The sequence below is a fragment of the Anomaloglossus baeobatrachus genome, chromosome 2 (genome assembly GCF_048569485.1).
Source record: "Anomaloglossus baeobatrachus isolate aAnoBae1 chromosome 2, aAnoBae1.hap1, whole genome shotgun sequence".
NCBI lineage: Eukaryota > Metazoa > Chordata > Amphibia > Anura > Aromobatidae > Anomaloglossus > Anomaloglossus baeobatrachus.
In genome coordinates, this window is record NC_134354.1 from 23,899,574 (window position 1) to 24,043,752 (window position 144,179).

At 46.9% G+C, this 144,179-nt stretch overlaps 1 protein-coding gene and 1 long non-coding RNA gene across 3 annotated transcripts; both read left to right on the forward strand.

The window, feature by feature from the left end:
- Positions 1–31,862: 31,862 nt before the first annotated feature.
- Positions 31,863–99,323, forward strand: LOC142290868 (nectin-3-like protein). 2 transcript variants are annotated; one of them, XM_075334925.1, is made up of 6 exons: positions 31,863–31,947; positions 74,361–74,645; positions 83,299–83,404; positions 87,070–87,193; positions 92,823–92,917; positions 97,028–99,323. In XM_075334925.1, the coding sequence occupies exons 1-6, from the start codon at positions 31,887–31,889 to the stop codon at positions 97,035–97,037; spliced, it is 681 nt and encodes a 226-aa protein (XP_075191040.1). In that variant the 5' UTR covers positions 31,863–31,886; the 3' UTR covers positions 97,038–99,323. The 2 variants fall into 2 exon arrangements, with proteins under 2 accessions (XP_075191040.1, XP_075191039.1); XM_075334924.1 differs by lacking the exon at positions 97,028–99,323 and having other exon boundaries at positions 92,823–93,929.
- On the forward strand, positions 47,292–47,853 carry LOC142281404 (uncharacterized). Its single transcript, XR_012743499.1, has 3 exons — positions 47,292–47,409; positions 47,535–47,669; positions 47,774–47,853. It is a non-coding gene; the product is annotated as an uncharacterized LOC142281404 (long non-coding RNA).
- Positions 99,324–144,179: the final 44,856 nt, after the last annotated feature.

Here is a 144,179-nt window from a genome sequence, read left to right on the forward strand (position 1 = left end):
CAGGATTACTCTAGAACTTCAGACAGGGATCAATTTGCAGCTAGAAACATCTGAGTGCTCAGCAAGGCCTCATGATATGGGTGTCTTTACAGCTAAAAGAAACTGGACCAAGGATAGAGTAAAAACGTAGGTGAATGGGCACAATGTATCCGGGTCAGTGTAGTGACCAGACAAGTTAGCAACTAGGGTAGACAGTTCCTTATACAGGTATTATGCCTTGGGGTTTGAACCAGTGACCTTCTGTTTTGTGGACTGATTCCCTCCCTGTTCAACCACAGTTTGGTCAGTTCCTGGGCCAACTGCTAACAATCTATTTAGCTTTACTCTAGTTTCTTTTTTTATGGCGTGCGGTCATTACCTGTGTTCTACTGGTCGTTTGTCTCTGTACAATCACATTTTGGGTGTTGCTTTTATGTATCGGCAGCGTCCCTGCATTTATCTCCCCTGCAGGGATGCTGTCTTGCTCACCGCCGTGCCCAGTCCGCAATGCCCTGCTTCCCCACTGTCCCCCACGTGGGTCTACCCTGTTCCTTCTCCTGTGGCCTGTGCACGACGCACAGGTCTTTCGGGAGTGGGCCTAGGGTGCATGCACACAGATGCAGATTCTCTTAAAGGGCCAGTGCACCATTTCCTGAAACTGCCTCTCAGCCTATCGCTGAGAGGCACTGGGTACTTAAGGCACTCTCCCACTGCCCCCATCCTGGAGAATATAAAGCAAGTCCAGCTGCTTTCCCATAGGACTGTAGCCTCACTCAAGACCTCTTCCTATATTCTCCCACCACTACAGTAAAAACGTATGTTACTATCTTCAGTCTCTGCACAATGTGTTAGATTAGTAGTAAGTCCTACTCTATCCTTGTGTGGTGGATTTGTAGGGATTCACTGCTATAGGTTGCTACTGGACCTTTACTGTATTGGCCTTACTCACTCCTTCACATGCAGTGGGTATACTGTATACCATTAATTAGCACTCATTTTGCACTTGGTGTACTTGTATTTGTGTCAGTTTTGTATTTTTCCCTGTGTAGTTTTAAAATATATTTTCGACCAATAAAGAAAATACCACTAATGATTCCTCCGTGCAGAGCATCTTGCACACTAGGAGATGCTCTGCTATGTTTTCCTGGACTACTGAGCTGGCAGGTAGATTGCTCAGGTGTTCCATCTTCCTGGTAATTGCTCTGCTTCTTTACTGAGCATGATCTCTCTGAACATTGCTAGTCGTACATTCTGGTTCTGTTGTTGTGCTGTTGGCCTGTCTTGCTGCTGGTGTTCTGATTTTTGTTTTCTGACCCCAGACTGTTGTTTGACTCCTCTGTGCTGCTCCCTGTTCCTGTCATGACCTCCTGGCTTTTACCTCTGGCCATTTCCTGACCACGTCTCAGTTTACTCCCTGTATCTATAACATCCCTTTCTGGAATTCTGACCCTCGGATCGTGACCTGACTACACCTCTGTTTTCTCACTGTATCCACACGTGTCCTCCTGTTACCAGACCCCGGCTTTCCTGACTACTTTTCCGTCTGTACTACCCGTAAGTAGTGACTTGTATTATATTATGACTGTCCCAACTTTTTTTTTTTTCTCCACCCATGGATCCAGTAAGTATTCTCTGTGATCAGGTGGCGAATCTGACTCAGTTGGTCCAGGATCTAGCCATGCAGCAGCATAGGTTAGAGTCTTCTCAGACCCAGTTACAGGGGCAGTCTACCAGTACTTTGGGTGCTTCCCAGAACCCCCACCACTGACTGTAGTCATGACTCCTGGACTCTCTGACGTGCATTTGAGCTCTCCTGAACTGGCACTCCCTGATAAATTTTTGGGGGAGAAAGACCAGTTCCGAATTTTCAGGGAGAGCTGCAGATTATTTTTTTTACCTTGTGACTCCAGGTGTCAGAGAATGATTACCAGAGGGTAGGAAATATAATGTCCCTTTGTCAGACGTGGGCATTTTCTTTGTCTACATTAGCTCCAGAATGGTCTTCGGTTGATGCCTGTTTTGAGGTTTTGGGGTTGATCTATGATGAACCTGACAGTCAGTCTAGGTGGCAGAGGCAAGGATCATGAACCTGACACAGGGGAGCCGCACCGCTGAGCAGTACAGTTCTGAGTTCCGACAATGGTCATCTGACGTTCTGTGGAGTAACGCAGCCCTCAGGTGTCAGTATCAGAAAGGCCTATCAGACACTTTAAAGGGAACCTGTCACCACTTTTTCGGCCTATAAGCTGCGGTTACCACTGGGCTCTTATATATAGCATTCTAACATGCTGTGTACAAGAGCCCAGGCCGCTGTGTACAACATAAAAAACACTTTATAATACTCACCTAGAAGGTCACTCCGGTGCACACCAGTCGGATGGGTGGCGCCGTTCTCCGGGATCATCAAATTACAGTTATTATTGACCATACAAATTTGGCCTCCATTGAATTAGCCAAACGGCTGACCCCTAGACAGGCCAGGTGGTCATTATTTTTCTCGAGATTCAATTTTTCCATCACGTTCAGGCCAGGGTCTAGGAACGTGAAGGCAGACGCTTGGTCACATAGTTTGGATTCTGTATCTCCTCCAGAACCTCCATCCCCCATTCTTCGTCAGGGTATTGTAATTGCCATGGTGTCCTCTGAGTTGAAGGTAGAGATCCGTGATGCTCAGTCATCAGCTCCATCCTCTACTCCTGAGTCTAAGTTATTTGTTCCTATATAGTTGAGGTTGCGATTGTTGCAGGAATTTCACAATTCTGTTAAGTGGGTACCCTGGGTCACGGCCACCCAGAAGGCTATTTCCAGGCTCTTCTGGTGTTCATCCATGCATAATGATGTTAAGGATTTTATATCCGCTTGTGAAACTTGCACACGTGATAAAGTAAGTCGTAACTGGCTGGGGAATTTGCACCGTTACCAATTCCTGGTAGACCGTGGACCCATTTGTCCATGGATTTCATTACCGACTTACCTATGTCTGGTGGGAAGACGGTGATTTGGGTGGTGATTGACCATTTAGTAAGCAAGCACACTTTGTTCCATTATCGGGGTTACCGAATGTCGAGACACTTTCCAGGTTGTTCATCAGTCATGTGGTAAGATTACATGGTGTCCCCTGAATATCATGTCCGATAGGTAGGTGCAATTCATTTTGAAATTTTGGAGGGCATAAACGATTGGGCATTGATTTGTCATTTTGCTCTGCTTATCACCCTGAAACCAACGAGCAGACCGAGCGGACAAAATTAGTCATTGGAACAAATTATATGGCATTTTGTTGCTGCTCAGCAGGAGGACTGGTGCTCGTTCCTACCTCTTGCAGTTGGGTCAGTCTACTGTAACCTCGCCTTTCTTTTGTAATTATGGTTTTCATCCCCATTTTGGAGAATTTTCTAGGATAAGTTCTGGGTGTCCTGGAGTAGATGTAGCCATACAATAGCTAGGTACAAAAGAATATTGGGGTGGCCAAATTTCGCCAAACTAAAGGCTGATAGGAAACATTCTTTTGGTCCCGTCTTTAAGGTGGGAGATAAGGTGTGGTTGTCTTCTGATAATATTAAGCTCAAAGTACCCTCGACAAAGTTGGGTCCTAAATATATTGGGCCGTGTACGATCTTGGAGGTGGTCGATCCAGTTGCCTTTAGACTGAGACATCCCCAGTCTGTGTGTATCCTGAATGTGTTTCACAAGTCCCTGTTGAAAAAAATGTGTTCCCTCGGCTTTATTTCCCTCATACTCACCTTTTCCAGTCCCCATTGATGGAGGTTTGGCGTATGAGGTGCAGAGGATCATTGACTCTTGTAGGGTCCAGAATTCCCTTCAATTCTTGGTTTATTGGAAGTGATACGGACCCAAAGAGAGATCCTGGGTACTGGCTCATGCAGTGAGAGCCAGTTGGTTGGTCAGGGCCTTTCATCAGAGCTTTCCTAAGAAACCTGCAGTGCCCCCCCCCCCCTTAAAGAGGGGGTACTGTAATGATTCCTCTGTGCAGAACCTTTTTCACTAGAATATGCTCTACTGTGTTTTTCCTGGACTACTGAACTGGCAGGTTGATTAATTGCTCAGGTGTGTCATCATCCTGGTAATTTCTCTGCTTCTTTACTGAGCATGCTCTATCTGAACCTTGCCAGCTGTACATTCTGGTTCTGTTATGTTGACCTGTCTTTCTGCTAGTGTTATTATTATTATTATTATTATTTATTATTATAGCGCCATTTATTCCATGGCGCTTTACAAGTGAAAGAGGGTATACGTACAACAATCATTAACAGTACAAGACAGACTGGTATAGGAGGAGAGAGGACCCTGCCCGCGAGGGCTCACAGTCTACAGGGAATGGGTGATGGTACAATAGGTGAGGACAGAGCTGGTTGCGCAGTGGTCTGCTGGGCTGAGGGCTATTGTAGGTTGTAGGCTTGTGTTCTGATCTTTGTTTTCTGACCTCGGACTGTTGTTTGACTCCTCCTGGCTTTTACATCGGACCATTTCCTGACCACGTCTCAATTTACTCCCTGTATCTATTACATTCCTTCCTGCAGCTCTGACCCTTGGATTGTGACCTGACTACGCCTCTTTTTTTTTTCTCCCTGTATCCATACGTGTCCTCCTGTTACCAGACCCCAGCTTTCCTGACTTCTCTTCCATCTGTACTAGCTGTAAGTAGTGACTTGTATCACGATACTTTAGCCTTTAAAATGCACATTACTACAGGATGGGGACCAGGATGGGCACATTACTACAAGAAGGGGAACAGGATGGGGGACATTACTTCAGAATGGGGACCAGGATGGGCACATTACTACAGGATGGGGACCAGGATGGGCACATTACTACAAGAAGGGGAACAGGATGGGGGACATTACTACAGGATGGGGACCAGGATGGGCACATTACTACAAGAAGGGGAACAGGATGGGGGACATTACTACAGGATGGGGACCAGGATGGGCACATTACTACAGGATGGGGACCAGGATTGGCACATTAGTACAAGATGGGGACCAGGATGGGCACATTACTACAAGAAGGGGAACAGGATGGGGGACATTGCTACAAGAAGGGGAACAGGATGGGGACATTACTACAGGATGGGGACCAGGATGGGCACATTACTACAAGAAGGGGAACTGGATGGGGGACATTACTATGAAATGAAGACCAGGATGTGTACATTAGTACATGATGGGGACCAGAATAGGCACATTACTACAGGATGGGGACAAGAATGGGCACATTACTACAGGATTGGGACCAGGATGGGCACATTACTACAGGATGGGGACAAGGATGGGGATCAGGATGGGCACATTACTACACTATGGGGACCAGGATGGGCACATTACTACACGATGGGGACCAGGATGGGCACATTACTACATGATGGGGACCAGTATTATCTTGTTCTTTTGAGTTGATTAAGTTTTTCCTCTATTTTTCCTACATGACTGAACATGTTCTTAGCCTTGAGTCTCACCCTATGCCTGTGTGCACTTCATTTATTGGTATTGCTATTTTGTTTCATCTAGTCTGAATAGGGGCTTGTGATTTGCAGCGGTTACATCTCTCCTGGTTTGTCTATCCTCATTTGAGTGGTATATGCAGTAGAGTCCCTAAACTTTGTATGTGAAGAACGGCATATTATAGCTGAATTATATTTGTTTAAGTGATTAAGTGCAATAAAAGGGAGGAGAAGGAAAAGCAAAGGAAATAGGTAAGTAAGCCAATTTTACTTGCTTGCCATGCCAGAGCTAAGCTGCACATATTTGGAAGCTGCCCAGTTAGCCTAGTTATCTATGAACTGGTTTGTCTTCTCTTTAATCTGTGCAATTACTGTAAATCTTCATTATTAACTGATTGTGCAACATCTGTGATAGATGGGATGTACATTACTTAGCTGATAGAGTGTTAACTAGAGATGAGCAGATCTTCTGAAACTGCAATTTGCCGACCACCAAATTTTTCCAAAAATATTAGATTTGCATAGAATAAATTTGAGAGAGAGGACCTTGCTGACAATAAGAGTTTACACTCTACAGGAGAGTGGAACTACTGACCATAAAAGCTTACAATCTACAGGAGAGAAATGACCCCACTTACCATAAGAGCTTACATTCTACAGGAGAGAGAGAGAGAGAGAGAGAAGTCCCCGCTGATAATAAAAGCTTACACTCTACAAAAGAGACAAGATCCCACTGAAAATAAGAGCTTACACTGTACAGGAGAGAGAGTGAACCCTGCTGACCATAAGAGCTTACATTTTACAAGAGAGAGACAACCCTGCTGACCATAAGAGCTTACACTTTACAGGAGAGAGATGACCCCGCGGACCATAAGAGCTTACACTCTACAGGAGACACAGAGGATTCCGAAGACCATAAGAGCTTACACTTTACAGGAGAGAGATGACACAGCTGACCATAAGAGCTTACACTCTACAGGAGAGAGAGATGACCCGCTGATCATAAAAGCTTACACTTTACAGAAGAGAGAGAGATGACCCAGCTGACCATAAGAGTTTACACTCTACTAGAGGGAGAGAGGACGCCGTTGACCATAAGAGCTTACACTCTACAGTAGAGAGAGATGACCCCACTGACCATAAGAGCTCACACTTTATAGGAGAGAGAGATGACCTCGCTGAACGTAAGAGCTTACACTCTACAGGAGAGAGAGAGGACCCCACTGACCATAAGAGCTTACACTCTACAGGAGAAAGAGGACCCCACTGACCATAAGAGGTTACACTTTACAGGAGAGAGAGATTTATCCAGTGATTCTGGAAATGGAAAACGACTCTGCCGTACAAACTGTGAAGCACTGATCTGTGATGTCCCAGGTGCCGACCACCAGTGTACATGTGGTAATCCACTAATGTAATAGCTGAAGGACACTACGAGGAGGCCCATGCAGCAATACAAAAAGACATTCGCCTGCACTGTGATGCTACAATAAAGTGAGAAATGGAGGGAAGCAAGTTTGGTTTTTTTTTTGCGAATCGAATCTCAAGATGTTCGAATTGGAAGTGAAACCATGAATGTCAGGAAATTTGACTCAAACTCGACCCTCTGTGGATCGATCCACTCATCTCTACAGTTGGAAGCTGTTAAAATGAGTTATATAAGGCATTGTGCAGACGCCATAACCCACCTGAAAAGGAACTTTTATAAAAAAAAAGCACTTCAAAGTCAAAACGACATAAACTACCACCCTAAATTGATGTTGGTGGTCTCCTTGACTGGAGACTGCCCTTCCCGTGGTTGTTCCTTCCCGGTGAAAGACCTGGCTAGTTTCCTGCCAGCGTTGAGAAACATGTGATGGTGTCTCCGCAGGCCTTCTTGCTTTGTATACATATATATAGATATATATATAGATGTATGTATATGTGTATATATATATATATATATTTATATCCTGCATTTTTAATCATAAAATATGTCCATATGCACTACTAGTGCGTCGTTTAAACATCAATTTAGCGCTGCACTGGTTTATGACCTATTTTAGCTATTTTTTATATTGCAGTCCACCTGCTGCATTTTCCTTTACTTGTACGAATATACATTTTACACTAATCATTATAGGTGTTGTTGGTGTTTATCATTATTATATATCTACTTTGTTTGTGAAGAAGCAAAAGAGGTTAAAAGAAGTGACCAGTTCATTTTTGGGTGGCTTTTGCCCGCTAGTTAGGCGTAAAAGTCAACTTAAGATGACCAAAAAGTTGGAGTTTAACTGAAACGCCTTTCATTAACAAAACTTGTTGTCACGGGTGACAGTCCTGTGGTTTCTGGGAATAGCAGGTCACAGCCTCTGGCTGTGCAGAATGCTCCCTGACTTTCCATTGTTCCTGCTGTCAGTATTCATTGTACTAGGTAGCTTTGATGTTCGACTCATCTCTCTCTTTTAGGATCCAGCAGACTCCTCCTTTCATCCAGCTGCTGATTATCTGTATTCCCTTGTGCTTAAATACTCCCATCTTCCCTGGACTGGTGCTGGTGATATTTTAAGTTCATTCAAGCCTTGGTTGAAAACAGGTGGCTTGTACTCCTCTGTGGTATCGTTACTGAAACCGTTGCTGAGCTTCTACCATTGTCATCTGTGGATAAGTAGTTCATGCATTTAACCCCTGTGTTTCCTACTTGTGTCGTCTATAGTGTGGTTGATGAAGAGCTCATCCCAGCCGTTCCCTATTTAGGGTCCAGCACTATGGATACCTAGGGTCAGGTATCCGGCTCATCGCATAGGTGCAGAACCTATCTAGGGTGGTGAGGGAACCCAGGGACCAGAGGTAGGCTTGGTCAGGAGTCACCGTCCATCTTCCCTTTCCCTAGACAGTTTTTCCCTTCCGCCATTCACTTTGTACTTCCCTGTACCTAGCGTGACGCTTGTTGGATATACCGCGTCTAAATGTCAAAATGGGCACATTCCCTAAGAATTATGCTATGTCTTGGGAATCTTTCAATGTCCGAGCAGAGTGTTCTCAGCTCAGGAGAGAGATCTTTCTGATTGTAATCGGTAACAGAGAAGATTTGATAATTAATTCCAAGAGAATGTTATTAATATTAATACTAATCATTTTTATTTATATAGCTCCAACATATTCCGCAGCACTTTATAATTCAGAGGTGGCATATACAGAAGGGACATGCCGAGATTGACCACAATGACTCAACAGTGGGGAAGGCAGGAAAAATATGCACCACTGGAACAACTACGTGACATATCCTTCATATTACGGTTAGCACTAGAGTTGAGCGCGGTTCGCGGTTCAAGGTTCTCCAGTTCGCGGCTCGAGTGATTTTGGGGCCTGTTCTAGATCGAACTAGAACTCGAGTTTTTTGCTAAAGCTCGATAGTTCTAGATACGTTCGAGAACGGTTCTAGCAGCAAAAAGACCAGCTAATTCCTAGCTGGCTTAACGCTGTAATATTGTAAGTCACTCTGTGACTCACACTATTATGACATTTCAGTGTATAGTGTGCGGGAACAGCGCATTCACATCACTGCTGTATGGATAATGGCGATCGCCATTTTTTTTTTTTTCCTTGTCTTGCTTCCCTAAGCGCGCGCGTGTAGTGGGGCGGGCCAGCATGTCAGCCAATCCCAGACACACACACAGCTAAGTGGACTTTTAGCCAGAGAAGCAACGGCATGTGTGATAGGATGTCCATGTCACATGTCCATGCATTATAAAAACGGACATTTTCCTCCAGCACGCCATTATCTCTTCTGCGTCCTTCGTGTCAGACATCACTGGCGCAGCTCCTATCGCCGATACTGCTGTGTACGCTCCATACACAGCGCTGTACAGAATAGGGATAGAAGTTTCTATCAGTCCTTTTAAGGGCTAATACCGGCAGGGTCAGAGCCATAGGTGACAGGTCCGTGAAAACAGAGTTTAACAGCTACACAAGATGACAGCGTCTGTGTAGCTAAGGTCAGGGATTTCCTCGCTGCATTTCCCCATTAGGAGGGATAGAAAGTGAGGCTTCCATTCCTCTACCCAGACCCACAACCCTGCCACTGTACCCTCCTGCCCTTTGCACACTCAAGCTCATTGTTACTAAGCCATTATACTAGCAAACACTGAGTGAACTTAGTGGCATCCTAAAAGTGGCTGTTGGACTTCTGTATTGTCCCACTAGTGCAAAGATCTTTGCAGCACGTCTGCCTGCATTGCACACTCAAACTCATTATAACTAAGCCATTATACTAGCAAACACTGAGTGAACTTAGTGGCATCCTAAACGTGGCTGTTGGACTTCTGTATTGTCCCACTAGTGCAAAGATATTTGCAGCACGTCTGCATTGAACATCCAAGCTCATTGTCACAAAGCTATTATACTAGCAATTTATGCTGGCAGTTTAAGGGCCGTAGTTGCATTGTCAGGGATAGTTATTGTTGTTTATTCTGCTGTTAATAAAGCTAGACCACCGCTGCAATCTACACCACCTCTCAATTTTTACGACCACATTTTAAGTGCACAATGTTGTCGCAATCAAAATGAGTGGCAAAATGACAGATGCTGGTGGAAAGGGGAAGAGGCGTGTTGGAAAAGGAAAAAAAGGGTTTGTCCGTGGGGAAGGTGGCAAAGCTCCATTAACATCTGCTGAAGATGTCTATCTAAAGTAAGATGTCTACTACTTACCGTGGACAATCCAATGTGCTCCCTTTTTTACGGACACGAACAACTGGAACAAAGGTAGATGATGGCCAAAAAAGGAAAATGCTTGAATGGATCTCAAGTGGTCCAACAAGTGCCCTCTCCGCCACCTCAACTACCGCATCCAAAAAACACCAGTCCTCTGAGTTGTCATCCCAATCAAACTTGATTTCTCCTAGCTCTGAAGTCTCCATCCGCCCTGCACAGTATGGTGGAACTGAGATGGCTAAGTCTGCAGAGCTGTTCAGTCACACTATAGCCTGGGAATCAGAGGTCTGCTCCCAAGCTACAGTGAGTACAGACCAGCAAATGGTCTGCAGTGATGCCCAGAACCTTTGTGACTCTGATTCAGGCCGTGAGGACCAAGTTTCTGAGCATAATATTGACCCTTTTTCACAAACTGTAACACCTGTTGTTATAGACAATGAGGAACATACTGATGACGATGAGACGCAGATACCAGATTGGGATGACAACTTAAATATTCGGTCAGGGCAAGAAGAGGCTCGGTCTGAAGGTGAGGGGAGTGCAAACACAACAATTGATGAGGAAGTTCTAGATCCAACCTACTGTCAACCCACAGTCAGGCACTCGAGGAGGTCAACAGAGGCGGTGGAGGAGGATGCAACAGACGACGAAGTTACCTTGCGCCTTCCTGGACAGAGTCGGAGCACTGGTAGCACGTCTACAACTGCATCCTCAGCCACCACTCTGCCTCTAAGCACTAGTCGGGGGGGCTCAGCAGGTCGCATGCCCTCTAAGCCTTGCCTAGCTTGGTCCTTTTTTGACATAGCAAAAGATCGCCCAAATTATGTGATCTGTAAAATTTGTCGTGATTCTGTTAGTAGAGGGCAAAACCTCAGCAGTTTGACAACTTCTTCCATGAATTGTCACATGAATAAATATCATATGTCCCAGTGGGAAGCTCACCATGCTGCAATGCGGCCTAGCGGAGCGAACCATCCACCGCCTGCCCCTTCCAGTTCATCCGCGCGCTCTTCATCTTCTAGCACTGTGGGGACAGCTGTCACACCTGGTTTTCCACGCACAACTTCCACCACTGTAACCGCAACAGGCAGTTTGCTTGGTAGGTCATCAGTTGGTTTGGAAGGGGAAACAAGTACGTGTGTACAGCTCTCTCAGACATCGATAGCACCAACGTTGGATGAAGGCAACATCATGTCTCCGCCTGCACTTTCCTCACAAACCTGCATTTTTCCAGGGACAACCTACTCAACACCGTCTACACACAGCAGCCAGATCTCTGTCCCTCAGATGTGGACAAATAAAAGGCCATTTCCTGCGACCCATGACAAAGCTAAGAGGTTGACTTTATCCCTCTGTAAGCTCTTGGCTACCGAAATGCTGCCTTTCCGCCTGGTGGACACACAGGATTTTAGAGACCTTATGTCTGCCGCTGTGCCCCAGTACCAGATGCCCAGTCGCCACTAATTCTCTAAGAAAGGTGTGCCCGCGCTACACCAGCATGTCGCACACAACATCACCGCTTCCTTGAGAAACTCTGTGTCAACGGGTGCATTTCACCATCGATACTTGGACCAGTAAGCATGGACAGGGACGTTACATGTCGCTGACTGGGCACTGGGTAACTATGGTGATAGATGGTGAAGGGTCTGCTGCACAAGTCTTGCCGTCCCCACAACTTGTGTGTCAATCCTCTGTCTGTCCAAGTTCTGCCACTGCTTCTGCCTCCGCCACCTCATCTGGGTCCTCCACCTCCGCCCCAAGCCTTCTGTCACGCTCCCCGGCTCCCCTGCCACGCTCCCCGGCTCCCTTGCCACGCTCCCCGGCTCCTTTGCCAGGCGTCCCCCGCTCCACGGCCTCCTGTGCACCACTTCCTGCTCCGGCTTCTGGCACCCGGGCCTCGCGCATGCGCATTAGGGCGCGCGCGCGGTCATTGACCCTATCTTAAAGGGCCAGCGTCCTCCAACAGGATATTGAAGATTCAGGTGCAGGGTATATAGGGGGTTCCTTTCCAAGTGGGCGGGGCCTGTTCTTCGTGTTTGCTAAGCTAGGAGTCAGGTCTCCCTGTGCCATTGTCTCGTACTTACCTATCTCTCTTGTAGAGCCGCTCCTGTCTCGCCAACCGGTCCTGACGGTTCCAGAACCCTGAACGGACTGTCCGCCATCTTCTCAGTTCCTCCCGTCTCCGATCCCTGGATCCGTGTGGTGACCGACCTCCCCGTTCCGCTGGTTTTGGACCCTGCCTGACATCATCTCGGCCTCCGAACCTGCGCTCCGTCACCCGGACTACCTTCAGAGACTCCGTGGTCCCAGGGACTTCTACACCCACTCCTCTGAACGGACTGTCCTGCTACCCGTAGTGCTTCGGCTACCGGGCACCTTGCCCTTGGTGGGGTGCTCAGTCCAGTGGATCCACCTCCTGGGCCTACCCGTCATCCTGGTCCTAACAGTAAGAACAGGCCATGGATCCTGCCGATGCACTAGCGTCCCAGCTGGCTGGATTGAAGCAGGAACTCGGACGACAACGCGAGACCTAATCCCGCATGTTAGCCTTCATGACCTCAGTGGACACCCGTCTGAATACGCTGCAAGCCACAGCTACGTCCCTGGCATCACAGTCCACGTCCACGTCCACACCTTCCGTGGCAGCCTCCTCAGAAGCCTCTAAACTCCGCTTGGCCTCTCCACCCCGATATGCCGGAGATCCTAAGACCTGCAGAGGATTCTTGAACCAGTGCTCCCTCCACTTTAAACTGCTTCCGCATATGTTTGCCTCAGATCAAGCCAAGGTGGCGTTTGTGATGTCCCATCTAGAGGGTGAGGCACTGGCCTGGATGAACCCCTTGTGGGAGAAGGAGGACCCTGTAACCACTGACATCCAGGAGTTCCTGCAGGCGTTTAGAACCACCTTTGATGAACCCGGACCTGCCGCCGCGTCCGCCTCATCACTCCTCAAACTACGCCAGGAGACCTTGACGGTGGGTCAATACGCCATCCGCTTTCGCACCTTGGCCTCTGAATTAGGGTGGAATAATGAGGCCCTAACCGCCGCCTTCTGGGAAGGACTCTCCGGTCGTATTAAGGACGAGCTGGCCGGCCGCGATGTTCCTTCCACCCTGGATGCCCTGATCGCACTAGCCACCCGCGTGGACCTCAGATTCCAGGAACGATCCAAAGAGGTGTCCCGCGAGAGACGTCCGATACGGCATTCCTCTCCTCCGCAGAAGCCCGCCGTACTTCAGTCGGCGGCGTCTGATGTCTCTGTGCACGAGCCCATGCAGATTGACAGTTTGCGGCAGTCCGAACAACGCCGAGCAGAACGGCTCGCCAAGGGCCTCTGCTTCTACTGCGGAGAGGGCACACACCTGCTACGTTCCTGTCCAGAGAGGCCGGGAAACTCCAAAGCCTAGGGCTGGTAGGAGAGGCAACCCTAGGTACTGGGACTCTCTCAGACCCGGTTACGTGGACGGTTCAAGTGACAGCAGGAGAGACGCGGTTCACGGCGGAAGCGTACCTCGATTCCGGGGCAGCAGGCAATTTCATCCAGCAGGCCACGGTGGACAAGTACCAGGTGCATGTTACTCCACTCGACAAACCCCTCGTGATTGCCTCTGTAGACGGGAGACCCCTCTCTGACACCATCTCTTGGATCACCAAGCATGTAGTACTACGCATCGGTGCCCTGCACACTGAGAAAATCACCTTCTACGTCCTCCCGCATATGTCTCATCAAATCCTGCTGGGACTCCCCTGGTTACGGACACACGAACCGTCGGTCAGCTGGCGTGCTGGCGAAATTACCCAATGGGGCCCCTCTTGCCACGAGAACTGCTTGAGGTCCATACAGCCCATCCGACGACCTCCGGTCCCGGAGTCCCTACCAGGACTGCCTTCGGCCTATTGGTCCTTCGCGGACGTCTTTGATAAAAAGGAGTCAGAGGTACTGCCGCCACATCGTCCTTACGACTGTGCCATCGACCTACTCCCGGGAACCACACCACCTCGAGGACGGATATATCCTTTGTCCCCTGCTGAAACAAGGGCCATGTCTGCCTACATCACTGAGAACCTGGCAAAGGGGATTCATCCGGAGATCCTGGAGCAGGCTTCTTCTTCGTTAAGAAGAAAGAGGGTGACCTGCGCCCCTGCATTGACTACCGGGGATTGAATCAAATCACCGTAAAGAATAAATACCCCCTGCCGCTCATCCCCGAATTGTTTGATCGGCTTAGAGGAGCTCGTTTGTTTACCAAGTTGGATCTTCGTGGTGCCTACAACCTGGTCCGCATCCGCTCTGGGGACGAATGGAAGACCGCATTCAATACTCGCGATGGGCACTACAAGTATTGTGTGATGCCCTTCGGCCTGTGTAACGCACCGGCAGTCTTTCAAGAATTAGTGAACGACGTGTTCCGGGACCTTCTCTACGTCTGTGTGGTGGTATATTTGGATGACATCCTGGTCTTCTCTCCGGACCTCCAGACCCACAGAGAGAACGTGCAGCTGGTACTACAAAGGCTTAGAGAGAATCGCCTGTACGCCAAGTACGAGAAGTGTGTCTTCGAGCAGTCTTCTCTTCCCTTCCTGGGTTACGTAATCTCCGATACCGGCCTGCAGATGGATCCGGAGAAGGTCTTTTCCATTCTCAACTGGCCCCCTCCTTCCGGACTGAAGGCAATTCAACGTTTTCTCGGCTTTGCGAACTATTACCGTCAGTTCATCCCTCACTTCTCTGCCCTGACTGCGCCTCTCTCTGCCTTGACCAAGAAGGGGGCTAATCCGAAGGACTGGTCACCTGCGGCCGACGCCGCGTTTGGCTCCCTGAAGCGGGCATTTGCTTCCTCTCCTGTGCTCCACCGTCTTGAGTTAAACCGACAGTTCACCTTGGAGGTGGATGCCTCCTCCTCTGGGGCCGGGGCAGTGCTCATGCAGAAGTCCTCCACCGGGAAGATGGTCACCTGCGGTTTCTTCTCCAAGAGCTTCTCAGCGTCTGAACGCAACTATACCATCGGTGACCGAGAGCTATTAGCAGTCAAACTGGCTCTGGAGGAATGGCGCTACCTTCTGGAGGGAGCAGTATACCCCGTGATCATTTACACGGACCACAAGAACCTGGAATACCTGCGGTCTGCTCAGCGACTGAACCCACGACAAGCCAGGTGGTCCTTGTTCTTTGCCAGGTTCAATTTTCAGCTCCATTTTCGGCCTGCGGATAAGAATGTGCAAGCAGATGCCTTGTCCAGGTCATTCGTGCCCATGGAACAGGAGGAGGAGACATCCCAGCCCATCATCTGCCCAAGTAAAATCATTCCGGTGGCTCCTGTCACTCTGGCCCAGATACCGCCCGGAAAGACCTATGTCTCTGAAACTGACAGACAAAAAGTGTTGCACTGGGGCCATGCCTCGAAAATAGCCGGCCATGCTGGTCAGAAGAGAACATGGAGTACAATTGTACGTCACTATTGGTGGCCATCCCTTCGCACGGACGTCGCGTCCTTTGTCTCAGCCTGCTCCTCTTGTGCCCGGAACAAGACGCCCAAACACCTGCCATATGGTCGTCTTCTGCCGCTGCCAATTCCCTCCATTTCGTGGCAACACATCGCAATGGACTTTATTACAGACTTGCCCTTGTCCTCCGGACACACAGTCATATGGGTCGTGGTGGACCGTTTCTCCAAAATGGCTCATTTCGTCCCTATGGCTGGACTGCCCTCTTCCCAGGAACTCGCTGACGCCTACATACAGCATATCTTCCGGTTGCATGGCTTTCCCTCACACATTGTGTCCGACAGAGGAACTCAGTTTACCTCCCGCTTCTGGAGGGCTCTCTGCAAACATCTGGGAGTGACTCTGGACTTTTCTTCAGCCTACCATCCTCAGTCGAATGGCCAAGTGGAACGAGTCAATCAGATCCTGACCTCCTTCTTACGTCACTATGTTAACGCCCATCACGACGACTGGTCCACGCTTCTTCCTTGGGCTGAATTCTCCCATAACCATCACGTCAGTGAGTCCTCCTCCAGCTCTCCCTTCCATGTCGTTTACGGACTTCAGCCTTCCGTCCCATTGCCTGTATCTTCTTCCTCGGATGTCCCTGCTGCTGATACCGTAGTCCGTGACTTTTCAACGATTTGGGACTCTGTCAAGACGTCCCTTGGACGTGCTTCCCTGCGGATGAAGAGACACGCAGACAAGAGGCGTCTGGATCCTCCTTGTTTCTCTCCAGGAGATCTGGTCTGGCTTGCTTCCAAATATGTCCGATTGAAGCTACTATCATACAAGCTGGGCCCTTGCTACATCGGGCCGTTTAAAGTCATCGGCAAAAAAAATGAGGTCTCCTACAAGCTGCAGCTCCCGACCACGATGAGGATACCCAACTCCTTCCACGTCTCCCTGCTCAAGCCGGTTGTCCTTGGTCCCTTCTCCGCTACTGCAAGTTCTGCTCCTCCTCCTATTGCTGACAATGACATCTATGCGGTAAGGGATATCGTGGCCATGAAGACCGTGCGGGGCCGACAGTTCTTCCTGGTGGACTGGGCTGGGTATGGTCCTGAGGATAGGTCCTGGGAACCCCGGGAGAATGTGGGTACTCCCCTGATACGTGCCTTCCTGTTCCGGTTGCGGGGAGGGGGGCGTGGGGGAGGGGGTACTGTCACGCTCCCCGGCTCCCCTGCCACGCTCCCCGGCTCCCCTGCCACGCTCCCCGGCTCCTTTGCCAGGCGTCCCCCGCTCCACGGCCTCCTGTGCACCGCTCCCTGCTCTGGCTTCTGGCACCCGGGCCTCGCGCATGCGCATTAGGGCGCGCGCGCGGTCATTGACCCTATCTTAAAGGGCCAGCGTCCTCCAACAGGATATTGAAGATTCAGGTGCAGGGTATATAGGGAGTTCCTTTCCAAGTGGGCGGGGCCTGTTCTTCGTGTTTGCTAAGCTAGGAGTCAGGTCTCTCTGTGCCATTGTCTCGTACTTACCTATCTCGCTTGTAGAGCCGCTCCTGTCTCGCCAACCGGTCCTGACGGTTCCAGAATCCTGAACGGACTGTCCGCCATCTTCTCAGTTCCTCCCGTCTCCGATCCCTGGATCCGTGTGGTGACCGACCTCCCCGTTCCGCTGGTTTCGGACCCTGCCTGACATCATCTCGGCCTCCGAACCTGCGCTCCGTCACCCGGACTACCTTCAGAGACTCCGTGGTCCCAGGGACTTCTACACCCACTCCTCTGAACGGACTGTCCTGCTACCCGTAGTGCTTCGGCTACCGGGCACCTTGCCCTCGGTGGGGTGCTCAGTCCAGTGGATCCACCTCCTGGGCCTACCCGTCATCCTGGTCCTAACACCTGCCTGGTCAGGCCACCAGCGTTCTCACTGCGCAGAAGGAATCACGCACCCCTCATTACTATGCTGGCAGCAGAGCGCAACGGCATCAGGCGGTCTTTAGCTTGACATGTCTTGGAAATAAGAGTCACACAGCGACTGAGTTGTGGGCAGCTCTGGAGACTGAGTTTAATAAATGGTTGTCTCCACTCAACCTGCAGCCTGGTAAGTCCGTGTGCGACAATGCTGCAAACCTGGGTGAGGCCTTTCGCCTGAGCAAGGTGACAAACGTGCCTTGTATGGCTCACGTGTTGAACCTTGTTGTCCAGCAATTTTTAACACACTATCCCGGCCTAGATGGCCTTCTGACCAGGGCACGAAAACTGTCTGCTCACTTCCGCCGTTCAACCGCCGCAGCTGAGCGACTTGCATCGCTCCAGAAGACTTTCGGCCTGCCGGTTCATCGCCTGAAATGCGATGTGCCGACACGCTGGAATTCGACTCTCCACATGTTACAGCGACTGTGGCAGCACTGCCGAGCCCTGGTGCAATACGTCATGACGTATAGCCTGGGCCAACGAGATGCAGAGGTGGGGCAGATCACCCTGATGGAGTGGTCTCAGATCAAGGACCTATGCACCCTTCTGCACAGTTTCGACATGGCGACGAATATGTTTAGCGCTGACAATGCCATTATCAGCATGACAATTCCAGTCATTTACATGCTGGAGCACATGCTAAACACTATTCGGAATCAGGGGGTGGGACAACAGGAAAGGGAGGAACTACAGGAGGATTCATATGCGCAAGACACAACAACATCACCAAGTTCCAGACGTTCATCATCACCAACGCGGCAGGCATGGGACCATGGGGGACAGGGATCAACAAGGCCGCATGGTAGCATGCGAAATGTTGAGGAAGGTGCAGGAGAACATGACGAAATGGAGGATGAACTGTCCATGGACATGGAAGACTCAGCGGATGAGGGAGACCTTGGTCAAATTTCAGTTGAAAGAGGTTGGGGGGAGATGTCAGAGGAAGAAAGAACGGTTAGCACCTCTATGCCACAAACACTGCGTGGACTTGGTCCGCATGGCTGCGCAAGACATATGAGTGCCTTCTTGCTGCACTACCTCCAACATGACCCTCGTATTGTCAAAATTAGAAGTGATGATGACTACTGGGTTGCCACACTATTAGATCCCCGGTACAAGTCCAAATTTTGAGACATAATTCCAGCCATAGAAAGGGACGCACATATGCAGGGGTATCAGCAGAAGCTGTTACTCGATCTTAGCTCGGCTTTTCCACCAAACAACCGTGCAGGTGCAGGGAGTGAATCTCCCAGTTGTAACTTGACAAACATGGGACGGTCTCGTCATCTCCAATAGTCTACCCGTACCAGTAGCACCGTATCTGGTGCTGGTAACAGCAATTTTATTGAATCTTTTCAGAATTTTTTTAGACCCTCCTTTGCAAGGCTGTCGCGGGCGGAGGAGGTGACGCTGCGCTCTCCCACTGCTCGGGTCCGACTGTCGCTGCTGCTGCTGCTCGGTGGTGGCTCAAGCGGTGGGCCGGATCCCGGGGACTCGAGCGGCGTTCCTCGCCCGTGAGTGAAAAGAGAGGTTTTGATTGTGGGGATATGATTATTGTCCGTGACGCCACCCATGGTTGTGGTGATTTTGGTGACACCACCGCTGCTCTAGACGGGGATCCCGGGAGCGGTGACAGGGAGCAGTTTGTTGGTAGTTCTCCCCTCCGTGGGTAGGGGGTTGGTTGTCCCGGGGCCCGGTGATGGGGTAGGTAGGGATGGATGGCAGGCGGGTTGTGGGGCCTGGTGAGGTGCAGGGTCGCAGGGGCAGCGCTGTGCTGCACGGCACGGTAGTACTCACTCAGCCAGAAACCAGGACACAGTTCTCGGTAAACACTCGGCTGGATGGACGGGTCCCCCAGACGGCTGCGGTTGTTTCTTCCCGGTAGGTTAGTGATGACTGTCTCTCCCTGCACCTAAGTTCTATGTTGATTCCGATGGGTTCCCACCGGTAACCCGCTCCCCGACTTGGATGTAGGCCGGAGGAGCCCCTTTTGCCCGCAGGCGCTGGCCCTGGGAAACGGTTGCCCTTGGCGGTGGCGGTGTCTCCCCTTCACGGTTGGACGGTTGCCTTCTGTCGGGACTTGACTGTTCGGAAACCCGGGAGGTCCCCTTCACTAACGGATTCGGCAATTTCTCGGTGACTCCTAGCCTTGCCGGGGTCCGAAAGGCCCCTGCCAATGGTGCTGGCTTCTCCTTGTGTACCGGTCCGGTACCGCCGGGCCACCGCCCGTCCACGGTCCTTACGGTAAACTTCGATAGGCCACTCCTGCAGACGATCACCACCGTCTGCCAACCTTGCTGTTCCGTCCGGGCCACACACCCGGACTCTGTCAGTCAGTTGCTCCACTACTACTTTGCTTCCTTCCACTTTCACTGTCAAAATTGAACTCCACCTTTTCCCTCCTCCAGGACTGTGAACTCCTTGGTGGGTGGAGACCAACCGCCTGGCTCCACCCCCTGGTGTGGACATCAGCCCCTGGGGAAGGCAACAAGGATTTTGGTCTCTGGCTTAGATGTGCCTAACCGGGGTGTAGGGTGTGGTGGTGTAGTTACCTGTGGCCCCTGGTTTGTCCAGGGCGCCACATTCCCCCTTCGCAAAATGCAGACCGTCCGCAGGCTGCCCGTCCATCACCGGTTTTATTTTTCACGAACTGAAAAAGATATAAAGAAACGGTAACACACTTACAAGCATAATAACATCTTCCCACAATGGGAGGTACTCTTACTTAAACGTTACGGTAAAACGGTTACGGCTTCCGCTCTCTCCCACCCAAGCAACCTGGCCCTGATGCTGCCCCTAAGCAAACAGGCAGCACCCCTTGACCCCAGTCCAGCACAGGTCACCCGAGCGGGATCTGTCCTTCCCCTCCAGAGGATCGCCACCGGTTCCGGTGGTGGTTGGGCCCCAGCCAGCTCCACTGCGGGCCCTTCCTCCAATCTGCCTCTCCGGAGGCAGTTGCGGTATAGCCATAAAACAACATTTTTATTTACAGGCCACAAGTTTGTGGTTGCCTTGCAAGTTCTCAGGCATGTTCATAAGCAGTTTCTTATGCAAAACTTGTAGACGGTCCCCACGGGGACAACGGTGCTGGCAACGACCGGTTTCAATCACAGTAGTAGACAATCAGATGACTTTCATCGGTGGATTATTCATTCATCATTTTTAAACTTTCAAACTTTTAACACACTGGTGGTCCCAACGGGGACAACTTTTAGGCGGAGGACCGCCGGCTTAACAGTCCATCCTCAATCGCGGGGCTCTAGTGCCACCTTCACATGGTGCACTGCTCTGGACCCCGATGGTAGCTCGCTGCCAGTGATCTTCCTCCATACACATGCGGACATGCACATCCGCTCTACACCCCTCTCGGGCATCGATCTCTCTGCGCAGCTGCCGTTGCCGCCGCTCCCAGTCTGGAGCACTTTCTGCTTGCTCCGGTTCAGCGTGTGCGGGGGACGGACCCAGCCAGAGTCCCTCCGTGTCGGCTACGACCGGCACCTTCAGTAATGAGGGACACCGCTGTGACATGGCCTGCTCTGCCTCCTGGCAGCTGCATCCCCGCCGTGCCTCCGGTGCATCTTTGCTGACGGCCTCAGCCTTCGGCTTCCTCCATGGAAGCGGATCAGGGCGGTCACGAGCTTCTGCTGCAGGTCGGTCCGCCGGGGCGGATTGGCAGGGTACCGCTACCGGTGGTGGTGGTAGCGGGCCTAGTGGCGGGGCAGGAGCAGCCAACACGGGTAGCGAGGGAGGTAGCAGGGCGAGCGGGCATGGACCGGGTCCCTCAGCCGCGATGACCGACCCACTAGGGGTACAGGGGCGTGGGTCACTTACCCTCCCTTCCAAGACTCCCTGCACCTCGCGTCTCCGTATGACCGCCACCACTTCCGCCATGTCGGCCTCCCACTCCTCCAGGAGGAGCTGCATGCGGACCTGCAGACGGCTGCTTAGCTGGACGGTCCGGACTTCCACCCATGCTGCGGTGTCAGGCGCAGGGACCACGGTGTTGTCGGTCGGACTCAGCATCCTTAGCAGCGGCCTCTTCCAGGAACCAGTAAATGGCCGCAGGGTCCTGGCGTCCCTGCCTCCATAGCCGCGCTCACATGCGGCCAGCCGCCATTCCGTCTCCTTCCCCCTTAGCCTCTTTCTGGCTCGTCCTCTACAGGGGCGGGGTTCTGGCCTTCGCGCCTCTCTGCTCGAGGGGGAATTTTTCGCACCCAAGATGGCGGCTTCTCGAAATTTTCGGCCGGACACCTCCGGCGGTCACAAGGCGCACCTCAACCAAACGGCAGAGCGGTAGGATCCTGTTCGTAATGCCAAGTTGTCGCGGGCGGAGGAGGTGACGCTGCGCTCTCCCACTGCTCGGGTCCGGCTGTCGCTGCTGCTGCTGCTCGGTGGTGGCTGGAGCGGTGGGCCGGATCCCGGGGACTCGAGCGGCGTTCCTCGCCCGTGAGTGAAAAGGGAGGTTTTGATTGTGGGGATATGATTATTGTCCGTGACGCGACCCACGGTTGTGGTGATTTTGGTGACACCACCACTGCTCTAGACAGGGATCCCGGGAGCGGTGACAGGGAGCAGCTTTGTTGGTAGTTCTCCCCTCCGTGGGTAGGGGGTTGGTTGTCCCGGGGCCCGGTGATGGGGTAGGTAGGGATGGATGGCAGGCGGGTTGCGGGGCCTGGTGAGGTGCAGGGTCGCAGGGGCAGCGCTGTCCCGCACGGCACGGTAGTACTCACTCAGCCAGAAACCAGGACACAGTTCTCGGTAAACACTCGGCTGGATGGACGGGTCCCCCAGACGGCTGCGGTTGTTTCTTCCCGGTAGGTTAGTGATGACTGTCTCTCCCTGCACCTAAGTTCTATGTTGATTCCGATGGGTTCCCACCGGTAACCCGCTCCCCGACTTGGATGTAGGCCGGAGGAGCCCCTTTTGCCCGCAGGCGCTGGCCCTGGGAAACGGTTGCCCTTGGCGGTGGCGGTGTCTCCCCTTCACGGTTGGACGGTTGCCTTCTGTCGGGACTTGACTGTTCGGAGACCCGGGAGGTCCCCTTCACTAACGGATTCGGCAATTTCTCGGCGACTCCTAGCCTTGCCGGGGTCCGAAAGGCCCCTGCCAATGGTGCTGGCTTCTCCTTGTGTACCGGTCCGGTACCACCGGGCCACCGCCCGTCCACGGTCCTTACGGTAAACTCCGATAGGCCACTCCTGCAGACGGTCACCACCGTCTGCCAACCTTGCTGTTCCGTCCGGGCCACACACCCGGACTCTAGCAGTCAGTTGCTCCACTACTACTTTGCTTCCTTCCACTTTCACTGTCAAAACTGAACTCCACCTTTTCCCTCCTCCAGGACTGTGAACTTCTTGGTGGGTGGAGACCAACCGCCTGGCTCCACCCCCTGGTGTGGACATCAGCCCCTGGGGAAGGCAACAAGGATTTTGGTCTCTGGCTTAGATGTGCCTAACCGGGGTGTAGGGTGTGGTGGTGTAGTTACCTGTGGCCCCTGGCTTGTCCGGGGCGCCACAAGGCCACCAGAGACAACAAGTCTGACACATAGTCAACGGCTGGAGAGGATGATACAGGAGTATCTCCAAATGAACATCGATGCCATGACTTTGCAAATGGAGCCTTGTTCATTTTGGGCTTCAAATCTTGAAAAATGGCCAGAGCTCTCCACTTACGCCTTGGAGATTTTGTCGTGTCCAGCTGCCAGTGTTGTCTCTGAACGTGTCTTCAGTGCTGCTGGGTGTGTGCTGACAGATAAGCGCACGCGTCTGTCCAGTGACAATGTGGACAGACTAACGTTCATCAAAATGAACAAGTCATGGATCCACAAAGGAATTTACTACCCCTGTGTCATCCTGGGGAGAGTAAATGCTTGTGGATTTGGAATGTGCTTGATTCAAATCAAAACATCCTGTTTGCAACTAGGGCACAAGTGCTGCCACTGATGGGGTGGGTGTGTGGGGCACAATTTTTGGAAAAAAGGGAGGCTCCGCTTGGAGTAACCCTTGCTTGCTGTGTTTTTTAAAAATGATCCAAGATGAACAGAGCTGGGATCAGGAAAGACTTTGCTACCTACCCCGGTGTCATCCTGGGGACGGTTAAGGATGGCGTATTTTTGAATGTGCTTGATGCAAATCTAGCTGTGAAGTGTACAACTGGGGCACAAGTGCTGCCACTGAAGGGGTGGGTGTGTGTGTGGCCCAATTTTTGGAAAAAAGGGAGACTCCGCTTGGAGTCACCTTGCGGTGTTTTACATGATTTTAGAAGGGCGTGCCATGCCTATATCTGCATGAGAGGACACACACAAGCTAGGGACCCCAACGTAGAGAAATACTTTGGCGTAGTGTTGGGGCTCTTCTGCATTGATCAATTCAGTAGCTAAATTTCTCTTTATTCATATATTCATGGCAGTAATGCAGGTTCCATTTTTCACATTTCATTCTTACAAATAGCTATTGAATTTTTCATGTCAGTATTCACACAGCAGTTTCTGCTATTCCATGTATTCCCCTTCCATAGTCACTGGTGTGCATACCTTATCTCCCCATAGTGATGTTTTTTAGGTTTTTTGCACCCAGTTCAGACATAGAATGGAGTTCCAAACGTTATTCCTTAATGTTAGTAGTTTTTCGTTTGTGAACCCTCCCCATACACACCTATTGCCAATCCACATTATACGCATATATAGCCTGGGTCTCAGCGTCCCATACACGGTAAGTTTTTTAACTGCATGAGAGGACACACACAAGCTAGGGACCCCAACGTAGAGAAATACTTTGGCGTAGTGTTGGGGCTCTTCTGCATTGATCAATTCAGTAGCTAAATTTCTCTTTATTCATATATTCATGGCAGTAATGCAGGTTCCATTTTTCACATTTCATTCTTACAAATAGCTATTGAATTTTTCATGTCAGTATTCACACAGCAGTTTCTGCTATTCCATGTATTCCCCTTCCATAGTCACTGGTGTGCATACCTTATCTCCCCATAGTGATGTTTTTTAGGTTTTTTGCACCCAGTTCAGACATAGAATGGAGTTCCAAACGTTATTCCTTAATGTTAGTAGTTTTTCGTTTGTGAACCCTCCCCATACACACCTATTGCCAATCCACATTATACGCATATATAGCCTGGGTCTCAGCGTCCCATACACGGTAAGTTTTTTAACTGCATGAGAGGACACACACAAGCTAGGGACCCCAACGTAGAGAAATACTTTGGCGTAGTGTTGGGGCTCTTCTGCATTGATCAATTCAGTAGCTAAATTTCTCTTTATTCATATATTCATGGCAGTAATGCAGGTTCCATTTTTCACATTTCATTCTTACAAATAGCTATTGAATTTTTCATGTCAGTATTCACACAGCAGTTTCTGCTATTCCATGTATTCCCCTTCCATAGTCACTGGTGTGCATACCTTATCTCCCCATAGTGATGCCTATATCTGTGTCTCCTCCTCTTTTTCCTTGTCCAGCTCTTTTGTTTTCGCATGAGTATATGTCCTTGTCACTTTCCCATGTGTTTTTGTTGTGTTGTGAGTTGTTTGTCACCTTTTGGACACCTTTGAGGGTGTTTTTATGTGTTTGTGAATGCTTGCCATTGTTTTCTATGCGGTTCGAGTTCGGTTCGTCGAATGTTCGACGAACCGAACTCGAACGAGACCTCCGTTCGGCGAACCAAACTCGAGCCGAACCGAGACCGGTTCGCTCATCTTTAGTTAGCACACGCCGTTCATTTAAGTGCTGGTCACAGAGCCACATTCTATTACTACTATATGTCATTTATTTTGGGATCTCTACTAGATCATTTGGTTTTATGTAGTTGTAACTCCCGTAACGGCGTCCTCATGCTCTCCTGCCCCCTCCCCCAGGGCGGACACCCGCACTCTCACCTTCCCTGCTCCCCAGCAGTGACTACTCCTTCACCGGTTCCTACTGCTGTCTCCCAGGGCCTGTAGGAAATGTAGTTTCCTTTCTTTCAGCGGTCTAAGGGTTAATGTCATTAGCTTTCCAGCAGCATCTGACTCCTGGTCTCAGGTGATTCTGGTTTGGGACCACTCCCAGTCCCTATATACCTTATGCTCCCAGTACAGAGTGCCGGTTATTCTGATTCATTTTGATGATGGCCTGGTGGTGAAAGGAGCTGGTGGAGCCCTGATCGCAAGTTGCTATTTAGGATACAGTCCGGTTTTGACAGCAACTGTCTATTGAAAGTCGTTTTTTGTTGTTTCCCTCTGTCTGTCTTTCCTTCCCCTGGTGTTTTATTAGTGCAGCAGTGGGGCTAGCATCCTTCACCTGCCAGCTCACTAGCCAGGGCTATTACAAGGTCTTCCAGAGTCTCAGATATCCTGTTTGGTGACAGGTGCAGAACTTGTATAGGGACTGGTCAAGAGTGCAGGGTACAGCTGCAGGTGAGTGAATGAGGTGTCCCACTCCCATCTTCTCCCTCACTGGTGCTGGGGGCCACCATTGTTATTGTGCCCCCAGTGTACCCCTTGTTTGTGGTCTGTCACATCGTACACCACCATCATACTTCCCAGTCACTTGTGTGACATGCATAGGCATGCTGCTTTTTTTTAAAGGGCCAGTATCCCCTGAGCCAGAAGTGCTTCTCAGCATGGCAGGTAAGGGAGGTGCCTGGGCAACGAGTTCTATACATTAACAGGAAAAAAAAAAGAATTCCGGTACTTCCATAAAATTTCACATTTTTTTAATTTATTTCTAAAATTATTTAGTCAGTTAGGGAAAGCAGTTCATGTCGACACGTTTCAACCAACTGGTCTTAATCGTAAAATGGTCTGCCCTCAAAGTAAAAATGTGTAAAAACAATAGGACACTACCATTTCATTGCATCATTAAATATTAACAATTAATTACATCAAAATCTGAGAAACATTTCCTGAAATATACAATACAAATGAATAAATATACATCAAATCATTACAATAGTTCAAACCAAAAGAAATCCTGGTGTTAAAATTTAGTATCCACAGTGCCTCCGCTTTCAGCAAAGCTTTCCTTCAATTGCCGCCAAGTTTAAGTTTATTAACCCTTAGAAATCCCATATAGTCCCTGACAGAAGTTCGGTCGCTTATCCATGTTATGCAAATAAAAGGTCTTAAAGGACTTTAAATTCATCCATTGGTTTCATAAATTACTCTTTTGAAAGCTGAAACCCTCCCAAATTTGGTTTAGGTTATGAAAATAAGGTTGCTGCAAAGCTGAAATATTGATCATTTAATGAACACAGAAAGGTCAGATTTTGGCAAGACAAAAGTTTTGTCGCCTTGTCATATAATGCACCCAATCCTAGTTTACATCCTCACCTGTGCTCACTAAATGCTCGGTTAATTAATGGATGTGTATAAAAAGAAACCCAGAACCCCAGACCTTCACTTGAACTGCAACTTGACCTCTGACAACATGCCAATAATCCACCCTGCGACCAAAGCCTTGATTATCAAGAGGCTGAAGACCAGATCCACTGCAGAGGTGGCTGGCACCTTTAATGTGTCTCAGCGTCAAGTACAAAGAATTAAAAAAAGATTGAAGAGAATGGAGATGTTTTTGACAAGCCCAGGTCTGGCAGACCCCGCAAGCCAACTTGTCAGGAGGAACGTTTGTTAGAAAATCCAAAGCCAGCCCCTCTTCTACTGCAGCAGAGCTCCAAAAGACCTGGTCACCTCAAGAAAGGTCAAATTTGGCAAGACAAGAGTTTTGTCGCCCACAGAAAGTAATGTGAAATTCAAACAAATAATTAACTTCTAATACAAAGATATTTTGCATAACATTGGTGAATGAAGTTGTGGTGCTATTAGAGCCAAATGTAATATTTTGTATGACTTCCATGAGCTTGAAGGACTGCATCCATGCGGTTCAACAATGATTCATACACAATTAATGATGAAGTCATCAGGAATAGCAGAGAATGCATCTTACATGCCTCCCAGAGTTCATCTAGATTCTTTGGTTTTGTCTTCCAAGCTTCCTCTTTCATCCTACCCCAAACATGCTCAATGATGTTCATGTCTGGTGACTGGGCTGGCCAGTCCTTGAGCCCCTTGATTTTCTTTGCCAGGAGGAACTTTGTTGTAGAGATGGATGTATGAGATGGAGCACCATCCTGCTGCAGAATTTGACCCCTTTTATGATTGGGAATGTAAAATTTAGCTAATACTTATTGATATTTTTAGGCTATTGATATTGCCTTCCACCTTGCAAATGTTTTGCATACCCCCAAACTGAATGTAACCCCAAACCATGATCTTTCGACCACCAAAATTAATTGTTTTCTGGATCTATACGGGCTTCAGTAGATCTCCCGCAGTATTTGCGGTGGCTGTGGTGTAATTCAACTGAAGATTCATCAGAGAAATCCACCTTCTGCCACTTTTCCAGCATCCATCTGTTTAGCAGGCTGTGGAGCTTGGCAAATGCCACACGTTTTTTTAATTGCCTTTTGTTTAGTGCTGCTTCTCGGCACTTATTCAACCATGGAGGCCATTTTGAGACAGAATCCTACAAACTGTTCTAGTTGACACAGGGACTTGAGGTGACCAGGCCTTTTGGAGCTCTGCTGCAGTAGAAGAGGGGCTGGTTTTGGATTTTCTAACAAATGTTCCTCCTGAGCAGTTGGCTTGCGGGGTCTGCCAGACCTGGGCTTGTCAAAACATCTCCAGTCTCTTCAATCTTTTTTTAATTCTTTGTACTTGACGCTGAGACACATTAAAGGTGCCAGCCACCTCTGCAGTGGATCTGGTCTTCAGCCTCTTGATAATCAAGGCTTTGGTCGCAGGGTGGAGTTTTGGCATGTTGTCAGAGGTCAAGTTGCAGTTCAAGTGAAGGTCTGGGGTTCTGGGTTTCTTTTTATACACACCCACTAATTAACTAATCATTTAGTGAGCACAGGTGAGGATGTAAACTAGGATTGGGTGCTTTATATGACAAGGCGACAAAACCTTTTGACTTGCCAAAATCTGACCTTTCGGTGTTCATTAAATGATCAATATTTCAGCTTTGCAGTAACTTTATTTTCATAACCTAAACCAAATTTGGGAGGGTTTCAGCTTTCAAAAGAGTAATTTATGAAACCAATGGATGAATTTAAAGTCAGATTATAAGCTTTTACTTACATAACATGGATAAGCTACAGAACTTCTCTCAGGGACTGTACATTTGAAGTGGTTAAGCTTACCATTATGTTGCAGTGAAAAGTGCTTGGGTGCACCCGATATATTAATAATTTTCTTTTTCTTCATATCTGCGATGTGTTCTGCCATCCTACTTTTCAGCTTTCTCGTGGTGCATCCTATAAAGGCCAAATCACATTCCTCACAATTAATAATATATACAACGATGGGAGTGACACAGTTAATTAATGATTGATAAATTATTTCATGTTGTTCGGCTTCCTATCTCTATATGTAAGGCTATGTGCGCACGTTGCGTATAGTCACTGCAGAAATTTCTGCAGCGATCTGAAGAGCACATGTGCGCTTTAAATCGCTGCAGAAAATGTCCGTAGTGAAAAAAAAAAAGCCGATTCCATGCGCTCTGCCTGCAGCTCCTCCCATAGACAGAGCAGGAGCTGCCGGCAAAGCGCACGGAAGAAGTGACATGTCACTTCTTAGAACGCAGCGCTTTGGCAGCAGCCGAAGCGCTGCGCTCTAAAACGCCACGTGCGCACGGCCCCTGCACAATCTCCATAGATTATGCAGGGGACGCAGGACGCATGCAGTTACGCTGCGCTACAAAGCGCAGCGTAATTGCATGTATTTACACAACGTGCGCACATAGCCTAACAGTATTTGTTTTAGTTACAAATGGTGACGCTGTAAATTTGCTACCACCACATCTAAAGGAACCTGTACATGAAAGCCATGTCATTGGTCATACATTACTATTTGTAATGCTCACGGCAGGTGTAGGGGCAGCGAGAGGGATTAGTGGACCCACTGGACCACTGGGTAGACTCGGGCTTACTCTTTAGTGCAAGGAGTGCCCACCGCGAGGCAGACACCAGGTACTACTCCCAGGGCAGTGACTGGGACTGTAGCAGCTGAACCCCAGAGCAGGAACAGACACTGGTATGGTCACAGGTACAGTCAGGATGACTGAGGCAGACAGGCAGGCAGATATGATGGGCATGGCAGGAACAGATAGGTATGAGAAGGCATACAGAGATAACGGGACAGTGGCTTGGGACCTGACATCTAACTAGCAGCAGACTGGTATACTGACTAACTGAAGGCATTACGCAGGCACCTCCCCTAATGAGAGAGTGCCTTAAATACATAGTACTTCTTAGCCATAGGCCGAGAGGCATTTCCTGGTAATAGCACGCCAGCCCTTTAAGAAGAGAGCCAGTATGTGCGTACTAGGTGCATTCGCAGGGAGCCCCGGGGGGAGAGGGAGGCAGACGAGCACATTGGCGGCCGTGGAGCTGCGGGGGAGGATGCGGCGTGGCGGTAGTAAGTTAGCGTTCTTGCAGGGACACCGGCGCTCCACTATTGTCAAACACACTGGGTGAGAGGAAACTTTCCAAGGACCTACCTCTACGTGCAGAGAAACCACAGCCACCCCTAAGGATCTAACACAATATCTCATTTTGATTCAACACCAGTAGTTATTTTAAAAAAATTCCGTTGATTTTACTGAATGGCTCATAATACGCAGTAACATAATTAGTTTTATTTTTATGTAAATCATTACCTTTGCTGTTCTCATTGTTCTGTTTTTTTCCTTACAAAAATTGCTTACTGGAAGTCATCACCTTATTTTCCGTATCATTGTTGTGACCTCTCTGTGATAATCTGTCTTTAATTATATCACTCGGTTCTGAAAAATTATCCGGATTAGAACAAATTATTTTCGTTCTTTCTAAATGTAGTAATGTCTACCCAAGAATACTGCAAAATTACCCCGTAACATCAAATCCAGAAATGGAACAGATTTGACTCTACCTATATCAGTAAATTTTATATTTAGTTTATTATCATTAATGTATTGTATAAACCCCGGTACGGCCACTTTATTATCAATCCAAACCATCAAAATATCATCCTGGAACTGGACGCGCCAGAGCAAACAATCCACAAAAGGATTATTGCGGTTAACAATATACAGTACATCTGTTCCCACTAGGAAACAAAGTATTGCCATAGATGGGGTAAATTTGGACCCCATCGGGGTACCCCTAATCTGTAGACAAAAAACCCTGATTGAACATAAAATGTTTTACTGTAATAAATACTCTATTGACATGAGCAAAAACTGTTCCAAATCAGCAGAAACATCATTATTCCGTGATAGGTGATGCGATATTGCAGAAATAGCAAACTGGTGAGGGATACTTGAATATAAACTAATTATATCACAAGACACAAAATTCATATTGTCTACCCAAGTAAATTTATCAAAAAACCTAAGGACATCCGAACCATCTCTCATATCCCAGCGGTGGGACCCACATATATCAAACGTCTCTGGAAAATGCTGTGGATGTGCCATAAATGTTGACATCTCCCAACCCTAACCCCAATATATATTGCTTAAAACTAATACTTATATAAAGAGTAGATGATAACTTGCTGATTGCTCAAGGTCCAGCTGCCAAGAACCCCACCAATCCCAGCTGATACCCCCATTAATCCCAGCCAGGTCCCCCACCAATTCCAGCAGGGTCTCCCGCCAATCCCAAACTGGACCTTCATCAATCCCAAACTTAACCCCCACAAATCCCAAGAATGAGGCTCAGTTCAACGATTCATCAGATTTCACTATAAAGGGGAATTTCCAGCTTGAAAATTTAAGGCATTCCAATAGGATATTGCGTGAATGGCCAATCGATGTATCAGGAATGTAGAGGCGACCGTGTGTGTGATGTTATTGATTTCTATGGGAGCTGTGACATTTGCCATGCATGCGCGCTCTGCTCCCATATCAATAAATGCAAAAAGGTGCTTCGTTTTCATGATCACCTCCCTTTATCTTCATCATATAGTCAAAAGACCATTTTTTACTTAACGCCAAATTCATGAACGTCAGTGCTCCGCTTTGAAGAATTTGGTGCAAAAACTGGCAATAAAAAAACAAAAGACAAAAAAGTGATTTAAAAATTTATCAACAAAAAAAAAAACTCCTGAAGATTTCCATATAACTTAAATACTTTTACACCACATTGCAACTTTTACATATTTTGCTAAAGCCTGGAAAATGCTATATGCTTTGACCAAAAAAAAAAAAAAAGAGAAAGTCTCTCTGGTGCCACCTGGTGTCTGCCTTATAACTGAGATGACATCAATCTACTCACATTATTCATGATTAGAGAGATCGCTGGTGTGTGAGGACTCGGGCATGTCTCTGCTGCTCCAGCTTCTGTGTGTGGCCCTTTTTCTACACGTTCGGCACTGTCAAGGTGAGTGACCTCCAGCATAATCCAACTCTGTAGTCTGATACAAGCAGATTGATTATAGCTCCCAACATTTATTTTTTATTATTATTATTATTAGTATTATTATTATTAATTATTATTATTATTATCTATTTATAGAGCACCATTAATTCCATGGTGCTGTAGATGAGAAGGGGTTATATACAGATTACATATACAAGTTACAGTAGACAGACTAGTACAGGGGGAAGAGGACCCTGCCCTTGCAGGCTTACATTCTATAGGATTTTGGGGAGGAGACAGTAGGTGGGGTGTAGGTCAGGCGGCAGCTCCGCACGGTGGTAAGGCGGCAGCTCCGCACGGTGGTAAGGCGGCAGCTCCGCACGGTGGTAAGGCGGCAGCTCCGCACGGTGGTAAGGCGGCAGCTCCGCACGGTGGTAAGGCGGCAGCTCCGCACGGTGGTCGGGCGGCAGCTTTGCACGGTGGTGAAGCAGTGAGGTCATTGTAGATTATATTAGATTATAAGCATTTCTGAACAGATGAGTTTTCAGGTTCCATTTGAAGCTTGCAAGGGTAGCAGATAGTCTGACGTGTTGAGGCAGCGAGTTCCAGGAGACTGTGGATGCTCGGGAGAAGTCTTGGAGTCGGTTGCATGAGGAGAGAATGAAAGAGGAGGAGAGAAGGAGATCTTGGGAGGACCGGAGGTTACGTGTTGGAGTGTAGTGGGAGATTAGTTCAGAGATATACGGAGGAGACAGATTATGCACAGCTTTGTAGGTCAGTGTTAGTAGTTTGAATTGGATACGGTGGAGGATTGGGAGCCAATGGAGGGACTTGTGTACCGCCCCGCGGCCTCGGCTGCGACCGCCGAGCCGCTCGGATCCGTGCTCGTTCTGCGGGCGGAGCCTCTCACGGACCCGGGGGTCACGTCGCTCTGCAAGGGGGAGGATGGAGCTACACGTGGGGGATGCGGGTATGCCGGTGTTGGGGTGGTTTTCGTGACGCCACCCACGGGTTGTGGTGATATGGGTCACCACCGCTGCGGTGAAGATGGAGGGGCTCCCGGGAGAGATGGCAGGGCGCAGCTTGGTTGTTAACCCCTCAGTGGGTAGGGGCGGTGTGTCCCGGGGCCCGGTAGCGGGGAAGCTGCGGTGCGAGGCGCAGTGCTGCGGGGAGGTGCAATGATGTCGTACTCACAATTAAGTCACTCAGAGTCTCTGGTAAACCAAACGAGATGTAAGACGGGCGGCCCACGGCCGGCTGCAGCACTGGACGGTGTGACAGGGTCCCCCTTTCTCCTGCACCTCAACTTGTGTGGACCACGGTGCCTAAGCACGGGTGGTCCGCTCCCCGGCGGGTATGTCGTGGGAGTTCCTTTGCCCGCAGGTGCTGGCCCTTGGATCTATGGCCTCTGGCGGTGGCTGTTGTCCAGTCAGGTTGGGCTGTTGCCGTCAATCGGGACTTTGTGTGGGAATGGAGCCCGGGAGGTCCAGACCTCAATCAGTTAATTTGACTATACGGTGGCCTACGGCCTAGTCAGGGTCTGAGTATCCTTCCTGGTGCTCCGGTAAACTGTTGGCTCCCCGGTTCGGTTACGGCGGGCTCCAACTCAGTCCCGGTCCCTACGGTTCCACCGGTCGTGTTCCCGGTCTCCTGCAGGCAGCCCCTGCCGTCTGCCTGCCTGACTATAGGGGGGTCCTAGGCTCCGACCTAGGCCCCGCGCAGCACTGTGTGTGTCACACTCCTCTACTACCACTCAACTATCTGAAACTGCCTTTGAACTTCCTGCCTCAGGCCAGCAGACTCCTCGGTGGGCGTGTCTTTCCGCCTGACTCCGCCCACCTGGTGTGCCTGTCTAACACTGAGGGAGGCAATCAGGTCTTGATTGAAAGGGTGTTACCTTCCTAGTGTGGGGAGGGGGTGTGTGCTGTGTGTAATGACCTTTGACCCCTGGGCTCCCGGGCGTCACATTCGCCCTTGGTTTAATGCAGACCGTCCGCTGGCTGCCCGTCCACACCGGTTATTTTTGCAACTGTGAAAAGATAAAATTTTGTTAACAAAAGCATTCTTTTTCATTCTTCCCTTATGGGAGGCACATTCTTGAACCGTTGCAAACGGGAAAACATTTTTAATAATAACAAACGGGAACGGGTCCATGTCCTTCCGCCTTCCCACCCAAGCCACCTAGACCTTGATGCCACCACTACAACAGGTAGCACCCCTTTTCCCCAGTCCAGAAACGGGAACCTGGCCTAGGCCACCCAGGCGGGAACGGGTACGGGAAGCGCACCCGGCAGTCATGCAGGGGCCCCATGTCCAAGGGGACCTCTGCCCCCGGAGGATGGTCACTGGTTCCGGTGGTGACCGGACCCCAGCCTGCACTGCTGCGGGTGCTTCCTCCAACCAGCCTCTCCGGAGATTGGCAACACGGGAAGGGCATGGAGGGGGCAGGAAGGGACAATATTTACAAACCCACTAGTTTATGGGTTGGCCTGCAAGTTCTCGGCCGTGTCCATGAGTAGTCTCTCATGCAGAACAGGGAGGGGACAAGGTGACAAAAGGGTGACAAAGGTGACAGAACATGTCCCAACGGGGACGGGGCTCTTCATAGCCAATGGGCTACCACAAACTTGTAGGTCCCAACGGGGACTGTAACTGTTCAATCAGGTGAAAGTCTCGGGTGATTAGGGCTCATTCATTCAGATATTTACACAATCAATACATCGCACCCCTAAATAGTGGTTTCCTTGTACCTAAGTGGGGGCCTACCTAGGTTAGGGCGTGTGGACCGTCTGGCACCAGTGTCATCAACGGGAGATAGTGGGACAGAGGGGACAACAGGTCCCTCTTCCCTGGTGTCAGGTGTGGCAGGTAGAGATCTACAGGGGCGTGGTATAGGTGTATCCCTGGGCATTGGTTCTGATAGCTCGCTGGCGGACGTCTCCGTCTCTCTTTCTTCCACTGGTTGTGGGAACATTAACACTGGAACAATCACCATGCCGTTCTGCATAGGCCAATCTGCTGGGAAGTCGTCCATTACCGTATGGATCACTCCTTTCTTCTTTTCCACGCTCGGCTCAGGAAACCATGCGGTTGGCAGAAGTAGGCCTGGATGGCTTTGGCTGCAGTGCGGCCCGTCAGATCTTTAACCGGGACAACCACCATGAACCTGGAGTAATGGTCCACGATAGTCAGGGCATATGTGTACCCATTCCGGCTGGGCGTGAGCTTGACGTGATCCAGGGCAACCAACTCCAACGGCTGGTGGGTAACGATCGGCTGAAGGGGGGCCTTCTTGCTGGCCTCGTCTTGCCTCCTCAAGGTGCAGGGGCCACACTCCCGACACCAGGCCTCGCATTCCCCTCCAATAGAACCGCTCTCTCAGCAGCATCTCCAGCTTCTTCCAACCGAAGTGCCCCGCCCCATCGTGGTAGGCCTTTAGGACCATGGGCACACTAGCTTGGGGTACCACTACCTGGCGAACCTTCTCATGAGTCTTGGGATTGCACAGCTTTCCCTTGTACAGGTGTAGCCGGTCCTTCTCCTTCCACAACCGTTGGGCCTCTGAGGGAGCTGCAGGATCCATCCTGGGGGCGCCCTGTGTGATCATGGCTTTAACCAGTTGGACAGCGGGTTACCGATCCTGAACTTCCTGCAACCCCTGCTCGGGTAGTGGGTCAAAATTCACCTGCTGTTGGTTCACACAGGGCTTCTCCTGTCGGGGCTGGTGGAAGGCGGGAAGCAGCTTGATCTCTTCAAGGTCGTCATTCTCCACCCCATCATCAGACAAGTGCGGCATGCGGGACAGTGCATCCGCGTTGGTGTTCTTGCGGCCGGCCCGGTACTTGATAGTGAAATCGTAGTTGGACAGTCGAGCCATCTACCACTGCTCCAGGGCACCCAGCTTGGCCGTGTCCTGGTGTGTCAATGGGTTATTGTCTGTGTAGGCGTGAATTTGGCCGCAGCGAGGTAATGCCGGAACCTCTCAGCTATTGCCCACACCAGGGCCAGAAACTCAAGCTTGAAGGAACTGTAGTTTTCGGGGTTCCTTTCCGTCGGCCGAAGTTTTCTGCTGGCGTAGGCGATCACCTTCTCCTTCCCATCTTGTACCTGGGACAGGACTGCACCCAAGCCCACATTGCTGGCGTCGGTATAGAGGACGAACGGGAGCCCGTAATCCGGGTAGGCCAGGATCTCCTCACCTGTCAGGGCCGACTTCAGCTGGTGGAAGGACTTCTCCTCATGGTTCTCATTCCAGACGAACGGGGAACTGGTGACTTTTCCATTCTTGGTCTGCCCCATGAGGAGATCTTGCATGGGCGCAGCCATCTTCGTGTACCCCTTGATGAAATGACGATAGTAGCCCACCAGGCCCAGGAACTGCCTGACCTCTCTCACCGTGGTCGGCCGTGGCCAATTCTGGATGTCAGTGACCTTCTCCGGGTCTGGGGCCACTCTTTCGGCACTCACCACATGCCCGAGGTACTGCACTTTGGGCTTCAGCAGATGGCATTTGGAGGGCTTCAACTTCATCCCGTATTTGGAAAGGGCTGCAAACACCTCAGCCAGGTGCTCCAGATGGGCTTCGTATGTCTTGGAGTACACGATCACATCGTCCAGATACAATAGGACAGTCTCAAAGTTGAGGTGTCCCAAGCAGCCGCTGAAAGGTCCCCGGGGCATTGCACAGCCCGAACGGCATACTGTTGAACTCGCAGAGCCCCATGGGGGTAGCAAATGCGGTCTCCTCACGGTCTTCCGGGGCAACTGCCACCTGCCAGTATCCGCTGGTAAGGTCAAGAGTAGAGAAATAGCAGTTTTTAACGCAGCCAGCGACTCTTCGATGTGGGGGAGAGGGTAGGCATCCTTATGGGTTATCTGATTGATTTTCCGGTAGTCCACGCACATCCTCATGGTGCCGTCCTTCTTCTTCACCAGCACCAATGGGGCTGCCCAGGGACTACAACTATCCCTAATGACCCCTGCCTCCTTCATGTTCCTCAACATGTCTTTGGCGCATTGATAGTGTGCCGGTGGTATGGGCCTATACCTCTCCTTGATAGGTGCATGTGTGCCAGTGGGGATATGATGTTGGACCCCTCTGATCCTCCCGAAATCTAGTGGGTGTTTGCTAAAAACCTGCCCGTGCTCTTGGACTACCCTGTAGACCCCATCTTTGTGATGTGCCGGGGTAGACTCGGTGCCGACATGCAACTCTTGGCACCACTCCTGCAGTGTTTGGAGTGCTTCGTGAATAGTGTGGAGGTCAATGGTGAGCAGCTTAGCTATGGTGGCGTAGCGGGGGAGCCTAACCTCTTCCTCCCCGCAGTTCAGCACTCTCACAGGCGCCCTCCCCCTTTTGACGTGAATCACCCCTCTGGCCACCATTACCGTGGGCCAGTGCTCCGAAGGCGAGGGTTCCACCAACGCCGGGTAATCCCGTCCCTGGGGGCCTACCGCTGCCCTGCCCCAAATCATCATCTCGCTCTTTGGCGGAATTACCAAAGGGGCGGCATCCATCACCCGCACTCCACCAATCTCTCCACCTGTCAAGTTCACCTGCTGGCGGTGCAGAAGGGTCCGAATCTCACGCTGCAAGGCCCTCTGCCACCCTCCTCCCGCAGTGGCAGACAGTTGCTGTAGCAAGTTCAACACCTCACCCATACAGTGCTCAATCACATTGGTCCCTAAGACTACTTTTGTGTTACGGTCACTGGACTCATTCAGCACCACAATCATCCCTTTACGTTTCAGCTGGGTCCGCCCCACTGTCAGGGTCACTTCCTTAAGTCCCACATGGGTCATAGGAAGTCCATTGGCCGCAATAACAGTCATGCCATCATCGGGGGGGCAAGTTCGCTATCAGCCCAATATCGCAGGTATAATGAGTAAGGCATAGTGGTTACCTGCAATCCAGTGTCCAGCAGGGCTGTGATCGGGACGCCGTCCACCACCAAGGGAATGATGGGGCAGCCTCCTACGAACCGGTCTCTCCAATCGGCCGGGCCACGGGGGTCTACTCCTGAGGATTGGCCCTTGGCCTCAGGGGTTGCTCGTTTAATGGACATCGCCTGGAGTAATGGCCGGGCTGGTTGCACCTGTAGCACACAGGTGGCCCATACCTCAAGTCAGAGTTCTTCCTCCGCTGCCTCCACGGGACGTCCTCCGGGCTGTCGGCGAGCTGGATCTTCTCCTGGCACACTATTACTCCCAAAGAAGATAAATCATGCGACTGTTCATATGCAAATTTCTTTTTATTGACCAAGTTGTGCTGTAAAATATGAAAAATGATTCGTCCAAACAAGTCGACGTTTCGGCTGTAGGCCTTCGTCAGACTGGACTTTATCTGAACATGATGACAGAGACAAAAAAATCAATATCATATATACAGGATTGACACAATGTGATTACAGTTTCCAACAAAAATGAAAGTAAATCAATGACATTTTAGACATTTAAGAAAAGGGTAGAGGCATATCATATCATTTTGTAACACAATTCCGTGATATAATGAAGAAACACTCCACTTGTAAAATACAAATACTTGTGGAAACACATATACACCTTATAGCAGCATGGGTACGCTGAACATTGGACCGGGGATACACATAATTAGTGTTCATGTGACCGTGGTTAGTTTAAATGGAAAACCGACCATAGGGAGGAAGTTTGAAAAGGAGGGGGGAAAAAAGGACCAGAGGAAAGGAAGGAAAAGATGCAAACCAGAGAGCGATAAAGAAAATGAAGAAATGAGAAACACTTATAGAAGGAGGGAGGCAGTCTAACTGATACTGTCATCACATAAAGCTCACTGCGTCACTCACCACTGGAAGTATGACAGAATGTAATCACGCCGAGGCGTGAGCCAAGAAACAGCGGAGGACAATGCATCAATTATGATATAGAGAAGACATGTGTTAAGTAAGGTTCATATAAAAAAGGTTCATATAAAAAACATCAACATGGTGTTCTACAGGGACAGTTGGTGATTATTAGATACCTGTTATGGAGTTTGTGTAATCATGCGGTTGGCAACATGTAGATCAAAGATTCTTATGTAAATGTACGGAGTGCCTGTATCACATGCCACGTCAGAAAAGTTAACACCCCAAGGGTTAGTGGTAGGTTCCTGGATCTCAATGTAAGGAAATCATGAATTACAATTAATTCCATTAATGTTGTGTTAAATATGCCCTTATCATCATATACAGGCATATATGTAAGGCACAGGTATATATATAAACTAGTTGCGGTGGATACCTAATGTTGGTTGTGCAGAGGAATCACCTTCACATGTCTCACTTATCTCAGTCGGATTGTTGTGGGATCCATATTCTGAGTAAAGGATAAAGTAGAGGATAAGGTCATGAGAGATGTGAAATGTACAGCCGGTGTTACACTGTGGACAAGCAGAACCCTTATGTCATGAAGGGTATGTTGTATGAGTTTAAAGAAATGACACACCTGCAGGCCAGTGGGAGGGGGTGTGACTGGAGACTGCTAGGGTGCAGACCGATATATGGTAGGTAATATAGGTGAGTCCTATAAAAGAAAGAGAAGGCAGATACCAGATGGCATGTCTGTAGCCACAAAAGGCAATGCTAGTAGGCAAATGGTATAAGGATGTTACCTATGTTCAGGTCAATAACATACAATGTCGCCGGTAGGACCGGAAACGTCAGAGGCCGTCACCTTAGGGCTAAAAGAGGCAATAAAAAGGTTGCAGGTAGCATAAGGAAGTTATATATAGCTGGTAGAGACAAAGCTAAATGAGTTCCATAAGATACCTGATCATGTATCTATAGCAGCAAAATAGTGTTGCTGACCAGTAAGAGATACCAGGCCGTTTTTGTGCAATATCACCGGTAGGACCGGAATCATCAGAGGCCGTTACCTTAGGGTCATGAAAAGAGGAAAATAAAGAGATTTGCAAGCAGCATGATAGAATCATATAGAGCAGGTAAAGAGGGAGGTCGGCTACCATAACTTACCACGTTGGTGCTGGACGTGCGGTCTGTGCATGGAGGATCCTGCACTGTGTGTAGTTACAGCGTGCAGACGTTTTAAAGGAAGTGTGGGCGTGTACTGCTGTTACTACTTCCTATCAATGGAATACAGGAAGCAGGGCCCGTGGAACGCACACCGCGCATGCGCAGTGCGTGCCACCGGCCCGGCCCCCTGCTGGTGCGTCACAGGAGCTGGTATCTAGTGCCTGGGTGTTTACTAGTATAGATAACCACTGATCACGTGCATCGGCGTAGGTGAGAGACATTATCCTAGTCCAGAGTGCCATAGGAGATATGGGAGAAGGTGTATTTATCCAGGGAGTGCTGGCTAGTGCTCATTATCAGGACGTATTAGCGTTTCTGTAAAAAAGAGGGATACATGTCAGTGTGACAACAATAGACATTTATAATGGTCATAAAAAACGGACATGTGATAAAGGAGAAATTAACCCATATTCCTGGGTGACAAATTGGCATATATGTTATAACTTAGATAAGATCAAAAAGGAAGTATATGCTAAATAATATCAATATCATGCATTACAGCAAAATGGCCATAACCCTGCATCAGTATTTAGACCCACTGATGACATGAAATAGTACATTAGAACGAAGTCTCATATTTTCGGTTCAGCCCATGTGGTTCAAGTGTACCTAGGGTATGGATCCACCTTGCCTCCCTATCACGGAGGCGTTTAACCCTATCACCACCCCTGCGTATAACATCTATGTGATCAATTACTTGAAATTTCAGCTGGGATATTCGGTGACCAACTATCAAGAAATGATTAGGTATAGGCAGGAGGGTGTTACCACACCGGATGTCTGATTTATGTCGACTGATGCGGTCTCAGATATGCTGAGTAGTTTCCCCAACATACCCGAGACTGCAGGGGCACTTAATGTAGTACACCACAAATGTGCTGTCACATGTGTGGAAACCTTTAATTCGAAAGACTTTTCCTGTTCTGGCATGTGTAAAAGTATCACCTTTGGTAACATTGGCACACTGCGCGCATCCCAAACATGGGAATGTGCCTTTCTGTTGTGTGTCCAAAAATGTCTGACGTGATACCATTTTCGTGGAACCTATATCTGCACGTACTAATTGGTTCCTTGGGTTAGGTGATCTACGATGGCAGAAGAGAGGTAGGTTATGAAAGGCCTCGATTTTGGGGTACGCCGTTTTCAGAAGGGGCCAGTGCTGGCAGATGATCTTTCTTAATAGGGGTTGAAAGGGATGATAAGTAGTCACGTATGGTACCTGATTGTGCGCCGTCCTATCTTGTCTAGTGACGGACCCTTTGTTCTCAGCTATCTCACGCGGATAACCCCTCTGTAGAAATTTTAGGCTCATCTCTTCATGTTGTTTTAATTTTGTCTCTGGTTTACTAACCAATCTGTCAACCCGTGTGTGCTGTGATATAGGTAATGCTTTTTTAACATGCCTAGGGTGATTACTAGTGTAAAAAAGAAGGCTGTTCCTATCAGTCGGTTTCACAAAAATGTCAGTGACCAAAAGGCCAGTGTCTTCTTTTATCACCATAAAGTCTAAATAATTAATTCGGGTCTGATCTTGGTGGATGGTAAAAGTCAGTCCGGGCATGAATCCATTAAGGTCAGAGAAGAATTCTTGAAGGCTGTTCAGGTCTCCATCCCACACCAAAAAAATATCATCAATGTACCTTCGCCATAGTAGGGCATGTCTATTGATGAGTGGGTTGGAGTGAATGAACTTATCTTCAAAGAAGGCCATAAATATATTAGCGTAAGGGGGCGCCATGTTGGATCCCATGGCGGTCCCCTTCCGCTGCATGTAAAATTGATCTTGGAACATGAAATAATTTTTACCAAGGACTATTTCAAGAAGATCAAGACAGAATTGCTTATTGTCAATGGGTAAAGTGGTATGCTCACTTAGGAACCAACGTACTGCATCCATACCATCATTGAGTGAAATACTCGTATACAGACTGTTAACGTCTAGCGTTACCAAAAAAGCAGGGATGGGGATATTATGTAAGTCCTTAATGATATCAAGGAAATGTGAAGTATCCTTCACATACGATGGTATGAGGGATATAAACGGAGATAGTATTTTTTCAATGGTCTTAGCCAGAGGGGAGAGTACTGAGTCTGTCGACGCCACTGTGGGTCTGCCTGGTGGATGGGTGAGGTTTTTGTGAATTTTAGGTAAAGTGTAAAACACCGGGATGGTGGGATGTGAATTAATGAGAAAGCTGGCCAATTTTTGTTCTATGACACCTAATTGTAGGTATCGTGAAGAGGTGGCTTTTATGAGGGAAGAAATCTGTGATGTTGGATCTCTTGGGATGGGCTCATAGGTACTTGTGTCGGCCAATTGCCCCAGAATCTCTGAAATATACCGTATATACTGGCGTATAAGACGACTTTTTACCCCCTTAAAATAATGGCTACAGTGGGGGGTCGTCTTATACGCCGGATATACAGCGGTGACTGCAATATGTTAACAAAAACCGCAGATTCGGGGAGGAGGGGACCTGTTCCTGACCTTAGGAGGGGTGGTGCCTCCTCCCCGGACCTACGGAGGCTGTGATTGGCTGACGAATGCCGCTCAACCAATCACAGCCACTGTAATGTTCCAGCCATTTAAAATGACTGAAACATTGAAATCCAGCCCTGGCCAGTGCAGCTGTAGCACTGGCCATTGGCTGGAGCTGGGTGACCTCACTGGATCACCCTCCCCCAGCTCCAATGCTCTGATTGGAGAAATCGGTCACAAGGCCGATCTCTCCAATCACAGTGGACCTGTTGCCGGTGACCGCCCCCATCAGCTTCACTTGTCCCTGCAGCACGCCAGCACACTGAGCACAGTGAGTGACTGTACACAGTGCAATGGCAGGGCGACAAGCTCCGGTCCCATGCTGTTAAGAGACCGGAGCATGGGACCCGGAAGTTGCCGCGCTGCCATTGCACTGTACGAAAAGCGTCCCGATCCGCCGCTGCCCTCCGCGATCTGCCACCTGTTTCCCTGATCTCCTGCCCGCACCCTCACCCCCACACCTCCCGATCCGCTGCCGCCGCCGGCCTCCATCTGCCACAGTGCCACCGCTCCCCCCAATCTGCTGCCCGGCCCCTCACCTCCGTGCAGCAGATTGGAGGGAGCGGTGGCACTATGACAGATGAACAGTGAGTATATCCCAAATTCTATATTTTTAGGGCAGAAGTTGGGGGTCGTCTTATACGCCCAGTCGTCTTATACGCCGGCATAGTCTCGGTCTAAAATGACCGTTGTCCCACCTTTGTCGGCTGGCTTAATTATGATGGTTGTGTTATCTCTCAGATCCTGTATAGCTCTGGATTCCTCAATACTCAAGTTGTGGTTTAACTGAAAATCACCCTTGTGTATACTCATGTTGAGTTTCTCAACCTCACTGTTGACCAATGAAATAAAAGTCTCAACTGGATGGTAGTGCCGTGGTGGCATGTATGTACTGGCAATTGTCAGGCCAAGGTTTTTAAGGTTAAAGCAGACACTACCACTCAGTGGAGGCTCAGGTCTTGTGTTTTCACCACCAAAATGCACTTTCAGTCTAAGAGATCTAAAAAATTGATTAAGCTCTTGCTCTACCTGGAAAGTATCATAACGTGAGGTGGGACTGAAAGATAATCCCTTCTGTAACACTAGATGTTCAGCGGGCGATAGGTTGTAAGAAGAGATGTTGAGGACAAGGTTGGTGTTACCTGGGATCGAGTCCATATCCTGCCCTCTCTGTTGTTGGAATATCCTCCTCTTCCCCCGCCTTGTCCTCTTGCTGGTGGTCTGCGTTGTTCTAAAAAACTCGGCTGTGGGCGGGATGTTCCATAATCGCCTTCTGAATCGCTGGTGGAGGCATACCCTCCATGTCTGTATGAACGCTGGAATCTGAACCCTTCTCCAGACCGCCATCGGTATACAGTGCCCTTGGCGTAATCTTCTTGGTCACGAAGAAATTTATGTCGTTTTTTTGTTTCAAGATTACTGCGAAAGTTGGTTATGAGGTCGTTGGCCTTAGGGGTGCTTCACACACAGCGAGCTCGCTGCCGAGATCGCTGCTGAGTCACGCTTTTTGTGACGCAGCAGTGACCTCATTAGCGATCTCGCTGTGTGTGACACTGAGCAGCGATCTGGCCCCTGCTGCGAGATCGCTGCTCGTTACACACAGCCCTGGTTCGTTTTCTTCAAAGCCGCTCTCCCGCTGTGACACACACATCGCTGTGTGTGACAGCGAGAGAGCGACAAATGAAGCGAGCAGGGAGCAGGAGCCGGCGTCTGACAGCTGAGGTAAGCTTGTAACCAAGATAAACATCGGGTAACCAAGGTGGTTACCCGATATTTACCTTAGTTACCAGCCTCCGCAGCTCTCACGCTGCCTGTGCTGCCGGCTCCGGCTCTCTGCACATGTAGCTGCTGTACACATCGGGTTAATTAACCCGATGTGTATAGCAGCTAGGAGAGCAAGGAGCCAGCGCTAAGCAGTGTGCGCGGCTCCTTGCTCTCTGCACATGTAGCTGCATTACACATCGGGTTAATTAACCCGATGTGTACAGCAGCTAGGAGAGCAAGGAGCCAGCGCTCAGTGTGCGCGGCTCCCTGCTCCCTGCACACAGCGCTGGTAACTAATGTAAACATCGGGTAACCATACCCGATGTTTACCTTAGTTACCAGTCTCCGCAGCTTCCAGTCGGCGGCTCCGTACAAGCGCAGCGTCGCTTGCACGTCGCTGCTGGCTGGGGGCTGTTCAGTGGTCGCTGGTGAGATCTGCCTGTTTGACAGCTCACCAGCGACCATGTAGCGATGCAGCAGCGATCCTGACCAGGTCAGATCGCTGGTCGGATCGCTGCTGCATCGCTAAGTGTGAAGGTACCCTTAGTCTTCAGTTGATCCAAATCTGATGCTGATAAAGATTGTTTGAGTTGATCTTCTGTGGACTTTATGTTCTCAGTAACCTGCTGAATCTCCTTCTGCAAAAATTCTATCGTTAATGTGATTATATCAATGGAGCACTTGTTCAAAATGGCTTCGAACTTATCACAAAAAAGAGGATTTTCTGAGAAGAGGGTTGGTCTGAGGGATACCCTCAGGCCTCTAGGTATCCTTTTCGTGCGGTGGTATTCCGCTAGAGTCACTAGGTGGAGGTCGAGTGCAGCTTGTCTTTGGAGTTCCTTTTCGTAGTCTCTACCCCGTAGCTCCTCAGGTGGTATCATCAAGAACTTGCTGGAGGTAGTAACTTTGGAGACTATATTTGAGGTTTCTTCGTCATTATAAGAAAAAGTTGAAAAATTTGGCTGTGACATTTGAACAAATGTTGGAGAGGGAGATCAGGAGCAAGAGCCAAAAATTATAGAACAAATAGGAGAGAAGCTCTGCGTCACCGATTTATATTTGCTCAGGGGAAAAAACAGACAAAAATAGAGTATACCCCGGCACACTATTACTCCCAAAGAAGATAAATCATGCGACTGTTCATATGCAAATTTCTTTTTATTGATCAAGTTGTGCTGTAAAATATGAAAAATGATTCGTCCAAACAAGTCAACGTTTCGGCTGTAGGCCTTCGTCAGACTGGACTTTATCTGAACATGATGACAGAGACAAAAAATCAATATCATAAATACAGGATTGACACAATGTGATTACGGTTTCCAACAAAAATGAAAGTAAATCAATGACATTTTAGACATTTAAGAAAAGGGTAGAGGCATATCATATCATTTTGTAATACAATTCCGTGATATAATGAAGAAACACTCCACTTGTAAAATACAAAGACTTGTGGAAACACATATACACCTTATAGCAGCATGGGTACGCTGAACATTGGACCGGGGATACACATAATTAGTGCTCATGTGACCGTGGTTAGTTTAAATGGAAAACCGACCATAGGGAGGAAGTTTGAAAAGGAGGGGGGGGGGAAATACATGATCAGGTATCTTATGGAACTCATTTAGCTTTGTCTCTACCAGCTATATATAACTTCCTTATGCTACCTGCAACCTTTTTATTGCCTCTTTTAGCCCTAAGGTGACGGCCTCTGACGTTTCCGGTCCTACCGGCGACATTGTATGTTATTGACCTGAACATAGGTAACATCCTTATACCATTTGCCTACTAGCATTGCCTTTTGTGGCTACAGACATGCCATCTGGTATCTGCCTTCTCTTTCTTTTATAGGACTCACCTATATTACCTACCATATATCGGTCTGCACCCTAGCAGTCTCCAGTCACACCCCCTCCCACTGGCCTGCAGGTGTGTCATTTCTTTAAACTCATACAACATACCCTTCAATAACACCACGCTCTCGCCAGTACCCAAAGTTCGCTGCCTCGGAGTGACCTTTGACTCTGCCTTATCCTTCATACCACACATCCAATCCCTCACCACCTCCTGCCGTCTTCAACTCAAAAATATTTCCAGAATCCGCCCTTTCCTCAATTTGCAATCAACTAAAATGCTAGTGCATGCCCTCATAATCTCCCGCCTCGACTACTGTAACATCCTCCTCTGTGGCCTCCCTGCCAACACGCTTGCCCCTCTCCAGTCCATCCTTAACTCTGCTGCCCGACTGATCCACCTCTCTCCTCAATACCACCCCGCTTCTCCTCTCTGCATGTCCCTCCACTGGCTTCCAATCTTCCACCGTATCCAATTCAAACTTCTAACACTGACCTACAAAGCTGTGCATAATCTTTCCCCTCCGTACATCTCCGAACTACTCTCCCACTACACTCCAACACGTCACCTCCGGTCCTCCCAAGATCTCCTCCTCTCCTCCTCTCTCATTCGCTCCTCACACAACCGACTCCAAGACTTCTCCCGAGCATCCCCAGTCTCCTGGAACTCGCTGCCTCAACACGTCAGACTATCCCCTACCCTTGCAAACTTCAAACGGAACCTGAAAACGCACCTGTTCCGAAATGCCTACAATCTACAATGAACTCGCTGCCGCCCGACCACCGTGCGGAGCTGCCGCCCGACCACCGTGCGGAGCTGCCGCCCGACCACCGTGCGGAGCTGCCGCCCGACCACCGTGCGGAGCTGCCGCCCGACCACCGTGCGGAGCTGCCGCCCGACCACCGTGCGGAGCTGCCGCCTGACCTACACCCCACCTATTGTCTCCTCCCCATAATCCTATAGAATGTAAGCCCGCAAGGGTAGGGCCCTCTTCCCTCTGTACTAGTCTGTCTACTGTAACTTGTATACGTATTTTGTATGTAACCCCCTTCTCATGTACAGCACCATGGAATTAATGGTGCTCTATAAATAAATAATAATAATAATAATAATAACATAAGGGTTCTGCTTGTCCACAGTGTAACACCGGCTGTACATTTCACATCTCTCATGACCTTATCCTCTACTTTATCCTTTACTCAGAATATGGATCCCACAACAATCCGACTGAGATAAGTGAGACATGTGAAGGTGATTCCTCTGCACAACCAACATTAGGTATCCACCGCAACTAGTTTATATATATACCTGTGCCTTACATATATGCCTGTATATGATGATAAGGGCATATTTAACACAACATTAATGGAATTAATTGTAATTCATGATTTCCTTACATTGAGATCCAGGAACCTACCACTAACCCTTGGGGTGTTAACTTTTCTGACGTGGCATGTGATACAGGCACTCCGTACATTTACATAAGAATCTTTGATCTACATGTTGCCAACCGCATGATTACACAAACTCCATAACAGGTATCTAATAATCACCAACTGTCCCTGTAGAACACCATGTTGATGTTTTTTATATGAACCTTTTTTATATGAACCTTACTTAACAAATGTCTTCTCTATTATAGCACATATCATAATTGATGCATTGTCCTCCGCTGTTTCTTGGCTCACGCCTCGGCGTGATTACATTCTGTCATACTTCCAGTGGTGAGTGACGCAGTGAGCTTTATGTGATGACAGTATCAGTTAGACTGCCTCCCTCCTTCTATAAGTGTTTCTCATTTCTTCATTTTCTTTATCTCTCTCTGGTTTGCATCTTTTCCTTCCTTTCCTCTGGTCCTTTTTTCCCCCCCTCCTTTTCAAACTTTCTCCCTATGGTCGGTTTTCCATTTAAACTAACCACGGTCACATGAACACTAATTATGTGTATCCCCGGTCCAATGTTCAGCGTACCCATGCTGCTATAAGGTGTATATGTGTTTCCACAAGTCTTTGTATTTTACAAGTGGAGTGTTTCTTCATTATATCACGGAATTGTGTTACAAAATGATATGATATGCCTCTACCCTTTTCTTAAATGTCTAAAATGTCATTGATTTACTTTCATTTTTGTTGGAAACTGTAATCACATTGTGTCAATCCTGTATATATGATATTGATTTTTTGTCTCTGTCATCATGTTCAGATAAAGTCCAGTCTGACGAAGGCCTACAGCCGAAACGTCGACTTGTTTGGACGAATCATTTTTCATATTTTACAGCACAACTTGATCAATAAAAAGAAATTTGCATATGAACAGTCGCATGATTTATCTTCTTTGGGAGTAATAGTGTGCCGGGGTATACTCTATTTTTGTCTATTTTTTCCCCTGAGCACCTATAAATCGGTGACGCAGAGCTTCTCTCCTATTGGATCTTCTCCTGGGGCTTGCCTCTCGTCGGGAGTTTGAGTGCGGCGAGGACTCGGGTAAGGTCTTCATTCATCCATTGAACTTGTGAGGCCAGTGCTTCAATAGTCCCGACAGGCGTAGCAGGGGCCGGCAGCGCCAGAGGAGGGAGTGCCACTAAGACGGGAGCGGTTTCAATTGGCCAGGGGGTCGCGTCAGGAGCATTGCCAGTTGGCGATTGCAGGGCCTTGATGGCCCGCTCCTTTAGTACTGTAAAGTCCAGGTCAGCATACTCCATCGTCCACAACCGGAGCTGTTTGCGATTTTCAGCAGACCCCAGCTCCTGTAGGAATTGCTCCACCAACATTTTATTACTGTCGGCCTCACTGATGGTGTCCATGTCCACCCGCTTCAGGGTCCGAAGGGCCGTTTGCAAGTACAGGGCATAGTCTCTGATACTGTCTGCGGGCCGCTGCCGGCACTGGTAAAACTGCATCCGCAACTCAGGCTCAGTCCGGGTCTCAAAGGCGGTCTGGAGTTTTTCAAAGATGGTGGCTACCGAGGCCCGGTCCGCGTCGGTCCAGGTCTCCGTCTCCTGCTCGGCCGCACCGGTTAGCTGCCCAAGTACCACCACTGCCTGCTGTCGACCAGTCATGGCATACAGGTCAAGGATTGGGGTGATCTTCCGGAACACCTGCAAGGCGTCAGGCTTCCCATTGTACTGGGGTAGCCAGGTAGCACCAGGCACGTACGTCAGGGAGATCGGCATTACCTGGGCGACCGCCGGGCCCACGGCCCTTTCCACTCCTCCGGCTGGGGCGAGGGCTGCCACGTTCCCTTCTTCGGGTGCCGCTACTTCTGCAGCTAGCGCCCCCGCGCCGTTTCCCATGGGCGCCGACATTTTCCTCCCATCCCCCCTTGGTTCTTTCTACCACTCCTTCTTTTGGGGCGGGGTTTCTCTTTTTCGCGCCTCCCCTGCTCGGGGAAGACGACTCGAGCGGGAACGTTTCGCGCCAAAGATGGCGGATCTTCAAATTTTGCAGCGGGACGCCGCTGACGGGAACTACAAGGCGCATTTCTACGGGTGAGTAGACTGGATCGATCCTGTTCATGACGCCAGAAGAATCAATGTGTACCGCCCCGCGGCCTCGGCTGCGACATCCGAGCCGCTCGGATCCGTGCTCGTTCTGCGGGCGGTGGCTCGAGCCTCTCACGGACCCAAGGGTCAGGTCGCTCTGCAAGGGGGAGGTTGGCGCTACGCGCCGGGGATGCGGGTATGCCGGTGTTGGGGTGGTTTTCCTGACGCCACCCACGGGTTGTGGTGATATGGGACACCACCGCTGCGGTGAAGATGGAGGGGCTCCCGGGAGAGATGGCAGGGCGCAGCTTGGTTGTTAACCCCTCAGTGGGTAGGGGCGGTGTGTCCCGGGGCCCGGTAGCGGGGAGGCTGCGGTGCGGGGCACAGTGCTGCGGTGCGGTGCAATGATGTCGTACTCCCAATTAAGTCACTCAGAGTCTCTGGTAAACCAAACGAGATGTAAGACGGGCGGCCCACGGCCAGCTGCAGCACTGGACGGTGTGACAGGGTCCCCCTTTCTCCTGCACCTCAACTTGTGTGGACCACGGTGCCTAAGCACGGGTGGTCCGCTCCCCGGCGGGTATGTCGTGGGAGTTCCTTTGCCCGCAGGTGCTGGCCCTTGGATCTATGGCCTCTGGCGGTGGCTGTTGTCCAGTCAGGTTGGGCTGTTGCCGTCAATCGGGACTTTGGGTGGGAAAGGACTCCGGGAGGTCCAGACCTCAATCAGTTAATTTGACTATATGGTGACCTACGGCCTAGTCAGGGTCTGAGTACCCTTCCTGGTGCTCCGGTAAACTGTTGGCTCCCCGGTTCGGTCCCCGCGGGCTCCAACCCAGTCCCGGTCCCTACGGTTCCACCGGTCATGTTCCCGGTCTCCTGCAGGTGACCCCTGCCGTCTGCCTGCCTGACTGTAGGGGGGTCCTAGGCTCCGACCTAGGCCCCGCACAGCACTGTGTGTGTCACACTCCTCTACTACCACTCAACTGTCTGAAACTGCCTTTGAACTTCCTGCCTCAGGCCAGCAGACTCCTCGGTGGGCGTGTCTTTCCGCCTGACTCCGCCCACCTGGTGTGCCTGTCTAACACTGAGGGAGGCAATCAGGTCTTGATTGAAAGGGTGTTACCTTCCTAGTGTGGGGAGGGGGTGTGTGGTGTGTGTAATGACCTGTGACCACTGGGCTCCAGGGCGTCACACTTGCAGAGGGGAGAAGCAGGGTGGTATTGAGGAGAGAGGTGGATCAGTCGGGCAGCAGAGTTAAGGATGGACTGGAGAGGGCGAGCGTGTAAGCAGGGAGACCTCAGAGGAGGATGTTGCAGTAGTTGAGGCGGGAGATTATGAGAGCATGCACTAGCATTTTTGTAGATTGCGAATTGAGGAAAGGACGGATTCTGGAAATATTTTTGAGTTGAAGGCGGCAGGAGGTGGTGAGGGATTGGATGTGTGGTATGAAGGACAAGGCAGAGTCAAAGGTCACTCCGAGGCACCGAACTTTGGGTACTGGCGAGAGCATGGTATTATTTATTGTAATAGATAGATCAGGTGGAGAGTGTAGGTGAGATGGAGGAAAGATGATCAGTTCAGTTTTGGCCACATTGAGCTATTTCCGATTAATCTTGAAGTGTATTGTGCAAGGTGCTCGTCATCTGGTGATCACCAAAAACTCCTGCACAATATAGAGGGGAAAAAAAATTGGATCTGGCACGATCCTTATTTTAATGTATCATAAAATCTTTTCTATATTTCTGTATTTATTCATATTTCATTAAGACATTTGCTATAGTGATAACCAACGCGCTTCACGGTGTTCTTGATCATAGATATAAGGGTAACGTCAGGGAAAAAAAAACTTGAACTAATAAAGTGCGAGAGCGTCATTAATTAACAAGTAGTAAATAAATACACACATTATACAGTCATATGAAAAAGTTTGGGCACCCCTATTGATGTGAACCTTTTTTCTTTATAACAATTTGGGTTTTTGCAACAGCTATTTCAGTTTCATATATCTAATAACTGATGGACTGAGTAATATTTCTGGATTGAAATGAGGTTTATTGTACTAACAGAAAATGTGCAATCCGCATTTAAACAAAATTTGACCGGTGCAAAAGTATGGGCACCCTTATCAATTTCTTGATTTGAACACTTCTAACTACTTTTTACTGACTTACTAAAGCACTAAATTGGTTTTGTAACCTCATTGAGCTTTGAACTTCATAGACAGGTGTATCCAATCATGAGAAAAGGTATTTAAGGTGGCCACTTGCAAGTTGTTCTCCTATTTGAATCTCCTATGAAGAGTGGCATCATGGGCTCCTCAAAACAACTCTCAAGTGATCTGAAAACAAATATTATTCAACATAGTTGTTCAGGGGAAGGATACAAAAAGTTGTCTCAGAGATTTAAACTGTAAGTTTCCACTGTGAGGAACATAGTAAGGAAATGGAAGAACACAGGTAGAGTTCTTGTTAAGCCCAGAAGTGGCAGGCCAAGAAAAATATCAGAAAGGCAGAGAAGAAGAATGGTGAGAACAGTCAAGGACAATCCACAGACCACCTCCAAAGACCTGCAGCATCATCTTGCTGCAGATGGTGTCAATGTGCATCGGTCAACAATACAGTGCATGTTGCACAAGGAGAAGCTGTATGGGAGAGTGATGCGAAAGAAGCCGTTTCTGCAAGCACGCCACAAACAGAGTCGCCTGAGGTATGCAAAAGCACATTTGGACAAGCCAGTTACATTTTGGAAGAAGGTCCTGTGGACTGATGAAACAAAGATTGAGTTGTTTGGTCATACAAAAAGACGTTATGCATGGAGGCAAAAAAACATGGCATTCCAAGAAAAGCACTTGCTACCCACAGTAAAATTTGGTGGAGGTTCCATCATGCTTTGGGGCTGTGTGGCCAATGCCGGCACCGGGAATCTTGTTAAAGTTGAGGGTCGTATGGATTCAACTCAGTATCAGCAGATTCTTGACAATAATATGCAAGAATCAGTGACGAAGTTATGCAGGGGATGGATATTTCAGCAAGACAATGATCCAAAACACCGCTCCAAATCTACTCAGGCATTCATGCAGAGGAACAATTACAATGCTCTGGAATGGCCATCCCAGTCCCCAGACCTGAATATCATTGAACATCTGTGGGATGATGTGAAGCGGCTGTCCATGCTCGGCGACCATCAAACTTAACTGAACTGGAATTGTTTTGTAAACAGGAATGGTCAAATCTACCTTCATCCAGGATCCAGGAACTCATTAAAAGCTACAGGAAGTGACTAGAGGCTGTGATTTTTGCAAAAGGAGGATCTACAAAATATTAATGTTACTTTTATGTTGAGGTGCCCATACTTATGCACCGGTCAAATTTTGTTTAAATGCGGATTGCACATTTTCTGTTAGTACAATAAACCTCATTTCAATCCAGAAATATTACTGAGTCCATCAGTTATTAGATATATGAAACTGAAATAGCTGTTGCAAAAACCCAAATTGTTATAAAGAAAAAAGGTTAACATTAATAGGGGTGCCCAAACATTTTCATATGACTGTATATATACATATATATATATATATATATATATACACAGTGCCTACAAGTAGTATTCAACCCCCTGCAGATTTAGCAGGTTTGATAAGATGCAAATAAGTTAGAGCCTGCAAACTTCAAACAAGAGCAGGATTTATTAACAGATGCATAAATCTTACAAACCAACAAGTTATGTTGCTCAGTTAAATTTTAATACATTTTCAACATAAAAGTGTGGGTCAATTATTATTCAAACCCTAGGTTTAATATTTTGTGGAATAACCCTTGTTTGCAATTACAGCTAATAATCGTCTTTTATAAGACCTGATCAGGCCGGCACAGGTCTCTGGAGTTATCTTGGCCCACTCCTCCATGCAGATCTTCTCCAAGTTATCTAGGTTCTTTGGGTGTCTCATGTGGACTTTAATCTTGAGCTCCTTCCACAAGTTTTCAATTGGGTTAAGGTCAGGAGACTGACTAGGCCACTGCAACACCTTGATTTTTTCCCTCTTGAACCAGGCCTTGGTTTTCTTGGCTGTGTGCTTTGGGTCGTTGTCTTGTTGGAAGATGAAATAATGACCCATCTTAAGATCCTTGATGGAGGAGCGGAGGTTCTTGGCCAAAATCTCTAGGTAGGCCGTGCTATCCATCTTCCCATGGATGCGGACCAGATGGCCAGGCCCCTTGGCTGAGAAACAGCCCCACAGCATGATGCTGCCACCACCATGCTTGACTGTAGGGATGGTATTCTTGGGGTCGTATGCAGTACCATCCAGTCTCCAAACGTCACGTGTGTGGTTGGCACCAAAGATCTCGATCTTGGTCTCATCAGACCAGAGAACCTTGAACCAGTCTGTCTCAGAGTCCTCCAAGTGATCATGAGCAAACTGTAGATGAGCCTTGACATGACGCTTTGAAAGTAAAGGTACCTTACGGGCTCGTCTGGAACGGAGACCATTGCGGTGGAGTACGTTACTTATGGTATTGACTGAAACCAATGTCCCCACTGCCATGAGATCTTCCCGGAGCTCCTTCCTTGTTGTCCTTGGGTTAGCCTTGACTCTTCGGACAAGCCTGGCCTCGGCACGGGTGGAAACTTTCAAAGGCTGTCCAGGCCGTGGAAGGCTAACAGTAGGTCCATAAGCCTTCCACTTCCGGATGATGCTCCCAACAGTGGAGACAGGTAGGCCCAACTCCTTGGAAAGGGTTTTGTACCCCTTGCCAGCCTTGTGACCCTCCACGATCTTGTCTCTGATGGCCTTGGAATGCTCCTTTGTCTTTCCCATGTTGACCAAGTATGAGTGCTGTTCACAAGTTTGGGGAGGGTCTTAATTAGTCAGAAAAGGCTGGAAAAATAGATAATTAATCCAAACATGTGAAGCTCATTGTTCTTTGTGCCTGAAATACTTCTTAATACTTTAGGGGAACCAGAGGCCTGGGAGTTTGAGGGTTCTGCGCAGGATCTTAGTTGTTCCCAGCACTGCGCTTTTCTGGACGGAGAGTTCAGATGTTGCTCCTGGAATCTGCTGCAGCCATTTTTCCAACTCAGGGGTCACTGCCGCAAGTGCTCCTATAACCACTGGACTCACTGTTACCTTCACCTTCCACATCTTCTACAGTTGTTCTTTAAGGCCCTGGTATTTCTCCAGCTTCTCATATTCCTTCTATTATCATTGCTGTCTTCTGATCCTTGTCTACTATCACGATATCTGGTTGGTTAGCTACCACTTGCTTATCCGTCTGGATCTTGACGTCCCACAAGATTTTGGCCCTTTCATTCTCCACCACTTTTTCTGCGGTCTCCCACCTAGACGTAGGGGGACCCATACGCTGTACAGATATTCCTGTATACAATTCCCGCTACTTGGTTGTGGCGTTCGGTGTACGCTGTTCCTGATTGCATTTTGCATCCTGCCACTATATGTTGGATTGTTTCCGTGGTTTCTTTACATAGTCTACATCTTGGGTCTTGTCTTGTGTGGTAGATTCCTGCTTCTATGGATCTGGTACTTAGCGCCTGCTCTTGTGCTGCTATGATTAGTGCCTCTGTGCTGTAGTGATGAGCGAGTACCAAAAAGCTCAGGTGCTTGAGGCTCGGGCCGAGCATCCCAAGATACTCGTGTACTCGGCCCGAGCACCGAGCCCAATGTTATCCTATGGGAGACCCGAGTATTTTTATGAAATGACCCCCGGCAGCATGTAGAAACCCTAAAAATGTCACAAAAGTCTCAGAAGAGTGCTCAAATGACATGGCAACAGCATGGGGAAGACGCCTTGAAGCATTTATCACTAAAAAGTCACAGCTGTGAACAATTTTATCCGAGTTTTACGCCATTTTTACGGACTCGCCAGAAAACCTTCCAAAATGACACCAAAATGATTTTTCATGGCAGAAATGTTAAGGGCACATACCCAATAGTGAGATAGAGCTGGTGTATGTTACTTTTTGAGATTAATACATGAAAGATTTTACGTAAAACATTGTGTGGCACTCCGATATCCCTGAGAAGAGACGTACATAAAGGCCTCTTGAGTCTAATGTGCCCATTTTGAGGAAGTGAGTCTTTGTAGTATTTTCCTTTGCCAGGGCAGTCCAAAATTGTGAGGTTCACCAATGCCCCTGCATACAGACGTGCATGAGGGCCTGTAAACCTGAAGTGCCCATTGTAAGGAAGTGGGTCTATTGTAGTATAGCCCTTACGCAGGGCAGCCAAAAATTGGGAAGCTCCACATTGTCCCTGGATAGAGATGTGCATGATGGCCTGTAAACCTGAAGTGCCCATTGTAAGGAAGTGGGTCTATTGTAGTATAGCCCTTTGGCAGGGCAGCCAAAAATTGGGAAGCTCCACATTGTCCCTGGATAGAGATGTGCATGAGGGCCTGTAAACCTGAAGTGCCCATTGTAAGGAAGTGGGTCTATTTTAGTATAGCCCTTTGGCAGGGCAGCCAAAAATTGGGAGGCTCCACATTTTCCCTGGATAGAGACGTGCATGAGGGCCTCAAAACATTAAGTGTCCATTGTAAGGAAGTGGGTCTATTGTAGTATAGCCCTTTGGCAGGGCAGCCAAAAATTGGGAGGCTCCACATTGTCCCTGGATAGAGACGTGCATGATGGCCTGTAAACCTGAAGTGCCCATTGTAAGGAAGTGAGTCTATTTTAGTATAGCCCTTTGGCAGGGCAGCCAAAAATTGGGAAGCTCCACATTGTCCCTGGATAGAGACGTGCATGATGGCCTGTAAACCTAAAGTGCCCATTGTATGGAAGTGGGTCTATTGTAGTATAGCCCTTTGGCAGGGCAGCCAAAAATTGGGAGGCTCCACATTGTCCCTGGATAGAGACGTGCATGATGGCCTGTAAACCTGAAGTGCCCATTGTAAGGAAGTGGGTCTATAGTAGTATAGCCCTTAGGCAGGGCAGCCAAAAATTGGGAAGCTCCACATTGTCCCTGGATAGAGATGTGCATGATGGCCTGTAAACCTGAAGTGCCCATTGTAAGGAAGTGGGTCTATTGTAGTATAGCCCTTTGGCAGGGCAGCCAAAAATTGGGAAGCTCCACATTGTCCCTGGATAGAGACGTGCATGATGGCCTGTAAACCTAAAGTGCCCATTGTATGGAAGTGGGTCTATTGTAGTATAGCCCTTTGGCAGGGCAGCCAAAAATTGGGAGGCTCCACATTGTCCCTGGATAGAGACGTGCATGAGGGCCTGTAAACCTGAAGTGCCCATTGTAAGGAAGTGGGTCTATTTTAGTATAGCCCTTTGGCAGGGCAGCCAAAAATTGGGAGGCTTCACATTGTCCCTGGATAGAGACGTGCATGAGGGCCTCAAAACATTAAGTGTCCATTGTAAGGAAGTGGGTCTATTGTAGTATAGCCCTTTGGCAGGGCAGCCAAAAATTGGGAGGCTCCACATTGTCCCTGGATAGAGACGTGCATGATGGCCTGTAAACCTGAAGTGCCCATTGTAAGGAAGTGGGTCTATTTTAGTATAGCCCTTTGGCAGGGCAGCCAAAAATTGGGAAGCTCCACATTGTCCCTGGATAGAGACGTGCATGATGGCCTGTAAACCTAAAGTGCCCATTGTATGGAAGTGGGTCTATTGTAGTATAGCCCTTTGGCAGGGCAGCCAAAAATTGGGAGGCTCCACATTGTCCCTGGATAGAGACGTGCATGATGGCCTGTAAACCTGAAGTGCCCATTGTAAGGAAGTGGGTCTATTTTAGTATAGCCTTTGGCAGGGCAGCCAAAAATTGGGAGGCTCCACATTGTCCCTGGATAGAGACGTGCATGAGGGCCTGTAAAACCTGAAGTGCCCATTGTAAGGAAGTGGGTCTATTGTAGTATAGCCCATTGGCAGGGCAGCCAAAAATTGGGAAGCTCCACATTGTCCCTGGATAGAGACGTGCATGATGGCCTGTAAACCTGAAGTGCCCATTGTAAGGAAGTGGGTCTATTGTAGTATAGCCCTTTGGCAGGGCAGCCAAAAATTGGGAAGCTCCACATTGTCCCTGGATAGAGACGTGCATGATGGCCTGTAAACCTGAAGTGCCCATTGTAAGGAAGTGGGTCTATTGTAGTATAGCCCTTTGGCAGGGCAGCCAAAAATTGGGAAGCTCCACATTGTCCCTGGATAGAGACGTGCATGATGGCCTGTAAACCTAAAGTGCCCATTGTATGGAAGTGGGTCTATTGTAGTATAGCCCTTTGGCAGGGCAGCCAAAAATTGGGAGGCTCCACATTGTCCCTGGATAGAGACGTGCATGATGGCCTGTAAACCTGAAGTGCCCATTGTAAGGAAGTGGGTCTATTTTAGTATAGCCCTTTGGCAGGGCAGCCAAAAATTGGGAGGCTCCACATTGTCCCTGGATAGAGACGTGCATGAGGGCCTGTAAACCTGAAGTGCCCATTGTAAGGAAGTAGGTCTATTGTAGTATAGCCCTTTGGCAGGGCAGCCAAAAATTGGGAAGCTCCACATTGTCCCTGGATAGAGACGTGCATGATGGCCTGTAAACCTGAAGTGCCCATTGTAAGGAAGTGGGTCTATTGTAGTATAGCCCTTTGGCAGGGCAGCCAAAAATTGGGAAGCTCCACATTGTCCCTGGATAGAGACGTGCATGATGGCCTGTAAACCTGAAGTGCCCATTGTAAGGAAGTGGGTCTATTGTAGTATAGCCCTTTGGCAGGGCAGCCAAAAATTGGGAAGCTCCACATTGTCCCTGGATAGAGACGTGCATGAGGGCCTGTAAACCTGAAGTGCCCATTGTAAAGAAGTGGGTCTATTGTAGTATATCCCTTTGGCAGGGCAGCCAAAAATTGGGAAGCTCCTCATTGTCCCTGGATAGAGACGTGCATGAGGGCCTGTAAACCTGAAGTGCCCATTGTAAGGAAGTGGGTCTATTTTAGTATAGCCCTTTGGCAGGGCAGCCAAAAATTGGGAAGCTCCACATTGTCCCTGGATAGAGACGTGCATGAGGGCCTGTAAACCTGAAGTGCCCATTGTAAGGAAGTGGGTCTATTTTAGTATAGCCCTTTGGCAGGGCAGCCAAAAATTGGGAGGCTCCACATTGTCCCTGGATAGAGACGTGCATGAGGGCCTGTAAACCTGAAGTGCCCATTGTAAGGAAGTGGGTCTATTGTAGTATAGCCCTTTGGCAGGGCAGCCAAAAATTGGGAAGCTCCACATTGTCCCTGGATAGAGACGTGCATGATGGCCTGTAAACCTGAAGTGCCCATTGTAAGGAAGTGGGTCTATTGTAGTATAGCCCTTTGGCAGGGCAGCCAAAAATTGGGAAGCTCCACATTGTCCCTGGATAGAGACGTGCATGATGGCCTGTAAACCTGAAGTGCCCATTGTAAGGAAGTGGGTCTATTGTAGTATAGCCCTTTGGCAGGGCAGCCAAAAATTGGGAAGCTCCACATTGTCCCTGGATAGAGACGTGCATGAGGGCCTGTAAACCTGAAGTGCCCATTGTAAAGAAGTGGGTCTATTGTAGTATAGCCCTTTGGCAGGGCAGCCAAAAACTGGGAAGCTCCTCATTGTCCCTGGATAGAGACGTGCATGAGGGCCTGTAAACCTGAAGTGCCCATTGTAAGGAAGTGGGTCTATTTTAGTATAGCCCTTTGGCAGGGCAGCCAAAAATTGGGAAGCTCCACATTGTCCCTGGATAGAGACGTGCATGATGGCCTGTAAACCTGAAGTGCCCATTGTAAGGAAGTGGGTCTATTGTAGTATAGCCCTTTGGCAGGGCAGCCAAAAATTGGGAAGCTCCACATTGTCCCTGGATAGAGACGTGCATGAGGGCCTCTAAACATTGTTCCCATTGCAAAGGAGCGGGTCTCCTGTCGTTGTAATGTCTATTCTGAAAGAATGGGCAAAAAAATTTCCAACTGGGGGTATATCTGAAACAACGGCCTAACTATTGTAACGGTCATCATGGTGGCGCATGAGGAGAAGGAGGAGCAGTCCAGCGATTATCCAAAGTCCAGAAGTATGTACCCATGGGTGAGTGGAGGTACATGGCAAATTCCCGTTACAAAATTTAAATTCCGCTCTCATTTGCTGGTGGTGTGGTGAAGTCTGGCCCAATCCAACCCTTGTTCATCTTGATCAGAGTCAGTCTGTCAGCATTTTCAGTTGACAGGCGGGTGCGTTTATCTGTAATGATTCCACCTGCGGCACTAAAAACATGCTCTGACAAAACGCTAGCGGCAGGGCAGGCCAGGACTTCCAAGGCGTAGAGAGCCAATTCATGCCACATGTCCAGCTTGGATACCCAATAATTGTAAGGCACAGAGGAATGTCGGAGTACAGTTGTTCGATCTGCAAGGTACTCCTTGAGCATCTGGGCAAACTTAGGATTTCTTATGGCACTACCCCGCACCTCAGGGGCTGTGGTACGTGAGGGGCTGAGAAAACTGTCCCACATCTTAAAGACTGTTCCCCTACCTCTGGCGGATTGGACTTGTGCCCCTCTCGGCTGTATGCCTTGGTTGTCCACTGATTCCTGAACTATGACGCTAGCGTTTTGTGAGGGGAATGCTTTGCCTACTTCCGTGACTATGGCCTTCCGGAACTGCTGCATTTTGGCTGACCTCTCCGCCTCGGGAATAAGAGACATAAAGTTCTCCTTGTAGCGTGGGTCTAACAGTGTTACCAACCAGTAATGATTGCTGGCCAAGATGTTCTTAACGTGAGGGTCACGAGACAGGCAGCTTACCATAAAGTCAGCCATGTGCGCCAGACTCTTAACAGCCAGTACTTCAGTATCCTGACCAACACGATGACTGAACATGCTGTCCTCCTCCTCCTCCTCATCTACCCTGTCCTCTGGCCAGCCACGCTGAACCGAGGATATGACTGGTGTGCATGTCATATCCTCAATTTGGCCGGAGAGTTGCTCCATGTCTTCTTCCTCCTCCTCGTCATAGTCCTCCACTGCACGTTGTGATGAGACGAGGCTGGGCTGTGTGTTATCACCCACACCCACTACTGTTTCTTGCTCCAACTCATCGCGCTCCGCCTGCAATGCATCATGTTTGTTTTTGAGCAGAGACCGTTTTAGAAGGCAGAGAAGCGGTATGGTGACGCTAATAATGGCGTCATCGCCGCTCACCATCTTGGTGGAGTCCTCAATGTTTTGGAGGATGGTACATAGGTCAGACATCCATCTCCACTCCTCAGGTGTTATGTGTGGAGTTTGACCCATTTCCCGACGGCTTAGGTGATGCAGCTACTCAACAACTGCCCTCTTCTGCTCACATATCCTGACCAACATGTGCAGAGTTGAATTCCAACGTGTGGGGACATCACACACCAGTCTGTGAGCCGGAAGATGCAAACGACGCTGAAAGCCGGCAAGGCCGGCTGAAGCAGTAGGTGACTTTCGAAAATGTGCAGACAGGCGGCGAACTTTTACCAGCAGATCAGACAGCTCTGGGTATGAATTTAGAAACCGCTGAACCACGAGGTTGAGCACATGGGCCACGCATGGAACATGTGTCAGCTGGCCTCGCCTCAAAGCCGCCACCAGGTTCCGGCAATTGTCACACACGACCTTTCCTGGCTTTAGGTTCAGAGGTGTGAGCCAGTGATCTGCCTGCTGTTTCAGAGCTGTCCACACCTCTTCTGCATTGTGGGGTTTGTCACCTATGCAGATTAGCTTCAGCACAGCCTGTTGCCGCTTCGCCGAGGCAGTGCTGCAGTGCTTTCAGCTTGGGACTGGTGTGGAGGGTAAAGTGGATGAGGATGCGCAGGAGGAGGAGGAGGTGGCTGAGGAGCTTGACATTCCGCAGCTGTAGAGTGTGGGTGAAACCCTGACTGAGGTAGGGCCTGCAAACCTTGGTGTGGGAAGGACGTGTTCCGTCCCTCGCTCAGACTGGGTCCCAGCTTCCACAATATTAACCCAGTGTGCCGTCAACGAGATGTAGCGGCCTTGCCCACAAGCACTTGTCCACGTGTCTGTGGTTAGGTGGACTTTGGGTGAAACAGCGTTGTTCAGGGCACGTGTGATGTTTTGTGACACGTGGTTATGCAATGCGGGGACAGCACACCGGGAAAAATAGTGGCGGCTGGGGACAGAGTAACGTGGGACAGCTGCCGCCATCAGGTCGCGGAATGCTTCTGTCTCCACCAGCCTAAAAGGCAACATTTCCAGCGCAAGCAGTCGCGAAATGTTAGCATTTAGAAGTGTGGCAAGTGGGGTGTCGCGGGCGGAGGAGGTGACGCTGCGCTCTCCCACTGCTCGGGTCCGGCTGCTGCTGCTGCTCGGTGGTGGCTCGAGCGGTGGGCCGGATCCCGGGGACTCGAGCGGCGTTCCTCGCCCGTGAGTGAAAAGGGGGGTTGATTGTGGGGATTGATTATATTGTCCGTGACGCCACCCACGGTTGTGGTGATTTTGGTGACACCACCGCTGCTCTAGACGGGGATCCCGGGAGCGGTGACAGGGAGCAGCTTTGTTGGTAGTTCTCCCCTCCGTGGGTAGGGGGTTGGTTGTCCCGGGGCTCGGTGATGGGGTAAGTAGGGATGATGGCAGGCGGGTTGCGGGGCTTGGTGAGGTGCAGGGTCGCAGAGGCAGCGCTGTGCCGCACGGCACGGTGGTACTCACTCAGCCTGAGACGATGACATAGTTCTAGGTAAAACACACGGCTGGAAAGACTGGTCCCACGGACGGCTGCTGTTGCTTTTCCCCGGCAGGTTGACGGTGACTGTCTCTCCCTGCACCTACGCTCTATGTTGATTCCGGTGGGTTCCCACCGGTAACCCGCTCCCCGACTTGGATGTGGGCCGGAGGAGCCCCTTTTGCCCGCAGGCGCTGGCACTGGGAAACGGTTGCCCTTGGCGGTGTCTCCCCTTCACGGTTGGACGGTTGCCTTCTGTCGGGACTTGACTGTTCGGAGACCCGGGAGGTACCATTCACTAACGGATTCGGCAATTTCTCGGCGACTCCTAGCCTTGCCGGGGTCCGAAAGGCCCCTGCCAATGGTGCTGGCTTCTCCTTGTGTATCGGTCCGGTACCGCCGGGCCACCGCCCGTCCACAGTCCTTACGGTAAACTCCGATAGGCCACTCCTGCAGACGGTCACCACCGTCTGCCAACCTTGCTGTTCCGTCTGGGCCACACACCCGGACTCTGTCAGTCAGTTGCTCTACTGCTACACTTTCCCTCCTTCCACTTTCACTGTCAAAACTCAACTGCTCCTTTTCCCTCCTCCAGGACTGTGAACTCCTTGGTGGGTGGAGACCAACCGCCTGGCTCCACCCCCTGGTGTGGACATCAGCCCCTGGGGAAGGCAACAAGGATTTTGGTGTCTGGCTTAGATGTGCCTAACCGGGGTGTAGGGTGTGGTGGTGTAGTACTGTGGCGCCCCTGAGGCTTCCGTCGCCACAGGACATTGCACCCCATCCAGCGGTGTGATGTCCCATTCTGGGTGAGGAAAGGAGTGAACGCCGGTCCCCTGGTAAATCTACACAACACCCATTGTTAGGTACACACTGGGACCAGGGATAGTGGCAGCAACCCTCCCATGCTGCATGCTGGGAGGGGCTGTAAGACCCATCCCTGCTCCTATAGGGTACAGCTTAGCAACTGGGGAGGTGGGAGAAGCCACCAGAGAGTAGACCGAGAAAGGAAGGTCAAGTTTGAGTAGTCTTAGAGAGAGGGGAGAAGGAGGAGGAGGCCTGCAGGAGGCAGGCAAGGAGGAGAAGTAGAAGAAAAGCTCTAGTCAGTCAGGAGCTAAAGAAAGAAGAAAGTGACGCTTCCTGGTGAAGACCCTGGGACTGAGAGGGTCCAGGTGACACCAAGCAGAGGAAGAGAAGGGATTCCAGGGCCACGGATAGCTAGTGAGCTGTGGTGGCCTGTTCCACAAGAACATCGGTGGAGGGATCAAGCTGCAACAGGGGACGGTCCCTAGAAAAGGGAGGAGCGGAAAAACATCTCCTCAGTAAAAACCGAGGCCCAGGGAAAGTTGTAAACTCCCCGGGCCACAGCCCACAGCAGAACCTCTAGAAAAGGGGCAAGTAACCGACAGGCGAGCTCCCAGCCTGGAGGCTGTAGTGGAGGCCGAGCAGGTTCATCCTAAAAGAGCTAGGCTTAGGAAGACAGCTGAAGACAGAGACACCTGAGAGAAGGGTACCGGTTTTCATTCCAGGAATCACCCAGAAATGGCGCAGGTCCCTGACAGTGGGTTCCAGTCGTCTGAGGGCACCAGTAAGCGCCTACCAGGATGTGTGAGTAAACAACTTGAAACTGCACCCTTGGTGTTGCCTCTGTTATTCCGTCTGCCTAGACTTCCACTACACCATAGACTCTCACGAGCACCAACTGTGCTCTGGGGCACCGCTCCACCTGTGGGGAGCAGTACCACCATTGCTGCCATATCATCACCCCGGAGGCCTCACACAGCAGCGGCGGCTTCATAGCCGCAAACCACAGGTGGCGTCACGACAAACATAAACTTTATCCACCAAGCATATTTAAACTGACACCCACCAGGGCCACGGAGCCGGGCCCCGCCACCACTGACGACCCCCGGACTAGTCCGGCCCGGCACCGGGTGTCCCATAGCCCTGGGGTGGGTGAGTCAGTACCTGTGGCCCCTGGCTTGTCCAGGGCGCCACAGAGGCGTTGGCAGTGTATTTGCGCCTGCGTTCAAAGGTTTGCTGAATGGATAACTGAACGCTGCGCTGGGACAAGGACGTGCTTGATGATGGTGTTATTTCTGCGTGGGCAACTGCAGGTGCAGGGCCAGAGGAGGCTTGTTCGTAGGCATCATGGACAGGGGATTGGCTCGCATGCACAACAAGCGAAGACGTAGCAGTGACCTCAGCAAGCACTGCTTCTCGACTCTGTTGTACATCCCACAAAGTCGGGTGCTTGGCTGACATCTGCCTGATCATGCTGGTGGTGGTCAGGCTGCTAGTTTTGGTACCCCTGCTGATGCTGGCATGGCAGGTGTTGTAAATGGCCTTTTTAGAATCATCTGGAGCCAACTTAAAAAACTGCCAGACTCGGGAAGACCTAACATTTGTACAGGCACCTTGTGTCGTGTTGTTGTTCCGGGGAACGGTTGCCTGACTTCTGCCTGGAGCCACCACCCTGCTTCTTACTGCCTGTTGGGATGCAACGCCTCCTTCCCCCTGTGCACTGCTGTCCTCACTCTGCATATCCTCCTGCCAGGTTGGGTCAGTTACTGGATCATCCACCACGTCGTCTTCCTCTTCCGCACCCTGCTCCTCCTCCTGACAATTGTGTCTCATCATCGTCCACCCCTTGTTGAGACACGTTGCCAACTTCGTGAGAACGTGGCTGCTCAAATATTTGGGCATCTGTACATACGATCTCCTCATGACCCACTTCAACAGGAGCTTGCGAGAGGCCAGAATGTGCGAATGGGAACGTGAACAGCTCTTCCGAGTGTCCAAGTGTGGGATCATTAATGTCCGAGGACGTGTACTCAGCCTTGTGGTAGGAAGGAGGATCAGGTTCTGAAATGTGCGGTGCAGTATCACGGCTACTGACACTTGACCGTGTGGAAGACAGAGTGTTTGTGGTGGTGCCAATCTGACTGGAACCATTATCCGCTATCCAACTAACAACCTGTTGACACTGGTCTTAGTTCAAGAGCGGTGTACTGCTGCGGTCCCCAAGAATTTGGGACAGGACGTGCGAGCGAGTAGATGTGGCCCTTTGTTGTGGCGAAATTAGAGCTTGCACACGACCTCGGCCTCTGCCTGCACCACCATCACGTCCACTTCCTTGTTCGTTGCCAACGCCCTTGCGCATATTGCAATGCTGTGCTGACGTGTATTATTCACTAGACTTGTGCGTTATATCCTAGTTTGTGCAAAACGCACACAAGTGCACCTGTACACTGCCACACACGTGCGGTTTTTAAATGCAAGCACGGACGCAATAAGAACCTAACAGGTTTTTAGGAGCGACAATTACTGAGAAGTCTGACACTATCAGGACTGTTTTAGACTGTGTACACCAGCCTCAGATATGATGAAGGCTGGTATACGGTCACCACTAGGAATGGCTATATACCCTGCCTGCCTGTATACAGCAACAATAGTCCGGAGAAGGACTCTTCTCCTATACTCCTGTGTCGCCCGGGGACCAGGGGTACTCAGATCCGGGCCACAGAGTCACTTCTGTGGGTATCACGATGGCGTGACCCGGTCTGTGATCCCAGGCTCCACAGTAAAAGGGGATTTGGTAAGGGAGATTGTCCGTGACGCCACCCACGGTTGTGGTGAGGTTGTGACACCACCGCTGCTCTGGACGGGGATCCCGGGAGCGATGACAGGGAGCAGCGTAGTTGTTATGTCCCCTCCGTGGGTAGGGGGGTTGGTTGTCCCGGGGCCCGGTGATGGGGTAAGCAGGGAGCAGGGCGCAGTGCTGCGGTGCGGTGCCCGAGGGCACGGGCGTACTCACAAGTAAGTCACACGGAGTCACTGGTAAACTAGGAATTGCCGGTGTCCGCAGCCTTCGGTACGGGGGTGTTAGTGTCCCACACACGGTGCAGCAGCCCTTGTTGTTCTTTCCCTGCAGCCAGGTGCCTTTCTCTCCACTCTCTTCCTCTTTCTCCTCAGCCGGGAACGGGGAATCCACTCCCCTGTAGTGATCCGGGTACCCAGGTACCGAGGGGCCACCGCCCTGCTCCGGCTACCTGTTCTGGCCCCTTCCTCACTACAGCCTGTTCCGGCCCTCTCGGAGCACGCTTTGCTTTCAGCCTGGGAGCTACAGCTCCAGGCTCCACTTCTGTCTCCTCTCCAAACACTCTGCTCCAGCCCCTCCCCTCTGCTCTGCTTTTTCTCCTACCCTGGGGGATGTGGTTTGTCTTGCTGCATCGGTGTGGGATCAGATTACCAAGGAGGATTAACTCTTTCTGTGACAACCTGGCTGTGCCAGGGCGTCACACTCCGACCTGGCTATACCCTGCCTGCCTGTATACAACTATAATAGTCCTGAGACGGACTTCTGGTCACACTGTTTGCAGCCCTGCTACGGAAATAACTATAAAGGGCCGCAAACCTTTCCCTGAAGCAGCAACACTCTCCCTGCACTGACTGTCTGGATGGCTGTGTGCAGAGCACAGCGCGCCTGCCGGTATAAAGGCTCAGTCACGCTGTGCAGGCCGGCCAATCACTGCAATTCCACAACTAACAGGGCTGTGGCATTGCAGTGGTCTGCCAGCCAATCCCTGCATGAGGGCTGGCTCTCAAAAGAGCGCCAACATGCAGGGATGAAGACCACGAGTACAGCACGAGTATCGCGAGATTACTCGGTCCCCGCCGAGTAGCCCGAGTACAGTGATACTCGTGCGAGTACCGAGTAGTGACAAGCATACTCGCTCATCACTACTAGGGATCCAAAGCAGAGGATGGCAGACAGGTAAATCCTCTAAAGACTTCAGGAGTCCAGGTTAGGCCTAGGACACAAGTGGAATGCGATGTATATATATAAAAAAAAAAAAATCGCATTCTACTCGGACCAATTCTAGCGTATATGTCAGCACCCATGAGCGATATTTTCTCAGCCCTAATCGGACCGAGAAAACAATCGCAGCATGCTGCGGGTGCAATGCGATACTTGTTTCACTCGCACCCATTCAAATCTATGGGGCGAAAGAAATTGCACTGCACTCGCAGTACACCGGTGCAACGCAAGTGCAGAGCGTGAATCGCAATAGCCGGCAACGGAGGAGAGTGAGAGATAAATCCCTCCCCTTCGCAGCGCCGGCCCGCCCCCCGCAGCTGTGGTCTGATCGCACGATCGGACAACAGTTGCATGATACTCGGCTCCTGCTGCGAGTGTGAGCCAAGTGTCACGCGAGGACTCGTACATAACCCCGTGTGGCCTCGGCCTTACAGGCAGACTGCAAACAGGATTGAGAAGCACTGGTCCATCAGCTGAGGTGGCTTAAGTAGGTAATTGGCAGGAAACAGGGCGGGAACATAGAAGCTGGGGAATCCATATTGACTGAGGGCAAGGTGAGGGCAGCAGAACAAAAAGCAAGATGGCCATTGGATAAAAACAGATTAAAGCAAAACGACAGAAAACCTCACAGGTACTGGTAGCTGCAGTCAGACAGGAGACATCCTGGACACTACAGACCGGTGGCAGAGGTCCTGGAAGTTTGGGAACAGTTAACAGAGGTACTGAAAGCTGCAGGCAGAAAGGAAACATCCTGGGACCGCAGACAGGTAGCAGATGTACTGGAAGATTGGGAACAGGTGGCAGAGGTAATGGAAGCAGAAAGACAGCATTAAGGAGACTGCAGAGAGGTAGCAGAGGTCATGGAAGATGAGGAAAAGGTAGCAGAGGTACTAGAAGCAGACAGGTGACATCCTGGAGACTGGTGATAGGTAGCTGAAGTCCTGGAAAGGCAAACAAAGAGACTTAATACCAAGACATAAGTATGTGTCTTGGTAGACCTTATATAGGTCAGAAAGCTAATCACATGGGAGCTCACTGGACTTCTTGCAAAATCCGACATGAAGCATAAAAACGTTTAGTGAACCGGGGTGAACAGAGCAGAGCCTGGACCCTGGGACAGGTGTGTAACAAAATATATTCACTATTATTTAGTTTACGATGGCCTAGCTGTCGCGACACAGCCGGAGAACTAAATACTCTAACAGAGCGAAATGTAGAAAAGCTAATCTGCCTCGGAGTAGTCCCCAAAGATATAGAAAGCCCCCGACATGTAAAGATTACGGTGATATAGGAAAACACAATACGTAGCTAGAGAACAGAGTCAGCAAAGATGAGGCCCAAAACTATCTGCATAAGAAAGAGCACTGCACTGCAACCGTAAAATCCCTAATAAATACCAGCACGCCTCACATGGAAAAATACTGAACAGACTCTCCCCCGCTATATCAGTACTCTGGTGTTACTGGGATCCGAGAAAAACATTGATATAGAGAGGGGACTGAATATTGTACCAAGCATGACAAAACACAATACATAACAGAACATGGAGCAAGGTACACAGATACTCCCAGCAGGGAATAATCCAATTCCACCAGGAACTCCACACAGGCAAAATCACAAGAAAGTGAAAAACCCTAAGCAAACGTACAAGACCAACTTATCTGAGAGGAGTTCTGGTAGACACAGAGAACAGGGCTGGTTTCAAGAAGTCTTTAGAACACAGGAAATACAATTGAGCACCGGCAAGGAACAAAAGGAAGCTACATAGTTATATATGCCCAAACCAAATGGCCTGATTGCAAATCCTACTCAGCTGTCTAGTTCCCACTCAGCAAGTCAGCTGTATTACCAGCACTGACCTCAAGAGGGAGCCCCAAACTGGAATCTAATTCAGATATATTCACAACAGGTGGGTGTAATATATATATATATATATATATATATATATATATATATATATATATATATATATATATATATATATATAACTACTACCCTCTCCCCCCCTATGGGTGGTTATTTGTCCTTCCTCATTCTCGGGTCCTCTACCAGACGCCTGGGAGTTTGAGGGTTCTGCGCAGGATCTTAGTTGTTCCCAGCACTGCACTTTTCCGGACAGAGAGCTCTATGTATATATATATATTAAATTTTATATATATATATATATATATATATATATATATATATATATATATATTATTTTATCGTTATTTAGTTGGTGTAATTATAGTATCTTAAATTATTATATATTTTTTATGTAAAATAAAAATGTACCTACTACATTCTGTACAGTGTATATTTTTTGTAAGTAAAACAAACTGATTTTCACTTACTAATAGTAATGAGTGAATATACTCTGCACTATTTGTTACTCGCACTAATATTAAGGTATTTGCGATATCCGTTATACAGCCTCCAGGTGTCCCATCAGCTGGGAACTCCAGGAACGTTAAAGGCTCTCTTAAAGGCTCCCTTAAAGTTATCGGGTTGACAGTTGCTGCAAGACCCGGTAACTGTAAGCTCTGGTAACCTAAAGGATTTTTCTGTGTTTTGTGTTTAATTTTTTTTTATTAGAAAATTAGTAAATGGGGGTATCTCATAGCTTGTAGATCCCTCCCCAATACTAATCTAGGGCTTAGTGGCAGCTGTGAGCTATCACTAACCTTTATATTACCCCAATTGCCACCGCACCAGGGCAATCGGGAGGAGCTGGGAAAAGCGCTGGGATTGTCACATCTAATAGATACAACAATTCAGGGCGGCTGTAGGCTGCAATTTTTAGGCTGGGAGGGCCCAATAACCATGGGCCCCTTCAGCCTGAGATTTCCAGCCCCCAGCTGTCAACTGTATCTTGGTTGGGTATCAAAATTAGGGAGAATGGCATGCTTTTTTTAAAAAATATTTAAATAATTAAAAAAAACTGCATGTGGTCCCTCTTAGTTTGATAAGTTGCTAAGACACGGTTGGGGGCTTCAACCTGTAGCCGTATGCTTTTATCTGTAATGGGTATCAATATATGGAGGATCCTGCAACAATTTTTTTATTTATTTATTTTTACACTCCAATAGGGAACTCAGACAGTTACTGTGAGGGCACCCAATCAGAGACGCTGGCAGAGAGCGTGGGTGGGGGTAGCAGTGAATATGTATGAGATTTCATGATCGTTTACATATGTATTCTGTGTAGTAATTTTATACAAATTCTTTGACTTTTCTTTTTTTCATTCAAAATTCTATTAACTCTAGAATGAAGGAATCCCCTGTACATATGTAGGTCAGTGAAGAGTTATATATAAACCTCTCGTTGAGCTATTTTTCATTTTTTTTTTTGCATCTTGCATGCAATACTGACTGTTAGAAAACCAATTCATCAATAAAGAATAAATCCTGCAAAAAATGTTGCACCACACTTGTATAAGAATAAAACATACCGCTTATTGAATATATATATATAATATATATATATATATATATATATATACAGTTAGGTCCAGAAATATTGTTCAATGTTCGCGAGTTGGGCTCTGCATGCCACCACATTGGATTTGAAATGAAACCTCTACAACAGAATTCAAGTGCAGATTGTAACGTTTAATTTGAAGGTTTGAACAAAAATATCTGATAGAAATTGTAGGAATTGTCACATTTCTTTACAAACACTCCACATTTTAGGAGGTCAAAAGTAATTGGACAAAAAACCAAACCCAAACAAAATATTTTTATTTTCAATATTTTGTTGCGAATCCTTTGGAGGCAATCACTGCCTTAAGTCTGGAACCCATGGACATCACCAAACGCTGGGTTTCCTCCTTCTTAATGCTTTGCCAGGCCTTTACAGCCGCAGCCTTCAGGTCTTGCTTGTTTGTGGGTCTTTCCGTCTTAAGTCTGGATTTGAGCAAGTGAAATGCATGCTCAATTGGGTTAAGATCTGGTGATTGACTTGGCCATTGCAGAATGTTCCACTTTTTTGCACTCATGAACTCCTGGGTAGCTTTGGCTGTATGCTTGGGGTCATTGTCCATCTGTACTATGAAGCGCCGTCCGATCAACTTTGCGGCATTTGGCTGAATCTGGGCTGAAAGTATATCCCGGTACACTTCAGAATTCATCCGGCTACTCTTGTCTGCTGTTATGTTATCAATAAACACAAGTGACCCAGTGCCATTGAAAGCCATGCATGCCCATGCCATCACGTTGCCTCCACCATGTTTTACAGAGGATGTGGTATGCCTTGGATCATGTGCCGTTCCCTTTCTTCTCCAAACTTTTTTCTTCCCATCATTCTGGTACAGGTTGATCTTTGTCTCATCTGTCCATAGAATACTTTTCCAGAACTGAGCTGGCTTCATGAGGTGTTTTTCAGCAAATTTAACTCTGGCCTGTCTATTTTTGGAATTGATGAATGGTTTGCATCTAGATGTGAACCCTTTGTATTTACTTTCATGGAGTCTTCTCTTTACTGTTGACTTAGAGACAGATACACCTACTTCACTGAGAGTGTTCTGGACTTCAGTTGATGTTGTGAACGGGTTCTTCTTCACCAAAGAAAGTATGCGGCGATCATCCACCACTGTTGTCATCCGTGGACGCCCAGGCCTTTTTGAGTTCCCAAGCTCACCAGTCAATTCCTTTTTTCTCAGAATGTACCCGACTGTTGATTTTGCTACTCCAAGCATGTCTGCTATCTCTCTGATGGATTTTGTCTTTTATTTCAGCCTCAGGATGTTCTGTTTCACCTCAATTGAGAGTTCCTTAGACCGCATGTTGTCTGGTCACAGCAACAGCTTCCAAATGCAAAACCACACACCTGTAATCAACCCCAGACCTTTTAACTACTTCATTGATTACAGGTTAACGAGGGAGACGCCTTCAGAGTTAATTGCAGCCCTTAGAGTCCCTTGTCCAATTACTTTTGGTCCCTTGAAAAAGAGGAGGCTATGCATTACAGAGCTATGATTCCTAAACCCTTTCTCCGATTTGGATGTGAAAACTCTCATATTGCAGCTGGGAGTGTGCACTTTCAGCCCATATTATATATATAATTGTATTCCTGAACATGTTTTTGTAAACAGCTAAAATAACAAAACTTGTGTCACTGTCCAAATATTTCTGGACCTAACTGTATATATATATATATTATATATTATATATATATATATATATATATATATATATATATATATATATATATATATATAATATGAATTTATCACAAAAAGACAATTATCTGTACCAAGGAAATAATACTGTGGGGTGTGGACATTCTTTGTGATTGATGAGGTGATTATTAATTTATTTTATTGCTTCTTGTAATTGATTGTGCTTTATTAAGATGTGTACTTCATATTTCTTTCTTTATTAATTCTAGATACTGATTTATGCATTTGCACCCTAATGTTACTACTATTATATACAGTATTGAATATCTTTGACCTTATTGACATATATATATATATATATATGTACAGGACAGACCAAAAGTTTGGACACACCTTCTCATTCGAAGAGTTTTCTTCATTTTCATGACTCTGAAAATTGCAGATTCACATTGAAGGCATCAAAACTATGAATTAACACATGTGGAATGAAATACTTAGCAAAGAAGTGTGAAACAACTGAAAATATGTCTTATATTCTAGGTTCTTCAAAGTAGCCACCTTTTGATTTGATTACTGCTTTGCACACTCTTGGCATTCTGGTATATACAATAGATAACACAGGATCCACCATTCACAATAGCTGATATCACAGCTCACCTCCTCCTATAGAATGACTGATATCTCCTCTATATACAGTAGATAACACAGGGTCCACCATTCACAATAGCTGATATCACAGCTCACCTCCTCATGTACAATGACTGATATCTCCTCTATATACAGTAGATAACACAGGATCTACCATTCACAATAGGTGATGTCAAAGCTCACCTCCTCCTATAGAATGACTACTAACTCCTCTATATACAGTAGATAACACAGGGTCTACCATTCACAATATGTGATGTCACAGCTCACCTCCCCTCTCCTGTACAATGACTGACAACACCTCTCTATATATAGTAGATATCATAGGATCCACCATTGGCAATTGGTGATGTCACAGCTCACCTCCAGTATAATGACTGATAACACCTCTATATACAGTAGATATCGTAGGCTCCATGATTTTTTAAGAGGTGCAAAAATTGCCATGCATGCTTTTCTTCATTTTGCAGAACTCTTATACCTGTGAATGGAGGGTTAGTGTAGCCACCTCTCTATTTCTGGCTGTGCATGAGAGAGCCCTGTTCTTGAGAAATATCCCATATATATCAGACATCTCTGGAATATGCTGTGCATGTGCCTTAAATGACCACAATGGGAATAACCCTCTAGTCTGTTGACATCTCCCAAACCCAATATATATTGCTTACACCTAATACTTACACAAAGGGTACATGATAACGTGATGATCGATCAGGGTCCAAACGTCGAGATCCACACCAATTCGAGATGAGACCCCCGACAATCCCAACTGAGATCCCAACTAATCCCAAACGGTACCCCCACCAATACCAGCAAGAACCTCACCAATCCCAGATGAGACCCCAACCAATCCAAAAGGGACCACCACCAATCCCAACCAAGACCCTCACCAATCCCAGCGGAGACCCCAACCAATCCCAAATGGGACCACCACCAATCCCAGCCGAGACCCCAAGCAATCCCAAAAGGGACCACCACCAATCCCAGCCAAGACCTCAACCAATCCCAAATGGGATTACCACCAATACCAGCCAAGACCTTCACAAATACCAGCCTAGACCCCAACCAATCCAAAAGGGACCACCACCAATTCCAACCAAGACCCTCACCAATCACAGCCAAGACCCTCACCAATTCCAAAAGGAACCAACATCAATCCCAGCCAAGACCCTCACCAATCCCAGCCACGACCCCAACCAATCCCAAAAGGGACCACCACCAATCCCAGCCAAGACCCTCACCAATCCCAGCCAAGACCCTCACCAATCCATAGAATGGGTCTCAGGTCAACAATTCATCAGTTATCACTATAAAAGGGAATTTCCATTTGGAAAATTTAAGGCATTTCAACAGGATATCCCATAAATGGCCAATCGATATATCAAGAACGCAGAGGCGATTGTGTGTGTGTGATGTTATTGATGTCTATGGGAGCCCTGACATTTGCCATGCATGCGCACTCTGCTCCCATATCAATAAATGCAAAAAGCTGCTTCGTTTTCATGCCCACCTCCCTTTGTCTTCTCCATTTAGTCATTGAGGATGTCCATGTCATTCCTCCACCGGAGCCGATCTTGGTTGGGCGTCTGGAGCAAACTGTGGCAATTTGTATCGTAAGAGCTGATGAACCTGCTGCAATTAAATGGAGAACCCGAGATCTGCCCTACAAAGTAGAAGAAAAGAATATAAGACATGAAAGTGGCATCTTTATCACCTGGAGTGAGCTGAAAATGATCCCAGAAAGAAGACTCCATGGAATGGAAGTGACCTGCGCCGTACAACAGCACGAGGGGACGCTCACAGTACAGAATATCCACTGTAAGTGCAGTCTGGAGAATACAGCAAATACTGCTCTATATCAGTATGGTGTTACTGAAGCACTCCATATATACAAGAATATATCTACTATAATACTGCCCTCTATATACAAGAATATATCTACTATAATACTGCTCCTATGTACACGAATATAACTGCTATAATACTGCTCCTATGTACAAGAATAAAACTACTATAATACTGCTCCTATATACAAGAATATAACTACTATAATACTGCCCTCTATATACAAGAATATATCTACTATAATACTGCTCCTATGTACAAGAATATAATTACTATAATACTGCCCCCTATGTACAAGAATAAAACTACTATAATACTGCTCCTATATACAAGAATATAACTACTATAATACTGCCCCTATATACAAGAATATAACTACTATAATACTACCCCTATGTACAAGAATATAACTACTATAATACTGCTCCCTATGTACAAGAATAAAACTACTATAATACTGCCCCTATGTACAAGAATAAAACTACTATAATACTGCTCCCTATGTACAAGAATATAACTACTATAATACTGCTCCTATGTACAAGAATAAAACTACTATAATACTGCCCCTATGTACAAGAATAAATAAAACTACTATAATACTGCTCCTATATACAAGAATATAACTACTATAATACTGCCCCTATGTACAAGAATATAACTCCTATAATACTGCCCCTATGTACAAGAATATAACTACTATAAAACTGCCCCCTATGTACAAGAATATAACTACTATAATACTGCCCCCTATGTACAAGAATATAACTACTATAATACTGCTCCTATGTACAAGAATATAACTGCTATAATACTGCCCCTATGTACAAGAATATAACTACTATAATACTGCTCCTATGTACAAGAATATAACTACTATAATACTGCCCCCTATGTACAAGAATATAACTACTATAATACTGCTCCTATATACAAGAATATAACTACTATAATACTGCCCCTATGTACAAGAATATAACTACAATAATACTGCCTTCTATGTACAAGACTATAACTACTATAATACTGCCTTCTATGTACAAGAATATAACTACTATAATACTGCCCCCTATGTACAAGAATATAACTGCTATAATACTGCTCCTATGTACAAGAATATAACTACTATAATACTGCCCCTATGTACAAGAATATAACTACTATAATACTGCCCCTATGTACAAGAATATAACTACTATAATACTGCCGTCTATGTACAAGACTATAACTACTATAATACTGCCCCTATGTACAAGAATATAACTACTATAATACTGCTCCTATGTACAAAAATATAACTACTATAATACTGCCCCCTATGTACAAGACTATAAGTACTATAATACTGCCCCTATGTACAAGAATATAACTACTATAATACTGCCCCTATGTACAAGAATATAACTACTATAATACTGCCCCCTATGTACAAGACTATAACTACTATAATACTGCCCCTATGTACAAGAATATAACTACTATAATACTGCCCCCTATGTACAAGAATATAACTACTATAATACTGCTCCTATGTACAAGAATATAACTACTATAATATTGCCCCTATGTACAAGAATATAACTACTATAATACTGGCCCTATGTACAAGAATATAACTACTATTATGTTGCCCCTATGTACAAGAATATAACTACTATAATACTGCCCCTATGTACAAGAATATAACTACTATAATACTGCCCCCTATGTACAAGAATATAACTACTATAATACTGCTCCTATGTACAAGAATATATCTACTATAATACTGCTCCTATGTACAAGAATAAAACTACTATAATACTGCCCCTATGTACAAGAATAAAACTACTATAATACTGCCCCTATGTACAATAATAAAACTACTATAATACTGCTCCCTATGTACAAGAATATAACTACTATAATACTGCCCCTATATACAAGAATATAACTACTATAATACTGCTCCCTATGTACAAGAATATAACTACTATAATACTGCCCCTATGTACAAGAATATAACTACTATAATACTGCCTTCTATGTACAAGACTATAACTACTATAATACTGCCCCTATGTACAAGAATATAACTACTATAATACTGCCCCCTATGTACAAGAATATAACTGCTATAATACTGCCCCTATGTACAAGAATATAACTACTATAATACTGCCCCTATGTACAAGAATATAACTACTATAATACTGCCCCCTATGTACAAGAATATAACTACTATAATACTGCTCCTATGTACAAGAATATATCTACTATAATACTGCTCCTATGTACAAGAATAAAACTACTATAATACTGCCCCTATGTACAAGAATAAAACTACTATAATACTGCCCCTATGTACAATAATAAAACTACTATAATACTGCTCCTATGTACAAGAATATAACTACTATAATACTGCCCCTATATACAAGAATATAACTACTATAATACTGCTCCCTATGTACAAGAATATAACTACTATAATACTGCCCCTATGTACAAGAATATAACTACTATAATACTGCCTTCTATGTACAAGACTATAACTACTATAATACTGCCCCTATGTACAAGAATATAACTACTATAATACTGCCCCCTATGTACAAGAATATAACTGCTATAATACTGCCCCTATGTACAAGAATATAACTACTATAATACTGCCCCTATGTACAAGAATATAACTACTATAATACTGCCCCTATGTACAAGAATATAACTACTATAATACTGCCTTCTATGTACAAGACTATAACTACTATAATACTGCCCCTATGTACAAGAATATAACTACTATAATACTGCCCCTATGTACAAGAATATAACTACTATAATACTGCCCCCTATGTACAAGACTATAACTACTATAATACTGCCCCTATGTACAAGAATATAACTACTATAATACTGCCCCTATGTACAAGAATATAACTACTATAATACTGCCCCCTATGTACAAGACTATAACTACTATAATACTGCCCCTATGTACAAGAATATAACTACTATAATACTGCCCCCTATGTACAAGAATATAACTACTATAATACTGCTCCTATGTACAAGAATATAACTACTATAATATTGCCCCTATATAAAAGAATATAACTACTATAATACTGGCCCTATGTACAAGAATATAACTACTATAATACTTCCCCTATGTACAAGAATATAACTGCTATAATACTGCTCCTATGTACAAGAATATAACTACTATAATACTGCCCCCTATGTACAAGAATATAACTACTATAATACTGCTCCTATGTACAAGAATATAACTACTATAATACTGCTCCTATGTACAAGAATATAACTACTATAATACTGCCCCTATGTACAAGAATATAACTACTATAATACTGTCCCTATGTACAAGAATATAACTACAATAATACTGCCCCTATGTACAAGAATATAACTACAATAATACTGCCCCTATGTACAAGAATATAACTACTATAATACTGTTCCTATGTACAAGAATATTACTATAATACTGCCCCCTATGTATTAGAATATAACTATAATACTGCCCCTATCTACATGAATATAACTACTATAATACTGCTCCTATCTACAAGAATATAACTACTATAATGCTGCCTCTATGTACAAGAATATAACTACTATAATACTGCCCCTATGTACAAGAATATAACTACTATAATAATGCTCCTATGTACAAGAATATAACTACTATAATACTGCCCTATGTATAAGAATATAACTACTGTAATACTGCCCTCTATCTACTAGAATATAACTATAATACTGCCCCTATCTACAAGAATATAACTACTATAATACTGCTCCTATGTACAAGAATATAACTACTATAATGCTGCCTCTATGTACAAGAATATAACTACTATAATACTGCCCCAAACTACTATAATGCTGCCTCTATGTACAAGAATATAACTACTATAATACTGCTCCTATGTACAAGAATATAACTACTATAATACTGCCCCTATATAAAAGAATATAACTACTATAATACTGCTCCCTATATACAAGAATATAACTACTATAATACTGCCCCTATGTACAAGAATATAACTGCTATAATACTGCTCCTATGTACAAGAATATAACTACTATAATACTGCCCCTATATAAAAGAATATAACTACTATAATACTGCTCCCTATATACAAGAATATAACTACTATAATACTTCCCCTATGTACAAGAATATAACTGCTATAATACTGCTCCTATGTACAAGAATATAACTACTATAATACTGCCCCCTATGTACAAGAATATAACTACTATAATACTGCTCCTATGTACAAGAATATAACTACTATAATACTGCTCCTATGTACAAGAATATAACTACTATAATACTGCCCCTATGTACAAGAATATAACTACTATAATACTGCCCCTATGTACAAGAATATAACTACTATAATACTGTCCCTATGTACAAGAATATAACTACTATAATACTGCCCCCTATGTACAAGAATATAACTACTATAATACTGCTCCCTATGCACAAGAATATAACTACTATAATACTGCCCCCTTTGTACAAGAATATAACAACTATAATACTGCCCCTATGTACAAGAATATAACTACTATAATACTGCTCCTATGTACAAGAATATAACTACTATAATACTGCCCCCTTTGTACAAGAATATAACAACTATAATACTGCTCCTATGTACAAGAATATAACTATTATAATACTGCTCCTATGTACAAGAATATAACTACTATAATACTGCTCCTATGTACAAGAATATATCTACTATAATACTGCCCCCTATGTACAAGAATATATCTACTATAATACTGCCCCCTATGTACAAGAATATAACTACTATAATACTGTTCCCTATGTACAAGAATATGCCCCCTGTGGTCCATTGGGTCCACTTATGCTCGCTGCATTACCAGCTATAGTGGCGAGCGTTACATAACGGAGAAGTAAATGTTTCTTACTATCTGATATAATAATATTTGTAACTGCTGCAAATTGTGGGCTGTGTGTAATGATAAAGCTGACGTGATTTCAAAGTGTACAATGCTCAGGGATACGGCTGAGCAATATGTGAAGAAGACAGATTGCTTCCAAGTATTAAGGCTGCTTTACACGAGACGACGGATCGTGCGATAGATCGTCAGGGTCACGGTTTTTGTGACGCACATCCGGCATTGCTTGCGACGTTGGGCTGTGTGACACCTCCGAGCGACGCAGTCTCGCTCACAAATCGTGAGTCGTGTACTCGTCGCTCGGTTTCATAATCTTGTTTAATTAAAATGGCGCCGGTTGCTCATCGTTCCCGGGGTAGCACTCGCCGCTCCGTGTGACACCCCGGGAACGATGAACTGCAGCTTACCTCCGTCCCGCGGCACCCGCCGGCTATGCGGAAGGAAGGAGGTGGGCGAGATATTTACGTCCCGCTCATCTCCGCCCCTCTGCTTCTATTGGCCGGCCGCTGTGTGACGTCGCTGTGACGCCGAACGTCCCTCCCCCTTCAGGAAGAGGATGTTCGCCGCCCACAGCGACGTCGCACAGCAGGTAAGTGCGTGTGACGGGGGTTATCGACTTTGTGCACCACGGGCAACTAATTGCCCGTGACGCACAAACGACGGGGGCGAGTACGATCGATCGTGAAATTGCACGCTAGATCGTACCGTGTAAAGCAGGCTTTATGGACTGATGAGAGCTGAGTGGCTCTTGAAGGAGGAGATGGATGAGCCGGGGCTGGCTCAGTAGTGGGCACATACCTCTTCCTCCACTCAGACACCAGCGAGGTGGATGTGGGGTCCTGCTGTTTGCGCTTCACCTTGGCTCTTCCAGAATGCCATGGTGCGGTAGCAATCAAGCTAATGGTACTTCATGTCAGCTGTATAGTGTCAGCTGGCATCAATCCCAGGGGTTAGTAATGCAGAGGGGTCTATTAGATGCCCCCGTTACTAACCCAGTAAGTTAAAAGAAAAAAAAAATACTCCAAAATATTTTATTTTAAAAACACACACATACACCGACCCTTGCCCTGGTTCACCAATTTATTAAATAAAAAAAAAAAAGTCATGCAGATACGAAGTAGTCCAACGAATCTGACGTAGTCCACAAATGGAAACTTGAAAGGAATAAAAAGAGAAGGAAAAAGACAACACTGTCCCTCATTTGCCAATTTATTATTAAAAAATAATCCCCATAGCTTCAATAAAGTCCATGGCGTTCCCTTGACAGCCACTGATTCTGTAGTACATCTTATTGAGCCTCGTTCTGAGAATGACACTTCATAGGTCACTCAAGTGCCCTCTGATACCCGGCAACTGACGAGCAGTGATGACGTCAGTAATGTTACCGCTCTCGCCGGGTCACACAGACGGCGGCCTGAGATCCGGAACTTCTAATGAGCCGCAGTGATGACGTCCGTAACGTTACCACCTAACATCACTCTCACCGGGTCACACAGACGGCGGCACGAGATCCAGCATGTCTGATGAGCGGTGACGTTACTGATATCATCACCGCTGGGCACAAATACAGGGGACATTATGGTAAGACCATGGACTATGTAGGAGCCGCGGAATATATTTGTTTTGTGATAAAAAGGTGAACAAAGGACAGAGTCTTATTTTTATTTCTTTACTCCTCTTTTTATCAGATTTACATTTGTAGACTATGTTGGATTTGGTGGACTACTTCGAAAGCATGTCTTTTTTTTTTTTAATAAAATTGGTGAACCAGGGCAAGAGTCAGGGTGTGTGTTTTTTTTTCTTTTTAACTTAGTTAGTAATAGGGTATTTGATAGACCCCTCTCCATTACCAACCCCTGTGCTTGATGCCAGCTGATACTACACAACTGACATCAACCCCAAAAACCATTACCTTGATTGCCGCCACACTAGTGCTATCTGAACGAGCCAAGGTGAAGCACTAGAATTGGCGCAACTAATGTAATGTGCCACTTTTGGGACGACTACGGGCTGCCATTTTGAGGTAGGAAAGGGCAAAATAACCCGCAGGCCCACAGCTGTCTGCTTTACCTTTGCTGGTTATCAAAAATAGGGGGGTCGTTTACTATCCCTCCTCCACCAGCTATCCCTACACTGCAGGTAACAGCTAATTCTGCACACAGAGACATTCTCCTAAGGAAGACAAAACCAAACTTTTACCTTCTTAAATATTCAGGTTTATTGATCTCTTGGGCTGACCGACAGTTCTGCAGTTGTTCAATTAGATAATTACTGTTTTGTTTTGGATTGTAAGAGACACTTTTCCTCTCAAAAATGTGGGAGGAAAATGAAGAGTGCGTTTTACAATCTGAATGTACCTTACCGGGAGGTGGAAAATGGGCACTATGCTGGCGGCAGGGGCTGTGCTGTCTTTGGGGGCTGTGCTGGCGGTGGGGGCTGTGCTGGTGGTGGGGGCTGTGCTGGCAGTGGGGCCTGTGCTGGCGGCTGGGGCCCGTGCTGGTGGTGGGGGCCCAGCTAGCTGTGTGAAGCAGGGTGGTGCGGCGGGTGTTCCAGATGCTCTGACAGCGTTGTGAGCTTCAAGGAAATGGCGCCCAGAGTCGATGCGTGCGCAGATGGAGCTCTTGGCTCAATATCTCATCTGCGCGCCCGCCGCCTCCAGCCCATTGATCTCCCAGCAGTAGACTTAAGGAAAATGGAACCTGGAGGGTGGCGCATGCGCAGATGAGATCTCGGCTTGTCATTGAGCCGAGAGCTCAATCTGTGCACGTGCCACCTCCGGGCGCTGTTTCTTTGAAGCCCACACCGCCTACAGAGCATCAAGGAGTGGGACACCTGCCACACCGCCCTGTTCCACATGGCCTCCACAGCCAGGACAGACCCCGCAGCTAGCAGAATCCTCGCAGCCAGCACACCCCCTTCGCAATGCCTGCAGCATCACTCTACTCAAGCACCGCCCCTGCCTCCTGTGACCCCGCTCCACCACTGCTGCCCCCCGTCTGGTAAGGCTACTTTCACACATCCGGTTTGAGTCGTGCGGCTCAATCCGGCTGTGAAACCTATGCAACGGATGCGGTGAAAACACCGCATCCTTTGCATAAGTTTTTACATGCGGCCGGTCCGGTTTTTTCCGGTTGCGGCACGCTACTGAGCATGCGCAGTGGAAAAAACCGCATGCGGCGGCCGGATGCGTTTTTTTTTCCGCATCGCGCCGCATCCGGCATCCATAGAAAATGCGCCGCAGCGGCCGGATGCGGCGCGATGCGGTTTTTTTTTGCCGGAGCAAAAAACGTTGCAGGGAACGTTCTATCCGGCCGCCGCATTTATTTATTTTGCCGCATCCGGAAAAAACCGGATGCACCGCAAAGCCATCAGGTACAATCCGGTTACAATGCAAGTCTATGGGGATAAACCGGATGCGATACCGGATCCGGTTTACCCGTTTTTTTCCGGATTGTACCTGATGGGAAAAAACTGATGTGTGAAAGTAGCCTAAGACACCACCGGAGTATAAGACGGACCCCATTTTTTCACTTTTTTTTTCTTTAACTTTGGGGTGCGTCTTATAATCCGGCGCATCTTATAAAACGAAAAATATGGTACTCATCATCATAAGTGCAAATTACCTAATAATTGTGCACCCAGTCTAAATCTTTTTGTTCTGCGTTGTCTTTAGTTGCTCCTGAGATGGTGAATATTGATGTTCTTGAAAATGCTGATGAATCGCTGCAGCTTTCCTGTCACTCAGAGGCGAATCCACCGGCTGAGTACATTTGGAAGAGGTAAGAAAGAGAAGGGACTTATAATGTTCACTTTACCAGTTATGCCCTTATGTTTTTTGTTTGCAAAAAGTTCGATCTCTGATGGTTTTTACAGCAGTTGTAACAACCTGGATCAGAGACAACTCCAATCCTGGCCATTTAATCCGTCAGATTCCACAGTCAATAAGCAGCATCTAAGTGGTTGATAGAGGCCCTCAGTTCAGACAGAGCCTTAAAGGATGCCTGTCAGTACTACGCTGAGACGAATCATACACAGTACTGCAGGTGTATTGCGGTTTATTATATGATCAATCAGGTTTGTAAAAATTCAAGTGGGACAAAAAAAAAAAAAAGTTTAAAATAGATTTAGAAAGCACAAATCCCTTCCATTACCAATTCAGAAAAGGAGAGAGGCCACCAACCTCCCTGACCTCAACACTATTGAGAACCTTTGGAGTATCCTCAAGAAAAAGATCTATGAGGGCGAGAAGCAGATCACATCAAATCAGCAGCTCTGGGAGACTATTCTGACTCCCTACAAAGAAATTCAAGCAGAAACAATGTAAAAACACATGTTCAATGGATGATATAAGAATTGTGAAGGTGGCAAAGAAGGGTGTTTGTTAGAGGGCTAGCTCCAATACCAATAGTAATCTGACTTGTCAATAAGGTTATATCGGCTGACTTCCAATATTAATTACACTTGGGGACAAGAAAATTTGTGCCTGAGATATTTAACCTGTTCTTCGGTCAGTTTTTGTCACCGATTCCCTTATTTTTCTTCCATCAGCAGATGTGATATACCCTATTTCTTGCAAGGAATTGCACTAGGGCAATCACCTTAAATAGACGAGCAGTAATCCGCCATCATGTGGGTATCTCAGTGTTCTCAGTATCTCGCTTCTATAGTTCCTAATCTTGGTGGAATTATTCACCAGGCACTTCACTTAAGGCCCAGTCACACTAAACAACTTACCAGCGATCCCAACAACGATCCAACCTGATAGGGATCGCTGGTAAGTTGCTAGGAGGTTGCTGGTGAGAGGTGACACAGTCAGACGCTCCAGCGATCCCACCAGCAACCTGACCTGGCAGGGATCGCTGGAGCATCGCTACACGGGTTGCTGGTGAGCTGTCACCAGCAACCAGTGACCAGCCCCCAGCAACGCACTGAAGCGATGCTGCGCTTGGTAACTAAGGAAAATATCGAGTAACCAACCCGATATTTACCTTGGTTACCAGCGCACGCCGCTTAGCGCTGGCTGCCTGCTCTTAGCTACAGTACACATCGCGTTAATTACCGGATGTGTACTCTGCTACACGTGCAGAGAGCAGGGAGCAGCGCACACTGCTTAGCGCTGGCTCCCTGCTCTTCTGGCTACAGCACACATCGGGTTAATTACCCAATGTGTACTGCAGCTACACGTGCAGAGAGCAGGGAGCAGCGCACAATGCTTAGCGCTGGCTACCTGCTCTCCTGGCTACAGTACACATCGGGTTAATTACCCGATGTGTACTCCAGCTACGTGTGCACAGAGCAGGAGCCGGCACTGACAGTGAGAGCGGCGGAGGCTGGTAACGAAGGTAAATATCGGGTAACCAAGGACAGGGCTTCTTGGTTACCCGATGTTTACATTGGTTACCAGTGTCCGCAGAAGCCGGCTCCTGCTGTCTGCACATTTAGTTGTTGCTCTATCGCTGTCACACACAGCGATCTGTGCTGCACAGCGGGACAGCAACAACTAAAAAATGGCCCAGGACATTCAGCAACAACCAACGACCTCACAGCAGGGGCCAGGTTGTTGCTGGATGTCACACACAGCAACATCGCTGCTGCGTCACAAAAGTTGTCCATCAGCAGCGATGTTGCTAGCGATGTTGCGTGACGGGGCCTTTAGCTCACCAAGGTTTTCTGGGAAACAATCCTAGTGGTGATAATGCACCTCGATACTTGTACAGACAAGGTGACAAAAAGAAGATTCCATTCTTTCTACTAGCTCAGTGAAATTATCTGCTTTATAGTTCCCAAAAAAATCTGTACAACCATAGTGAAAAGAGACCATGCATCTGCCTCAGCATTGTTCAATGACTCTTTGAAGTGTGGATCTTTATTAAGTTCTCTGATATGAGGACTGGAAAAAATACTCGCCTTTACGTTCTTCATGGTCAGTGCTGGAGTTCAATGACTTTACCCGAGGTGAGGTCCCGAAGTTCAGTGAGTTCACCTCAAGTCAGTTCAGCTGAGGTCACAGCTCAGGTAGCATGGGAACCTCCAGCTGTGACCTCAAGGGAACTCAGTGACGTCACCGCTCACAACTTTAGCTTAGTCAATGTGTCCCTGACGCCAACGTGAGTGGTCACGTTTTCTAACGTGATCACGCACTGCAACCTCAGATGTAGCAGAGCTAGGGTTATTGTGGGACCTTGTTTGTGTTACACTGCACCTACAGGGATGTTTTGGGGGTTAATAAGTTGAAATTGAAGAAAGAGGGTGTTGGGGTTTTTTTTTAAGTGAAAGATTTTTCTGTGTGTTTTGTGTTTATTTATGTTACTTACATATTTAGTAATGGGGTTCTCATAGATGATTTTCTGACAAATCACAGCTGCTATTAACCCCTCATATTACCCTGATGAGTGATTTTTGTATTTTATGTGAAATAAATTATTGTTTTCTTCATTTCTGTTTTACTTTTTTTTTACTTACAAGGTTAGTAATGGGGCGTCTCATACATGCCTCCTATCACTAATCTAGAGCTTGATGACAGCTGTCATTTGTTGACAAATCACAGCTCTCAACCCCTTTATACTAAAATGATTGCCACCACACCAGGGCAATCGGGATGAGCCGGGTAAAATGCCAGGATTGGTGTATCTAACTGATGCGCCAATTCTGGGGTGGTTGCAAGCTGCTTTTTTTTGGCTGGGGAGGGCCCAATAACCATGGGCCTCTCCAGCCTGAATATACCAGCCCCCAGCTGTCTGCCTTATCTTGGTTGGGTATCAAACTTGGGTGTGACCACAATAACCATGGGCCTCCCCAGCCTGAGTATACCAGCCCCCAGCTGTCTGCCTTATCTTGTTTGGATATCAAAATAGGGGGTGAGCGCACGCTATTTTTTAACATTATTTAAATCATTTTAAAAAGCTGAATGGCATCTATCGTATTTTGATACACATCCAAGATAACGCTCACAGCTGGGGGCTGCAGTCTCCAGCAGTCTGCTTTATCTGCGCTGGCTATCAAAAAGGGGAGACCCTAAGCCATTTTTTCCCCATTTTTTGACCCCAAGCCATTTTGCATAATAAGTTGAATTGTGGTGTATTTGTGTAGTGTGGTAGTTATTCATGTTCTATTAGATTGTCTGTTCTATGTATATAGCACAGACCCGTGGGGTGTGCTGCGCTTATAGCTGAATGTACACCACATCCATAGACCTCTATAGGCCTCCCTTGTATGTACTATCATATGACACCAAATTCACAAGGAGATGGCGCTGCGCAAAATTATTGTTCCATTTCTGGTGCAAACAGATGAATTAGCCCCATGGTTTTATTTACACGTTGCAAGATTACTGCAAAAGTTGCATCATGAACACAATGTGTGAATATACCCCAACACTGTCTATTCATGAACCTCATTAATTAGGGAACTCACTGACTATCACTGATATGTTACTTTATTATAGGGGAGACCAAGTTATTAAATCCGGGGTGCCATCTGTGACTCTTCCAAAAGAAGCTGAACCAGGACTGTATAAATGTGAGGCCAAAAACTACCTGGGTGTAAACGCCGCAAACCTGCAGATCGTGGTGAGTGCCTGATATACCCTGAAAATCAGATAAGATATATTATCATACCTTGCTAAATGCATCCCTGCAGCCTAACACTGTGATAACTACAATGCTGGTATAACCTGGACATCTCCTGTATATAATTATATATGTACAGCTGGTATAACCTGGGTATCTCCTGTATATAATTATATATGTACAGCTGGAATAACCTGGGTATCTCCTGTATATAATTATATATGTACAGCCAGTATAACCTGGGCATCTCCTGTATATAATTATATATGTACAGCCGGTATAACCTGGGCATCTCCTGTATATAATTATATATGTACAGCTGGTATAACCTGGGCATCTCCTGTATATAATTATATATGTACTGCTGGTATAACCTGGACATCTCCTGTATATAATTATATATGTACAGCTGGTATAACCTGGGTATCTCCTGTATATAATTATATATGTACAGCTGGTATAACCTGGGCATCTCCTGTATATAATTATATATGTACAGCTGGTATAACCTGAGCATCTCCTGTATATAATTATATATGTACAGCCGGTATAACCTGGACATCTCCTGTATATAATTATAAATGTACAGCTGGTATAACCTGTGCATCTCCTGTATATAATTATATATGTACAGCCGGTATAACCTGGACATCTCCTGTATATAATTATATATGTACAGCTGGTATAACCTGGGCATCTCCTGTATATAATTATATATGTACAGCCGGTATAACCTGGACATCTCCTGTATATAATTATATATGTACAGCCGGTATAACCTGGGCATCTCCTGTATATAATTATATATGTACAGCTGGTATAACCTGGGCATCTCCTGTATATAATTATATATGTACAGCTGGTATAACCTGGGCATCTCCTGTATAGAATTATATATGTACAGCCGGTATAACCTGGACATCTCCTGTATATAATTATATATGTACAGCTGGTATAACCTGGGCATCTCCTGTATATAATTATATATGTACAGCCGGTATAACCTGGACATCTCCTGTATATAATTATATATGTACAGCCGGTATAACCTGGACATCTCCTGTATATAATTATATATGTACAGCTGGTATAACCTGGGTATCTCCTGTATATAATTATATATGTATAGCCGGTATAACCTGGACATCTCCTGTATATAATTATATATGTACAGCTGGTATAACCTGGGTATCTCCTGTATATAATTATATATGTACAGCTGGTATAACCTGGGTATCTCCTGTATATAATTATATATGTACAGCTGGTATAACCTGGGCATCTCCTGTATATAATTATATATGTACTGCTGGTATAACCTGGACATCTCCTGTATATAATTATATATGTACAGCTGGTATAACCTGGGTATCTCCTGTATATAATTATATATGTACAGCTGGTATAACCTGGGTATCTCCTGTATATAATTATATATGTACAGCTGGTATAACCTGGGTATCTCCTGTATATAATTATATATGTACAGCTGGTATAACCTGGACATCTCCTGTATATAATTATATATGTACAGCTGGTATAACCTGGGTATCTCCTGTATATAATTATATATGTACAGCCGGTATAACCTGGACATCTCCTGTATATAATTATATATGTACAGCTGGTATAACCTGGGTATCTCCTGTATATAATTATATATGTACAGCCGGTATAACCTGGACATCTCCTGTATATAATTATATATGTACAGCTGGTATAACCTGGGTATCTCCTGTATATAATTATATATGTACAGCTGGTATAACCTGGACATCTCCTGTATATAATTATATATGTACAGCTGGTATAACCTGGGTATCTCCTGTATATAATTATATATGTACAGCTGGTATAACCTGGACATCTCCTGTATATAATTATATATGTACAGCCGGTATAACCTGGACATCTCCTGTATATAATTATATATCTACAGCTGGTATAACCTGGGCATCTCCTGTATATAATTATATATGTACAGCTGGTATAACCTGGACATCTCCTGTATATAATTATATATGTACAGCTGGTATAACCTGGGCATCTCCTGTATATAATTATATATGTACAGCTGGTATAACCTGGGCATCTCCTGTATATAATTATATATGTACAGCAGGTATAACCTGGACATCTCCTGTATATAATTATATATGTGCACCCGGTATAACCTGGGCATCTCCTGTATATAATTATATATGTAGAGCTGGTATAACCTGGATATCTCCTGTATATAATTATATATGTACAGCTGGTATAACCTGGGCATCTCCTGTATATAATTATATATGTACAGCCGGTATAACCTGGGTATCTCCTGTATATAATTATATATGTACAGCTGGTATAACCTGGACATCTCCTGTATATAATTATATATGTACAGCTGGTATAACCTGGGCATCTCCTGTATATAATTATATATGTACAGCAAATATAACCTGGACATCTCCTGTATATAATTATATATGTGCACCCGGTATAACCTGGGCATCTCCTGTATATAATTATATATGTACAGCTGGTATAACCTGGGCATCTCCTGTATATAATTATATATGTACAGCTGGTATAACCTGGGCATCTCCTGTATATAATTATATATGTACAGCCGGTATAACCTGGGCATCACCTGTATATAATTATATATGTACAGCCGGTATAACCTGGGCATCACCTGTATATAATTATATATGTACAGCCGGTATAACCTGGGCATCACCTGTATATAATTATATATATACAGCCGGTATAACCTGGGCATCTCCTATATATAATTATATATGTACAGCCGGTATAACCTGGGCATCACCTGTATATAATTATATATGTACAGCCGGTATAACCTGGGCATCACCTGTATATAATTATATATGTACAGCCGGTATAACCTGGGCATCTCCTGTATATAATTATATATGTACAGCCGGTATAACCTGGGCATCACCTGTATATAATTATATATGTACAGCCGGTATAACCTGGGCATCACCTGTATATAATTATATATGTACAGCTGGTATAACCTGGGCATCTCCTGTATATAATAATGCTCTCAGCGTACACTGCACACTTGTAGGATTCTCCTATGCGAGTGGCAAGAGTGGACGATCATGTGAGCACAAAAATGCAATTTGTATTCTTCTGGCCACATTTCGACTATACATGACCAACCTCACTCAATTCATTTTTTACTGAGGCAGTGCATGTCTAGTCAGCATGTGACTGCATGTATGCAAATCACATAGGTAAGGTTTCACCTCCAGCACCAAAGAATCCTGATAGCATGCAGTGCGCGCACTGTGAGAATTTAGAAGACTGCGGTCACATAGAGTGACACATAGATTGACTGCAGACTTGTCAAAAACTTAGGCAACACCTTTAATGCTCCTAAAATAAATAAAAAAGTGACCCTTAACTTGTCAGATGGCAGAACACTTTATTAAAATCACATAGTCTTACAAATTATGGATTGTTATATGTGTACAGCATCAGAACAAATAACGGTACAATAATATATCATCAGCAGTACAGAAATTTATCATAAGAACCACCAGTAGAACAGAAATACATCCATATAACCCCCATCAGTACAGAAACACAGTATCAAAACCTTCATCAGTACAGGAATACATCACTAGAACCACCAGCAGTACATGGCAATTCAACTGCAATGTCAGGTCAGACCCATATAAATTTGTATCGCATGAACCTACAACTTCCATTATGTCCTTAATAATGGTAAAGAGATCCTGGGAGTTATTGGTATCCGTCATCATCAGACTGTGGATCTGTCATGCGATGTTCGGTTCTAAACGCATTAGTGCTATAGCATTGTCAGGTTCTGTTCAAACTGCAGAGCACAACAGGCAACCTGATGTTTCTTACTTGTTCAGTCAGAGCTGAGTGTTGGCTATTTTATGTGCACTGTTCCCCAATCCTGCAGAAGTTAATTCCTGCTGGCCTGGGGAACTCTGCTGGAGCTCAGGTTGCTAATTACCAATCACAGCCATCACCTTCCTGTATAAGATTCTGGATCCTGGTGCTCAGTGCCAATAATAGCTCTAGCTTCTACAGCGATCTTGGTCTTATAGTGGTGATCCTATCTTTGGTGATCTGTGGTGTGTTACACTGTGTAGTGCAGAAGTTTCACTGTTAGTTTACTTCCTTGTTATGATCCGGAACCATGGAAGACCACCACAAATCATTGGTTAAAGGTGACAAGAGCATTGGCAACTAATCTGGCCGCCATCCCCTTACTAACCATCAACACTAGAAGTAGCCAAGGGGTGAACTAACATCCTGTGCACCGCGAACCCAGCCGGAGAACTAGCAATCCTAAAGGTAGGAAAGATGAATAACTCTCTGCCTCAGAAAATAGACAAGAATAGCAAGCCCCCCACATTCAAAGACTGCGGTGATATAGGAAGACACAATACACATATAGATGACAGGATTAGCAAAAGGTGAGGCCCCCACTGACTAAAATATGAAAGGACAGGAAAGGGACTGATGGTGGCCAGAGAAAAACCCTGCAAAATTCCAAATTCCTGATAGTACAAAAAGGCCCTCAGATCGCACGATCTGAACTCCGTCCTATACCAGGTGCTCTTGTCATACCAATGAACAGAAAATAAGAATCATAACAAATTCAACAAGCCACAAACCCAAAGGAGCTATACTCCAAACAGAACTGCAGGGAGTTCCCCAGCCAAGCAACTGAGGGGGAAAATCCCTGCATGCAAATAAACTGAAAACAACCACAGCAAATGACAAACCCAGAAAAGAGCAAAAGAACCAAACAATAAATAAAGAACAAGCACTTATCTGGGGTAGATGTGGTGTGGAGCAGAATGAAGCAGGCTGGTGATACAAGAACAACTGACATCCGGCATAGCCTGCTATCAGACCAGCATTTAAATAAACAGAGAGTTAGCAAAGGAAACGCCCATTGCACAACACACCTGGTCCAAGTCCAAAACATTCCTGGCCACCAGAGGGAGCCTCCCAGCAGCCAAAACATAACTAACATTCACAACACTTCCACCTTTTTTACATTATTTTTCCCTGTGCACGTATTGTCGCTCCTTTTTGTGTGGTTGCCGTGTGTATGACTATTAGTTTTTCTCCTGTCTGTGTTTAATTGTGGGGTTTGTGACTATGGTCCCGCCTCACCCCTGGGGCCCTGGGGGAGGGAAGTTTCACCAGGGCATGAATAGAATTTAGGATCATGTTGGTGGCTCAGACCTCACTACCATCAAGCGTACCTCTGAGCTAAGGGACAATGCAGGGTCCAAAGTCTGAGAGCCAGCCTAGGTGTCAATGCATAATCATCCCATCCCCGTGACAGGATTATATAGGAACCACAGAATACAAAAGATGGCCAGGTTACTAGCTGTGTCTATATAATTATATACAGCAAACAAAAAAAATGGAATGCAGACTTCATTCAGGGGTGCACTCCCTTCTAGGACAAAACCCGAGAAAGTATATACAAAATTCCCATGGTTATTCCCTGATTTTGCTTGTATTTGACCTGTGTATGGACTGACATTATACTTTTATAGCTTTGAGCTTTTTTTATATTATACTGATTTGTTCTTTCTGTTTCCTTCTCTCACTCAAGGAACGTAAACAGCACAGAAGCACAATGAAAGACTCATTGTCATGGACCATCATCTTGGGTGTTACTGTTTTGTTCTTTTCACGTTATTTCTTCAGGTCACTACCGATGGTGTAACTAAAGTCTGATGGGCCCATCTACAAAATTTGAATTTGAAATCCCCCCCCCCCCTCCCCATATGTTTTCATGTCATGGTCCTCATTAGCAGCATCTGTCCGCGTCTTCCAAACCCCACGTAATAAATGTACTTATCCCGATTTTAGGGATCAGAGAGGTCTCTATAGTGAGTATACATGATGCACTCACCCTCTTATCCCTCGTGAGTCATTAAGACACAGTGACTTTTGGATTTAGCCCCTTTACCCCAGCGATTTTCCGTTTTTTCATTTCTGTTTTTTCCTTCCTTTCTTCCAAGAGCCATAACTTTTTTTTTTTATTTTTCCATCAATATTGCCCTATCAGGACTTGTTTTTTGCAGGACATGTTGTACTTTTGAACAACACCATTCATTCTGCCCCGTATTATACTGTAAAACAGAAAAGAAATTCCAAGTGCGGTGAAATTGCCAAAAAAAAATAAAAAGTGCTGTTGCACAATTGTTTTTTTTAGGTTTTTTATTTACCATGTTCACTATATGGTAAAAGTGACCCAGCAGTATGATTCCCCAGGTCAGTATAACCACGTAGACACCAAACATGTATAGTTTTATATTTATGCAAGTGGTGAAAAAAAATTCTAAAGTTTGTACAGAAAAAAAAAAAAAGAAGAATTGCGCTTTTGTTGCCATATTCCGAGACCCATTTTTCGGGATCTGGGGCTCAATGACGGCTTATTTTTGGCTTCTTCAACTGATGTTTTTAATTATACCATTTTCGGGTATATGTGATGTTTTTATTGCCTGGTATAGCTTTTTAATGCAATGTTACGACGAACAAAAATGTTTTGATTTTTTTTCTCACTACACAGTGTACTGATCAGATTAATTTGCTTTAGATTTTGATAAATTGGGATTCCTGAATGCGGCGATACCAAATATGTGTGTGGGTGTTTGTGCGGTGGGGGTTATGTTTAATTTTCAACAGGGTATAAGGGGGTGATTTAAATTTGAATAGTTTTTTTTTTCTATTTTTTCATATTTTTTTAAACTTTTTTTAATTTTTTTTTATCAATTTTACTAGTCTTCGTAGTTGACTTAGTGGCGCCCCTGACCTGGTCAGGCACCACTGAGTACTGCACCCATGCTGGGACAGTACTTACAGGTAATCCTGAAGGCTGGAATAGGGTGTGTACGCACAGACACATAGTGACCAGGCCTCCCACACCATTGAGGGGACCCTGGGGCAGACCCAAGAGGGGGCAGTTACCTCCACATCTCGTCAAGGGGTGGAGAGGAGGGGCTGGAAGCTAGGTTGCAGTGGCAGTCAGAACAGGAGACGGAGCGAGCCAGTCAGGCGGTGTGTGCTTGTGGTTGCTGAAAGACGCAGTCGCGCTAGTCTGACCCTGCACGTGGAGTAGCCGTCGGCGGGGGAGAAATTACCACACAGTCAGCCTGAAAGACACCTGAAGAGAGGCAGTCGAGTACGGGGACTCCTGGTGACTAGGCACGCACGGGGCACAGGTCCCTAGAGTAGACATCCATTTAGCGGTCTGCTAAACCTGCAGGTGAGCGGACTAGAGGTCCCCTGCCAACCATACAGAGTCCGAGCCTCAGCAGCAATGAGGGGGCCCATAAGTGGGATAGAGCCTGGAGCCATCACACTTGGTCCACGCTGCCGGCAAACGGGCCAGAAAGGCGAGAAAAGGCAGTTGCGACTTCCCTGGATGAACCCCATGGTACTTTAAGTCAGGGGTTATCCGAAACAAGAAGTGCTAGGAAGGCGAGCTAACGGTTACCCTTAGATCGGCCCTAAGGATACCTGGTTCGACCTGGTTTATCACAGCATCGCCTGTGCACCTCACAAAACCATCAAAAAGTGAGTAAAGATCCGTTGCAAGACACTTTGGACTAAGACTGAGTTATTCTATACACCCGAGCCCCTGGGGCCAGCCTCACTCACAGGAGCCCATACCACCTGACTGCAGACTCCAGCAGCCCCAGACGCTGATTAAACCTGCAGTGGTGGTCACCCATATCCCTGACCGCAAACAGTGAGTGGCGTCACGACTCCCATGTAAATAAAACCCACATACCTGTTGGTTGTTGACAATGGATTCCCAATGCATCGCTACTCATGCAACCGCTGTATGATTGCACGAAGAATGTTCCTTTCTGCCTTACAGAAGAAGCTCGACAAAACTTTCAACAGCTCAAGGAACTAGTTATTGATGCACCGGCTCTTGCACTACCGAACTATGATCTCACTTCTATCTGTTCGTAGCAGAGCTTCAAGGATTTGCCGTAGGAGTACTCACCCAGAAGACGGACAAACATCACATAATCGGGTACTACTCCTCTCAACTCGACAACGTCACCAAAGCAGCACCAACCTGTGTCCGTGCTGTTACAGCAGTTTCAAACATACTGAAGAAAGCATCTGAAATCTCACTCGATTTCCCGACCACAATCCTTACCAGCCATGACATCTATGCTGTTCTCAATCAAGTGCAGTTGAAACACCTCTCCATGGCAAGACAAGTCAGACTCCAGTGCACGCAGTTGCTACCCCCAAACATCTCATTTGCTCGAGTGACCAGTCTAACCCTCGCTGATCTGCTGATCTTCACAAGTTTAGAAGGGGGGACAGAAGAAGAGAGTGACAAACGTACCAGCGCACCATTTGACCATGATTGTCAAGAACTCATTGAACATGAGGCAAAGCCCCTGCACAATATTCAGGCAACACCGCTTACAAATGCAGACTTTGAACTTTTTGTGGATGGTAGCAGATACGCTGATGAAGCAGGCAAATTCCACACCGGATTTGCGGTAGTGACTTTACATGCAGTCCTAGCCAAACAACCGCTACCTCCGCGCATATCTGCCCAAGAAGCAGAACTTCTCGCCCTCATCTGGGCCATTGAGTTTCTGGAAGACCAAACAGCGAATATCTACACGGACTCAGCCTATGCACATGGCATTGTGTACGATTTTGGCACTATCTGGCAGACTAGAGGATTCCTCCCAGCAACAGGAAATCCCAACAGGCATGGAGCCTCAGTGAAGAAACTAATGGAAGTAGCCTTGATACCAAAACAGCTAGCTATCATAAAGGTTGCTGCCCACACCAAGTCTCAAACACCCGAGGCAAGGGGAAATCGCTTGGCCGACCGAACAGCAAAACAAGTAGCCCTACTTCCTTGGAAGGAGACGGAAACAGTGTCAACAACAGAGGAAGAAATGCAGAACCTCTCTGAGACACAGGAAAACGCCTCTGAGGAAGAAAAGGTCGGATGGCGGGCCAAGGGGGCAGAAAAGGTGGAGGGGATTTGGCGCCTAAATGGACTTTCCGTCCTGCCACGCAGTTGGTTCCCTGCCATTTTCCAAATACTCCACTACCCTACGCACGGTAGCACAAACTCAATCATGAACCAGATGCAACCTCATTGGGTAGCCCCCGGCTTCAGACAATACGCCTCCCAGAGAATAAAAGCTTGTCACATCTGTCAACAACATAATCCAGGCCAGCTAACTAAAACCCCGCAAAGACACATGCCAAAGACGTTTGCCCCATTTCAAAGAGTACAAATAGACTATATCCAGTTGCCAAAACATGGCATCTACGAGTTTGTACTTGTCTGTGTAGACCTCTTCTCAGGATGGCCAGAGGCCTACCCTGTCAGCTCAGCCACGGCCAAAATCACAGCAAAAAAAACTGGCCTGTGAGCTGGTACCCCGGTTTGGACTCCCTGAAGTCATAGAGTCAGACCGAGGTACCCATTTCACTGAACAAGTTTTTCAGAACACTTGTGCCCTGTTAGGCATTCAGTCAGCCTTAGACAGACCTTACCACCCACACTCATCAGGAAAAGTGGAAAGGTTAAATGGAACGCTAAAGCTCAAACTAGCCAAGGCAGTGGAGGAGACTGGTAGACCATGGACAGAATGTCTCCCCATAGCTCTTTACTCCATAAGGACCACCCCGCAGGGAAAGCACAGGCTCTCACCCTTTGAAATACTCTTTGGTAGTGCACCCAGATTAGGATGCTACTTCCCGCAGGAGTTACACCTGCAATGTGATAGCCTAACGTCTTATGTTGTTTCCCTGCAGAAGAGACTAACTGAAACCCACCAAAGGGTCTATTCTTCTCTACCTGATCCTGATGCAGTTCCAGGAACCCACTCCCTAAAGCCTGGTGACCGGGTCTACCTAAAGAAGCACGTGAGAAAGACCCTTGAGCCACGATTCGAAGGGCCTTTGACTGTCCAGCTGACCACTCAAACCTCCGTCAAACTTGAGGGGAGATCGACATGGGTCCATGCCAGCCACTGCAAAAAGGCCTAATACTGCTGATAAGTATTTCTATATGTACTTCCTTTCTGGGGCCTTCTACACCACGGCAGAATTCATTTGAGACCCACCATGAAGTGTTAGCTGAAAAACTTGAGATCACAGACTGCTGGATATGTACACACGCGCCTGTGACAGCCTCCTCCATGCCTTACTTATATACCAGTCCCAATAAACAAAGTGTTTCAATGGGGAGGCTGTTACAATAGACTATCAGTCAATGACACAAAGTATCAAACACTGTGGAACACTAGTGTGCCCATACCAATAGTAGGATGGGTAGATTTCCCCTGGTGGCAAGGCAACCTTACTACCGGCCTTCCCGGAACCCAGCAATTCTTAGCCTTTGAAGGAAGTAGCTGGGTACCCCATAATTACGCAAAAACACCTATTATGGGCAAGATTCCAACAGAAGGAATCAAAATAAAATAAGTTTTGGGCGAACCTCTGACAGTACTGATGCAATTAAACCCTTGCTGTTAGAGAGACATCTGCATGACCATGGGTGGACACACAATTCATTGTTTCCAGAAGGCACAAATGATACTTGTTACTCCCAACCCGGAAATTTATGGTGCAATGATTCTGACCCGTATGTGCCTGGCTGAGAAACCTGTGGTGAACAGTCCACAGGCTATTATAGTCCCCTAGGCCAACTTCCCGGATGGTGTATGCTCAGAAACATATCGGCCTTTATAGACATAGTACATAGACTCATACTACAACATTCTGCCATCTGGGATCTCCCACCGCAGACCTACTGGGTTTGTGGTTACAATGCCTACAAATGGCTACCAGTAGGAGTAAATGGCTCCTGCACCTTGGCCCGCTTGACTCCTGCCACCTTCATTATCAATACCACTGACATACCGGCAGGAAAAATGCCTCTCCACCTACTGGTAAAGAGAGCGGCAGATAACAAAGACAGGCCTAGTGGCCGACCCCATGTGGTTCAAATGAGCCATGTTAACAAATTTTTCAGTTCCCTTTTTCTCTATCCCATGATAATTCAGATGTATGATAAGTTTGTGGACAGCACCGACTATCTTGATGATCAAATTTTTGAGGTTCTCCAAGCAGTAAATAGTACCATTGCCATACAGAGACAATTAATCATTGTAACCAACCAACATACTTTGGTACTGGATTACCTCACTGCGGCCCAAGGGGGGTTGTGCCAAGTAATAGGCCCCAGCTGTTGTCACTACATAGATCCAAAAGGAACCTTAAAAGCCCAAGCCAGTTTAACTGAGATACAAAAACTGAGGAAAAAACATGATGAAGAGGTACTCAGGAGCTCAGATGCTTGGTGGAGCAATACCTTTTCAATGTTCAACCCTGCAAACTGGTTTAAGGGAATAGGAGGATGGTTCATGGGGATACTGCAATCAGTGTTCCAAGTGTTACTCTGTTTATGTAGTGTTTACATTGCTAATGCCTTTGTTTTCCCGCTGCTTGAAGAAATGCAGATATAATGATTATTCAGCACCCGTATGAAATCACTAATATGTTGTTTGTTTTTTCTTCTTCTCTACTCTTTCCTCTAGAAATCACCTTGGCGTATTATAATGTGACCCATGTCGGGAGGCTTGCAGGCAGTTTTCTGGAGGATGGATGTGGACGACACTCCCTGAGCAACGCACGGCTCAGATAGTATCTGGTGGCTAGCCTGCTACATAGCTCCCCGTCCATCACTCACGCCAAAAGGGGGGGATTGTGAGGAAAAAGTTAACTTTTTACTGGTTAGAAAAGTCATGGACTCTCATTCTCCTTGCAAAGAAAACAAACAAGAATTGTTTACCTAACAGACTCAGATATTTTCAAGGACTCATTGTTTTGGCTTAAAGAAAGTGAAGAACACTGCTGACACAAACAGGTTTTTTTTGCTTTTACAATAAAAGTCATCATGTTAATTTCTCTTGCTGGGAACATGTAATCCACACCTATAATGAATGTAGACTAATGGATATGTATGTTACATAGTTACGCCCTAATTAGTTTTGTATAACCCTGTGTATCTAAACAAATCAATACAGTTCTATTTGGGAGCCGCACATCTCCAGTGATTATGTGTATAACAGCGTCTGCCTGTTTTCATTGAGACTGGGAAAGAGCAGGGGGGGTTACCGGGACTCCCTCTGCATTTGGACATCGCTGGCAACAGTTGTGACCATTAGGTCAACCTAACAAACACACCACATACAAATGTTATACTGGCACAATCCTCTGGGGCAGAGAAAATCATTAAAAGCTCAAGCCCACGGGGGGCGTGGCCTGGCAATGGCACGGGTTAGATGTGTGTGCTGAGAGCTCTGAGCACCCGCATGGAAAAGAACCGACTACTGAGCTAATTCAGAAAGAGAGGTGACCCCAGCTGGGAGTGGAGTGGGAGGGAAGTGCCCACGGATCTCCTTTGGGCAGTTTGAGGACTGGGACAATTGTGCAGCAGGACTTTTGGGAGATAACTTGCTGGTGGCAGGCCTGCGGCCTAACAAGATAACGAGCACCTGCTGTGCAGAAGCCAGGGTAAGGCTGGGTTCACACATAGCGACAGCGATAACGACGTCACCATTTTCTGTGACGCAACAGCGACCTTGTATGTCGCTGTTATGATCGCTGCTTAGCTGTCAAACACAGCGACGCAGCAGCGATCATAACGTCGCTACATGTGCAGAGCGCAGGGAGCCGCGCACACTGCTTAGCGCTGGCTCCCTGCTCTCCAAGCTACAGTACACATCGGGTTAATTAACCCGATGTGTACTGCAGCTACATGTGCAGAGAGCAGGGAGCCGCGCACACTGCTTAGCGCTGGCTCCCTGCACTCCTAGCTACAGTACACATCGGGTTAATTAACCCGATGTGTACTGCAGCTACATGTGCAGAAAGCAGGGAGCCGGCACTGGCAGCGAGAGCGGCGGAGGCTGGTAACGAAGGTAAATATCGGGTAACCACCTTGGTTACCCGATGTTTACCCTGGTTACAGCTTACCGCAGCTGCCAGATGCCGGCTCCTGCTCCCTGCTCGCTTCATTTCGTCGCTCTCTCGCTGTCACACACAGCGATCTGTGCGTCACAGCGGGAGAGCGCCTTTGCAGAAAACGAACCAGGGCTGTGTGTAACGAGCAGCAATCTCACAGCAGGGGCCAGATCGCTGCTCAGTGTCACACACAGCGAGATCGCTAATGACGTCACTGCTGCGTCACAAAAACCGTGACGTAGCAGCGATTTCGGTAGCGATCTCGCTATGTGTGAAGCACCCCTAAGCTGGAACAGAAGATTTGCATTCAGATTTGGGCAGTGCAGGGGAGCATTGGAGATCGCTGAGCAAAGGAGGCTGTGGGGGTTAATTATATATCTGATCAGCCTATTGTCAAGTATACAGATATCCCCTGACGTTATCTTGGTATTGAAAGCTGAAGTCCCCACAGGAGGAGTTATCTCTCCGAATTTAATTAAGGGTACCGTCACACTTTAGCGACGCAGCAGCGATCCAACCAGCGATCTAACCTGGTCAGGATCGCTGCTGCGTCGCTACATGGTCGCTGGTGAGCTGTCAAACAGGCAGATCTCACCAGCGACCAGTGACCAGCCCCCAGCCAGCAGCAACGTGCAAGCGACGCTGCGCTTGCACGGAACCGGCGTCTGGAAGCTGCGGACACTGGTAACTAAGGTAAACATCGGGTATGGTTACCTGATGTTTACCTTATTTACTAGCGCACACCGCTTAGCTTAGCGTGTGCAGGGAGCAGGAGCCGGCGCTGGCAGCGTGAGAGCTGCGGAGGCTGGTAACGAAGGTAAATATCGGGTAACCACCTTGGTTACCCGATGTTTACCTTGGTTACAGCTTACCGCAGGCTGTCAGACGCCGGCTCCTGTTCCCTTCACATTCAGGATTGTTGCTCTCTCGCTGTCACACATAGCGATGTGTGCTTATCAGCGGGAGAGCAACAATAAAAAAACGAACCTGAGCCCACGGAGGAACTGTTGATTGACAGAGCACACCGAGCTCTATGGCCTCGTAACCAGGACTCTGACAATCCCAGATATTATTTGCCGAATCCATTATTTTACTCTCAAAGAAGAAATAATGAAACAGGCCAGGATCAAGAGTCCATTTGATTTTGATTGCGCCCGTCTGCAGTTCCTAGCGGACTTGTACAGAACCACGCTGTCCAAGCGGAGAGCTTTGCGACCAATTCTGGAGGCCACACACTCACTCACTCCCACACTCACCGCACGCATCATCACCGCACAAACACCGGCACTATCGCCCCCATCATCACCGCACACGCAGGCACTACCTCAGTGACGTCCCCGCTGACAGCGCGACTCCCTTCAGTTGCAGCGCGGAGCTCCCAGGAGTGGCGGTGTTCTACAGCCGCTCCTGTCAGCTTCATGTAGCAGAGCTGAAATCGTCGTGGGACCTCTGTGGATTACGTCGGACCTGGAGAGGTATTTGGGGATTTTAATAAAATGGTGAAAGAGGGAGTTTGTCTTTTATTCCAAATAAAGTATTTTTTCGGGTGTATGTGTTTATTTACTTTCACTTACAGGTTAATCATTGGGGGTGTCTCGTAGACGCCTGCCATGATTAACCCCTTATTACCCCGATTGCCACCGCACCAGGATGAGCCGGGTAGAGCCCCGGAACTGTCACATCTAATGGATGCGCCAATTCCGGCTGATATTTTTAGGCTTGGGGGCTCCCCATAGCGTGGAGCTCCCCATCCTGTGAATACCAGCCTTCAGCCGTGTGGCTTTACCAAAATTGGGGGGGACCGCATGCCAAAAAAACGCTAATGTGAAACCAGCCTTAAGGGCCCTTATTGGTCCAGGACCACTCCTGCTTACCTCTCTGTTATACCTGCACCTAATAGTTTGTTTTTATTCAAGAACTTATAGTTCAATGTTTTGGTTTCCTCTTGGGAGAATTGTTACAAGTTATTGTGGAAGCTAGACCCCAGAGGGGGGATTGGTTATATAATCGTCTCTCTTTCTTTATGCATTTTTTATGATGTTGGTTAATCCTTGCGGGTGATCGTCACCATTATTGAAAGGCACCCCCCACTTAAATAACTGCTGTGTGCCCGCCATGCACACAGTGCAGAGGAGTGCGCCGGTGCCGGTGACCGCAGCTTCTTCCTATTCAAATGTATTTGCGTCTTTCAGACGTAAATATATTTCAACAGCGTGCTGGGACTGGGCCCCGCCACCGACGTGCAGCAACGTGATGAGATCAGCACATTGCTGACGTCATCACAGTGCTGCAGCTGCCACACTGGATTCATCAGGCAGCGGTAAGCGCTCCATGGAGGAGCCAAAGAGACAGGTGTAATTAATGGGGATGAGTGGGGAGGGGCTGAGGACACATAACGGGGGACATTTGTGAAGGAGACACAGCTTTGTGACAGGCAGAGGGGGAGCACTGTATTCCGAGGGAGGGGGGGAGGCAGGAGTGTGTAGGGATGGGGCAGTGTAATTTGTGTGTGCAGGGGGTGCAATGTATTATGTCTGGGGAGGGGGTAATGGAGGGTGCATTGTATTGCATGTGGGGGAGGGGTAATGGAGGGTGCACTGTATTGTGTGTGTGGGGAGTGATGGGGGGTACATTGTAGTGTGTGTGTGTGTGTGTGTAGGGGGTGATGGAGGGGTACATTGTGTGTGTAGGGGGTGATGGGGGGTGCATTGTATTTGTGTGTGTGTGTTTGGAGGGGGTAATGGGGGGGTGCATTGTATTGTGTGCGTGGGGAGAAGGTAATGGGGGGTGCATGGTATTGTGTGTGTGTGCGCATGTAGTGGGTGATGGGATGTATTGTGTGTGTGTGTGTGTGTGTGTGTAGGGGGTGATGCATTGTATTGTGTGTGTGTAGTGGGTGATGGGGGATGTATTGTATTGTGTGTGTGTGTGTAGGGAGTAGTGGGGGTGCATTGTATTGTGTGTGTGTGTGTAGGGAGTAGTGGGGGTGCATTGTATTGTGGGTGTGTGTGTAGCGGGTGACGGGGGGTGCATTGTATTTGTGTGTGTAGCGGGTGATGGGGGGATGTATTGTGTGTGTGTGTGGGTAATGGAGCGTGTATTGTGTGTGTGTGTGTGTGTGTGTGAGGGTAATGGGGGTGCATTGTAGTGTGTGTGTGTGTGTGTGTGTGTGTGGGGGGGGTGATCGGGATTGTATTGTGTGTGTATGTGTGTGTGTGTGTGTGTGTGTGTGTTTGGAGGGGGTGATGGGGGGGTGCATTGTATTGTGTGCGTGGGGAGATGGTAATGGGGGGTGCAAGGTATTGTGTGTGTGTGTGTATGTGTGTGTGTGTGTGTGTGTGGGGAGGGGCGCGGAGTCATTAATCGAGCTATAATTACATTTAATTCTCAAAATTTTCGTTTCATTCACCTTTTACGTTTTAATATTTTACAACGTGAACGACCATGGCTTGCCCCTACCTAGTTTTGATCCTGGGTACGCCCGCCCATGCACAGGCCTGAGTGGGCCCCGGCCCCCAGCCTTTCAATCGTAAACTTCAGTGATCGTACAAGTTCTGTACGATCACTGAAGTTTTCGCAATTGCAGGACCTTTAGTGACATCACATGTGTCATGTGACTAACCAAAGGTCCTAGCGGTGCACTGCGGGAGTCCCCAGGCCTGCACCGACCGCGCCGGTATTCAGATTTATGCGCGTCTTTCAGGAGCGCAATACATTTGTACAGTGCGGCCGGTGACAGGAGAGAGAGCAGCTCTGCTCAGCCCCGCAACGTACCATCATTGCCAGGGCTGCAGAGGAGCGCGCCTCAGTCCTGCACCGGCATCATCATCACCGGGGCCGCAGCTGCAGGGATGAAGAGGAGGACGCGCAGGCACAGGTAAGCGCTCCAGAGGAGCCGAAGATGTAATTTTATATGAGGGGCTGCGGGTGGGGGAGGAGCAGTGTTATTTTACAAGTGGCATTAAGAAGCGGTGGGGGACTTTATGGAGCATATTATGGGTCAGTGGAGGACATAATAGGGCAGTAGGGGACATAATAGGGCAGTCGGGGACATTATAGGGCAGTGGGGGACACTATAAGGCAGTGGGGGACATAATAGGGCAGTGGTGGACATTATAAGGCAGTGGGGGACATAATAGGGCAGTGGGGACATTATAGGGCAGTGTGGGACATAATAAGGCAGTGGGGGACATAATAAGGCAGTGGGGGACAGTATAGAGCAGTGGGGAACATAATAGGCCAGTGGGGGACATAATAGGCCAGTGGGGGGACATAATAGGCCAGTGGGGGATATAATAGGCCAGTGGGGGATATAATAGGCCAGTGGGGGATATAATAGGGCAGTGGGGGACATTATAGGGCAGTGGGGGACATTATAGGGCAGTGGGGGACATTATAGGGCAGTGGGGGACATTATAGGGCAGTGGGGGACATTATAGGGCAGTGGGGAACATTATAGGGCAGTGGGGGACATAATAGGGCAGTGGGGGACATAATAGGGCAGTGGGGGACATTATAGGGCAGTGGGGGACATTATAGGGCAGTGGGGGACATTATAGGGCAGTGGAAGGACATTATAGGGTAATGGGGGCCATTATAAAGCAAATTTGGGCATTATAGGTCAGTGGGGGACATTATGAGGCATCAAAGATTGTGGAAGGCAGCATAGTATAACGAGGAAGGGGGGAATTTATACAGGGATGTAGTTGGGGGAGATATTATAGAAGGGGCAATTTTTGGGGGGACATTTTGGAAAGGGGCACTTTGTGGGGCTATTTTGGAGAGCAGGATTGTGGGGTGATATTTTGTGCAGGAAGCAATTAACAACCCCTTCTAATTCCACTTGTTTCCCCAGACATTATTAAATAAAAGGGGCCAGGATGAGGGACATACATTACTATATGGGGCCAGAATGAGGGACATACATTATTAGTTTATGGTGGCACTTGGGGCATAATTACTATAGGGGCAAATTAGGGGACATTATTACTGATGAAATATAAGTTAATTTTGAGGATACTGTCTCCAATGGGGGAACAAGAGTCTGACGTGGTGTAGAAATTGGGGAAATAGTGAGGAATGTGCTCTGGGGGTGATCGGCTATAGGTGACTGTTATTTTCTGCAGAGTCGCGTCATGGCAGGAAGAAGTGATGGCGGTCAGCGCCGGATGCAGAGAAAAAGCGAAGATGAATAAAGTCAGCTAGAGACGTCACTGGTAAGTCAGTCACGGTATTTCTCCCTTGTATGTGGTTGTATTCGATCACTATGTGGTCTTATTATGGTGTGGCGGTATTACTTTCTTGTATTTAGTTATAGTCGGTAATTATGTGGTGTGGTTATAGTGTTGCGGTATTTCTCCCTTGTATGTGGTAATATTCGGTTACTGTGTGGTCTAATTATGATGTGGTGGTATTACTCTCTGGTATGTGGTTGGTTGCTTTTGATCACTATGTGTTGGTAGTATGTTATCTGGTCATAGTGTCACGGTATTTCTCCCTTGTATGTGGTATTATTCGGTCACTTTGTGGTCTGGTCACGGTGCGGTGGCATTTCTCCCTTGTATGTGGCTGTATTTGTTCACTGTTTGGTGGTAATATGTGGTCTGGTTACGGTGTGGTGGTATTTCTCCCTTGTATGTGGCTGTATTTGGTCACTATGTGGTGGTAATATGTTGTCTGGTCACGGTGTGGCGGTATTTCCCCCTTGTATATGGTATTATTGGTTTTGGTACAGTGGATTGTGTTGTGTATGGAGGTCACTTTTTCTCTCTATAAAGGGGGAGATTATTTCCAGTAGAAATTAAATACTTAAACATTTAACCCCTCCCCTCCCTGTCCTGCCCTGTCCTGTGACTATTACACTGCAGTAAATATGCACTTACAGAGATTCTCCAGTGAAAACAAGTAACCACCTTTACTAAGGCCACGTTCACACACTGAGTATTCAGTGAGGTTTTTTACCTCAGTATTTGAAGCCAAAACCAGGAGCAGTAAAAATCAGAGAAAAAGTGTGTGAACGTGGCCTAAAGATAAGTGATAACTTATTCATCTGTGTGGACAGATTGCTGGGACCTGCACCGATCGTGCAACTTTTATCCCCCATTACACTGGAGCTCGTGTCCGACTCGACCCCTGATTCATTAATTCCCTCAGTGGCTGCGAGCGCTATGCTGGTTATCTGGCTGCTCCACAGAGGATGAATGGAGCTGCGGTCACACATCCCACCCCACAGAGGATGACTGGAGCTGCGGTCACACATCCCACCCCACAGAGGATGAATGGAGCTGCGGTCACACATCCCACCCCACAGAGGATGAATGGAGCTGCGGTCACACATCCCACCCCACAGAGGATGAATGGAGCTGCGGTCACACATCCCACCCCACAGAGGATGAATGGAGCTGCGGTCACACATCCCACCCCACAGAGGATGAATGGAGCTGCGGTCACACATCCCACCCCACAGAGGATGAATGGAGCTGCGGTCACACATCCCACCCCACAGAGGATGAATGGAGCTGCGGTCACACATCCCACCCCACAGAGGATGAATGGAGCTGCGGTCACACATCCCACCCCACAGAGGATGAATGGAGCTGCGGTCACACATCCCACCCCACAGAGGATGAATGGAGCTGCGGTCACACACACCACCTCCTGCTGCAAAAAGTTCCCCAATCTTCGGATCGGTGCGGTTTCCACTGGTCTGGTTCCACTGATCAATAAGTTATCACCAACCTACCCTGTGGATCGGTGATAACTTGTTATCATCAAAGACCCCATTACTGCAAACTACTATAATTGTACATCACAGTTATGGTGCACAATATAGATGTGCAGGAGCCGCCTGTGTATACAGTCAAAGCAACACAATAATGGGGATAACGCTAATGGGTGTTTATATTTAGCTGTAGGGTGGGCCCCTGGAGTCAATTCTCCTGGTGGGCCCCAGACACCCCAGTCCGCCCCTGCTGGGTAGTGACTTCAACATGATTATGGATAAGACAATGGACTCCTCTTCTGGTAAGTCCTCAATTCCCTCTTTGCAGCTGTCCACATTGAAGGCACATTTAGCCAAATTACAGGCAGTAGATGTCTGGCGGATCCTACACCCGAGAGAGAGAGATTATACTTTCTATTCGTCCTTCCACAATACATATAGTAGATAACTTTTGATAACTTTTTTATTTCGCATCATCTTCTGCGTTGGGGACCTGCTGCTTCAATTGGCACTATGACCTGGTCTGATCATGCACCCATTTTTCTTTCCTTCCAACCACTGGGTGGAAGTGCCAAATAATGGAGTTGGTGTCTAAACCCCAATTTATTGCGGTTGAGGCAGTCAAAAAAACGATTGAGGAATTTCTTCATGTCCACGATAAAGATGAGACCCCACACCCTATTCAATGGGAAGCTATGAAATGTGTCATTCGTGGCGTTTTAATAAGGGAAGGGTCACGACTAAAAAAAGAGAGAGTGGCTCACATCACTGAGTTGCTAGCTCAAATTCAGGATCTAGAGAGTAAACACAAACAGAATCCAACAGATGTAACTATGATCGAACTGAATAAGTTTAGAGACGATCTGAAGAAATTGGTGGATCAGAGTTATCTTTCACATAGGGAAAAGATGCGCAGCTTCTTTTATGAATTTGCGGACAAATGTGGAGGTCCATTAGCAAGACACATACATCCAAGAGCTCCCAACACATATATTCCAAAGATTCGTAACGCTAAGGGGGAGGATGTCCATGAATCTAATCGGATTGCCCAAACTTTTAAAGACTACTATGAATCTTTATATAATATCAGAGGACAATACGCAGATAGGTCCCAGTCATGTAGACATGCAAAAATTGATCAATACATTGAGCAAACGGCAGTCCCCACTTTATTACTTATGTCTCATGCCAAGTCAAGTCATATCCCATCCTGTATTTTATCAATTGACGCTGAAAAGGCATTTGACCGAGTAGACTGGTCATTTCTTCATAGTGCCTTAAAACAGGTAAAAAAAAGTTTGTTTAACCTCTTCAGCCAAAGACCATAAAAACTTAATGTAAGGGGGTACTCACAATTATTGACCAAAAGAAAAAAACCCTTAAAAATACATTTTATTAATTCCAATTTAAAACAATCCCCAGACAAACACACATAAACAGGACAGACAATCCCAAATTTGCCAAGGTCCAGTGGGACCCCTCTGTAAACCTAACAGATAGGAGCAGGCAAATAAGTGGGGGAAGTCAGAATGTCCCCATTGAACAATCAGTTAATGCTGTACCTTGATTATTCCAATGTTGTGAAGGAGTACCAGAGAAGGTAATAATGGTGCAACCAGGGTATGGCCCAGATTCCCTATAGTGGCCCTGCCTAACCGCGGAGGTTGGCACCCTAAACCTGGACGCTATGGCGCCCCCGCTCAGCGATGACTCACCCTTCTTTCCCTCCGCTGATCTAATGTGCAGCTGATCTGGGAAAAGGGGGAGTGTGGGGAGGTTGCACCAACAAGCTATTCAATCAAATGAGGACTCAAACACACATATCAATGATACAGAAAATATTCCGTCTTTTAGAGTGTTAAGGTGGACCAGATCAACAAAAGGGATCACTTTCAATAATAAAGTACCAAATTTGGATCCTAGGTGCTCAAAAATTCCACTTGCATAAAGTTATAATTGTCCAACAAATCTCTAGTTAGACAGATAGATACGGTGAAGTACATCAATGCCTCATTAGTATGTTACATACAACTTCTGTGTACCACCACTAATTCACAAGATGGATATAGTCCCCATGCTGACAATCAACAAAAAGACATAGGACTCTTTAAATAAGGTCACCAAAAAAGACCGTTTGGTCACAGAGCAGTCCTCTCTATAAGCTATTGGGGACCATCCAACAAGATATTTCGTGAGAAGGTGGGCACTTCACAGAAGGCAAGACAGATAATAAACTTTCACAGAAGGCACATTAATATATACACCTCACAAGAGTGCAGTGGGGCACAGCTAGAATTAATCAGGTCCAGGTAACCATGCTAAAATTCATCAGATATAAACATAGTACTTAGCTTATCCTTGAAGTCCTATGAATGGTGTAAATACACCAGGGTCCAAATTGACACCTCAAAACCTTGCCCAACGCGTTTCCCCCCAATCAAGAGTCACATCGGGGTTCATCAGGGGCTCCCTATTAGGGTAAACGGCACAGGCTGCAGTCAGCCAAGTGTGCAACTTGGTATCCGTCACCGTCGTTCCAGGATATGTGCAGGGCGTCAGTGTTTAAAAATGGCGCCAGACGCCACCCATCAACAGTGATCCCGGATGTGAAGTTACGCCCCCACCGTCATAGGCAGTGACGTAGGTGAGGAAAGCCCAACCACGGAGCCTTGCCCATATATGGTATGTACGGAGGAGAGGCAGGAAAATGCCAACGTCACAGGAAGTGACATCAGCGGGCTTCATGTCAGAGCGCTGTCTCTGTAATGCATACTGTGGAACGCAGCGTGCGTTCCACAGGGATTGCGCCGGACATAGTAACCGGACACAAAAGGAGTTGTAATGGATAAATAAATTAATTAACCCCTCCAGATATGAAGCGCCAATATTATAAACGGGGATGACAACCTACAGCCTTTGTTGTGGAACAAAACGTACGTTCCAAAGATGAATAGCCGGAAGTGGCGTGTAAGAACAAAGGCTGATGTGCTGAGATGATAAACATCCCCCTCAGAACAAGAAGCACCAATAAGACGTTCCGCCCAACTATAGCAACACTTAGAGAATTGAGCCCTAAGAGGTTAATCTATCAGCAACAAATTATATATATCTAAATATCTCCTTTTAAACCCCAAGGAGGTATAGTGATTAATGTCAATAGATACACTTGTGAAATAAACAAGCAAGCCTGATAGCATAATAGATAACCATCCTTATATAATATTGTAACTCACATTAAGATTAGTAACATAAAACGGATCAGGACACAAACAGAGTAAATATGGTTACTAAGGTTTGGGGACATTGTTTAGATAGGACAAATACAAATAGGGTCAACTAATCCATTAACCCATATCAAAATCCGTGAATATTAGATCACAGAAATATAATCGCTCGTGATAAAATCATTAACGAGCCATAGCTGACTAGACTCAGGGAGAAATAACCCAAATATTACAAGGCTCAGTCCAAAATTGGAGGGCCCAGGACCAGGGACCAAAAAGGGACAAGGAAAATGGGGTGAAAAAAAGGGGGGGGAGGGAGGGGGAAACGGGAGGGGGGGGGGGGAAAGGGGGGGGGGAGGAGGGGGGAAGCTGGTTTAATAAAACTAGAGAAGACCAACTGTTCATTCAGACCACTAGGGTTGACAGAATCTAGCCAGAAGATCCAGCGTGTCTCCCTCTGCAAAAGTTTCTTGTCCCAATCTCCTAACCGAACCGATAGTGGGATCACCTCAATGACCCTAAATGAGATAGAGTCAAGATTGCCACCATGACAGCTCTTTACGTGACGAGCTAGGGGGGTATCTCGTTTATTTCTGATGTCACCCAGGTGTTCACCTACCCTAATTTTCAATTGTCTCTTGGTTTTGCCCACGTAATCTTTTGGACAACTACATGTGCACAAATAGATTACGCCTTCCGTTTTACAGTTAGCAAAGTAACGATTTTTATACATTCTGCCTGTATTTGAGCTTCTAAATTCTTTTGAGGGAGAGACATATTTACAATATGTGCATGATCCACATTTAAAGGTGCCCACATCCCTACGGTATAACCATGTTCCGCTCTTTTTTAGTGGGGCATAGAAGCTGTGGACAAGTTCATCCTTTAGGGTTCTTCCTCTCTTATATGTAATCGAGGGATGATCACAAATAGCCTCGCCAATATCTGGGTCACTTTTTATGATGTTCCAGTGTTTCCTCAATATTGACATGATCCTACCATTTTGGTCATCATACATCCCTATCAATCTCGTCATGTTATTATCATCACTCTTTGGAGTAGATATAAGAAGATCACTTCTGTTCTTAAACAGAGCATTTTGGTGCGCCCGATCGATCACATTTCCGGGGTACCTGGACCTGATTAATTCTAGCTGTGCCCCACTGCACTCTTGTGAGGTGTATATATTAATGTGCCTTCTGTGAAAGTTTATTATCTGTATTGCCTTCTGTGAAGTGCCCACCTTCTCACGAAATATCTTGTTGGATGGTCCCCAATAGCTTATAGAGAGGACTGCTCTGTGACCAAACGGTCTTTTTTGGTGACCTTATTTAAAGAGTCCTATGTCTTTTTGTTGATTGTCAGCATGGGGACTATATCCATCTTGTGAGTGGTGGTACACAGAAGTTGTATGTAACATACTAATGAGGCATTGATGTACTTCACCGTATCTATCTGTCTAACTAGAGGTTTGTTGGACAATTATAACTTTATGCAAGTGGAATTTTTGAGCACCTAGGATCCAAATTTGGTACTTTATTATTGAAAGTGATCCCTTTTGTTGATCTGGTCCACCTTAACACTCTAAAAGACGGAATATTTTCTGTATCATTGATATGTGTGTTTGAGTCCTCATTTGATTGAATAGCTTGTTGGTGCAACCTCCCCACACTCCCCCCTTTCCCAGATCAGCTGCACATTAGATCAGCGGAGGGAAAGAAGGGTGCGTCATCGCTGAGCGGGGGCGCCACAGCGTCCAGGTTTAGGGTGCCAACCTCCGCGGTTAGGCAGGGCCACTATAGGGAATCTGGGCCATACCCTGGTTGCACCATTATTACCTTCTCTGGTACTCCTTCACAACATTGGAATAATCAAGGTACAGCATTAACTGATTGTTCAATGGGGACATTCTGACTTCCCCCACTTATTTGCCTGCTCCTATCTGTTAGGTTTACAGAGGGGTCCCACTGGACCTTGGCAAATTTGGGATTGTCTGTCCTGTTTATGTGTGTTTGTCTGGGGATTGTTTTAAATTGGAATTAATAAGATGTATTTTTAAGGGGTTTTTTCTTTTGTTTAACCTCTTCAGCGCCGGGGAGCTTTCCATTTTTGTTTTTTTGCTCCCCTTCTTCCGAGAGCCGTAACTTTTTTATTTTTCCGTCAATCTTGCCATATGAGGGCTTGTTTTTTGCGGGACAAATTGTACTTTTAAATGAAACCATAAGTTTTACCATATGGTGTACTGAAAAACTGCAAAAAAAGTGTGATGGCACAATAGTTTTTGGGATGTTTTATTCACGGTGTTCACTATATGGTAAAACTGATGTGTGGGTATGATGCCTGAGGTCAGTGCGCGTTTGTAGACACCAAACATGTATAGGTTTACTTGTATCTAAGGGATTAAAAAAATTCACAAGTTTGTCCAATAAAAGTGGCGCACGTTTTGCGCCAATTTCCAAAATCCGTAGAGTTCTCATTTTTTGGGATCTATGGCTCAGTGATGGCTTATTTTTTGCGTCTTGAGCTGACGTTTCTAATGGTACCATTTTTGTGCAGATGCTGTTATTGCATTTTGCGTAAAACTTGCGGCGACCAAAAAACGTAATTTTGGCGTTTGGAATTTTTTGCCACTACGCCGTTTACCAATCAGATTAATTGATTTTATATTTTGATAGATCGGGCATTTCTGAACGCGGCGATACCAAATGTGTATATATTTTTTTTAACCCTTTAATTTTCAATGGGGATAAGGAGGGTGATTTGAACTTTTAGGTTTTTTTTTTTATTTTTTAAAACTTTTTTTTTTTTAATTTTACTAGTCCCCCTAGGAAGCTATAGCGATCAGCAATCCGATCACTCTGATCTATCTGCTGATCACAGCTATACAGCTGTAAACAGCAGATACAGTCACTTCCTGCTTCACTGGCCGGGTGAAAACGAAAGTGAAACATCATAGCTGCAGGCGTCATCACATGACCCTGTGCTACCATGGCAACCACCGAAAGTCACGCGATCACTCACGTGACTTCCGGTGGGGGCGGCGGTAAGTGAAAATCTTCACCGCGCGTATATACATCTCGCTGCCAGACTTTGGCAGCGAGATGTAAGGGGTTAATGTTACGGTTGGAATGCGATTCCACTCGTAACATGCAGGCACACATGTCAGCTGTTCAAAACAGCTGATATGTGTGCCGATCGCCGCCGCCTGCCCGTGGCAGGGGGCGAGGCTTAACGGGACACGCTCCATGACGGATATATCCATGGATCCATACACATGGAGGCCTTGGGAGGGGCTGGCTACATGACACATGAGGCCTTGGTGGGGGGAGGGGCTGGCTGCATGACACATGAGGCCTTGGTGGGGGGAGGGGCTGGCTGCATGACACATGGAGGCCTTGGGAGGGGCTGACTGCATGACACATGGAGGCCTTGGGGAGGGCCTGGCTGCATGACACGTGGAGGCCCTGGGGCAGCTGGTTGCATGACACGTGGAGGCCATGGAGGGCTGGCTGCATGACACATGGAGGCCCTGGGAAGGCTAGTTGCATGACACCTGGGGGGGCTGGCTGCATGACACATGGAGGCTCTGGGGGGGGGCTGGCTGCATGACAAATGGAGGCCCCGGGGGCTGGCTGCATAACACATGGAGGCCCTGGGGGGGCTGGCTGCATGACACATGGAAGCCCTGGGGGGGCTGGCTGCATGATACATGGAGGCCTGGGGGTGCATTATACATGGAGGTCTATGGGGCTGCATAATAAACATGAAGGACACCTTATACATGGACTGTAGGGGTGCATTATACATGCAGGAGTATGGGGCTGCATAATACAATATGAAGATTTATGGGGCTGCATTATAATACATATAGGACTATGGGAACTACATTATAATATATGGAGGACTATGGAGCCTACCTTATACATAGACTATGGGGGTTGCGTTATAAAAAATGGAGGACTATGTGGTGCAGTATAATATATGGAGAACTATAAGGTAATTATAATACATGGAGAACTATGGGAAATTCATTATAATAATTGGAGGGCTATGAGGACGACTTTATACATGGAGGACTATGGTGTGAATTATAATATATGGAGGACTATGTGGTGCAGTATAACATATGGTGAACTATGGGGTGAATTATAATATATGGAGAACTATGGTAAATTCATTTTAATAATTGGAGGGCTACTTTACACATGGAGGACTATGGTGTGAATTATAATATATGGAGTACTATGGGGGTGCATTATAATATATGGAGGACTATGGGGTGCATTATAATATATGGAGAACTATGGGAAATGCATTATGATTAGAGTTGAGTGCGGTTCGTGGTTCTCCAGTTCGCGGTTCGAGTGATTTTGGGGGTGTTCTAGATCGAACTAGAACTCGAGCTTTTTGCTAAAAGTTCGGCAGCTCGAGTTACGTTCGAGAACAGTTCTATCAGTAAAAGCGTGGCCAAGGACACCATCTGCAAGGAGTTTGTATGTTCTCCCCGTGTTTGCGTGGGTTTCCTTCGGGTACTCCGGTTTCCTCCCACACTCCAAAAACATACAGTTAGGGACCTTAGATTGTGAGCCCCAATGGGGACAGTGTTGCCAATGTATGTAAAGTGCTATGGAATTAATAGCGCTATATAAATTAATAAATTATTATTATTGTTTTTACAGTGTGCAGGGAGCCATCGCTGGCAGCCTGCGGTAAGCTGGTAACCAAGATAAATATCGGGTATCCAAGCAAAGTGCTTTCATTAGTAACCCGATATTTACCCTGGTTACGTGTGCAGGGAGCCGACACTTCTCCGCTGGGCTCCGCCCCCTCCTGCACGCGGCATGTACACACACACACTCACACTCACCTGTCCCCAGCCATGCAGTCCCCGGCACTGACGTCTTCAGAGCCACATGGCTCCGCTAGGCTCCACCCACTTCGCACTCCGCCGCCCACACACATTACCCCGCTTGGCTCCACCCACCTGGCACTCCGCACACATTACCCCGCTTGGCTCCACCCACCTGGCACTCTGCACACATTACCCCACTTGGCTCCACCCACCTGCACTCTACACACATTACCCCGCTTGGCACCACCCACCTGGCACTCTGCACACATTACCCCGCTTGGCACCACCCACCTGGCACTCTGCACACATTACCCCGCTTGGCACCACCCACCTGGCACTCTGCACACATTACCCCGCTTGGCACCACCCACCTGGCACTCTGCACACATTACCCCGCTTGGCACCACCCACCTGGCACTCTGCACACATTACCCCGCTTGGCACCACCCACCTGGCACTCCGCACACATTACCCCGCTTGGCTCCACCCACCTGGCACTCTGCACACATTACCCGCTTGGCTCCACCCACCTGGCACTCCGCACACATTACCCCGCTTGGCTCCACCCACCTGGCATTCGGCACACATGGCCCCGCTCGGCTTACCTGCGGTGATGAAGTCCCGCCCTCCCAACCTCAGCGCTGTCACTGTCTTCCATGGCCGCCGCTTGTCACATCTCCTCCTCTCGCTGCCGACCCGAGACTGTGACTAGCAGTGACGTCACAGGCTCCCGCGATACTTGGCTGGGAAGGCGGCGGTCATTGAAGTCAGTGACAGGTCTGCTGTCAGCAGTGCAGGAGATCGTCACGCAGGTAATGTACCTCGCTCCTGACAGCAGCACTTGTCATGCCCTGCAGTGACCTGGGCTGTCCTATTGATGTTCGCACAGGTCACTGCATTGCTCTCCCAGCCAATGGGGAACATTCTGTTCTTCATTGACTGGGACAGTGACTATGGTATGGATCGTCATGGGAACCCCTCGGATTACAGCAGACCTGGATTTGTTTTTCTTTATAATAAATTGGTGAAAGAGGGAATGCTTTGGGGAGTGTTTTTTCAAATAAAAATGTGTTTGTCTATTTTTTTTTTTATTACTGACTGGATTAGTGATGTCGGGTATCTGATAGACGCCTGACCTCACGAACCCCAGGGCTTGATGCCAGGTGACATTACACATCTGGTATTAACCCCATATATTACCCAGTTTGCCACCGCACCAGGGCAATGGGATGAGCTGGGGCGAAGCACCAGGATTGGCGCATCTAATGGATGTGCCACTTCTGGGGCGGCTGCGGCCTGCTATTTTTAGGCTGGGGAGAGTCCAATAACCATGGACCTCCCTAGTCTGAGAATATCAGACCCCAGCTGTTCGCTTTACCTTGGCTGGTAAACCAATTTTGGGGGGACCCCATGTTTTGTTTTTTTTTAATTATTTATTTAATTTAAAATAATAGCGTGGGGTGCCCTCAGTTTTGGATTACCAGCCAAGGTGAAGCTGCCAACTGTGGTCTGTAGGGTGCAGCCGTCTGCTTTACCCTGGCTGGCTACAAAAATAGGGGGAACCCCATGTCATTTTTTTTTTTTGGTAAATACAAGGCTAAGCACCCGTTAGTGCCACATGAAAGGCACCAAAGGTGCAAAATTACTAAATGCAGGAGGGTGGGACATGATGTGTCTTTCTGCCATTATAATGACAGAAAAGACTGTTATGAAGTGTACAAGCACAGGAAAATCACCAGAGCGCTCTACACTGAAAAGCAGTAGAAAATGGCACTGGAGTGAACATGTGACTGCCTCATGTAGGATGAAGCTATGGATCCTGGGTAAATTTATGCATTTACCCTCCTTCAGTTTTTTTGCAGTACGCAAAAAAAACGGAAGGCGCACGGATGACAAACGGATGACATACGGACCGTATACAGAATGGAAACGGATGCCACACGGATGCACCCGTGAAAAAAGGACCGTTTTTTGCGGACCGCAAAAACGGATCGGTCGTGTGAATGTAGCCTTATTCTGATCTGCCGTTTATAAACAGCAGGCAGAAATAAGTGAATAACGCCCCCCAGCGTCAGAAAATCTCCGGGGTTTCAGGGGGTAGCTGAGACCCTGAAGATCATGATTCAGGCTGTTTTTTCCGGTCCCTGCTCTTGTAATCACCGGTATACACCATATACCGATGATCACGTTACAGTAAATGACAGCGCCGGTAAAACATTATTTATCTCCCATCTGGCATGCACAAACATGTCAGATGGGTGATAAATCTCCTCCCCGGTCCCCTCTGGTCCCACGGTGTCGCCAAAGTGCCCCCCCCCTCCCGGAAATCCAAGATGGCACAGCAGCGCGCCGGCCGCATTCACCCTACTCCTCTGATTTCTGTCGCATGTGCAACTGAATACCCTGCTCATGATGTAAGGAACATAATTGATCAGGAGAGCTATACTACATTTCCAAATGGAGGTATTTGATTTTATTGTTGGCCTGCTGAACGACTACCAAACATGAGAGTCCGTTATACGCCACAAGAAAACGTGTCTAAATAGCGAGCTCTGTTGTTTAGTATTCATTCAGCTGGATAACTGGACTTAAAGGGGTATTCCATCTCCAAGATCCTATCCCCAATATATAGTAGGTGGAATAGCAATAATATCAGCAAATACCAATATTTGTAAATGTAGAATAGTTCTCCTGATTAGGCATGCCCTTACCTCATGAGCAGGGCATTGCAGCTTTGGTAGCAACACTTACGACATGGACTCTGCTGCTGTGGACCCGGGGAGAGTGAGGGCAGATTCATTGCACCCACACTCCTCACATGGAGGGTCTGCACTCCTAGAAAATGGGGGATACGTTCTCGGAGCGTGTCCCTTCATATTCTAGACGGTCCAGAGTCATCGTGGGACCCCCTTATTTCTTTTCCTTACAATAAATTGGTGAAAGAGGGAATGTTTTGGGGAGTGTTTTTTCAAATACATTTTTTTTTCTATCTTTTTTTGTTAGTACTGACAGTTTGTGATGTCGGGTATCTGATAGACGCCATGACATCACAAACTGCTGGCCTTGATGTCAGGTGACCTTACAGCTAGTATCAACCCCATTTATTACCCCGTTTGCCACCGCACCAGGGCACGGGATGAGCTGGGGTGAAGCGCCAGGATTGGCGCATCTAGTGGATATGCCACTTCTGGTCCGCCTGCGGCCTGCTATTTTTAGGCTGTGAAGTGCCAATAACTATGGACCTTCCCACCCTGAGAATACCAGACCACAGCTGTCCGCTTTGCCTTGGCTGGTGATCCAATTTGGGGGGGGACCCTACTATTTTTGTAATTATTATTATTTCTAAAATAATTATAGAAAAGTGCTTTGGGTGACCTCCACATTGGATCCCCAACCACGGTAAAGCTGCCAGCTGTGGTTTTCAGGCTACAGCCTTCTGCTTTACCCTAGCTGGCTATCAAAAATGGGGGGACCCCACGTCATTTTTTTTAACTATTTTTTTAAATAAAAAAGATTAATGGGCTTCCCTGTATTTTGATTGCCAGCCAAGGTAATGCCAGGCAGATGGGGGTGGCAACCCGTAGCTGTCTGCGTTATCTGCGCTGAGAATCAAAAATACCGCGGAGCGCTACGTCATTTTTTTAATGATTTATTTTTACAGCACTGTGATGTCCAGCAATCAAAATACAGGGAAGCCCATTTTTTTTTGTTATTTAAATAAATAATAAAATATATATATATGGGCTCCCGCTGCATTTTTTGTATTGCTAGATAAGGGTAATCCAAGCAGCTACTGGCTGCTAACCCCCACCGCTATGACAGACATGGCCTTACTTCTCACGGTTCTGCTGTTTCAGTTATTGTAGGGTACGCTCTCTCAACCTATCCCCACTTTCTTGGATCTCGTCCTCAAGCTGCCAGGCCTGTGTCTCTTTTCCACCTCTTCCTTACACCGTCATCCGCTTCTGGGTCCTGATGGCTGTCTAATCGTACGACTTCCCTGAGCCAGCTGGGGTGAGCCTTAGGCTCCGGACCTCTCGAGGTTCCTTGACTGGTCCTGACACCATAGACACGTCTTCTCTTACTCGAACCCTATCCTGACATTCAGCTCTCTCTGTAACCAGGAAGTGACTCTCTACTCAACACTAGTTCCACCCCTCAGTGAGCTGAACCTGACATTAAGTGTCTCTATTACTAACAGTCTATCTACATAACATTCCTGTTATATCTGATAAAACCTATGTCTTAATCTAAAGCTTATCTGACTAATATGTCACGGGCGGGAGGGGACGCTGCGCTCACCACGCTCGGATCCGGCTCAGGGCTGCTTTGCTTGCTGCTCGGTGGCTCGAGCGGCGCTCCTCGCCTGTGAGTGAAAGGGGGGGAGGTGTTGGGGTTTGAAGGGTATTGTCCGTGACGTCACCCACGGTTGTGGTGAGGTTGTGACACCACCGCTGCTCTGGATGGGGATCCCGGGAGTGATGACAGGGAGCAGCTGAGATGTTTCTCTCCCCTCCGAGGGTAGGGGTTTTTTGGTGGTCCCGGGGCCCGGTGAGGGTGACTGGAAGGTGGATGGCGGGGTTTGGTGAGGTGCAGGGTCGCGGGGGCAGCGCGGTGCCGCACGGCACGGCATGGCGGTACTCACTCAGCCAATGATGAATGCAAAGTCTCCGGTAAAACAAACGGCTGGATGGACGGGTCCCACAGACGGCTGCGGTGGTTTTTCTCCCGGTAGGTTGGCGGTGACTGCCTTTCCCTGCACCTGTGTTATGTTCTCGGTTCTGATGGCTTCCCACCGGTAACCCACTCCCCAGCTTGGATGGATGCTGTGGGAGCCCCTTTTGCCCGCAGGCTCTGGCCCTGGGAACTGTAGCCTTGGAGGTGACTGTATTTCCCTTCACGGTTGAGCGGTTGCCTTCAATCGGGTCTTGACTGCTGGGAAACCCAGGAGGTTCCCTTCGCTAACGGATTTGACGGTTTTACGGCGACTGCAAGCCTGGTCGGGGTCCGTAGGCCCTGACGAATGGTGCTGGCTTCTCTTCGCTCCCCGGTCCGGTACCGGCGGGCCACTGCCCGTCCCCGGTCCTTACGGTTCACGTCTATCGGCCTCTCCTGCAGACGGTCACCACCGTCTGCCAACCTTGCTGTATGTGCCCGGGCCACGCACCCGGACTTGGTCAGTCTGCTCCTCTACCACTTCACTCTCTCAACTCCAAACTGAAACTAACTTCCTTTTCCCGCCTCCAGGACTGTGAACTCCTCGGTGGGTGGGGCCAACCGCCTGGCTCCACCCCCTGGTGTGGACATCAGCCCCTGGAGGGAGGCAACAAGGATTTTTGTCTGACTTTGATGTGCCTAGCCGGGGTGTGGGGTGTGTTGTTGCAGTACCTGTGACGACCTGGCTTGTCCAGGGCGCCACAAATACACTTCACTGCACATTGTTAACATATTGCCATCACATTACACTTTACATTGCTCGACCACCTCCTACATTTTCTTGTTGCATAGGGAACACTAATCCTTAGGCCACCCTTTACTCCATGTGCTCTCCTTCTGGTATTCTTTTATGTCCATCTGTGCTCCACTTAATGCTAACATTTATTTTGTCTCCTTTGTTCCAGAGCCGTATAAAACACGTGTTTCTCACTCACAATCCCGTCTCATGTGCAGAGTGCTTCGGTTTCCATTGCTACCTTTGGCAGCGTCTCACGCTCACTCCCCGCTGCACGCCGGCTGACAATCTACACAGTTTCTGACACCCCCTCTCTATGCATTTCATGGATGGCACCCCCAACCCTCATCCTATCGCTGGCGTTCTTCTATGGATGAATAGTCTCTCACTATTGGTTACTGTGGTGCATAGGTCCCGCCCCTTGCCTTTTTCTAAGCCGGCTAGCGCCTACAGATTTCAGTATGGATGCCGCGGTTTAATCATAGAGAACATGCTCCCTTGGGCCGGTCTAAACTTTATTTGACTATAGTTTTGAGATATATTTTCCTCTCCAGGCGCCATCACGTCCCATAATATTCCTTCCAACCATAGACTGAGATTGATTGCTTCCTTCTTTTCCCACTATTTTAATGTGCTTATTTTTTCATGAATAGCTATATATATTATACAAATCTTGACTCATGGTAATTATCTGTCACCAGCTATTCTTTAATACTTATTCATATTATATGTATTTTGACTCATGATCGTTGGTTGTCACAATGTATTTTTCAGCACACTGGTGATTCTGGACCGAAACGTACGTGGTCACCTTACCTGAGGGCCAAGTTCAATTTTGGTTCTGCATGGGACTGGATCCTACTTGTGCACCACTGTTCAGAAGTGCCGTTATATTTTCAACTGCTGCATGACTTATGGCTCACACTGCTTAAAGGGGGTGAGGTGGAAAAAAGATTACCATGAACCTCAGGTGCCAATGTAGGAGGTGGTCACATTACTCCCACTCCTACTATGTTTTATGCTGAATGTGTTATATATGTGTTGAATCATGTAGAAATTGTGATGATAAGTGTTGCTGCTAGAAAATGCAGTTTCTTGATGTAGCAGTGCCGGGAGCGTGTAGAGGCTGGCGTCACCTTGAGGTCAAGAACCCAATGCAAATGTATTAATGTTGTATAGCGAGATGTAGTACTGTTATAGGTGGCAGGAGTGAAAGATGGCCAGTAGGTTGATTAGAGGGACGGGCCTGGAGAGAGCAGTACTGCGGAACAGTTCTTGGAGTGAGGATGTGGCCTTGTAATTTGGGCCAGTCAAAAAGTCAGTGGTAGCCTCCAAGGATCCGGAGCCAACGACTTACCTCTGGATGGGTTTAGAAGAGTCCAGGGATTAGACAGCCGTTGAGGCAGAGAACCTCAGATGGGCCCAAGGAATTTGAGTGACCAGGTTAGCTGAAGAGAGGAAAGGGAGAAAGAGGAGGCATAGGTCCAGTGGCTGGTGGACTAGTTCACATATAGCGGGATAGGCCGGGACGAAGCACCCCACAAGATAATGGCAGCAGGTACGTAGAAGTGTGACCATGTCTGTCATGATGGTGGAAGATAAAATAAACTGTTCTATGTTGTTTTGCCAAGAGAACCCAATGTCATGTGTCTCTCTGCTATGTCTACGACAGTCACTAGTGATGTGGTGGTGGACATTGCCCCGAAGAGAAGTGTAAGTGTCACATACTCCGCACAGAGCAGTTATAAACACCAAATCTCTCTGTTGAAGTGAGAAGCCCCTATGGCCCAGTGTCCACACCTTCTTTCACCAACTGCGTTTTCAGCTGTGGACCAGCTGGAAGACAACACAAAGGACCTGGAGGCAAGGTTAGCCATAAGATATAAAACCACCTCAATATCTTCTGGCTTCGACATTCATGCACTGGTGTTTTGGCCCTTGAAATGACAACGGACAGCCTGTGGCCTGCATGCAGTAGAGGAAGGTATTTTAGTTTGGAGAATAGCAGGCACAGATCTACCACGTCCTCGCCCTGAAGCAGCTTCACCACCACCACCACCACCAGCACCACCACAGACACATTCCCTATTTGATGTTCTCTTCAGGTCAATAGACTGTTTGTATGCTGAGTGCCCCCACAGACCCTTCAGTAGAGTTGACAGTGTGAGCCGACAATGTTGCACAGTCACTACACAGAGCCTTTTAGTACTGCACACCACACTGAAACCTGACACTGTCCCTCACTCCAAGAGTATCCTATCACTGTGCTATTCAGAGCAAAATGGCTCCGCGGCCAGTGATCCGGCCTTTATACAGCCTAAATTGAGTTAATACTTCCGCATCAAATAGGTTAGTGCTCTATACGGTACTGGTGCGATATCAAATAGAATAATGCACAATAAGATGCTAGTACGGTGTCAAGTAAGCGTAATATGAAGACACAGACATGTTGCCATGGTAATGCAAAACGGCAAGGTTAGTGATACATTAGTATAATGAAATAATATAACCAGAATATGAAATAGTAATATTACCTATGGAATACACAACAGGTAAAGCCACAATGCGTTTCACCTTACCTTCATCAGGTTGGTGTCATCCAAGGTCAATACAAGTATTTAATGTAATCTGAGCCAATGATGAGTGAGTGGGCGTGTTTGTGGTGCATGACGGCACAGGAGGTCCAGGTGAATCACTGTCCATCGCATCCAGCTACCACTAACGTTATTGTCAAATGGTCACCAAGACAACGGAAGAAACAGCTGACAGAGAGAACCTAAGCACAGTCACATCAGAATGCAATATAAGGCTAATGATAAATCCAGATTGTCAGTGCATACTCAAAAACGGCCACTAGATGGCATAAAGAGGTTCAGAGAATTAGAACAATATACAGTTATATAAGAATGAAAAAAAAAAGAAAAAAAGTGAAAGATTTCAAATATAAAGATGAAATTAAAAATAGAAAATTATTTTATGCAAATAAAAATTAAAATTTATAAATGTTTGAATAAATAGATGTGACAGATACAAAATACATACAGTGTTGACCGAAAGTTTTGCATTCCTTTTATCAGCGTGATTCCATCTGTCCGGTTGTTGCCATTTTCCTGCTGATTTTACTAAACTGGAAGCAAATAGTCGTCCGCTCTAAGGATGATAATTGTGTGTGACCTTGTTTTATCCCTTTATGCGTTTCGTTTTCCGCATTTGCTGGGCGAAATGTTTTGTAGATTTTGTCATGGCCAGTCCAATTTTGCCTACATTTTTTTTTGTGTGCATGTGTGTCTTTTTGGATGAAACAAAGGAAAGACAAAGCCAAATGTATCACCAGATATCCGGAAGCTTAGCATTACGAGAGTGAAGTCAGGCAAAAGCCAAAAAGAGGCAGAGATGGAATCAACTGTTCTCAGAGTCAAGTGTCACATAGAATACAGAAAGGAAAAGATAATGGAACTGACAAACCTAGGAGTGGACGACCACTGAAACCTTCCTCCAAAATTGATCACATTATTAAGAAAAAAAAATCTGTATCTAATGTCCATAAAAGGCCCCAAAAGGGGAAAGCAGAGGAAACCCACATGGAGGACCGTGGGGAAGCCAGGCAGCATGGTGTGGGCCGGCCAGAGCGGTAAGCAAGTCAGGGTACCTGCAGAAGGGAGAGCGAGCAGTGCAGGAACGCTGATGCTACACACTGTATATACCACCCAATTATAAAATGTACTAGTGGAAGGAAGCAAACACCTACAGTGAAGCATGGTGGAGGCAATGTCATGGTTTGGGGCTAGTTTTCTGCATTTGCCATTAGCCCGCTGCATAGAATTGATGGAGATATGAATGCTACCATGTACAAGGATATGTAAAGCTGCCACATAGTAAAACCAAAGTAGGCAGGGACTGAAAATCCCAGAAGACAATGATCCTAAGCAGAAATCCAATTTAGTAAAAAAAATTGGTTATAAAAAAAAAAACAAACGTTCACCTGTTGCAATGGCTGAGCCAATCACCGGATTTACACCCAATAGAGCACGTTTGGGATGAGTTTGGGCAACAAGTTGGGGCCCAGATCTAGAGCAATAAGGATGGATTATTTGCAGATTTGCAAATGGAATGGAGTAAGATCCTTCAAGGTTTCTTGTGTCTATTCGCTTCAATTGCCAGTCAGTGTGGTGCCGTAATTAAAGCAAGAGGTTATGCTATGAAATACTAAATTATGGCAATGTAGACAATAAATTACTCTCTATGTTGTCGTCAATAAATAGTAGATGCAAAACGTTTGGCAGTCAGTTTTCTTTAATTAAATCACCAGACTGATATTCAAAAGCATTTTGGTTAAAATTAAGGTCTTGTATGATGACAACTACATGCACTTTCAATTCATCACCAGGAAAATGGCATCACAACAACAAGACATAAGTAATCATACTGCTATAACAATCCAAAACTTTGTCACCCTGTATATATCTACTATATAAAGCTGAGTATGTATGTACAGTGCGACGACCTGGACACGGGGGTCATCGGGTGCTCTCTTGTGGAGACACGGGGGTCAGTGGGTGCTCTCGTCCGCTGGCCCGACCGCCTTTAGAAAGACCGCATGACCCAGGGCTCATCCCAACTGAACGCCCGACCTCCTTACCCGTCGGTGGAACACTACTCAGACAACACAGGGTGAGGGAATCACAATATTAAGACTTTATTGGATCCCCAAACAATTAACGGCACATAACACATAACCAGCAAAACCACAGAATTTAACCGGTAACAGAGTCTCACCCTTCCGCTGCTCACCAGGGATTAGAATGTCCGTGCCTCAGAGCTTCCAGGGCTACTTACTCCAATCCAGGAGCACCCCGCTTTCGGCGGGCACCCACCAGAAAGGAATAATGCCAGATTTAGGAAGCTGGCTGAGGTCTGCAAAGTCTGTAGTCAGATGACTGGATTGTCCCAAGCTGGATTCCTTCCTTAGGTAGTCCTTGGTATCACAGCCGAATCCTTGCATTCGATGCTGAAGTCCATATAGTGTTATACTCGAGGTTCGGTTATGGCTTGCCAATCAAATCCGCAGATCCTAGATTGGTATCATGTAGCAAGAATCTCTCTGAGCAATGCATAGTCCTCCTTCTTATACCCCTGAGCTCTACATTCAGACCATTGGGGTCTTCACAATTGGTGGAAAAGACTGGCTAGATTTCAAGCTATATTCAAATATCCAGAGACAAGGGTGAGACAGCTAAGTTACATCACATCTATCAATTCACTTAGTAATACAATGGGAAGTTCGCATAATTGATTTATCTGTGTGTCTGGCCTTCATTAGCCAAGACAATTACATGAGTCAACAAGAGTCTTGTAAAAACAATGACATGAGGGGCTTATCCCCAGTCTATAAACAAACTATCTTCATGTCTGGTTGAATTTTAAGAAATTTAACCACTGCTAAAGCAATGACAGAGTCCAGGTCATTTAATCCAATTAGTTTTTTATTGAAAACACGCCAGATACAAAATCATACATGGTAATTTAAGAGAACAATTGTCAACTGCCTGCACATGAGGGCTCCATACATTAATATAATCCGAGACAATCCAGTTACAATTCCTCTGCCTTACACTTTAACCACACAACAACATGGGGAGGGAGGAGAGGGGAGGAAAGATGGGGACTTCATTCAAGTAAGGGGGAACAAGAACAAAAGGGGGAGGGGAAGAAGGTAGGGTTGGGGGGGAAGTGGGTGGGGGGGTTAGTAGGGGTACAGGGTTAGATGCCTGCCTGCATTACCAACCCCAGTCCACCAGCCGGGGCCATCAACTCCTCCTAGATTTCTCTCATAAACTGCTGCCTCAGTCAGGGTCTCAATGCTTTAGCCCCCTGGCTAGCCGAGCCAGGGCTATAATTCCATCGGCTCTATCTCAACTAGGTGCTCTTTGCACGGGGAATAGTTGTGTAATAGGTGTTGCATGGCTGGATGACAGCCAGGGTTCCCATATTGTAAGAATTCTAGTTTTTTGTTTTAGGGAGTGGGTAAGGCAGTATTCATATTGGCATTGTTGGTCGATCCTACTATATAACTCGGCTCCAGAGGGAGCTTCAGTGGCCTTCCACGAATGGCTCAGACACTGTCTGGCAGCTATTAGAATTTGCACAATCAGTCCCCTAAAATTCTGCGGGTACGAGTCTATGCCCAAATTCAGAACTGCCAGCCCTGGGTTGGGGTTGGTGTGCACACCTGTTATTTCACTAATGAGTCTGAAAACTGCTATCCAAAAAGGTTGGACCCTCGGACAGTGCCACCAACAGTGTCCCAGTGATCCCCTCTGGAGGCAGCCCTTCCAACAGAGCGGTGAGTAGTTGGGAATGTAATGCACCAATTTTGCCGGCGTATGGTACCAACGTAGATGCACCTTTTTCAGCTGTTCCAAATGGTTAATGCATTTTGAGGATCTTTGCACCCACTGTGTCGCAGTATGCCACGCCGAGGGGGAGGTGTTAATGCCTAAATCTGATTCCCATTTAGTCATGTATGGGAGCTTTTGCTCGTCAGAGGGGTTGTTCAACCATTTGTAGGTTAAAGAGATTCCCGGTTGCCTCATTAGTTTTTTAAACAATAGTGCCTTAACAGTGGGCAAGGTCGGGTTTGATCCCGGGGGGAATTTTGTGCTTAGAAAATGGCGAATCTGCAGGTGTTGATAAAAACACCCCTTTAGGGAGGGGTGCTCCCGAAGTATATCGTTGAAGGGCCTAATCTCTGCACCATCGTAAAAGTCCGCCAAAACTCCAAAACCCGCTGCTTCCCATCTACTCAAATTTGTATATGGAATGTGGGATTCTATTGCTCTGAGCGAAATTTCTGACAGCGGGACCTGGATCTTAGGGATCATCTCACTGCGCCATATGGCTATCAATGCTGTCATAGTAGGGAGACACAGGGTGGACCTAGTACGTTTTAGATATTCCACCTCCATCAGTTTCCTCGTCGAACCCTGGTCTGTCAGAGAGTTCTCAAGTTGAACCCACCTATGGGAGCTCTCCGTGTTCCACCATTCTTTGAGTGATTCTATAAGAGAAGCTTTATAATAGGCCATCACATTAGGCATACCCAGACCTCCCATTCCATATGGCAGATGCATAATCTTACTAGCAACTCTAGCTCTTTTATTACCCCAAATAAACTTATTGGTCATCGACTGCAGTTTTATCAAATATCTATATGGAATTTTAAGAGGGAGACACCTAAACATATACAGCAGCTTAGGAAGGAACGTCATCTTAAAGGATTGAATTCTCGCCATCCAAGATAGCGACAACTTCTCATACCTGCCTAGAGCCTGACCCAAGTTTTTGAGTAGGTGATCGAGATTGGATCTGATGAGGGAATGGGTTGGTGTCAAACGGATACCTAGATAAGGGATACTGTCTTCGCACCACTGGAAAGGAAAGGCTGCCTCCAAAATCCTTCTGGACCTTGCGGGTACATTAAATGGTAGTACTAAGGACTTAGTGGCATTCAATTTGTAATAAGACACCTCAGAAAAGGTCGACAGGGTGGACATCACTGCTGGAAAGGAATATTCAAGGTTAGTACATGATATTATTACATCATCCGCATATAGACCCAATTTATGTTCATGCTCCCCTACCCTTATACCAGTTATGTTCGGGTTCACCCTAATTGCCTCCGCCAGAGGTTCCACCACCAGAGCAAAAACAATAGGGGACAGCGGGCACCCCTGGCGGGTGCCATTGGTTATAGAAAATTTTAATGAGCGAAAACCCGAGGCTAGAACTGAAGCATTTGGGTGAGAGTACAAGGCCAAAACAGAGGACTTAATTCTTCCTTCAAAACCAAATTTCATAAGCACTCTTTCCAGATATCCCCAGTGCACCCTATCAAAGGCCTTTTCGGTGTCGAGTGACAAGAATACACCAGGGACACCCGACTTCTCCATCACCCCAATTAAATCCAGCATCCGCCTGGTGCCATCTTTGGATTGCCTGCCCGCCACAAAACCCACCTGATCCGGGGCTACCAAGGAGGGGATTATTTTATGGAGTCTGGTGGCTACCATTTTTGAGTACATTTTTAAAATCACAGTTGAGCAATGAAATTGGTCTGAAATTCCCAGGGGTATCTGCCGTTTTCCCCGGTTTGGGTAGTGTAGTGATAACTGCTTCTAGGTTCTCTGAGGAAATAGTCCCGGCCGTTTGCCACAAATTAAAGGTCTTTAGTAAAAAAGGGGCTAGAATAGAGGCAAATTGCTGATAATATTCATAGGGAAGCCCATCCGGGCCTGGGGCTGAGTTTCGTTTAGAAGCTCTAATGGTGTCCAAAATTTCCTGTATAGTAAAGGGAAGATTTAAAGATTCTAATTGCCGGTCTGAGACCCGAGGCAATTCCAGACCGTCCAAAAACTCCTGAATTTTTTCCAGTGTTGGCTGAGGGGTTTGCGGGTCATCCCTTAAATTGTACAGGGCAGCATAATACTTGGCAAAGGCGTCTGCTATCCCATTAGGGTGCCTTATAAGTGATCCGTCTGGGCCCTTCAAAAATTCAATTTTAGATTTAATTTCCCGTTTTTTTGTTCTTCTAGCTAGTAAGGTGCTGGCTCTATCCCCCATCGCATAAAAAGTTGATTTACTCTTTTTAAGATTATGTTCATATCTATACAACAGGAGGGATCGCAGTTGAAACCTGCAAGTAAGAATTTCCCTGGACAGTGTAGACGACGGGGAGGCCTTGTTAATAGTTTCTAAGTGTTGACTATGGGCTATAATTTCTTTAATTTCTGCTTCTCTTTGCTTTTTCAAGAATGAAGCAGTTTTTAAAAACTGCCCTCTAATAACTGATTTGTGTGCAGCCCATAAGGTCTCGTCAGAGACCTCCCCATTGTCATTATGTCCAAAGTATTCCAACAGGCCTGCCACAACCTCCTCCTGAACGTTCTTTTGGTTCAGTAAACTAGTATTAAATCTCCACTGAGGCACCATAAATCCACTAGTAGAGTCCTGTACAACCAAAGTTATCGGAGCATGATCCGACCATGTTATCAGACCCACTTCAGCACCCGTACACTTGTGAACAGTCTTACTATCCGTCAGGAAGAAGTCGATCCTGCTGTACGACCGATGCCTTGGGGAAAAGAAAGTATAGTCCCTTTCCGATGCATGAAGGTATCTCCATATGTCATGTAGATGAAACTCCGCGACCAACTGTTTCAGTTCCTTTCCTGACTTAGCGGACCCCGCCGAGCAGTCCATAGATCGAAGAACTGGAGTGTTAAAGTCCCCGCAGATTATCTCTGACCCCTGTGCGGTGCTCCTAAACATCTGGAAAAATTTCCGGGCAAATGTTAGTTGAGATGAGTTTGGAGCGTAAATCGATGCCAAGGTATACAAAAGCCCATTCAGGAGGCACTTTAGAATAATATATCTCCCGTCTGCACCATAGGTTACATCAATCATTTTGAAAGCCACAGAGTTTTTAATCAGGATAGCCACTCCTCCTTTTTTTTTTTTTGAGTCATTTGCAAAGAACATATGTGGAAATCTTGGATGTAGTAGCCTTTTATTGTCATCAGTAAGAAGGTGAGTTTCTTGAATACATGCTATATCACATTTGGATGCTATAACTTCTCTCCACAGCATGGATCTTTTTGCAGGAGAATTGAGACCATTCACATTGAGAGACAGAAACTTAATACTCATGGCGGATCCCAGAAAGGACGATGTTTCCAGGCAGGCCGACTGAGAGGCATAGGGCAGGCAGAGGCAGGCAAGGAGGACCAGTTAGGGACGGTGCACGGGTGGAGGGAAAAAACAACAAAAACAAAAAAACTTGAATACTTCAGCTTCATCCTTACCGGACAGCTGGGAAGTACTTGCTCGCCATAGGCGAGAACAACAGAGGGCTTAAGTGACATCACAGGTCACATGAGAGCTACACGCGCCTGCGGCTGGCGAGACTCCCTTAAGCTGGTTCCCACTCAGGATTGATCTTTTTCTTCTGAGCATCCCCCTGCTCCCGGCGTGAGTCTGAGTGCATTGTAAGGGGTAATCCCCAGGACTCAAGTAGTTTGCTCAGTTGAGGAGGGGACTGGCATACATGTGTTTTAGAATCCCTAAAGATAATAAATTTCACCAGGAATCCCCATTTATAGTGTATGTCATGCTCCCTCAGGATTCTGGAGAACTGGGAAAATTCTCTTCTTTTTGCCAGAGTTTCAGCAGACAGGTCCGGGAACACCTTTAAATCATTAAATTCATCTGGGAGGATAGGGTTATCCCTCAGTATCTGGAGCACTGCTTCCTTTGTTTTATAAAAATGCAGTCGTGCCAGCGTGTCCCTGGGCAGAGTGGGGTCGATACCTTTAGGTTTAGGGATTCTATGTATTCTATCCACTATGAGATCTCTTTCTGTGTGTTCTGGGAGCAGTAGTTGGAGAAACGTGTGAAAGAAATCTGGCAGCTCTTTATCAGCTACTGACACAGGAATGCCCCTAATTTTAAGATTGTTCCTTCTGGATCTGTCTTCCAGATCCCCAAGCTTGTTTTTCAGTATTCCCACCTCCTCCTCTAGTGCTGTGTTAGCATCAATCAGATCATTGTGTGACTGAGCAAGTTCGGCCATTTTAGACTCCACATGGTCTGTACGGTCCCCCAGTGATTTGATTTCCTCTTTAACTTCTTTAATCATGTTCTTAAGATCCCTGAAATCCTCCTGCAGTGATGACTTCAGAGAACTGAGCATGGCTTGCAGCCTTTCCTCTGTGAGAGGAGTGCCTGTGACACTGCTTCCCCCCCCTGTCTCTTCTTGGTGTAAGGGAGACACTGCAGCAGCAGACATCTTCTGAGGAGAGGGGGATCCCCTATCCCTGGGATAAAAGTCAGTAAGCTTGGCTGGGGGGCCAGATTTCCGGGGTCTACCCTTTGGCATACTGTGCAGGGGGGATTACTCACTGTTTCAGAGGAGAGTTCTCAGCGATTTGAAGCAGCTTTGAGCCAGTTTGTACAGCCACAGCACAGAGCTTCTCTCTTAAGCAGCCATTGCCTTCAGCATGCAGGCCACCCCCCCCCGTTACTACATTTTAATGCAATGTTGTGCAACCAAAAAAAACCCGGAATTCTGGTGTTTTTGATTTTTTTTTTTCTCGTCACGCCGTTTTTCCGATCTGATTACTTTATTTTATATTTTAATAAATTGAGCATTTCTAAACATGGCAATTCCAAATATCTGGTGGTTTTTTTTTAATTATTTTTTGTTTTGCAAAAGGGGGATGATTTCAATTTTTAGGGTTTTTTTTCTCATCATTTTTTTTACATTTTATTTTATACTTTTTTTTATGGATTTTACTAGTCCAGTTGAAAACAATAATGAAAGATGGAGCGGTCTACTCCACGTCCATTATCCCGCTGCGTTCTGCACTGACACCTCAGCACAGTGGGAGCAATGACATCTGGTGATGAGCAAACCAGTTTGGGTTTGCCGAACTTGCACGGTCTGTAATAAAAAAAGTTTGGTTCGGAACACAAACTTAACCAGAACTTGACCATGGACAACGAACCCCATACAAGTCAATGGGGACCCAAAGTTCTGTGTTGTAAAATGGTTGTAGCATGGGCTAGTGTGCTGTAAAAGGAAGCAAAATGTGGGTAAACACAGGGCAATTGCCTTTCAACTAAATGTGGATCAAGTTATGACTTAAAGGGCTTCTGTCACCATAGGAAGACCCGCCAACTTCATATTTGCTGCATTTGATCCGGAGAAAGGATAGGGAGAGCTGCTGTCGTAGAAGGGACAGTGTTGGTGCATGGCTGGACCTGCTGTAAGATTAAACCAACAGCCCTTATTAGGGAGCCACCAGTCTCTCTTACCGTTGAGAGAATTGTGACGGTTCTGTTAGGAGTCTCACTTGTAGTTTTCTGGCTCTGTATAATAAATGTATTTTCTATCTTTTGGCACTGCAAGGGTTAATATTGTTTCCTTGCAGGTTGCTGCAAACTAGTTGATCTCCGCTGCAGCCGGTTTATGCCACTCCCCTCCTCTCTAAATAGTCACATGATCCATCATGTGATGCTGGATATAGATTCATTCTGTGCTTACCACCGGAGAAGTGAGGAAGGGGGCAGATTCTGCTGTTGGAGCCTTGTTGTCTGCTGTTTGACTGTTTCTGTTGGTTGTTTATCCTTTTGATGTCTGTCTTTACTTGTGTGTTATACCACCGAGTGAGTGTGCCGTGTGATTGCGGTTTTAGTGTCCCCTGTTTGTCTATTTTTTGTGGGGTTACCACTCTGGTCCTGGCCTTCTCCAGGGGTGGTGGGTATTAGATCAGGGCTGGCCAGGAGCAGGGCAATGGTGGTGGTCCAGACTTTCTCACCTTTAGTAGTATATCTCTGGGATTGAGGATAGCTACAGCCCTCCTAGTTTGAGGGTCAGTCGAGAAGACTCTATCCCCGATATCCCCAACCAGTTCCATGACAGATAGCTAGGGCCTCCCTAGTTTGAGGGGTCAGTTGAGGAGCCCCTATCCCAGATATCCCCAACCGATTCCATGACACAGGGCTAAAAGCGCAATACCGCTGCTAGCTGTGGATTGTGCAGTAAGTTTTTGGAGCAGGGTACAGTGTGTTTGAAAATGCATTTAGGCAGGGTTGACTACGTTAAATTACCTATTGCTGCACAAAATAAAATGGCATTTTAAAGGGATAATTCTAATATCTCTTTCATTTTTCAGTTTATGGAGTAATGCGGGCGTAACACGGTACGATCTATTGTGCGATTGCACAAGCGATCGTACCCGCCCCCGTCGTTTGTGCATCACAAATCGCTGCCCGTGTTGCACAAAGTCATTAACCCCCGTCACACGTACTTACCTGCTGAGTGACCTGTGGGCGGCGAACATCCTCTTCCTGAAGGGGGAGGGTCGTTCGGCATCACACAGCCACCGGCCAATAGAAGCAGAGGGGCGGAGATGAGCGGGACGTAAACATCCCGCCCACCTCCTTCCTTTCGCATAGCCGGCGGGTGCGCAGGTAAGCTGCTGTTCATAGTTCCCGGGGTGTCACACGGAGCGATGTGTGCTACCCCGGGTACAATGAACAACCGGCGCAAAGAAGATTAAATGTTTTTTTAAAAATGAGCGACCTGTACATGACTCGCAATTCGTAACCGATTTGCGATAGTTTACAGACGCTCATAGCTGTCACACGGGCCGACGTCGCAAGCGATGCCGGATGTGCGTCACGAAAACCGTGACCCCGACGATCTATCACACAATAGATAGTCTCGTGTAAAGCCCGCATAAGAGCTACAGGATGTTTAAAAAAAAAAAAAAGCCATTTTAGGCAGGGTTGATTGCGTTAAATTATCTACTACAGGACCAAACAAACCTCTATCACATCATATGATGGAGCTCACATCTTGTCCTCTGGTCTGTAACTCCTCCAGTACACCAAGTATTGAAGGAAATGACATAGAAAGCGAGAATCAACAATCCTTGCTATTTGGAATTCCAAATTACCATCAACCATGATTGGGGCTGGCAGCAAGGGGGATGGCTATACACGTACGTGAAACATACTTCTTGAGCAGTGATCTGTGGAATACATTGTGGATCTTAAAATCCTGAGGTAACTCCAGATGAAACACCACTAGATTAATGACGGTAATTATCTTATAGGGACTAGAGATGAGCGAACCGGTCGTGGTTCGGCTCGAGTTCGGTTCGTCGAACGGAGGTCTCGTTCGAGTTCAGTTCGTCGAACGTTCGACGAACCGAACTCGAACCGCATAGGAAACAATGGCAGGCAATCACAAACACATAAAAACACCTAGAAAACACCCTCAAAGGTGTCCAAAAGGTGACAACTCACAACACAACACAAACACATGGGAAAGTGACAAGGACATCTACTCATGCGAAAACAAAAAGAGCTGGACAAGGAAAAAGAGGAAGAGACACAGATATAGGCATGGCACGCCCTTCTAAAATCATGTAAAACACCGCAAGGTGACTCCAAGCGGAGTCTCCTTTTTTTCCAAAAATTGGGCCACACACACACCCACCCCTTAAGTGGCAGCACTTGTGCCCCAGTTGTACACTTCACAGCTAGATTTGCATCAAGCACATTCAAAAATACGCCATTCTTAACTGTCTCCAGGATGACACCGGGGTAGGTAGCAAAGTCTTTGCTGAACCATGACTTGTTCATCTTGGCTCCTTTTAAAAAACACTGTAAGCAAGGGTTACTCCAAGCGGAGTCTCCCTTTTTTCCAAAAATTGGGCCCCACAAACACCCACCCCTTCAGTGGCAGCACTTGTGCCCTAGTTGCAAACAGGATATTTTGATTTGCATCAAGCACATTCCAAATCCACAAGCATTTACTCTCCCCAGGATGACACAGGGGTAGTAAATTCCTTCTGGATCCATGACTTGTTCATTTTGATGAACGTTAGTCTGTCCACATTGTCACTGGACAGACGCGTGCGCTTATCTGTCAGCACACACCCAGCAGCACTGAAGACCCGTTCAGAGACAACGCTGGCAGCTGGACACGACAAAATCTCCAAGGCGTAACTGGAGAGCTCTGGCCATTTTTCAAGATTTGAAGCCCAAAATGAGCAAGGCTCCATTTGCAAAGTCATGGCATCGATGTTCATTTGGAGATACTCCTGTATGATCCTCTCCAGCCGTTGACTATGTGTCAGACTTGTTGTCTCTGTTGGCCTTGCAAAGGACGGTCTAAAAAAATTCTGAAAAGATTCCATAAAATTGCTGTTACCAGCACCAGATACGGTCCTACTGGTACGGGTAGACTGTTGAAGATGACGAGACCGTCCCATGTTTGTCAAGTTACAACTGGGAGATTCACTCCCCGCACCTGCACGGTTGTTTGGTGGAAAAGCCGAGCTAAGATCGAGTAACAGCTTCTGCTGATACTCCTGCATACGTGCGTCCCTTTCTATGGCTGGAATTATGTCACAAAATTTGGACTTGTACCGGGGATCCAATAGTGTGGCAAGCCAGTAGTCATCATCACTTCTAATTTTGACAATACGAGGGTCATGTTGGAGGTAGTGCAGCAAGAAGGCACTCATGTGTCTTGCGCAGCCATGCGGACCAAGTCCACGCTGTGTTTGTGGCATAGAGGTGCTAACAGTTCTTTCTTCCTCTGACATCTCCTCTCAACCTCTTTCAACTGAAATTTGACCAAGGTCTCCCTCATCCGCTGAGTCTTCCATGTCCATGGACAGTTCGTCCTCCATTTCTTCATGTTCTCTTGCACCTTCCTCAACATTTCGCCTGCTACCATGCGCCCTTGTTGATCCCTGTCCCCCATGGTCCCATGCCTGCCGCGTTGGTGATGATGAACGTCTGGACCTTGGTGATGTTGTTGTGTCTTGCGCATATGAATCCTCCTGTAGTTCCTCCCCTTCCTGTTGTCCCACCCCCTGACTCCGAATAGTGTTTAGCGTGTGCTCCAGCATGTAAATGACTGGAATTGTCATGCTGATAATGGCATTGTCAGTGCTAAACATATTCGTCGCCATATCGAAACTGTGCAGAAGGGTGCATAGGTCCTTGATCTGAGACCACTACATCAGGGTGATCTGCCCCACCTCTGCATCTCGTTGGCCCAGGCTATACGTCATGACGTATTGCACCAGGGCTCGGCGGTGCTGCCACAGTCGCTGTAACATGTGGAGAGTCGAATTCCAGCGTGTCGCCACATCGCATTTCAGGCGATGAACCGGCAGGCCGAAAGACTTCTGGAGCGATGCAAGTCGCTCAGCTGCGGCGGTTGAACGGCGGAAGTGAGCAGACAGTTTTCGCGCCCTGGTCAGAAGGCCATCTAGGCCAGGATAGTGTGTTAAAAATTGCTGGACAACAAGGTTCAACACGTGAGCCATACAAGGCACGTGTATCACCTTGCCCAGGCGAAGGGCCGCACCCAGGTTTGCAGCATTGTCGCACATGGCCTTACCAGGCTGCAGGTTGAATGGAGACAACCATTTATTAAACTCAGTCTCCAGAGCTGCCCACAACTCAGCCGCTGTGTGACTCCTATTTCAAAGACATGTCAAGCTAAAAGACCACCTGATGCCGTTGCGCTCTGCTGCCAGCATAGTAATGAGGGGTGCGTGATTCCTTCTGCGCAGTGCGAACGCTGGTGGCCTGACCAGGCAGGCTTGGGGCAGAGGTGGAGGACCCAGATGAGGTGGAGGAGGCAGAAGCAGTGGCAGAACTTGGACAGAGGATTGACACACAAGTCGTGGGGATGGCAAGACTTGTGGAGCAGAGCCTTCACCATCTATCACCATAGTTACCCAGTGCCCAGTCAGCGACATGTAACGTCTCTGTCCATGCTTACTGGTCCAAGTATCGGTGGTGAAATGCACCCGTTGACACACAGTTTCTCAAGGAAGCGGTGATGTTGTGTGCGACATGCTGGTGTAGCGCGGGCACACCTTTCTTAGAGAAGTAGTGGCGACTGGGCATCTGGTACTGGGGCACAGCGACAGACATAAGGTCTCTAAAATCCTGTGTGTCCACCAGGCGGAAAGGCAGCATTTCGGTAGCCAAGAGCTTACAGAGGGATAAAGTCAACCTCTTAGCTTTGTCATGGGTCACAGGAAATGGCCTTTTATTTGTCCACATCTGAGGAACAGAGATCTGGCTGCTGTATGTAGACGGTGTTGAATAGGGTGTCCCTGGAAAAATGCAGCTTTGTGAGGAAAGTGCAGGCGGAGACATGATGTTGCCTTCATCCAACGTTGGTGCTATCGATGTCTGAGAGAGCTGTACACACGTACTTGTTTCCCCTTCCAAACCAACTGACGACCTACCAAGCAAACTGCCTGTTGCGGTTACAGTGGTGGAAGTTGTGCATGGAAAACCAAGTGTGACAGCTGTCCCAACAGTCCTAGAAGATGAAGAGCGCGCGGATGCACTAGAAGGGGCAGGCGGTGGATGGTTCGCTCCGCTAGGCCGCATTGCAGCACGGTGAGCTTCCCACCGGGCCATATGATATTTATTCATGTGACGATTCATGGAAGAAGTTGTCAAACTGCTGAGGTTTTGCCCTCTACTAACAGAATCATGACAAATTTTACAGATCACATAATTTGGGCGATCTTTTGCGATGTCAAAAAAGGACCAGGCTAGGCAAGGCTTAGAGGGCATGCGACCTGCTGATCCACCCCGACTAGTGCTCAGAGGCACAGTGGTGGCTGAGGATGCAGTTGTAGACGTGCTACCAGTACTCCTACTCTGTCCAGGAAGGCACAAGGTAACTTCGTCGTCAGTTGCATCCTCCTCCACCGTCTCTGTTGACCTCCTCGAGGGCCTGACTGTGGGTTGACAGTAGGTGGGATCTAGAACTTCCTCATCAATTGTTGGGTTTGCACTCCCCTCACCCTCAGACTGAGCCTCTTCTTGCCCTGACCGAATATTTAAGTTGTCATCTTGACAACTCAGAGGACTGGTGTTTTTTGGATGCGGTAGTTGAGGTGGCGGAGAGGGCACTTGTTGGACCACTTGAGATCCATTCAAGCATTTTCCTTTTCCTTTTGGCCATCATCTACCTTTGTTCCAGTTGTTCGTGTCCGTAAAAAAGGGAGCACATCGGATAGTCCACGGTAAGTAGTAGACATCTTACTTTTGCTGGAAGATGGTCTATCTTCAGCAGATGTTAATGGAGCTTTGCCACCTTCCCCACGGACAAACCCTTTTTTTCCCTTTTACAACATGCCTCTTCCCCTTTCCACCAGCATCTGTCATTTTGCCACTCATTTTGATTGCAACAAGATTGTGCACTGAAAATGTGGTAGTAAAAATTGAGAGGTGGTGTAGATTGCAGCGGTCTAGCTTTATTAACAGCAGAATAAACAACAATAATTATCCCTGACAATGCAACTACGGCCCTTAAACTGGCAGCATAAATTGCTAGTATAATGGCTTAGTAACAATGAGTTTGAGTGTGCAATGCATGCAGAGGTGCTGCAAATATCTTTGCACTAGTGGGACTATACAGAAGTCCAACAGCCACGTTTAGGATGCCACTAAGTTCACTCAGTGTTTGCTAGTATAATGGCTTAGTAACAATGAGTTTGAGTGTGCAAAGGGCAGGAGGGTACAGTGGCAGGGTTGTGGATCTCTGGGTAGAGGAAAGGAAGCCTCCCTTTCTATCCCTCCTAATGGGGAAATGCAGCGAGGAAATCCCTGACCTTAGCTACAGAGACACTGTCATCTTGTGTAGCTGTTAAACTCTGTTTTCAGGACCTGTCACCTCTGGCTCTGACCCTGCCGGTATTAGCCCTTAAAAGGACTGATAGAAACTTCTATCCCTATTCTGTACAGCGCTGTGTATAGAGCGTACACAGCAGTATCGGAGATAGGAGCTGCGCCAGTGATGTCTGACACCAAGGACGCAGAAGAGATAATGGCGTCCGGACGGGCAGATACTCGTTTTTATAATGCAGGGACATGTGACATGGACATCCTATCACACATGCCGTTGCTTCTCTGGCTAAAAGTACACTTAGCTGTGTGTGTGTCTGGGATTGGCTGACATGCTGGCCCGCCCCACTACACGCGCGCGCTTAGGGAAGGAAGACAAGGAAAAAAAAAAAAAAAGGCGATCGCCATTATCCATACAGCAGTGATCTGAATGCGCTGTTCCCGCACACTATACACTGAAATGTCATAATAGTGTGAGTCACAGAGTGACTTACAATATTACAGCGGAAAGCCAGCTAGGAATTAGCTGGTCTTTCTGCTGCTAGAACCGTTCTTGAACGTATCTAGAACTATCGAGCTTTAGCAAAAAGCTGGAGTTCTAGTTCTATCTAGAACAGCCCCCAAAATCACTCAAGCCGTGAACTGGAGAACCTCGAACCGCGCTCAACTCTAATAGGGACCAATAAGCCTAGGACACAGCTTCCAGGAAGGAACTTTCAATTTAATATTCCTGGTAGACAACACCACACAGTCATTCACACCTAGGTCCGGAACTAGCAAGTGTCTTTAATCAGCCATACTTTTCTATTTTTTTCCCTATGCAATACAAACTTGACATACAGAAGACAATAACAAGACAAAACATTCCTTGCAGGAATCCCCGACGCCCCTCCACCAGTAAGGTACCAAATTGTGGATGAAAACCATATGCGCAAAAAATGGAAACTTGCTAGTAGACTCCTGGTGACGATTATTAATAGCAAAGTTTGGAGAAAAAAAAAAAGTTTCTGTATAAGGCTAGTTTCAAATTTGCGTTGGACGGCTACCGTAGCATTGCGTTGTGTTACGGATGCAACGGATGCGTTGCGTATAGTGGCACAACGGATGCTACGGATCATACAAAACAACGGAACGCTTTTTTTTTATTCTTTACAGTTTTACCGGCAGCAGACTATTGTGAACGATCAAGCTGATCGCTCTCAATAGCCGGCGGCCGGTGGCTCAGCTGAGCGCTGTCACTTGCCGGCGGCCGGGCATGCCGGCGGGCGAGCGCACAGCTGAGCGCTGTCACTTGCCGGCGGCCGAGCTGAACATTCGGCCACCGCAAGACAAAATAAAAGTTTTTAATTTAAAAAAAAAAAAGGAGCATGCGCAGTGAAATCCTGAGGATTCCGCTGCTCAAAACTACGTTACATGCTGCGTTCCTCCCGCTGGGCGGAAGCAACGGAGCGTCGCCCAGCGGAAGCAACGCAGGTCCTTTTGGCACAATCCGTCACCCATACAAGTCTATGGGAAACAGCTGAATCCGTTAACGGATTCCGCTGTTTTCCAAAAGGGCGGATTGTAACGGAAGGAAAACAACGCAAGTGTGAAAGTACCCTAACAGGGATCAACCAAACAACTTTGTATAAATAAAAATTATTTTATTGGTACAAAAATAAGCGTACATAACAGAAAAAAGATGCAATACTTAAAAACATTTAAAAACGTTAACAATTTGACTGGTAACAAAACACCCGAAAACTAGTACTAAAATGAAGCACTAGTGCACCAATCCTAAATTAAATTCAACTAAACACAGTATTTAGTGAAAGAGGCATGCGCGCAAGAACCGTGCACAATTATTCCTGCATAAAATAATCCATGCCATTTTAATGGAGCATCTTATCTCAGTCTAGTATAGTTAAATAACCTGAGAGGAGTACAATGAAACAGAAACCTATAGTGAGGAATCAATAATGCCAAAAAACAAGTCAAATCAATTGTTCCACCCTAGGTCCAAAACAGTCAAGTAGCAGTCTGTTATAAATTATAACAGCACGCTGAAAAACAAGGAAAGCTGTGTGGGATCCAAGGATCAGCTTACATATGGGGTGTTGCCCCACGCGTTCCGTCACCAAAGATGTGACTTCTTCAAGGACCAAAAGGAAAATGTGCAATTGCAACCAAATTCTCAATGTGTTATATCATCTGAGCTGACGACTTACCAGCTGTGTGCGATCAAACTATTGCGCGATACTGGACCAAAACCCAGAAATGAACAAGCGAGCGGAGCTAGAATATGTAACGCGCATGCCCGCAGGTAACAGGGCATGCGCGATGGCTAAGTATGTTCAAGCACCATCCATTATACAAGCCTGAAGTAAGATAAGACCCTCACTGCGCATGCTCGAATAATCTATGTCATATTAAACAACAGTAAAAGGAGCTACACACATTCCTCAAAAGTATGTCCTGCTAACGTTTCGAACGCATATTTGATCCAATTAGAAAACAGAAAAGTTTTGGCTACTATTTTATTGCCTATGTGGCCGGGTGATCTATCAGTATTGCGCATGTCCAGTATCATAGCGATCAGGTAAACAGATCTGAGATCCGGATGTGAAATACTCATACATGCGGCGCATAGTCCAAATAACCCCATCGGTCCAGAACCAAAAGGTAGACAGAGATCGCAATATATCAGTCTCCTGAAAGAGGTAACTTCTTCATGTTTAATTTTGATTTTCCGTATTTAGACATTATCGGTGCGACAGTGCCGTCAGCACCGTACATATCCAGTATCCTACATTGAACTTTGAACTCTGTATACAAAATATTGGAGTATGCCAGAAAAACCCCAAAGAATCATCAAAGATAAATGCAGAGGTTTGAAATTTAACCCATTCGGGTGTATATCTATTATTCCGGACTCCATATAAACGATGCTGAAAATAAAGGCCGCTTTACTCGCTACGATAAATCTAACGATATGTTGTCGGGGTCACGTCGTTAGTGACGCACATCCGGCATCGTTAGACATATCGTAGCGTGTAACACAAATGAGCGACTGTGAACGAGCAAAAATACTCACCTTATCGTTGCTCGTTGACACGTAGCTCATTTTCAAAAAGAAAAAAAAAAAAAAAAAAAAAAAAAAAAAAAAAAACCACGAACGTCCTTCTGTGCTCCGGTTGTTAATCGTTCCCGAGGCAGCACACGTCGCTCCGTGTGACACCCTGGGAACGATGAACTGCAGTTTACCTGCAGCCGCCGGCAATGCGGAAGGAAGGAGGTGGGCAGGATGTTTACGTCCCGTTCATCTCCGCCCCGCCGCTTCTATTGGACGCCTGCCGTGTGACATCACTGTGACGCCGCATGAACCGCCCCTTTAGAAAGGAGGCGGTTCGCCGGCCAGAGCGACGTCGCAGAGCAGGTAAGTGCGTGACGGGGTTAAGCAAGGTTGTGCTGCACGGGCAGTGATTTGCGCGTGTCGCACAACCGACGGGGGCGGGTACGATTGCTTGCAATCTCGCTAGCGAGATCGCAGCGTGTAAAGCCCGCTTTAGGGCAGTGGTCGCAATACAGTGTGGCTCCCCAAATGGAGAGTCCCACATATCCATCCTGTCTCATTTATTGTGTACAAAAGTAATGACTCATAAAAGATTACCCTAAAAGAATTTTATCTACTCACATAGAATAAATGTAATGCGACATGTGTATCTGATAGCATTCACATCTGAAATGACATACATTTATTATTGACTTAGTATAAATATATTCAGACCAATGTATACGATCGCATTCCCATCTAAAACGGTATATCAATATCTGGAAAATCCCTGATATTAATTACGGCGTATATAGTTACCGTAGATAGTCTGTCCTTATACGCAATCCAGTTTAATTCTATCATGTCCAACCTAGACCTATATGAGACAAATTTACCATATATCCATAAATATCTAAGTCCAGAACAGGAATACCAATGTTATACATTAATACAGTTAATGTAAGCCCACCCAAGCCTACATTTCCATTATTCGGATATCCTAGGTATTAGTCTCAACATATATACAGTGTATAAAGAAATATGAAAATAGTCATCGCAATCCTTCCCCATCATTAAAGCAGAACCATATAACTCAGAACAGGATTATCCCAGAATATCACGCTCACAAAAAATATACAGTACAGACCAAAGGTTTGGACACACCTTCTCTTCTCTAGAACAACTGTTAAGAGGAGACTTTGTGCAGCAGCCTTCATGGTAAAATAGCTGCTAGGAAATCACTGCTAAGGACACGCAACAAGCAGAAGAGACTTGTTTGGGCTAAAGAACACAAGGAATGGACATTAGACCAGTGGAAATCTGTGCTTTGGTCTGATGAGTCCAAATTTGAGATCTTTGGATCCAACCACCGTGTCTTTGTAGAAAAGGTGAACGTATGGACTCTACATGCCTGGTTCCCACCGTGAAGCATGGAGGAGGAGGTGTGATGGTGTGGGGGTGCTTTCCTGGTGACACTGTTGGAGTTTTATTCAAAATTGAAGGCATACAGAACCAGCATGGCTACCACAGCATCTTGCAGCAGCATGCTATTCCATCCGGCTTGCGTTTAGTTGGACCATCATTTATTTTTCAACAGGACAATGACCCCAAACACACCTCCAGGCTGTGTAAGGGCTATCTGACTAAGAAGGAGAGTGATGGGGTGTTACGCCAGATGACCTGGCCTCCACAGTGACTAGACCTGAACCCAATCGAGATGGTTTGGGGTGAGCTGGACCGCAGAGTGAAGGCAAAAGGGCCAACAAGTGCTAAGCATCTCTGGGAACTCCTTCAAGACTGTTGGAAAACCATTTCCGGTGACTACCTCTTGAAGCTCATCAAGAGAATGCCAAGAGTGTGCAAAGCAGTAATCAAAGCAAAAGGAGGCTACTTTGAAGAACCTAGAATATAAAGACATATTTTCAGTTGTTTCACACTTTAAGTATTTCATTCCACATGTGTTTATTCATAGTTTTGATGCCTTCAATGTGAATCTACAATTTTTAGAGTCATAAAAATAAAAAAAACTCTTTGAATGAGAAGGTGTGTCCAAACTTTTGGTCTGTACTGTATATAAATATATGCCCATCATATGTGTTAGAAATGTATCGCCAAAGAGCATCCCACACTTCAGCTACCCCCATCATACATTGCTGTTACTATCTTATACGATGAAGAAACATCAATTGGGACGCGTACAAAAGATGAATGAACTTGGCATAACAGGTATACAGTCATAACATTACAAAAATCCATATAAACCAATCCGTACTGAAGAAAGGTGGTGGTGGCAGATAATATGAAAACCAAATTGATCTCATGGCATAATCCATTAAAATCTCGTAGTTAGGCGTATCTTGTTGGTAGAGACATTTCTTGGGAGGCTTGAATATCCACATTTAGATCCCAGCATCTTATC

Coding starts and splice junctions, on each gene's coding strand:
- LOC142290868 (XM_075334924.1), top strand. CDS start 31,887: ATGTCTCTGCTGCTCCAGCTTCTGTGTGTGGCCCTTTTTCTACACGTT. Junction 31,948..74,360: donor ACACGTTCGGCACTGTCAAG/GTGAGTGACCTC, acceptor TTCTCCATTTAG/TCATTGAGGATGTCCATGTC. Junction 87,194..92,822: donor CCGCAAACCTGCAGATCGTG/GTGAGTGCCTGA, acceptor CTCTCACTCAAG/GAACGTAAACAGCACAGAAG.